General features: G+C 32.6%; 9 protein-coding genes and 4 pseudogenes across 11 annotated transcripts; 6 read left to right on the top strand and 7 right to left on the bottom strand.

The window, feature by feature from the left end:
• The first annotated feature begins 28,673 nt into the window (after positions 1-28,673).
• LOC114736911 (calmodulin-binding transcription activator 2-like) lies at positions 28,674-38,625 on the top strand. The gene is made up of 12 exons (XM_028924794.1): positions 28,674-28,805; positions 30,185-30,304; positions 30,863-30,978; positions 31,099-31,187; positions 31,377-31,419; positions 32,397-32,574; positions 32,934-33,241; positions 34,836-35,345; positions 35,707-36,401; positions 36,854-37,439; positions 37,807-38,133; positions 38,236-38,625. The coding sequence occupies exons 1-12, from the start codon at positions 28,766-28,768 to the stop codon at positions 38,344-38,346; spliced, it is 3,123 nt and encodes a 1,040-aa protein (XP_028780627.1). The 5' UTR covers positions 28,674-28,765; the 3' UTR covers positions 38,347-38,625.
• Positions 38,626-40,581: 1,956 nt separating this feature from the next.
• Positions 40,582-47,706, bottom strand: LOC114736918 (tobamovirus multiplication protein 1-like). The gene is made up of 11 exons (XM_028924800.1): positions 47,545-47,706; positions 46,781-46,871; positions 46,645-46,697; positions 46,287-46,379; positions 46,123-46,194; positions 45,923-45,995; positions 45,393-45,438; positions 45,260-45,323; positions 44,765-44,818; positions 44,580-44,661; positions 40,582-40,670 (listed from the first exon to the last, which is right to left on the bottom strand). Exons 1-11 carry the CDS (start codon positions 47,704-47,706, stop codon positions 40,582-40,584), a joined length of 879 nt encoding a protein of 292 aa, XP_028780633.1.
• A 10,198-nt stretch (positions 47,707-57,904) lies between these two features.
• On the top strand, positions 57,905-63,988 carry LOC114736920 (probable protein phosphatase 2C 9; annotated as a pseudogene).
• Positions 63,989-65,131: 1,143 nt separating this feature from the next.
• LOC114736919 (outer envelope protein 64, mitochondrial-like) lies at positions 65,132-73,494 on the top strand. The gene is made up of 13 exons (XM_028924801.1): positions 65,132-65,492; positions 65,680-65,832; positions 65,913-66,037; positions 66,573-66,698; positions 67,191-67,373; positions 67,562-67,706; positions 69,400-69,568; positions 70,873-71,007; positions 71,124-71,327; positions 72,004-72,131; positions 72,223-72,274; positions 72,697-72,766; positions 73,088-73,494. Exons 1-13 carry the CDS (start codon positions 65,248-65,250, stop codon positions 73,168-73,170), a joined length of 1,818 nt encoding a protein of 605 aa, XP_028780634.1. The 5' UTR covers positions 65,132-65,247; the 3' UTR covers positions 73,171-73,494.
• A 1,501-nt stretch (positions 73,495-74,995) lies between these two features.
• LOC114736917 (monoacylglycerol lipase ABHD6-like) lies at positions 74,996-78,198 on the top strand. The gene is made up of 4 exons (XM_028924799.1): positions 74,996-75,873; positions 77,172-77,264; positions 77,871-77,938; positions 78,015-78,198. The coding sequence occupies exons 1-4, from the start codon at positions 75,238-75,240 to the stop codon at positions 78,196-78,198; spliced, it is 981 nt and encodes a 326-aa protein (XP_028780632.1). The 5' UTR covers positions 74,996-75,237.
• Positions 78,199-78,850: 652 nt separating this feature from the next.
• On the bottom strand, positions 78,851-82,171 carry LOC114736921 (metacaspase-3). Its single transcript, XM_028924802.1, has 4 exons — positions 81,711-82,171; positions 80,202-80,656; positions 79,451-79,636; positions 78,851-79,156 (listed from the first exon to the last, which is right to left on the bottom strand). Exons 1-4 carry the CDS (start codon positions 82,087-82,089, stop codon positions 79,097-79,099), a joined length of 1,080 nt encoding a protein of 359 aa, XP_028780635.1. The 5' UTR covers positions 82,090-82,171; the 3' UTR covers positions 78,851-79,096.
• A 4,109-nt stretch (positions 82,172-86,280) lies between these two features.
• LOC114736916 (metacaspase-3-like) lies at positions 86,281-89,654 on the bottom strand. The gene is made up of 4 exons (XM_028924798.1): positions 89,261-89,654; positions 87,512-87,845; positions 86,680-86,800; positions 86,281-86,490 (listed from the first exon to the last, which is right to left on the bottom strand). The coding sequence occupies exons 1-4, from the start codon at positions 89,652-89,654 to the stop codon at positions 86,281-86,283; spliced, it is 1,059 nt and encodes a 352-aa protein (XP_028780631.1).
• A 5,328-nt stretch (positions 89,655-94,982) lies between these two features.
• On the top strand, positions 94,983-95,402 carry LOC114736915 (uncharacterized). Its single transcript, XM_028924796.1, has one exon. It carries the CDS (start codon positions 94,983-94,985, stop codon positions 95,400-95,402), a length of 420 nt encoding a protein of 139 aa, XP_028780629.1.
• Positions 95,403-99,223: 3,821 nt separating this feature from the next.
• LOC114736909 (metacaspase-3-like) lies at positions 99,224-101,707 on the bottom strand. Of its 3 annotated transcripts, none has more exons than XM_028924792.1 (5): positions 101,164-101,707; positions 100,448-100,784; positions 100,166-100,286; positions 99,865-100,065; positions 99,224-99,328 (listed from the first exon to the last, which is right to left on the bottom strand). In XM_028924792.1, exons 1-5 carry the CDS (start codon positions 101,606-101,608, stop codon positions 99,290-99,292), a joined length of 1,143 nt encoding a protein of 380 aa, XP_028780625.1. In that variant the 5' UTR covers positions 101,609-101,707; the 3' UTR covers positions 99,224-99,289. The 3 variants fall into 3 exon arrangements, with proteins under 3 accessions (XP_028780625.1, XP_028780624.1, XP_028780626.1); XM_028924791.1 differs by having other exon boundaries at positions 99,275-99,614; XM_028924793.1 differs by lacking the exon at positions 99,224-99,328 and having other exon boundaries at positions 99,951-100,065; positions 100,162-100,286.
• A 2,233-nt stretch (positions 101,708-103,940) lies between these two features.
• Positions 103,941-107,189, bottom strand: LOC114736914 (metacaspase-1-like). Its single transcript, XM_028924795.1, has 7 exons — positions 106,884-107,189; positions 106,550-106,745; positions 105,612-105,942; positions 105,002-105,119; positions 104,716-104,898; positions 104,092-104,155; positions 103,941-103,969 (listed from the first exon to the last, which is right to left on the bottom strand). Exons 1-6 carry the CDS (start codon positions 107,187-107,189, stop codon positions 104,096-104,098), a joined length of 1,194 nt encoding a protein of 397 aa, XP_028780628.1. The 3' UTR covers positions 103,941-103,969; positions 104,092-104,095.
• A 20,297-nt stretch (positions 107,190-127,486) lies between these two features.
• LOC114736922 (protein EXORDIUM-like 2) lies at positions 127,487-128,781 on the top strand (annotated as a pseudogene).
• Positions 128,782-129,777: 996 nt separating this feature from the next.
• Positions 129,778-134,300, bottom strand: LOC114736913 (phospho-2-dehydro-3-deoxyheptonate aldolase 2, chloroplastic-like; annotated as a pseudogene).
• An 87-nt stretch (positions 134,301-134,387) lies between these two features.
• On the bottom strand, positions 134,388-136,323 carry LOC114736910 (ABC transporter G family member 11-like; annotated as a pseudogene).
• Positions 136,324-136,328: the final 5 nt, after the last annotated feature.

The raw sequence follows: 136,328 nt of genomic DNA, 5'->3' as shown, positions 1-136,328 counted from the left end.
CATTCTCAAGGCGAAGTTTGCTCTCTTCGGAGCAAGTTCATTTCACTCAGACTCATCTTCAATGAGGCTTCCAAGTCAGTGAGAGCCTTCTTCAACTCGTTATCATCTCGAAGACTGCAATTTTGGATACATCAGGTATGTGAACTTCCTTTCAGCACCTTCGTCCATTATTCGGAACAATCTCATCAGATCATCTTCTGCAAATTGCTTCTGGTTTCCTTGGTCAAACTTAATTTGTTTCCCAGCGGAGGTCCCTGGTTTGTCCATGGTTTTATCCTGTTGAAGTGAATCAAATGAAGCAACCATTATTGTAACCAACAGGATATAATGAATTAAAATGCGTTTCCTTCCGCATATTTATGTCTAAGCAAAGGAAACAGAGTTATTAATTGTTGACCTTCTTAATCAGGTGCAGATTGAAAAGAATTGTTCATACTAGTTAGTTTATTTAGGTATTAGATTGAAAAGAAGGTGATATATAGTGGAATCAAAATACGCTCCTGTTGCTTCATAAAAACAGAGCACCAGTTGATTATCAAATTGTTCTATTATCTAGCATTAAGTTTATGCCAGTTTCAAGAATAAAATTTCATCCCTAAACCAATGCAATAAAATGAAGGCTTACTTGTGCAGTGTGATCGGTAATAGCAGAGATCCCTGACTCCATTTCCACGTGAGATGCTGAAGTTGCTATTTGAGGCTTTTTTGGAGATGGGATTGAAGAGACCTAAAGCATAGAAATGGAAAGATGAATTTGAATGGAAGCCAATAATTTATTAATAATGCAAATGTATTAGAAACCAAATATTTACTAGTGGAGAGGTCTTTCCAGAAGAAATAGATGGTGGTATCATCAATACCATTTCATTTGATGTTTCTTTGGAGGAAAATTCTTTGATAGTTCTTCAACTCTTTGAGGAGGTTCATTAGAGGTTTTATTTTCTCCAGGTGCTTGTTGATCACCCATTGGTTCCTTTCCACATAATCCTAAGCAAATTAAGGAATGAATAAAAACAAGACATTTATGTAAAGCTAAAATGAATGCAGCAAGCTTACTTCAGAAGGAGTTAATGTGTAAGGTTCTTCAGTTTTCGGTTTTGAATAAGCTGATGAACTTTCTTTGTCATACTTCTCAAATGAAGGACCTTCTCCAAAAGTTGCTTTGAGATTCTGCCCAGCACCAAATGATATGTAAGTTAAGAATTATTTCTATGACACTAAAACATTGTATATATAATCTTCTGTCAAATGTTAGCATTTTGTGAATCATTAGAACGCATATCATATCCTGATTTTGATAGTGCTTGTTGATTCAACCCATAAGGAAGCATAATATTCTTACTTGGGCTCATTTTCTTAAACAATGGCAAATGTTGCTGGGGATGTGTTGCTTAATTCTGAATTCATGATTTGATTTGATTATTAGCTTCATCTAGTTTACAAACCTTGTTGAACAATTGGCTCCATGTTTCCTTATCTATTGCAAAGCATAGAGAAGTTTTTATTGCCATTCTTTATTTCTTTACTTGCGAAATTTATACTTCCTTCAATTTTATATATAGGTTACATCTTTAAAAAATTATCTCTTTTTATAAGTCATTTTGCATAATAAAAAGCTATAGGTTACTATTATTCTCTTTTAATTTTAGCCTTTTCAATTTTCTAGGGATAAGCGGTTGCTATGAGATAATTGTTTTAAAGATGATGCATTCATAATGTACCTACTTCTTCTTGGTTGGTGAGATAATTAAAAGTTACTTATGTATAGGATTGATCAGGAGTAACATATAGCCAAGTGGTGCATTAAAGGCTCCTACAAATTAAGCGCCTATACTATTTTATTGAATGAGTAGTTCAGTAAACATATAAGTGAAGGTCTTTGTTCTGGGATTCACTCTTAAATTATTTGAACTAAATGATGGATAGTCATTGCGGGCATATATAAGAAAGTAGGAACCGACCTAACGATTCATTTGCTACTGCTTTAGTACTCTCTAAACTTACAATCTGTTGGTATCTTAAATCTGTTTTAAGCTTACTGTTAGGGTCCACTTTGATCACCAAGTTATGCATTAGAGGCTCCCACCAACTCTTATCCATAAACAAAATCATTATTATTATAAGGCATTTCCACTTCCACATGACTATGTGTTCGGGGAAATATGTTATATGTATGTATCTGTATATATCAGTGGAAACATAAATTGAAGAATAATCCTTACCGTATCTGAAGTAGATGACGGAGTTGTTGAGAGTTTTTCTTCGACAATTCCACTTGTTGATGCAATGGTATCCTATGTAACTCGTAAAATATGAATGGGTTACTAAAAATGTTAAAATAATTAAGAAGCATATGGTATATTAATTTAAAGAGAACTCTTTATTGGTTCGAGTCCTTGTTAGAGGCACCAATGTACATACCTCTGTCAAATTGGCAAATTACTTTTTGTTTTGTCCCTTACATGCAATTTCTTTTGATACTTCCTCACTCTAAACATCAACAAAAATATAAAAAGAAGATAAGCTGAGTTTTATGGTGTTAATCACCATAATAAATCGAATTAGCACACAAAATATTAAAAAAAAAACACTTGATTTATTGGAACAAATGAATAAAACAGTGAGGTAAGAGAGAAATCAATTGTTGATTTCGTAAGTGTAGTTAGTTATAGGAAAAGTATGATATGCATACTTTTTCAAAATTTGGTGAACCATTATTCTGTTGGGGCATTGTTGAGTCTTTTTTCATGTCTTCTTCTAATGATTCCTCTTCTTCGATCTGAAAAATAATAGAAGATATATTAGTTTACAATCAACATCAACTTTGATTCTTACAAGGTATATGAGAGGCTCTTGCAACTCCTATATAACTAAAAACAATATCATTACTATTAAACCCTTTCCACTTCTGCATTGCTGCATAATTGAGATTGTTAATGAAAATGCAAGTGAAAGTATTTGTTGAGAAATGAGTTGTTAAGAAGTTTATGACATTGTTTGATTATCGTGAAGTTGTTGAGAATAACACAAACATTTGGTCAAAAATGGTTAAGAATAAATCTGCTAAGCCCAGCAATGTCAAACCTAAACATCTCAAGCCTAAATCGTCAGAACATACTAGAAGACCCTTATATTTTCATTAGCTATTGATATAATTGCTTGACACGTGTATTTCACGCTCTGCAATTATTGTTTTATTCCTTTTTCTCTATTAACTCAATAGATGGATTATGCTTGTGTACTATATTATGTGATCTTCTTCAATAAGCATGCCCGACAATCATGCTAAAATGTGTTTGGTCTCTCTCGCCAGAGTTGGTTCTGATTCCTCAGAACAGGGTATAAGAAAAAGTTGAGGTCATTATAAAGATTGTAGTCTTAGCACTAAACAGGAAAAATTGGGGGCTTCTGTTAAAATATTAGTAGCGAGGGAAACTTTTATTCATGTATTGGTCAATTTTATTTTTACTTAATCTTGGTATAAAAACTATCACTTCTCATCTCCCTGTTTTTTTTTTTTTCCCTTCCGATCTCTTAAGCTGATTAAGTTAACACATAATTGTTACAATTAATCAATTTAACTAATTTTTTTTAAACTTTGATTCCTAAAGATGCATCGTAGGCTCCTGCAAACTCTTGTATAAATTAAACAAAATAGTGAGTTGAAGTCATTATTAATAAAAAGAATAGTCAATATACAGATCCTTATAATTTTAACTAATTTTTAATTATGTTCATTTTTTTTTTTCTTGTTATCAAGTCCTTATACTTTCACTTGTTTTTATTTAGGTTTTGTAGTTTTTTTTTACCGTTTTATCAAGTTCTTATTGTTTCATTTGATATTCAACCATGCCCCTGAAATTTTTTATTCTTTATTCTATACGTTCTAATATATTCTTTGGTAATAATTTTATTTTAATTTTCTTTTAAACTTTTGAATTAAACATATATCCATATTCATTTTATAATAATATTACTTATTTATTATTATAACTATAAAATTTGAATTATAATAATAAACTTTCTAAAATTGTAACATAATTGAAACTAATTTACAATTTATTATTCGAATCAGTTAATAACTATTAATTATTTAATTATTTTCATAATTAAATAAAAATTAATTTAAATTTATTATTAATAATTTATTTTAATATTATTTATTTAATTAATTTACCTAAATTAATAAATCAAATTAAAAAAATACAAGGATCTAGTAAAATTATGTGAAATTATAAGCAGCCGATAAAAGGAGAAAAAACTATGAGGACCTAAATAAAATCAAGTATAAAATATAACGACCTGATTAAAAATTGTTTGAAATTATAAGGACATGCAAATTAATTATTCATTCACAAAATTGTAACCTTAACCCATAAAATAGGAAAAAGTGGTGGATGTTGTATGGAATTTCCGCCAAAATCAGTAGCGAGCGAAATTTTTATTCATGTATTGGTCAATTTCTGCCAAAATTTGTACTTATTGTTATTAACCGTTTCTCTATAATTTCGCAACAAAAGCATAATCCGTGTACCTCTGGCGATTTTGGTGAAATTATGGAGTCTCCTTCAATAACCTTGGATGCCTCTGCCCGCTCGGATTCCCGTTTATCCTGAACAATCACAAAACATATAAGAAAAGATGAAGTGAGTTGAACTCTAATCATTAAACTTTACGAATTAAATCAAGCTAAAATTTGGAATAAAGGAAGAATAATATGTAAGAGAGGATGTGTTGGCTTGGTAGCACACCGCTTGTTCTGTTATTGACTATTGTTAGGTCTCTCTCTAGAGTTGGCTCTAATTCCTTCATACAGAGTATAAAGAAAATAGTGAGTTGAAGTCATTAATAAAGATTGTAATCTTAGCCCACTGAATAGGAAAAATAGGTGATGTATGGAATTTATGCTAAAATATTAGCGGCGAGGGAAATTTTTATTCATGTATTGGTCAATTTTATTTTTAGTTAATCTTGGCGTAAAAATTATCATTTCTCATCTCCCTGTTGTTTTTCATCTCTTTAAGCTGATTAAGCCATTTTATGAAGTTTGATACTAACCTCCCAAACGCCAGGAAGCAATATAATCTGCGTAGTCATTGTAGTCTTCATTAGACAGTGTATGATCTAGTAATGCAACCACTGCCAAAATAAAACAACTACATTATTATGAAAACAAATTGTAGCAATTAGTAGTTGTAATGAATTAGCTCTGTAAATACTTACTTTCTTCGAAGGTACCATAATAAGCTGAAGCTAAAGAAATAGCAGGACATCGACGCACATGACGGATTTTAACAGTCTGAAAATTAATGCCTTGACAGATAGTATGAAGAGTTGGCAGGTTTACTAGTCTTATTGCAATTAGTTTTGGAAGCACATCCTCCAAGACCAGCTTCTGTCCCTCTCCCTGCTTCCATCCAAATACTTGCCCAAGCTGAGGGGCATCTTCTATATGCACACACAAGAGTTGTGGAAGCTTACCACATGACATAGGGAACAAGAATTTTAAACTTATGCAATGCGCCACTGTTATTCCGCGTAGCTCTGGGAAACATACTTGATGAGAGTCATAGGATTTTTGTGATTCTCTTCATCCTCCATAATGCTCACTAGCTCCTCGCACTCTGATACCCAACATTTTCAGTTTTTGCAGCCATCTTGAGGTAGATGCGCAGAAGATAAATTTCAAATGCTTGCATCCTTGGATTGTTAGCTCGGAAAGATTTTGAAAGCTCATGTAAATAATAGGTTCCACACCGATATCCTCCAACTTGGGCAATTCTTGCGTGTTGGAAAGTGGTTTACCTTTCTTCTCAAGAGGTAATGCCTGTGGGTATCATTAAGATATATTAGTATTAATGATTTTCTTAGTTGATCAATCATAAATTAACTGGAAAAAGAAGTCGGAAAGAGGTTTACCTTTCTTCTTGACAGATCTTCTTGTCTTTTATGCCCATCAACCAATAAGTCCATCAAAGTTTTCAAAGGAAGTTGTGGGCATTCATTCAACCTAATATCTTCTAGATATAGTTCCTTCACATAATAGTTTTTAGCACAAATGCCAACCATATTTGGTAAATCATCAAGGTCTAGCCTTTTCAGAGCTGGGAGATTAATATCAACCTGAACATTAAGATTCTCATCAGCACGGCATTTTCCAAAGACATGTGTCAACATTCCAGCCTTGGTGATCTCCAGATTCTAAATGCTTGAAGTCTTTTGAATAAAAAGCTGGGAATGTATTCCAAGTGGCTACAGCCATAGACATAAACCTTCCGTAAGTTTGGGAAAATAGAGTTAACATTCCCACGATCATGACCATGCTCCTCATCTGTTACTATGTGCTCCAGTGCATCGCAATTTCGAACTGCCAACCATTCCAGCAATTTCAATGATGAGGCAATGGATGGCGTAAAGAGTGACTTTAACTCAGAAAATCCATCTATCACTATCCCTCTCAAACTTCTACATGGGTATAATGGTGGCATGAAAAGACCATGAGCTCTGTTGACAACATATTTCACCTTTAATGCCTGCATTCCATACAAACATGTGAGGATTCTTCGTCTTTCATCAATTAAAAATGAAAGGTACAAGTTATGGTACAGGCTTAATGTTCAAACTTTTCTGATATTACAAAAAGATCTACTATATATGAACAAATTGGGGAAAATTAAAGAGAACAACCTACACAAAATAATATTTATTGAAGAGATATTAAATTTGTAATATTTATAAGGATCAAATATAAAACTGTAATTTCAAAAATAATAAACTATTCCTAACTAAATTCTTAAATTTTCTCTAACCACATCTCACATACGCTCCCTCCGTGTTTTAGGGATCAACTCCTATAATACATAAAAACAATTTTCGTATTTTAACAATATTGGATTAAAAGTAAAATTGTATCACTTTCAACATAAATCAACGAATCAGAAGAAAAAATGAGCTCCGTAAGTTGGTTTCATATGATTTTTGAGGGAGATATATGGTGGCATAAAAATAATGTAGAAATCAAATTGATCAAACATTACTCATAAAGTTTTTCATAGCTATAATTTTTATCTGCACACTATTTCTTATTTGTTATCAATTTTCATAATCTTTTTTGTTTGTTTTTTCTCGATCTTGATATGTTTGTATTAAAGTAAATGGTAATAAAAAAAACATTAAAGATAAAAAAATTCTATAAAATATCTCTAAAATTTCAAAATCTCAAATAAAAAATGACTACAAAAATATTGTCATTTACTTCTCCAATGTTATCAATTGCTATTAAAGTGTAGCAAACATGACCGATTTAAATTTTAAAATTCAAAGGTAATTCTTTGGGATTCTCCTTTTTAAAATTAAGGGAATGGAAATTTTAGGTAAAAATAAATATTAATAATGTTATTTAATTAATTATTTTCTATTTTCAAAAATTGAAATTGGTAAAAATATTTATAAAAGTTCTAATTCTATTTATTGAAATTAATTAAAATATATCTATTTAAATTTAAATATATATTAAAAAATATGGTAAAACGATTTATAAAAAATAAGTCAAGAAAGAGATATTTGGGGGGAAAAAGAGGGCTTTCAATTGCAACTTAAAAATTAACTATTGATAGCACAATTCATGTAGATGAATGATTTTACTTCATTGTGTGTTTAGATATATAAGATATTTTAGATAGATTAATATAAATGATTTTGACTGATTTTAATAAATTTCGTTTCAAATATTGATGAGAAAAGGATTATTAAAAATTTTAGTTTAAATTAAGGATTGTTAGGGACTTGGGATAATTTATTATATTTTAAATTTATATTTTAGTATTTGCTTCTTAATCAGATCTTTTTTAGTAAATATTACTTTTTTTGGGTCCTTCCCCCAATTTTCCCAACAAAATTAAGTTCTTCTACAATCAGTAATTTATAAACAGACAAATTTTCGGGTGGGTAGCGTACAGAGGAAGACCCAAAGCAGTGTAAATATAATGTGCCAAAAAAAAAACGTGCAAGTAATTTGCAGCATATATTTGAGCGAATTTTTTGGTTTTTGCCAACTGTGCCTAGTGTCTCAATTAGATGGAAAAAAAGAGAAATGCAAAATTAATTTTGTTACTTTAAGACAAATTGATATTCTCATCATATATACAAGAAGAAGTTTAGCAAAGCATATTTGGGTGATTCATACATTATTACAATAAAGATTTAAACAAAATAGAGTAACAGATATTACCTGATTATGGTTTGATTGAGTGTCCATGGGAGCAGAAGTGTGACGTATAGTTGAGGCTTTTGATTTTGCCCAAAAACAACATAGATGACCCCTTGATAGACTGCTACTGCTGCCGTCTACTTTTGCACTTGGAGATGACTTTTGAACTTCATCAGAACAAGGCCGTGGGAGATAACATTCTGCATATATGTTGATGAAATTCGGTACCTCATAAATTGTCAATTCTTCTAGCAACTGGAGGATGGCTTCTTTCCCCATTTGGTGCAAATCTCTATGCTTTGGATATTGCCCAAATACGTATTTTAGTTTCTCACAACCTTCAATCTTCATACTTTCTAGTAGTGGAAGGTCTTCACAAAAACATATTGGCAATATAAATTCTAATTCAGCACAGGAGTTGATCGTGAGATATTTCAATTTTGCAACATTGAGTCATGACTCTTTTGATTAGGATCCTGATCATCCATAGTCTCTGCTACTATGTATTTCAACTTCGAACATTCTGTAATATCCAGTTTTTCCAACTGCTTTAGACTCTGTGCTGTGGATGCATGAAAAAGGCATGTCATTGAACATTCATATAAATATATGGACTTAAGATTACACAGCTCTAACTTGCCATCAAATAACGTGCCTTCCAATTTTTCACATCCAGATAAATGCAGCTCCTTTAGTTGCTTCAAAAAGTCAACAGGATAAGGCCCATGGCATAGTTCTCTCACATCCACAGACTCAAGCTTCAGTTCAACCAACTTGGAGAAGATAGCCACACACAGTCGGAGATTCTCGGTATGGATTAGGCACTTTATCTCATTCATAGAACAAAGAGAGCCTAGTTAATTGATCTTTCATGTTGTCATCTTCCACAGATAAATGTCAGGAACAATATTTGTCCATCCTCTGTTGTAGTAATCTCCTCCTAAAATCAAAACTTCTGCTCTTGCCACCAGGAGTTTAAATATTTCGTTGGAGAAGTCCACTCTTAAGTCCGATGAATCAAAATATCTAGATATTAAAAATCCACTTTATAATCACTAAAATAAACCGGAACCCGCTATGTGATACCTTTGCAATCTAGGAAGTGTTGTAATTTGCCCGTCATAATCATCCACAAGATTTGAATCGTAATACAGCTCCTCTAATTGACGCAACTTCCAATCACTTCAAAAGGATTATTTCTTCCAGTAAAAGAACAGTTCACCATCTCCAACAATCTCAATTTTTGAAGTTCTTTAATTTTTTTGGCAATTCAATAATGAACAATTGTTCAATTCAAGGCTCTCAAGGTTTTTTAGATTTGCCAAAATAGATATATCTCCTAATGACTTAAAATTCTTTATGGCCAAAGTTCGAACATTTGTCAATGACAAAGGTGATTGAAATAAGGAAGCAGCTGAAATTTCCAAATCTGACGAACTCCTTAAAGCCAAAATTTTAAGGTTCTCCATCCCTTCAAAGGAGGCATCGGGAACTTTGACTTGAAGAAATTGCATCATTTATCCAAAGTAAAAGAACCTCAAGTTTTTACCATCAAAATGATTCGGAAAGTCAACTATGTTCCAAGATGAATATTGGATGTTTTCTATTAAAGTTGAGTTAGAATTCATGCCCGCTTGAACTTGTTTGTTTCCAATCCATAGAGCTACCTCCCGAACCAAGTCGTGCATTTTGACACATTCATTCTCAACCTTTAATAACAAACAGGAATCTATGAGCTCACTTTTAATTGGAGTAAAACGACTCCTTGCAACAGAGTATGTGTTAGGTTCTCCACAAAGGCCAACACCTATAGCAATCCTAGTTAAAAATTCTATAGGTATTTCATAATCTTCTGGAAAGAGAGAGCACAAGAGGAAGAGTTTTTGAGCCTTTTCATTCCTGAGATTATCATAGCTTAATCTCAAAGAGTTATAAGGCTGTTTTAAATCTTCTGGAACATCGTGAATTCCCTCATGATTCTGCAATCTTTTCAAACCATCCTGCCATTCTGATAAAGGCCTAGACTTTAGTGCACTTGCCACTGCTACAATTGCAACTGGTAAACTTCCACACTCCTTCACAATGCCTAAAGCCACATCCTTAAAACCATTGGAAGGACCATCTATGCTCCTGCCAGCATAAGATAGGAAAAGATTAACTGCATCCTTTCATTTAAGACCTAAGTTCAATAATCTCATGGCAACCCATATCTCTACAAACTCTCCAATCACGTGTGGTTAGCAAAACAGCACAATGACCCTTGCCATGGCGGCCAGAGGAATCCCTATATCTCGCGGTGTAAGCTTTTCCCACATGTCATCTAGTATTATAAGTACCTTTTCTCCACCTTCTACTATTCTTTTCCACAATTCTTGTGCTTGCTCAGATTCATCCATTCCCTCTGTTAAAGGAACCTAAGTGTTTTGCAATGTTGCCCGAATATTTTTCAAGCTTGCATCCTTTGAGACAACACTGAAGATGACTTTGTCAAACAACTTTGATTCCACATCTTTACCTACTTCTATTGCCATCGTGGTTTTCCCTGTTCCACCTAGCCCATACAATCCAATCATAAACTTGTTGTCATCTTTCAATGCCTCCTTCAGCTTCTCAGAGATCAACTTTCTATCCTCAAAAGTCATAAAATTGAAGAAGAATAGAACTCGATGCCTGGAAGCCCAGTCGAACGAGCAACACGAGCGAAGTTACTCTGTTCCATCAGTTGTTTAATCCTTTGCGTCTTGCCTTCCAGCTCCTTGCCTCGCTTGTACTGCCAAAAGCAGTTAGTGACCAAACCAAAACATTTCTTCTTTACTTTTGTGTCTTCTCCTATGAGACCCTTGGCTCTTTCTAACCACAGTTCAACTTCATCTTCAACCTCATTCTCATTTCGGTGCTTGGCATCTTCAATATCTTTAAGCACTGTGTTTCTTCTTGCACTCAAACTTGTCTTCTCCTCTTCGAAGTCGTCAACGTAGGTCTTGTAACAACACAAGTATTTGAGTTCCTTCATTGCTTTATCTACCAATGATTCCGCGACATGGGTAGCCACGCCCTCTCCAATTGCCGCCATCTAACATGCAGAATAAATTACAAAAAGGGACTACTGGCCACTCTGCTATATATGTTTCAACTGCACCTACCATGTTCTAGGATTTCATTATTAGCGATGCGTGGTGTGTTTTACAATATGATGGGTTGTCTTTTAATTTCTTGGGAAAATCTACATCAAACGGAATATATGAATGTTTGCAAACTTTAGTCAGCTTAACGAGCCTATGAGAATGTTCTTAGAGTAGTGTTTTCTTGTTCATTTTTTTCCCTTTTCGTTCTGTTTGTTTTAATATTTCTTTTGTTTGTATGACTTCCCTAGCTGGAATTTCATAACTAAAGGAAAAATTATAAGACACTTACTTACAAGTTTGGTGAATTTGCTAAAATATTGTCAAATTCTTTGAGACTAATATGTTATAATTAACTTCATTAGTAAAATTTCATATTTGCCCTTTGCTTTTGACCAAGTTGATTTGCGTTTACTCCTATTGACCATTTAAAAAATATTTTTTAGAAATATTTTGTTGAAATATTAAATTTATTATTTACATATCAAACATTGTAGATTTATAACTAAATCTGAACTGCTTAACTTTAGAAGTAAATCTCAGGGAAAAAAAATTAATACTTTAATGTTTATATGTCAATATCTTATACTTACTAGTTAAACTTGTAAGTTCACAAGTGAATTTGCCTGATTCTTGTATTAGTTTTTCAAAATTTAGAAATCACCTTACAAATCACCAACTTATTAAATTGACAAGTCATCTTTTTAAATTTATAAGACAAAAACTCAAAATATATAACTTAATAAGGTAAAGAATGCTTAGGGCTTGTAAATTTAGGAAAATAATTTGTAAAATTTAAGAAATTGAGTTATGAATCTGTTTATAAAATTTGAAGAACCAATACAATACTACTGTAAATTAACTTATAAACATGTGAAGTTGACATGTAAATCTGAGAAATCGAATTCTAAATATTAAAGTATTAATTTTTGTTAGAGATTTACTTGTAAATGAAGTATTTTGACTAGTAAAAGTATTAGTATTTTAAAAAGTTGACTTTTAAATGTGAAAAGTTTGGTTAGTAAATCTCAAAGATTGATTTATAAATCTCAAACATACTATCTTCGGTTTTAATATAAAAGTTAATTGAGTAATTTGAGTATATTAGGAAAATTAGTTAAAATGGTGGTATGTTTGAATTGTAAATGTTAAAAAGTTCATATGTTAATAAAAATATTTTTATAAAAAATAATTGTTGTCTATGCTTGGTCAGCGCTTGTCACTGTGAGTCAACGGCTGTGGGTTTGAAAGTATTTCTTTCATTTTATTTTGCTGTAAAGTATGGAATTAACAAATCATAACTCGAAGTAAATAATTTTTCACGTGTTTCAAAGGTATTCAAATTTGATTTTCTTTTCAATTGTTTTCACTGGGTTTTTCTTTTCTTGCCAGCTTATCGCTAGCTGTAACCCATCATTATGATGAGATTACACCATCCTAATTAGATTTAGATGGTTTAAATTTAACTTTTTTAAAAATTTTAATTTTTAAATATTTTTTTTATTTTGAATTGGCTCGACCCTACATGCTTAACACCAACTATGCTTTTCTAAAGTGCTTAATAAATTTTTGCAAAAAATAAATTTTTATTTAGAGATAATCACGTTCAAAACACTGAACACGAAAAGCATAGAGAGATGTAATATTATGAAGAATATAACAAAGACTAACTTATATTTTCAGTCATTTGATTTTATATAAGATTTTAATTTAATTATCTTAACTTTGAAAAGTATATTTTGGTCCTTTAATCCTAAAATGGTTAACAAAAAAATAATGATATTAAAATTTCAAATGTTGATAAAACATAATCAAATGATAACACTAATTCTGATTCTAATTATAAGACATCGTTTTCATTTAATTTAAATAAAACATCAATATTTAAAAATAAAACATATATGTATGTTGGTAAATTTTTTTCAATTGTGACTTTTACAGATTTACTTAAAAAACTGATAAAAAAAAAACTAAAAGCATTTAAGGACTTCTTTGCTTTCATATTTTGGGGGAAAAAAATTTGTTGAAAAAAAAAAAAATTGTTTGGCAATTTTTTTTAGTTGGCTATTTTTTAGAAAAAAACAGTAATGTGTTTTTAAAACCTAAAAGACCAGAACAATGTTTAGATTTTTTTTTGTTTTTTATTTTTTATCCTTCGTTTTGAAAAATTGGAAAAACCTTTTGCTCTTCTTATCCATTGCCAAATATGATTTTTTAATATATTTTTGGTTTCAAATATTATTTTCTTAAAATGATTATATAAAATATTTTTTTATTATTTTCAAAACTTGTTTTAAAAAACAATTTTATAAAATTATTCTGAACATAAGAAAACAAAAAAAAAGAAAAAAGAAACAAACCACCCCGAAGTAATTCTTGTTTTCACAGGGACACAAATTAACAAGAAACTTTCTCAATATAGGAAGCTAAACTACATCAATATCAACATTCATATGAGATACAGAAAATATAAAGAGTCGCATTCTTCATAAATGGTTTAAAAAACAAAAAGCACAGCTAATTTTGCACTCCATGTAAAAATACATAAGTCACACTAATTTATAATTTAAGAAGGCTGTAAGAATTTCTATGAATAAATGAAATTTACCATTAAAAGTATGGACACATAAACTAACCTGGAAGCAGGAATTGAAGTCTTCAGGTATGCTTCGACTGACCAACCAGCAAGATCTGAAAAATAAAAGCATGCAGAAAGTTCAAGAGACTATATATATACATATATATACACATAAATAAATATATATATATTTCAGATGATGCAAACTTAATTCAGAAATATCATGGGGTACATATCTTACCTTTCACAGATTTCTATGCGCTTAAGCTACAATAATCCCTTTGATATGAAACCTGTTTTTTGGGTTTTGCCTGTCTTGGTTTTTTTTTTTTTTTTTTTTTTTTAAGGAAAGGAACTATGAGAACAACGGTGGAGAGAAAAATCAAATGAGCAATTTATATATAAAGAGAAAAACTTGCAAAGTACTAGGAAGAAAAAAGATTGGAAACAATTTTTTTTTTTGTTTTCTCTGAACGAGAAGGAGATCGAAGAACAATGATAACAACAATCAACAAAGATGAGAGTAGAAACAATAATCAATAGAGAGGCAAATTTTTTTTGGTTTTTAACAAAAGAAGAAAAACAACAAAAGCTCTTTTAACAGACAAAGAAATGAGAATTCAACGAAGAATTATATGGGTACGGAGACACAAGAAGAAAATAAAAGGCACAAACTGGTTTCGACGAAGAAGAAGAATTTTTCTTTTCTTTCTTTCTTTGTTTTTTTTTTTTTTTTTGTTTTGAATTAAAAGAACAACAAAACAACACTATCAATTAACAGACAGAAAAATGAAAGGAAAAAAAACCAGTGATTGGAGGGCTAGAAGGGCAATGAGAAAGAAAACAATGAACGAACAGAAAATTCAAAGAAATTAAGATCGGAGGCCCAAGAAGGATTCAAAGACCAGTGACACGCACAAAGATTGGTTTAGCAATAGCGGAGATTGTAGTGATCGGAAATGAGTTTGGTTGTCTTTGAAATTTAAGTTGTGGCATAAAGCTAAAGCTATGACTCTTCAACTTCGTAGTATATATATATTTGCGTGTAGATCAATTAATGGAATCTATGGATAACTTAACATATGGTTTAATAATAGATGCTACACTTCTCAAAAATTGAAGAAAGGTATATATATCATACTTCTACCACACCATTTTACTTTCTCTGCAGAATATAACTTGATGCCTTTAACTTTGCTTTCAGCATAACTTCATTGGAGTAAATGATGTTTTAGTACTTTTCTAATTTTCATGGATTTCGAATTGGGTCCTATAATTATTACCTATTTTTTTGGTTTATTCTTGAATCAATCCTCATACTTTGCTCAATTTACCATATATTTTTAAATCTAAATTTCGGAAATGGAACCATATATTTTGGAAAAAAAATTTTAAAATCCAAATTTTGAAAATGCAACCATATATTTTTCTCTCACTTAAATACTTCATATAATTCTCCCCAAAAAGAGGATTTGCCTTTAAATCTTTGAGATATAAAAATCTATTTACATTAAACTAAAATGCTGTGTCTTGTCCTCCGATTCATACATATGAATGCTGGGTTGCTTTTGCTGAGATCATTGTTTGTATTCTGCACCAAAATTCACTTTGTCATCCGTGTTTTTCTGTTACTTCATCCAAGGAGATAGACGACCAAATTCACTCTATATTATATTGAAGAAATCAAGATACTGGAAGTCCTTCTATGCTTAAGTTGCTGACTCCGCCGGGCTCACTAACAACAAGTGTTTTCCTTTTGTCTTATAACATTTTTTTTATTTTTGAAAGTTGCAAGCAAACTGAGTGGCCACCACCAACGACCGCTCTTTTTCTGCAAAAACAGAGCACTCCACGCAGGTATAGTCTTTTCAATTGTTGCATGGAGCACAAGCATCAATAATCATCAGTATGAAGAAAACCATTCTCTCTTTCTTTTTCTGTTTTCATAATCTCAAATCCACCCCACCCCCACCTCTCCTACTTAATTTCGGTTTTCATAATCTTCAAGCTCTGTTTTTTTCCCTGTTTTTTTTTTTCTGATAAGGGCAACCTCTGTTTTTTTTTTTCCTTTTCTTTTTCCACCAACTTAGTGCTCCTCGTTGCTCCACACAATGCCTCAAAACTCAGACCTAATCGCACTATCAGCTTCATTTCTCAATGGATTAACCACAAAATAAAAAAACAAAGAAAGAATACACCATTTTTTAACATGGAAAACTCCCTCAACGTGAGAGATAAAAAGCACGGGACCCAGTCCAGAAAAATTCCACTATGATCCAGTCAAATATACGAGAATTGGTCTTCAACAAGTACTAACCTCACGACCTATTCTTTTTTTCCTTTGTTCTTCAACACACAGTGAAGATCACCACAATGATACAACCCAACTAATAAATCTGACTACACTAATCTAAATACTTTATTAAGTCTTTGGGAAATTCAAATGACAATACTTAACGGTCAAAGCTTTTGCTTGAGATGAACTCCAAGCAGCGTTGTGGCTTTCTTCAAATTGGATTGACAAGAAGACCACATAGCGTCCATATCTTGTACTCCTCCGGTACTTAACATAGGACCTAATTCTTGAGTTAGTTTTAGTCCTAAATATAAGACCCGTTTATTATATTTATTAATTTTCTCTAAATTACCCCTATAGATACTCTCTCAACCATAATCAAGTAAAAGAGGGAGATAAGGTATTAAGAAAGATGATTGTGGTGTTTTAGGAAAAATGTGTCATATTTTTTATAATTAACTAACTTACCTAACTTCCTTAATCTAATCAAATTAGTTAAATGGGTCTTATATTAAGGATCGGAGGAGTAGTCGTTGCTTTGCTTTTATCTGGTTTTCCACTATCTGAGACCTCTCTTTCTGCATTGCCAGAAACTCCATTGTGAACCCTATGGTGTCAGAAATAACAGTTTGGCCTCACACTCTTTAATCTCTTTTTCTTTGCCACGCACTCCAGCTTCTAACTTAGAGAGCTGCTTCTTCAACTCAGCTTCCTTTAATTAAGCCTCAGTCACAGAATTCTTAGCCTCTGCAATAGAATTCTTGGTGTTGTCAGTGTCAGATAAAGGAGTTTTGGTTACTTTCTCTCGTTCTGAGCATTGTTCAACCATGAGCAAGCTTGGCGAATCCGTCAATGGTGGCACAGGCTTGGTCGAATGAAGAAAGAATAGTTTGGATTTCTTGTTGCACAGAATCAATTGTGACATAAGAGGAGGGTCCATCTTCAGAACAACGAAAGGACAAGATATTGAGAGCATTCTCAAGGCGAAGTCTGCTTTCTTCAGAGCTAGCTCTTTCATTCAGACTAATCTTCAATAAGACTTGTAACTTCTCCAAGTGCTTCTTGATCACTCTTTAAAACATAACTCCTAAGGAATAAATAAGCGACAAGTGATATGTTTAAAGCAAAAACAAATGAAACACACAAAGATTGGTTTTGCAATAGCGAAGATTGTAGTGATCGGAAATGGGTTTGGTTGTCTTCGAAATTGAAGTTGTAACAGAAAGCTAAAACTATGACTCTTCAACTTCATTGTGTGTGTGTATTTGTGTGTAGATCAATTAATCGAATCTGCAGATAACTTAACATATGGTTTAATAATGGAGGCCACACTTTTCAAAAACTGAAGAAAGGTATATATATATCATACTTCTACCTCACCATTTTACTTTTTCTGCGGAATATAACTTTATGCATCTAACTTTGCTTTCAGCATAATTTCATTGGAATAAATGATATTTTAGAACTCTTCTAATTTTCATGGATTTCGAATTAGATCCTATGATTATTACCTTCTTTTTTTTTGGCTTATTCTTGAATCAATCCTCATACTTTGCACAATTTACGATATATTTCTAAATCTAAATTTTGGAAATGGAACCATATATTTTGGAAAAACAATTTTAAAATCTAAATTTTGAAAATGGAACCATATATTTTTCTCTCACTTAAATACTTTATATAATTCTCGCCAAAAAGAGGATTTACCTTTAAATCTTTGAGACATAAAAATCTATTTACATTAAATAAAAATGCTCTGTCTTGTCCTCCGATTCATACACATGAATGCTGGGTTGCTTTTGCTGTGATCGTTGTTTGCATTCTGCACCATAATTCACCTTGTCATACGTGTTTTTCTGTTACTTCATCAAAGGAGATAGTGACCAAGTTCACTCTATGACTTTTGTTTAGCAATTGTGTAACTTGAGTTTACGCAAGGCAATTAAGTTTGTAGACTCCTTTATATACACACACATATACGAAACATTTTCGGAAATATTATCAACTTATTCTGAAACAATATTCCATCAAGTGTTTTCCTAGGATTGTGCTTGGAAATAATCTGCACAAGCATCAAGTGTTTTCCTAGGATTGTGCTTGGAAATAATTTGCACAAGCACAAAATAAAGGAAAAATTAGAAGGAATAAGAACGCGCAGAAAATAAGATTTATTGAGAAAGATCTCAAAAATGATTATCATTTAAAAGGATTAAGATATCAAAATATAAATATTATAATACTATCTTTGGTTTTTTATATAAGAGCTAGATAATTAATTTGAAGTATTAAGCAAATTAGTTATTTGTAATAAATGTGTATTGACTTTCTTAAATTACGCTCTTTATTCATGTTCTTTAGAATTACCCCTTGGTAATGGAAACCTCTTACCATCAATAAGAATACTTTGGGTGAAAAATTATAAATTTGGGAGATGAAGTGAATCAAGATATTACCTCTAGTCTTTAATATAAGAGCTAATTTGACTTTTATTTTGGTTCTGTATATATGATCTGAATCTATTTGTTTCTCATATTTATCCATTTTTTTTCCAAAGTAGTTCTTGTAGTAATAGTAGTTCTAGCTAATATACTTGATTAACAAGGATAGTTTAAAAAAACAATACATGTTTATTATAAATAACTAATTGGTTTAATCTATTCAAATTTTTTAACTAACTGTTATATTAATGAGTAGAGGTAGTATTATATTGATGATTAAATCTAATCCCCAACTTTGTCTGGAGAATAACTTGATGCATTTAACTTTGCTTTCAGCATTTCATTGGAATAAATGATGTTTTAGTTCTTATAATTTTCATGGATTTCGAAATAGGTCCTATGATTATTGCCTAATTGTTTACTTATTTATTTGAGTCAATCCTTGTACTCTGCACAATTTAACAAGTCCGTGAAAGGATTGGTGATTTTCCTGGCACAAAAGAGGGCTATTGCCTGATATTAAAGAAAATTAAAACTGGGGGCACTTAGGGTCTTTTTGGTATGAGGGGAAATTAAGAGGAGGGGAGGAGAGAAAAATTTTTAATAAACTCGATTTAAAGAATTAAAAAGTGGAGGTAAAAGTTTTAATTAATTTTTATTTTTGTTTTATATTACTTCTTCTCTTTATCAAAATTTTAAAACCTCACTTCTCTAATTTTTTTAATAGAGCTCATTAAAATTTTTCTTCCCCTCTGCTCTCCACTATTTTCCTCGTACCAAACAGTATCTTAATCCCATACATTCTTCATTACTATTAATAAAAAGTCCATTTTCGTCTTCTATATTTGTCTGAAATTGAAAACAAAGAAAAAAAGAAATGACTTGAACATTGTCTAAAAGAAATGGTTTGCTTAAACCATCTTTTGCTAAGACTTCAGCCAAAACATCAACCACATAGTTCTGTTCTCTTGAGGTGTGTTTCATTTCCAAGTGCCTCTAGTATAAAAAAAGCGATTATTTAGAAAGAGGAAATAGTTTAAAATATATGGCCGTTGGCATTTTGTAAATATTGTTTCACTTTTTTTAATTGTTGGTATAGAAAACCAGTATGAAAAACTCTTATTTTAGAATACTCCTCCGGTCCTTAATATAGGATCCAATTGTTGAGTTGGTTTTGATTCTAAATATAAGGCTCATTTCTCATATTATCAATGTTCTCTAAATTACCCTTATGGATACTCCCTCAACCATAATCAAATAGAAGAGGGAGATGGGGTATTAAGAAAGATGATTATGGTGTTTTAGGAAAGATATGTCACTTTTCTTATAATTAATCAACTTACCTAACTTCCATAATCTAATTAAATTAGTTAAATAGATCTTATATTAAGGATCGGAGGAGTAGTTATTTATGCATCCGGTCTAGAAACCTTCGCCCTAACCTCTTATGGCGTTACGTGCATTTACCCGACAACGTTTGTCTCTCTACGATGCTCTCACTTAATGGTCTTCTCTCAATTTCGCGAAACCTCGCTTGCCTGCACTCATTCATTTCACTAGATTTGTGCCTCTCATTCTTTAAGTTCTCACCCTCATTCTTCGCTACTCTCTACTTTTGTTTGAATGATGTACATGTAATTGGCTGTCATATGCTTTGGATTATTATTTTTTGTGATCCAAAATACCTTTGAGTGGTAAAGTTAGTAGGGTTTTGTTTGTAGTCACTAAACTTCCATTACTAACACCTCGTGTTCACCTCATAGCTTTGGTTTCGTGATGATTGGTGTTTGATATTTGGAACTAACAGTGTAATAAAACTACAAAAAAAAATAGCTCATTACCCATGGAATTAGTGATAAAAAATTATTTTGTCAATAATTTATGATGGATTACCGACAAAAATTTTATCATTAACTTTAGCGACAGAATTTTTTCTGTCACCAATATTAGCAACGGAATAAAATTTTGTCACTAAATCCCAACGCTAACCCATTAAAAAATCCGTTGGTAAATATTTAGCAACAGAATTAGTGATAGATTTTTTTTTCATCACAAATTTTGATTATATAATTTTAGCGACAAAAAAATTTCATCGCTAACTTTCATCACTAATTTTAAATTTTATTATTTTAAATTATAATCTTGCAACAATTTATATAATAACATAATTAAGAATATGATGGTTTAAATATATTTTTAATTGTAAAATAAATTGATATATCTATGGAGCCAATGTTAATAAAGATGTTATTATCATTTATCTCATCCTTAGATACATACTGAGAATAGGAAGACAATTTCCTAAAAAAACTTGTTTATATTTCATTAAAATCAATTCCTCTTAATTATTAATAATAATTAAACAAATATGATAAGAATATTAATAACTTTCTTATGCAAATTGATATAAGAAATAAATAATTCTATTATATGTACAATATATTAAAAGATGTAATCAATGATAAAAATTCAAAATCAAAAAATGAATTTATACAACATCTCAATTTATGATTATAAATCAAACTAATGTCGAAGTGAATTTTGAATTTGAATCAATCAACAATAAAATTTTATCATGATATAATTAATACCCATGATATAAATTGATTTTAGTCCTTAACGCAAAAACAAATGATATATAGAAAGAATTGTAAGAAGATAAATTATGTAGGATACTTATATAAGTAGGAGAATATTGTTTATCCTAATCTATTCAAATCATTTAATTTTTTATGTAGAATAATCCATTAGATTTTATTACGGTAGCTATTTTTTGAATAACAACATTTTTTTTTGCTAGTTATAAATGGTTTTCACCAAATATATAAAACACATATAGATAACATAATATAATGTAACATAATATTTATAATTAAATTACCTGTCTTATCAATTTTAATTAAAAAATTAAATTTAAAAAATATATTCATGAAAAAATTATTTATGATTTAAAATTCAAAATTATGCACATTGGAAATTAATATTATATTAAGAAAAAAGATATTATAAAACAAATAATAAAAAGAGTATTTAAAAACTATTTTGTCACAAAAATAGTCATGATAAAAATAATCATATAATTTATTTTTAGTTTTTAATAATATATGTATGTATATTTGTTCGTGTAAAAGAACATTATATATATTTATTTAATTTTGCATAATAAGTTAGCAAATTTATTGTTGCTTAATTAGTAAAGCGTCGCACCGGTAGACGAGGTTCTTGGTTCAAGCCATGGAGGAGTTACTTTGAGCAAAAACTATATGGTAGCGACATGTAACAATATAAGGTGACATGCGAGGTGGCAACACATGGTTAGACAGAGATGAGGTGACAGTGACATATGGAGGTAGCCAGCGGCCATCAGCGGTGATGAGGTGGCAGCTGTTGGAGGCGTCACGTGACATTTTAATTTTTTTAAAAAAATTAAGATTAGCGTCAAAAAATTTCTGTCGCTAAATTTCATTGCTAATCATATGTTTTTTGTGGTGTAAGTTAGTGCATTAATAGTGCCCTTTCTCTTTTCTTTGTTTTTTTTTTTTGGCAAATTCTTCTGAAGCCACACTCACATCATCAAATGCTCCACCAATTTTGTTCTTCCAAGTTTATTTTGTTGGTTACTTTTTCCCACTTTGAGAGGACTCAAAAATTTATGGCCGTTGGATGTATCTAATAATTGTAATTAAACTTCCAACAGCTGGGTGCTGCTGGCTTCTAGTTCCATTCACGACCGTTGTTAAAGTTGAAGTTAATAACAACTCTTAGGTTGGGGACTGGGGTAGGTTCACTAATCTTGTGCAGTCCGATCCTTCCAGCACTAAAATGGACCATGCATGCCTCTGCTATACCACGCTACTTGCTTTTTGAATGGCAAGGAGGAAAATTCTCATGAAGTGAAGCTAAGATAATAATAAAGTTGATTTTGAATTTACGTTTCATATGTGGTTGATTTGAGGAGGTCGTGGTTGCGAACTAAACCAAACTAAAGGTTGAGACTAAGATTATCTAATAAATTGGGATATTATTCTTGAGTTGAGAATTAAGAATGCTAAATTGGATGATGAAAAAATGCATTGCGGTCTTAGAAGGAAAAATTTGTGTAGTTGAATGAAGTCAATGAACAACTTTTGATTGTAGTATAATTTTACATTCAAATAAGTGAATGAAGGATAATTGATTAAAAAAAAAAAAAAACCTCTTCCCTCCACTGAGAGCAAAATTCTCTCCTCCCGTGAGAGCATAAACCGCCCCATAGTGAGCGTTTTCCATCGGCGTCCTCTCCTCGGTGGTGGCCGGGGGAGAGTGAGTCTGGTGTGGGTGAGTTGGTGTTATCTTGGTTCTTATCGTGTGTTGGCAGCGGCATGTCTAAATTTGAAGCGAATGGGGAAATCTGATGTTATCTTGGTTAGGGACTTGAAGAAGGAAGATCGGGAGGTTGTGCGATTAAGAGCCTCAGAAAAATGGCAACGACAGAAGCGGAATGGTCGACGAAAGGATTTGGATCTATGAGAACTAATTCAACAATGGTAAAATATGATATTTACTTGGTGCAAAAGGAGTAGTAACATTAAGTCGATTGGAAATCAGAGAGCCTTGTGGAGCAACAGAGGACTAGAAATTAAATCAGCTGAAAGCTAGAAATCTCGCTTTCCATGGCATTGTTTCATACACCTTCTAAGACTTGTGGGTGTTGGATTGATGTTTCTCACATCTACGCCAATTTCACAGCAACTTGCTATAAATCTGTTCACATGGATTCATTTGGTTTGGCTTTGTGAGGTAAAATGTTGTAATACTCAATCTTCTAATAGCTTCTCTGTGAAATCCATGTTATGGCATGGTCTGATCGCTTTTTTCTAGAAGATGTGTTGTAATGGTTAGTTTGATTTTTGCTTCCTGGTGGACATGGATTATGAGGAGATTATGTGAAACTAGAGCCATGATTTTTGATACTGATGATTGGTGCTGGAATACCTCTAATAATATTTCATTTGTCCACTTTGCATTAGTCTTTGGTATCACAGTGAGTTTTTGGAAGTTTAGTGGTAATTTAAGTTTCACAATGGCAATCAAAAGTTCTATTTCGAAGATCAAGGATGATACTCGTTGGGTGCTGCCTGGTTGTTTTTGGTGTGTGTTTGATCTGAAGGGTGTAGTTTCCTTAGATGTTGAGTTTGATGGTTCTGGAATAAGGGCAAGAACTGAGTCTGGTCTGGCTTTGAAGACTAGTTACTGGTTGACTGGAAGTTTAGAGGATAAAAAGCTTCTCGTTATGTATCTTATATACGCTCAGTTAGACCATGGTTGGTGGAGTTTCTTCTTGAGAACATTTTCCTTCTAGAAGATGTTACTCATTGTTGCAACTTAGCTTCTTTGAATGAGCTAAAGAGTTCCTTAATGGGTTTGTGGCCTTTATGGTTGGGTTTTATACCCCCAATCCAATTTTTGTTTTCCTTGTTTGTTTGTGGCTCCTCTAGATGGATTGTTGGTTAGTGCTCTTCTTCTCTGCTCTCTGGATTTGTTAATAGTTTTGATGACTGATTTAGAGACAAAAGGGTTGTGTGCTCTTGGATGGATTTCTTCACCACGTCCCTCATATTTTCAAATATCAGTTGCTGCTGCCTTGGAAGTGATCCAGAACTTTGTTTGCTTTTGGTTGCTTTTGTTTTTCCAGTTTGTGTTTCTTTGTAGTTTTCTGTTTTTTTTGTTGTTTATTGGTTTTGGACTTTTGGGTTGTACTAGTTATAGTTTTTATAATATTTTTCTTTTCTGACAAAAAAAAGGTGAATGATAGATCCATATATATATATATATATGTCTATGTATAGATGCAACCTATTTATCTAATATCTGTCAATCTAATATATTTATGAAATCTGGTAACAACCCGCTAATGCTTAAATGGATCGGATTGCAGTTCCACACTTTATTTGTTATGTAAATTTATTTTAGTTTCATGCGTCCTTTATTGATTTTATAAAAGAAATGTTATATTTTTAAAAATACATAGAAATTCATATTCTAATTGTTTAATGAGAAGTGGTGAAGAATACAAATAGAATAACATATCTTAATTGAATCAAATATGTAATCCACCTTATAAAGACATTTCACTTATTTCAAATCTAATCATATATAGTTATAGAAGCACAGGGAGAAGATTCTAGTTGTAAATGATATTTTAATTGATTTTAAAGACCGGCTCTAATTAAGTTTATAGGCTTATATATACACTTAATATAGTTAATATAGTAGCTTGTAAAATCGATTATATATTCTTTACTCGCATGTGTGGATTTGTGTGTGTTATAATGTATTTTATCCGTCAACCACTCGCTCATTCGACAAAATTCTATAATCAAAACATGTACATTTGGCTCCATAAATTTCTTCTTATAAGATGTGTCAGTTCTACATCTTTCATCATCCAATTTAACATTCTTAACTCCCAACTCAGATTAACATAGTTAACAAGTCATGTAAGGTATTAACAAATTGGTGATGCAATTAGCTAGCAACATATTTTTTAGGAAATTGTGAAAGTGAGTTTTTTTTTGCAACTTCAATAACACAGTTAACAGTTCTTAGTGATAATATTAACAACTCTAATAATATCATTCACTATGTGATCTAAAAGAGATTTTGACTGAGAGATTTTATAAGTGCCTAATGAGTTAGGAATTTTTCAACTTTTGTAATATGGTTAACAAGTCAGGTAATGCATTAAGAAGTTTGGTAAAGCAATAAGCATGTTTTCAAAACATTTTCATATAATAAGTACAAATAATATAAGGACAATATAATCATTTAAACAAATTTCAAAACTCCTATTTAGTCATATATGATTAAAATGGAATTTCTTTTATTGAAGTGACTATTTAGGATTTTTTTTAAATTAAAGTACTCATTTGATTCTAAATAATACCCATTTTGTGGTAAAATATATTATAAAATAAGTCTTATATTTAGAACTAAAAAAATAGGAAAAAATCACAAAAATAGCTTTGAAAATTAAAAAATTACACACAAGGACCCGTTCACTAAATTTGTATCATTTGCCTATCAGTTGTTGTAAACTCATATTAATATTGTACTGAGTCCCTTTTTGCAATGTTTTTCTTTTTACTATTTTTGTGAAGAAGTATCAGTTTATTGTCATTTTTCCTATTTTTCCCTTAAATTTAATCAAATGTTTAAATAAAGCAGTTCTTACGTTTACAGGGGATCCAAAAGGATCCAAAATCACACTTTTATGGTACAAGATGACTTTTCCATCATAACATACTCATGAACGTGAAAAAATATGAATATTGGGAAGATGTGATATAATATGATATTTGAAATCATTACACTAGCCGACTGGCAGAAAAAAAAAAGAAACCATTACTCTAAAATAATTAACTAATAGGGTTACTAAATAGTTAAAATAAAACTATAACACAAATTTTTCTATTTTTTTCTAAACATTTTTCATTTTGATTTGTCCCATCGGTCATTGAGAGAGACGCTGGGAGAATTTTGAGCCGTAACTAAAAAGAAAAAAAAAGAAAAGGCAGAAAATGAAATGGCGGTGACTAGAAAACGCGGAGGTCTTTTTCTTTGGCATTAGATTTGGTCAAAGGTAAAACTTCATTTCATACTAATAACAATGATAATAACGCGTATGGTCTAACGCCACGAAGCTTCCCTCTTCACACTTATGTTAATAATAATATTCCTCGTTTAAATATAAGATTCATTTTATATTGTAAATTATATTACAAAACGGGTTTTATATTTAGGAATGAAGAAATAATAATTACCACCAACTTTTAAGCCTGTTTATTTTCCATTGATATTATTAGATTTTCTTTTGGGTGAGTGAATGATTCTATTTGAACCCACCTTATAAATTTAAAAAAATATGTTATAAATTGAAATAAACATTGAAAAAAATATATAGCACCCACATACGTTTTGAAAGAAAGAAATAAAAAACGCTATTTTGCTTCAAAAATAATCGATAACTAAGACACTTCTTTAGTTTAACAAACAGCTTGAATTGTTTAATACTTGTAAATAATATATAGCTTGTGTTATGTAATATGTATACATACATATATACACAAAAATATATGTATTATATTTCACATTATTAAAAAATATATAGCTCTTGCACTGGGGCACTTTAAACTTTTTAAGTAGTCCGTTCCCATTTTCCCGAGCTCATAAATATTTTGGATATTTTAAAAATCAATTAGATTTATAAATTGGTATATCTATTTCAAGGCAACGGAAAATACTTATTTTATCACCATAATTTATAATCCGGTACGTGATCACAGAAACTTTATTTCTTATTTATTTATCTTATTCATATTCTTTGGCAATTAAAATTATCTTATTCATTTTTTCATTTAAATGTAAAATCGTTAAACTAAATTGAAAAGTTGAGATTTTGCTTGGTATACATAAAATAGAACAAGCGGCTTGTATGAAAAAAATAGAGTAAACAACATATATTACAAATACAACATAAATCCAGGATACCAAATTCTCATAAGCAAAAGAAATTTGAGTTTCATAAGTAATAGTTTGAATTGGTTGATAAATAAATAAAGAATTAAAAGAATTATGTTAGGGTAATCAGCCTTTGACATATAATATAAATATAAATTAATCAATAGTATTATAAGTCAAATAATTCTGATAGAAACATAGTATTGAGATGTCAATAAATTTCCTTTTATTGAAAGCAAGAAAAAACAAAATCGTCCAATTGACTTTGCAACAACATAGAGATTGGAAATCAAATTTCCATCTAACTATTTGTATAGATTAACTATCAAGAACGAAAATATTTACCTTTCATACTTATTTGAATTTAGAGAAAAGTGCATTTTCCCTTAAATTTATATAAAGTTTTATTTTGTTAAATAATTTTATAAATAATTTTTTTATTCTCTAATTTTAATACCATTAATATTTTGACGGCAAAAAGATCACTTGAGATTTTAAACATAAATAAAACGTTTCTAAATGAAAACATATTAAACTTAATTTTAAAAATAATAATCATAAGCATAAAAAAATTCATCGGAGACTAATAATATTAAAGTTAGACGACTGAAAAAATATCTTAATAAATCAAGGAATCAAAATGAAATGTTATATCAAGATTAGAAAACTAAAAATGCACTTTTGTCTTGCAATTTATAAATAAAATTTTTAATGAACTTAATTCGCATACTTATCAAGTTCAACTCATTTTCATGAGAAAAGAATTTTATTGTATTGCAAGTCTCTTTAGAAATATCTAGTAAAATTGGAATGATACGGATACAAAGAAGATGAGGGAAAAAAAAAAAGAATTGGATTATAAATTTGTAATATTTTATAATTTTTTGTATTAAGTATAATTATGTTTTAATTAGAAGCAATCCTGAGAAAAGAATTATCTTTTTGTGTCAACTGATTTTCATGAGAAAAGAATTGTATTGTATTGCAAGTCTCTCTAAGAACATCTAGTAAAATTGGAATGATATAGATACAAAGAAGATTAAGGGGAAAAAAAAAGAATTGGTTTATAAATTTGTAATATTTTATAAATTTTTTGTACTAAGTATAATTATTTTTTTATTAGAAGCAATTCTGTTTGAGGTAAACTCTAGTTTTTTTATTGGAGCCAACCAATTATTGGTTTAAAAAAATTAATCAATCAATTAAAGTCATTAGTTAAACATTGCCCTTTTTCGCTCAGTTTTTGAATGAAGGATTTTTGGAGTGGTGGGTCCCCGTTTGAGACTTTCCTTACAGTGACGACTAGATTCACGTGGATTCAAGGACATGGAGGCTCTGTGAATCCGGATATCCGCCAACCCGCCAAATGGCAGAATCCTATTAGCTGTTAACCCCATTTTCGGAATTTTTTTTTTTTGGTCAAACCCCATTTTCGGAATTAATATTTCAATGTTTTTCTCGGAAAAAATATAAAAAAGCTCGAAATTTTCAGGCTCGGTGTTTCGCTTTCTCACGTCACTGCTGGGAAGCTGACTGGAAGGAGCGAAAAGAAAGAAGTTACTTTCGCAGGTTTTATTATCATCATCTTCTTACTCCGCGTTGATCTCTGATTCAGTCATCGTTATGGCGGAGCGAGGTTCGCATAGTGTGGGTCATCGATTAGGTCAGATTTCTTGCGATTTTTGCTGTGTTCACTGTTCATTTCATTTTCGGATCACTTAATTTTCTTGTTTTGGCTTCTTTTCTCGAAGAGCTTCGGTGCGATTACGAAATACGAGTTGGGGAAGTTTCGAATTTTCACTTGCGGTTTCTCGATTTTTGTTTGCATGTTGAATGGTATTATTAGTTGGAGCTAAGTGTTCCTGAAATGGAGCATTACTGTAGTTTAGTCCATTCTGAGGTTGAGACAACTAGTGATAATCCAGATGGGGTTTCAAATTTTGCATAAATAAGCAATTTTTGTTTCTTGTTGAGATAAGAGTTTGGTCCCAATCGGTATAGTACCTGGAAAGGCGTCTTTGATGCCATTCACACTCCTGTGACTGGGTATGAAAGATTTAGACTGGATGCAGATTGTTTTCATTTGAACGACTAGATGCTGTGCTCAATAAAGCTAGTTAATATATGTTCATAGGAATACAGAACAAAATGTGGCGGCCACAATCCTTGGCTTCAAGTTCAGCTTGTCAAAGTGGTCTAAAGTTTCCATCTAATTTTCTGGCTGGCTGAATTTCTGAGGATATAAAAAAATTAGTCCATCCTTGCTCTGACCCACTCCCCCAACTCAAAACAGGGGGAAAAGAGAAGAGAGAATTCATTCTTCGAGCAGTGCATCTTTGGCCGCATCAAGTCAACTGATGCCGTAATCTATGAGGGGATTTAAATTAAATTTTCCTTATGAATGGACTAGTGTGTTATCATGGTTTCTAGAAACCCTTATAGGTAGACAATATAATTTTAATCGAGAGAGCAAGTGCAGTGTGAGGCACTGGATGAAAGACAAAGTTCTAATAAATTCAAGAATCTTGTAGATCTTGTGCCCTTGGCTTTAGTAATTGAGACATGCATCTTACTAAATTCTACAACTGGAGAACTTATTTATTTTAAAAATATTCACGTCATTTTTTTTTTTTTTTTTAACTCCTCATAGCATCCTTATGTAAAGTAATATTATTTTTATCAGAAAAAACATAGTTTCGTGCTAAAATTTGAGTGCAAAATGAGCAACTCGCTGGTTAATACTTAATACTAATTCATTGAATAAGTTTCCTTTTTGCTGCTCCTGCCTCTCTCAACATGCATTTTGCTTTCTTGTTTTCACTTGTGCATGCACTTTTTCTCATGTCAATACTATTTTCTGTTGAGATAAGCGTGAGACATAGAATTTCTGTGGTTGGTGCTTGATTGCTAAGTTTTCTTTCCTCATCAGACATGGAATTCCTGTAGCTGTTGTCTGATTCTTTAAATTTTCTTTCCTCATTGTACTTATTTTTGTAAATATACAGTTATAAAATGGCTAAACGATTGATATCCAATTTGCAGATCTTCAGCAGTTACAATTTGAAGCCCAGCATCGGTGGCTGCGGCCTGCTGAAATATGTGAAATTCTCCGCAATTATCGAAAGTTTCAAATTACTTCAGAACCTCCAAACAGGCCTCCAAGTATATTACTGATGCTTTATTGCCACCTTATCAAAAGGACTTTTTCTAGTATAGTCATATGCATAAATGGTTAACTTGGCTGCCCCAAAATGTTAACATCACTAATCTGTCATGAATTGTTCATACCTCCTGTAACTGGTCTCTGCAAAATGTATACCGGGAATTATGGTAGTTATGTAGGAGTACACTTGAATGTTGGATTTGGGGAAATGTGAGTTTTAAACGTCCAAAATCGATGCCCAAAAACACACCAGATAAGGTGCCAATGATTGGGGTTCAGTATGGTTGTGTTATTATTGTCCGAATTAGAGATTCATCTGAAACCATTAATAATTCCTTTTGATGACTGACGTATTTCTTTTCAAATAAAACTACCACCTTTGGGTTGGCAGCAATAGGGTTCTTTGTGTGTCCACAAGCGTGTGTGTGATGCGTGGCATAGTTTTCCAAGTTCAGTAGTTTCTAGGTTATTGTTATTATTTTTCTGTTGCCATTCACATTGCTTTGAGTTATTTTATGTTCTTAAAACATAGCTTGACTTGTATGCTATGGTTTTAGGCGGTTCTCTCTTCCTGTTTGATCGGAAGGTGTTGAGATATTTTAGAAAGGATGGACATAATTGGAGGAAGAAAAAAGATGGAAAGACTGTGAAGGAAGCTCATGAAAAGTTGAAGGTGATCTTGCTATCCCTCAAGTCTAGTGTCATAGAAATCCTTGAGCTAACTCTTTAATTTGTCTAATTGGAATTAACTAAATTATTTGTTGAGAGCGTAACATTTGTCAAGTAATTTTAGGTGGGGAGCATTGATGTGTTACATTGCTACTATGCCCATGGGGAAGAAAATGAAAATTTTCAGAGGCGAAGCTATTGGATGCTTGAACCGTGAGTATTATTAATTGATTAACTTTTCAGAATTTTGTTCAATGGATTTTTATTATCTGTGAAGTTGTAATTTTAGGTGCACATATCCTGGTATAAATAAAATTAAATGAAATCTTCTTACTGGAGTTTGTTTTGTTACATTCAAAATTGATTCGGAATATAATTTTATTATGATTCCGTCCCTTGCAGGGACATGATGCACATAGTTTTTGTCCACTACTTGGAAGTAAAGGTAATTTTTGTTTTGTTTTGTTTTTAACTGTTATTTTTTTCGTGATATTTGGTTTTCCTTTTGGAGGGGGCCTTCTCTCATATTTTAGTCTCTGCTACCCCGTGGATGAATATGTTGGTCGCATAAGTTTGCAATAAGAAAACTTTAATGGTTGCTTATCGCTGTAATGTTAACTTGATGTCTATAGCATCCAATAGCATAAACCTAATTTATTTATGACAATTCATCCTTTAAACTTCCTTTTAAACTTGGAGTGGGAATAGCTATCCTAAACCTTCAGCTATAATAGTAAGATGAGTCTAGCTTCTGTCTCAGCGTCTTTCACTTTCTTGCTGAGAATTGAGTTATATCTATCCTACGTTTGGTAGACTTGGGTGAATAAGTTAACTTCGTTAGCCTTCTCAAAATCCTGGATGTGACTGTAGCTCTTCAGCTCGTATGTTAAGCTATTTATTTAATATCATGATAAGGTCCTTGATCTCTTAATGTCAAATGAGGATGCTGTTATAGTATTAGTTTTTATGAAAGGCCATTGAAGTCCATCTTATGACAATTTTATGTGTTGGTTCTGTGCTGGAAGTATTTCTGGTAAACGGCAGATCATGTAGCAGCATGTGAAGGTGTCGAATGTGCAATGCTTCTTATTTCATAGTTTTCCCGTCTAAAATAAACTAAAGGTGAAAAATGAAGGAATGAATGAAAAGGCATCAGCTTGCAGGAGCTCTCCAATGCCTTCATAAATCCATGAGACCGTTTCCTAATATCCATGTACTGAGAGGCCTATGGAGAAACTAAAATAACTACTATACCCTGCAAGAGGTGAAAAGAAATAAATATGTTGGGAACAATGATACATCCTTAAACACCATTGGGCTGCATATACATTATGTGGGATTTATGCTCCCTGTTTCGGTCTTCACGTCCATGCAAACTTACTGGGTTATTAATAGATGCTATATGTGTTTTGTATTTCTCAGGGCAACAAAACAAATATTGTAGGAAATGCTGATAGTGATGAGGTTACGTCAGGAAATAGCAGATCTTCGTCTCAATCTTCTGGTTTTCCTATTCGTTATGGTAATATGCCTTCAAGAAGCACAGATGCCGCGAGTCCAACTAGTACTTTGACTTCTTTATGTGAAGATGCTGATTCAGGTATTTTCTTGATTGTATGGTATACGCTTTGCGGCGCTTGGGTCAATAGGACAGACAACCAATGCATTAACATCTTGATATATCACATCAATACTTTTTACAAGACTGAGAGTCTAATTCAAGTGTTCACACCCTTAATGGAGTTTGTGCCAGTGAATATTATCCAAGCAAAAAATTTGGATTACACCCGTTTTGGGTCAAATGAGGATTGGTACTCTGAGCAGCAAGATTGCTGCAAATTCTTCATACTATTATGTTCCTGTAGCCTTAAGCTGGCAGTCAAAATACATGCTTTTCTGATACTTCAACATTTGCTTTTTGTTGTATATCCATAAATGTATATCTATAAATGTTTTCAGGTGATCATGGACAGCCATCAGTTTCTGGAACAAATTACATCCCACTTGTCCAGGGAGATAAAACTGGAGGAAGCAATGCATCCTTCGTCGAGGGCCAAAATGTCCATGGCATGGCATCTTGGGACAATATCTTGGACCAATGTACTGCTGGCTTACCTGCTGATCCAAATCTTGCATCATTTGCTTCTGTCCCACCCTATTCAGTTGGGAACATTCTTGAACAAGAACCTGCTCTGGGTGATCTTTTAGAAACTAAGGGTAACTTAGCTGAGGCAGGGAAATCTCAGTCTTTTCAATCAAATTGGCAGGTACTTGCTATTACTGCATGTTTTGTCTGTAAATTACATTTTGGGACCTTTATTTTTAAGATAGAAGAATCGACTTGAGATTGTGTTGTATGACATGTTAGGGTTCAGCTATTATCTATACGTTTTGGTGGAGGAATGTTATTAAATTTGGATGCCACTCCCCTCATGGTTTCTGGTCTAGATTACTTCTCTAGAGGCTTGAGTTGGTATTCGACCATCCAATTTATTTTCCTGGTCAAGGATTCCTGATGATAGTGTTTTTAACTGCTATACGAGATATGATCATATGAATATCTGATGCTTACTTTTTTTGGGCCATCGTTGTGGCCATTGATGAGTTGGGTAGCATGTGGGGAGGTTTGATTAGTAGTAATGGTATCTTCTTGGATGGTGCAAAATCTGGAAATTGCCTGAACATTTCTTGTTTGGTCAAAATGCTGAAGTGCAAGCTGGTGCAATTGTCGTGTAATGTTACTTATTCTCAAGAATCAGCATGTCTTCGTTGAAGGATTTGGTGCTTCATGAGTTCTGAGGCTTCCCTTTCCCCTCCCTTTCTTCCCTTTCTCTTTTCTCACAGTGGAGTAGTTGCTGGAGAAAAGTGAGATTGGGGGATGGGAGATAATAGGAGTCGATGATTGGTATTTGATGGGAAGTTGAGAGATTTAACATCGCTAAACAGAAGCTTCGTTCTCTTGAAAGAGTAATCTATCATTTAATGGTTCTGAGGCTTACACATTCTTTCTATCATTTTTAGTCACATGGATTTTAAAAAGGAGGAAAAAGTCTATTGCAATTTTCATTGGCAAGCTCATGATTTTTCATCCTACGGTAGTCTTGCTTGTCCTTTGTAGCATATTGCTTGGTTCATGATGCCTTTAAGCAATAATTAGGTACCCACACGTTGAAATTAGCTCATCATTTTGTTTCTGTCTGCATTGGAAGCCAACCATCGGGTTTATTAAGTTTAAATACTGAATGGAATGGGTCAATCTTGAGGATAGTGAATGAAATGACCTTCAAAACATTTAGCTTACTCCCTTCAACATTGAAGTTACTCATCAGTCTGCGTGGTCATATTTTTCACTAAGGTGAACGGTGATGGAGGGTTTTGTTGATTTTCTGTTACTTTGCCTGTTTGTTTCATGAATTTTCTTTTTGATTAATTTGGATCTAGTTAAATTACTCAAAAACATTTTTTTACTGATAAATAAAATTCATAGTTTTTAATCATTTCTAAAATTGTAAAATTATCGGAATAAATCGTATGGCTGGTAGGATTTTTTCAAAAAGGAATAAAAAATGATCTTTTGTTATTAAAAACTTTTCCTATGGTTATCATATCATATCTTCAGATGCGAGTATGTAGCAGCCTAAACTGATGCTGGAATCCTGGATAATGCACTTGTCTTGGTCGTTCGTATTATACAACCATGCTGAACATTGTTGTTGTATTGCCATTTGTATTTGATAGTATTTATGCTGTATTAACATTATAATCTGTAGTTTGTTTTTTTAAAAAAAAAAAAAATCAAATTTGAGGTTTTGTTACCGTATGCAGCTACTCTAGTTTTTCCCCCCTGTTATGTTTTTACAGATTCCTTTTGAAGACAATTCAGGACAGTTGCATAAATGGCCAATGACCCAATTGTTGAGTTCTGAATATGGATCTGATTTTGCCTCTGGTTTACTGGAGCATGAATCTCATAATGCGGGTCCTGAAATTGGTTCTGATCTATTAACTTTCAATGATCAGTCTAGAGAACAAGCTTGGCATGAAAACTTTTCAGAACAGCATACAGATGTACAATATCAATTTTCTTCGAAACCTAATTCTGAGAATGAGAATGCTTTCACAATGAAACGCCCATTATTAGACGGAGATGATAGCCTGAAGAAAGTTGACAGCTTTTCTCGATGGGTTAGTAAAGAACTTCCAGACGTGGATGATCTACGCATGCAATCCTCCTCTGGTATTTCATGGGGCACAGATGAAAGCGGGCAAGTTATAGATGATTCTTCATTGAGTCCCTCCCTCTCTCATGACCAGCTGTTCAGCATATATGATTTTTCACCTAAATGGGCTTATGCTGATTCTCAAACTGAGGTACTCCCAAATGGATAGTGTATCAATCATGAAAAGAAAAGAAGGAAAATATTAACTTGTATTTTGAAAAAAAAAAAATCCAAAATAGGTAGTCATTTTGATCTCTGTAGTTCTGTTCTCTTCTTTGAAGGAAAAATCATTTTTACTTGGAGCAAGCAATTAAATAGGATACGATATGTTTCCATAGAGTACATTTATAGTAAAACTTCGCCATCTCTTGCTTCAAATGTCAGCTGCTCTTGTCCTGATCAGATCCATCTGGATTTTGCCTTGTTGAAATTGTTTTTGCACAATTCCCACCTTGTACTGTTTCCTGTGTTCAACTGTTATGACTGATGCTATGCTTACTTAAAACCTGCAGGTTTTGATCATTGGAACATTTTTGAAGAATCAACCAATGGTGGCAAACTGCAACTGGTCTTGTATGTTTGGGGAAGTTGAAGTTCCTGCTGAGATTTTAGCCAATGGAATTTTGTGTTGTCTTGCTCCGGGTCATAAGGCTGGAAGGTTCCCCTTCTATGTTACATGTTCTAATAGGTTAGCTTGCAGTGAAGTGAGGGAATTTGATTACAGAGAGGGCTTTGCTAAAGATGTCGAAGTTGAAGATGTTTACAGCAGTTCATGGGAAATGCTGTTTTATTTGCGATTGGAAGCTTTGCTTGCTTTAAAATCAGTGCATCCTTCAAATGACAAGTCATTTGATAGTGATGCAGAGAAAAGAAATTTGATTTATAAGCTTGTTTCATTGAAGGAAGAAGAGGCGTATTTAAATAAGGAAGAGACAACTTTAGATATGGACATGTCCCAGCAGAAGGTAAAGGAACAGCAATTCCAAAGACAAGTGAAAGAGAAGCTGTACTCATGGTTACTGCACAAAGTAGCTGAAGACGGTAAAGGGCCAAATGTATTAGACGAGGAGGGACAGGGTGTGCTGCATCTAACAGCTGCTCTTGGTTATGATTGGGCCATAGCACCAATTATTATTGCTGGAGTTAATATCAATTTCCGGGACATAAATGGATGGACGGCTCTGCATTGGGCTGCCTCTTGTGGCAGGTAAATGTCATTAGAATTTTACAATTTAGCATGTTGAGTCAGCATAAATTGTATCTATCTGGTTGGCCTTCTCTTGGTGCCTGGATTTTGTCCACATTTCTGTCATTTTGGAAATGTTTTTTTTCCCCTATAACATGAAGTTATTAAATGTGTTTTCTCTTTAAAGGAAATGAGATAAAACATGCTGCACTGTTTCCCTATTGAATTCATATTTCATCTTTGTAATATTCAAACTGTCTGGGTGCTAACCCTCTTGTTAATGCATACAAGTCATATTCTTATTGTCATGCTTATAGTGATTGTTATGGTTTGTTAAAGACAAATTACTACAACTACTGTATAAACTACTCTATCTATGGCATTAATCATGATTGTTAATATTTACTCCCAAATTAATCTGCATTTGGCATGACATGAGCTGCTTATGTTATTCCTTGTCCTCAATTGCTTAGGGAGCGGACAGTTGCTCTCCTTGTTACCATGGGGGCAAACCCTGGAGCATTGACCGATCCATCTCCAGCATTTCCTTCGGGTAGAACACCTGCAGATCTTGCTTCTAGCAATGGACACAAAGGAATCTCAGGCTTTCTTGCAGAGTGTTCATTAACTGACCACCTTGCATCTCTCACAATGGATGACCAAAAGGGAGATGGTGGTCAAGAAGCTTCAGGAATGAAAGCTGTGCATACTGTTTCAGAACGTTCCGCAACGCCTTTGTTTTATGGTGATGATATGCCTGATGCCCTGTGCCTTAAGGATTCTCTCACTGCTGTTCGTAATGCTACACAAGCCGCTGATCGTATACATCAAGTATTTAGAATGCAGTCATTCCAAAGAAAGCAGTTAAATGAGTACGAGGATGATGAGCTTGGACTGTTGGATCCACGAACTCTTTCTCTTCTAGCTTCTAAGGCAGGCAAGGCTGGACAAGGAGATGGGTTAGCCAATGCTGCAGCAACACAAATACAGAAGAAGTTTCGTGGCTGGAAGAAGAGAAAAGAATTCCTAATAATTCGTCAAAGAATTGTTAAAATCCAGGTTTGTTGTCTTGATCTCTTTTGGCTGGCTTTGTGCCTTTGTTTATTATTTAGAAAATGATTTATTTTCCTTTGCTTTCAGATCCTGTTGTTAAAAACCACTTATGCTGGCCAAGATGATATTTGAATTTTGAAGCTTTCTTTAAGTATAATGTTTAGATAAAATGAAGCTAGCTAAATAATGTTTTTCCAAAAGAATGTGAACTGCTTTCCTAAATTTTGATACATCAAGGAGCAGTTTGGAAAACGTGAGAAATTATTAGGAGTCTTATAATCTGATTTCCTTGTATCTTCATTTTACTATGTCTTTAGCTTTGCCCCTCTACGATTGACACATCCTTGTACTGATTGAACTCTCTACTTTTAAGGCTCATGTAAGAGGGCACCAGGTAAGGAAGCAATACAAGTCCATCATCTGGTCTGTAGGAATCCTGGAGAAGGTCATATTGCGTTGGAGACGCAAGGGCAGTGGCTTACGTGGATTTCGACCTGATGCTGCTGCTAACAAGGAACCCAGCCAACCAAGTGAATCTTTGAAAGAGGATGACTATGACTTTCTCAAGGAAGGTAGGAAACAAAGTGAGGAAAGGTTCCAGAAAGCCCTTTTGAGGGTAAAGTCCATGGTTCAGTATCCTGAAGCACGGGCTCAATATCGACGGCTGCTGAATGTTGTTGAGGACTTCCGTCAGACCAAGGTATTTCTCTGCCATCTAGTAGCTCTTTTGAACTCCTCTTATTCTACTTGAGTATGTTCATTTGACATTTCCTTTTTATAATATTCATTTGGCAATTTTCAGGAGGGCAATATGGACATGACTAATTCAGAAGAGACGGTTGATGGTGTGGAGCAGCTGATTGATCTTGATATGCTTTTAGATGATAATTTCCTACCTATAGCATTTGACTGATTCACAGCCGCCTTGGCTACTCTGATCCTCCCCTCTGTAAATAGATAGCTATATGGCTGTATTTGGCATTGGGGAAGTCCTAAGTCCTAACATGGTGTTGCTCTTGCTGTATATATGCCTAATCTTTATTTATTTGGACCCAAAGCTAGAATACATTCAGGTTTGACAGTAAAATGTAATGTAATTTCATGTGACATGGTATGTTTTTTGTATGCTAATTCTTGCCAGACAGGTTGATTCTATTTATAATCGGTTGGGGATGTAATATTTGTCGAAAAATGAGTGTTGCTGAAGATCTTGTAGATGGTTGTAAACTTCAGGACGGGCTTACATTTAAACGCTGGTGTTTGGATTTGGAAGAGTACTGTGGCAAAAAAAAAAAAAAAACAAACAGCAACAAAGGAGAGAAAAGAAGAGAAAGATGCAAACAGAAGTAATTATATCTCTAATTAGTCATTTTTCATGTTTTATATTCCACATCATATTACAAAAGGCCTTACCGTAGTTTTTCACCTTAAAAATAATTATTGAGCCCTGAAAAATCAAGAATAATCTCTGTGCCGCACGAATGACTCTATCTTCCCCCCAAAAAAATGGTTGCTAGAGTAGATTTATTTATTTCTTTCAACTGTCAAAGCATCAAAATAATCACGGAGACGGTAATAAACTGACGCAAAATTACACTTTAAACGAAAAGATATTTAAAACAGATGGAAAATGTTTTAACTTCTATATAATTTTAGATCCTTTGATTCAAAATATAAGCTAAAATTTATCTATTTAGGTTTATTAAGAAACTAATTGAAATTAGTTTAAAACAATAGATGTGTAAGGCATGTAGTTTTTTCTCCAAATATACCTTATTAATGAAGAGAATAAGTAAAAAGAATGCAATAAATGAATCAAAAAAGAGAGAGAATATATGAGGGTAAAATAAAAAAAAAAACTCATTAAATGCTTAGATAAAAGTGAATGTTATCTTATAAAAAAAAAAAAAAACTAAGCCTCTCAAACAAAGTTTAGCTTTTAACATTTAAACAATTTCATTTTCAGATTCAATAGCGAATCAAGAAGTTATAATTGATTATTCACAAAGACATTTTATTCAATAACTTCTATCAGTATTCTTCCTGATCACCCATTTTATTTTCAAATTCAACCACACATGGTTATCTAATTGATTTTCTCATAGCTAACCCCAAGAATATATTTGTATTCCATCTTCTTCCATCATGACGCATACAACAAGAATTCAATGTAACTTTCGCTTTCCAATGGGATTAGGGAAAGTTCCTCCGTATGAAAGTCAACCAATCAGATGAAAACCTTAATCTGGACTCATTCAAATGACAATGATAGTTAACCAATAAAATACAAAGCCTTAAACCAAGTTGAAAGTGAATAATTCTGTTTAAAACAATACAAGGGCCTTCGTGGCGCAGTCAATAGCTCCATTTATTTTCAGCTAGGCCTTGCACTAATCTCTTTGGGGATTATTACTTTCTTAGCCCCCCTTTGGAATCATCTTTGAAATTACTTATAAAAATATTTCACACAAGTTAAGACAAATCTCTTTTCATATGTTTATGTCATATTTTGTAAATTGTGATTAAAAAACTACTTATAAGTTATTTTACATAGTTAATTAGTAGTTCAACACATGTACTGTTTACATGTTTTTTCGTTATTAGTGCAAGACTATGTGCAAGTTGCCTTATAATATACAAGTCACGAATACACTGCAGGACTGATCATGGTATGAGCTTTGTTTATGAAATCGCTCTTCTTATTAGAGATTATAATTTATAATCCAGAACATAATGTGGATGTGCGTTAATGAATCCTATGTTAAGTTGGACCAGTCTTTTTCTGGGAATGATGACATGAATAGCTTCATGAGTTTGTCAAATTCAAAACCTATGCTATTTACTAAGAGGAATTGAATCTAGCAGAAAGACTTAGTCTTCACAATATGGCAAATCCAAGTTTAAACCCCTGTTAGTAGAAATACTCATATTTAATAACCAACAATGTTTCGAATAAGATTACTTCCAATGGGAGGAGACATGCGTGTAGATGGAAAAAAAAAAACTATGCTATTTTATAGTAGACAACGAACAATAGTAATTCATTAAATGAGGAAAATATAGAAAAATAAGAGGATTTGTTGAGAAAAGAAGATCTATGAAAATAATAAAAGGGATTGCTGCATGCTAAAAGAAAATTAAGAAGAGCTCATCTGATGGGCTGGTATTGATCTGATATTCTTTTAGGAGGCAGCTTTCGCAGAATGAAGAGCACCAAACCAGACGGAATAATTTCTACTGTCTGCAATTCAGAAAACACAAAAATAAATATGTAAACCATTACAGTGACTACAAATAGACATGATCAGATCTTGAGTTTTTTCTCTTAACAAAATTGTATTTTACGTAGAAAATAGCTCAAGTACAAAGAGCAAGTACGTTAAGTTTTGATGATAGGGAAAGAAATATTTTTAATCTTTACATTATTTATCTTGTATTTATAATTTTTATCTAATATTTTTCAATAATTTTCATTTTTTATGCAGAGAAAGTTTTTGAAAACTGATTTTTTTCCCCCAATTTTCTTCGATTTTAATTGTATGTTAAATAGGTTCTAAGAACTTGAGCTGGAGGATGGTTCGGGAATGAGTATAAAATGAACTAATGAAATGAGCAACTACCCATCGTTTGAATGTTTTAAAATTAATTTGCTGAGGTAAATTAAGGACCATTGATGATTATCCCTTCATCATCTTAATTTTCATAATACTTTAAAATAAACCCTGAAGTACTTTTTTCTTTCTAGTAATAATAGAATGAATTCTTTAAAACCTACGATATCTCATCTTCTGTATGACTCATTTCTAACTAATTCATATATACCAATTGAAATAGATAAAATCATTAAATTTATCATGAAATTCAAATGATTTTCAATTTCAATATTTTTCTTATTAATTATAGTAAATCCAACATCGTATCAATTTCTATTTACTCTCACTACTCTTGTTGAATATAGACATATATGAAAAAAATATTTAATATTTTTTGAAACTATCAAATGACTTATTAAAAAAGACCAAGATCATATTCTGAAAGATACCTTATTAGTCATATCGCAAAATGTAAGGAGGATATGGGATGTAATTTTTTTTTTTTTTAGAAAAAAAAAGCACACTAAGGAAGTTAAGGGGAAAAAGTCACAAATTTAATGTGATTTAATCTCTCAAGTGAATCTATATATACGATCATCTCAAAACAATTTACCATAATTTCCAAAGATGAAAATAGCAGCAGATCCCTACTCATGCAATTTTTAATGAAAAAGTTCTAGAATACTCTCTAGAAGTAACAGTTATCTAAATCACTAATTACATAACATCCATAAATGAAGTTTAGTCGTGTTATCCAAATATCTGTGTTAATCACATAACAAGACTACTTGGGTGAGAAAAATTAATGACTATAAGTTCAATTTATAAGAAATGCTTACACATTCCTACACCTTAGACCCTAAACACTATTTAAATAAACATTTTTCTCTGTTTCAAGTCATAAATCCCTCTACTTCATCTAAAAATGAAACTATTCACAAAGAATCTCATGATATCGGACTCAACCAAAAATAAAAAATAATACACTCCGTTTTTTCAATTAAAATTTCCAATCAACAGAATAAATTGTTGCTCTCATCCCCTTATACCTCATGTCATATTACTTTTATGATAACTCATCTCTCTCTCTTTAAAACTCCCAGTAAATCCTTAGAAATCAACAAAAGTCATCCTCACCTTCTTAAAAGTTGATCAAAATTCCCTCTGCACCTTGTCCCATGCAAGATTATCAATGGAAAAATGTTTTCCTCATACACAGACATGCCTATAAGAAATACTATCTTCTTGACAAGGTTATAAAGTAAGCTTCTTCTTTTTTTCAAAATTATATAACTTCTAAAGAAACTTCGCAAGTTCACATGGGACCAAAAGTCCTGTGCATGACATAAGATTTAATATGATAAAACCTCATGACCAAATGGCTGAGTTTGACAATCATAGTTGATCCTTTCTTATATTTGGCATTTCTTAAATCGAGACAAAACCCATCTTCCATATGTTTTTTTTTAATGTAAAATCACTTTCAAAAAGCTAATCAAAACACCCTCCATATCAAACACGTGTCTCATTCATGCTTTAAGGCCCAATAATTCTTGTGCGAATAATTGGGTTAAAGATGTAAAACTCATTTGTTTATCTTCACTCACAACAAGAACACTGGAAGTTTCCTTCAGTTTTGTCATTCTCACAAATGAAAAATAAAACAATGTTGACCAGTTCAAAGATGGTTGGCTGCAACAACTAACATAAACTAAATATCTATTACCAAAAAAAAAAACACAAACTAAATATCTAAACCAATGTCAGTATTCATTTCTTTTTATTTTTTCATTAATTTAATAATGCATGTTGTAATTTTGAAAATTTGTTCGTCTCTTGTGGACATCCTTCGAGGTCATTATCCTATCAGAACTTTTATGCTGACAACTTGGTTTTTCATAATAATACATCAAGGGCATTTAAGGTTTAGTTATGATGACTTATGGCGGATTTTTATACTTTAATTTGAAAGATGGGGGAAAATCTATTCTCATTTCTAATTTTTCACTGATTTGCAGCTACATGTGCAAAGAAGATTGTTAAAAGTATTAGTAAGGAAAATTGAGCAAACTTTTTTTATTTCTATGAAAAAAGATAGAGGGAGTCGAGAAAAATACTTTAAAGTTACTATAGAAGGAAATATCATGGTAAACAATATATTTAATTAGTTAGTTGTTGATAAAGTACTCCCTCCATTCCTTATTATAAGAGACAAATAACCAAATTACGTTGATAAAAAAACAGTTAAAATTAGTTAAGAACAATTAATATGTAAAAAGTACAATATTTTTTCCAACAATACCCTCATTAATAAGGAGAGAGAGCATGAGAGAGAATAATTAAATTATTAAAAGAAAGAGAAGTGGGGGGAGAGAGAGTATGAGTTGGTGACAAAACAAATAAGAGTAAAATAAAATCAATACAAAAAAATAGAGACAACTTTTAAGTGTCTCTTATATATAGAAACATGCCATAAGCATCAAATGTCTCTTATAATAAGGAACGGAGGGAGTATAATAATGTCTAGCATTTTATATAACCAACTCATTAATGAGTGAAATATGACTCTCTGTTTTCGTTATTTAAGGAGGTAATTCGTTTCTGGTAAAAAAGAAAAAGGGAGATAATTAGTTTACTCAAAGGAATACTCTCCTTGCAACAATGGAAGAGTCAATTTCATGAAAAAGGCAATAAAGGAGAATATTGCAAGGAGATGCTCCTTTGTAGTATACAGAAAAAATGGTCCTCTTTTTCGTAATTTTTCTTTACTTTTTTCCTTGTCATATACCAAAACACATGGTTTTGGTGTTGTCATATCATTGAAGCAGTTGGAGGTATACTCAGGCATGATCCCAACTCTAACTGAGGATGACCCTGAAAAAGGTGGGGTAACGTGCCATTCATTGCTAAAATTAATCTCCCCGTTGGGTTTAAACTTTTGACTATACTACTTAATTTTCCTTTGACGTGTCATCTTATGGCTTAACCACCATGTGATCCTTCTGTTCAAGTTTTAATGAAATAATCACACAAAAATGAAAAAGCTTACGTTTCATTTTTAAAGCTATGATGTTTTGGAACAATTGCTCAATTAATCAAGCCTGTAAATTCGTTTAACCAAATGTCTTCATATTCTACAGTAATAAACTGATGATCATTTACTACATTAATGTAATTTAATATGTAGCCGTGAGACTGTCTGGCACAATTTAAAACATAACGAGAAATATAATATACTACTTTCAATCATTAATATACGAGCTAGTTTGATATTCAATTTGCTTCTAAATATAAAACCCTGATCTACTTAGTTTTTCATATTTATCAATTTTTTAAAGTAGTCCATGTAGTAGTTGCACATGTTAAATATTTCATCAAATGATAATTCTAACTAATACGCATGATTAGCAAGAGTATTCTAAGAAAAATAACACATATTTATTATGAATAACTAATTCAATTAATTTTTTTAATCTACTAAAATTAATTAACTAACTTTTATATTAAAAACCGGAGAAGGTAGTATCCGACAAAGTATATTATAGGTTATAACTTACCAAGTAATACAGCAGGTTAAGAATGGGATGATCCAAAACATCAAGATCTGCTTTCTTGTCAAATGCAGAGATTGCAAGCTACAATAAGAACCAAGGATGCCTTGTCAAGAATCAAGAATAAATATATAAATAAAAATTTCATATGATTATGTGCAATAAATCCAAAGTGAAAGTATCCCACCAAAACACATCTGATCATGAAACAAGCACAGCATATACTTGTGACAGAGCCAACCTGCCAAGTAGAAAAGTTTAGGCTCCAACAACTATTAGCAGTATCGGACTTTCTCAACAATTATCTATTCATGCCTGATTCAAATCTCATAGAATAAGTAATTGCTCAACTTACTTTTTACAGATCAAACTTTATACGTTCTGGGCACTCTTATCTTAAAATACTACAGTAAATAGATCAGAGACAGAATGAAATTTCTTTCCAATGTGTTCGAAAATTAAATTTCAATTAAAAAAAATTGACTGCTCATTATTGCGGCTCCATCTTTATCAGTGTATGTCATGCTTTACAGATTACGTATAATAGCAAACTACACACACGGAGGAATTATATTTAGATTAGATTATAAACTTTTTCTCGCCATATTTCAAGAAATATGTCATAGGTAGGACATACTTGTCTTCTAAGATTTGAGTTATAACATAACTCGTAGATACGAACCTCATAAAGCTTCTTCTGACGACCTCTAGATTCAATGGGGAAGCGTCTCAACAAGAAAAACAGCCTACATAAAAAGATACGTGTTCAGTGACCAAGAACAAGAATGGTGCTTTTCAGGTAGACAATAGCTTACCTCCCACCGTACAACAAGAATCCAAAAGCAGCAGCGAACGAAATAACTGCAAGATTTGGACCCAAAAAAAAGTCGGTACAAGTTTTGCAACATCATCCAAGTATACATTTGAATTTTCCTAAGAAGCATCTGACTATAAATTCATCCTAATGTGTTTTGAATGAAATCAATGAGCTTGTTATACTTCTCCGTTTCTTAATATAAGACCTATTTAATTAATTTGATTAAATTAAAAAAGTTAGGTAAATTAGTTAATTATAAGAAATATGAAATGTTTTTCCTAGAACACCATAATCATCTTTCTTAATATCTTCCTTCCCTCTTCTACTTAATTATGGTTGAGGGAGTATTCATAAGGGTAATTTAAGAAAAATTGATAAATATAAAAAATAGGTCTTATATTTAAGATTAAAATCAACTCAACAATTAGATCCTATATTAAGAACCGGAGGAGTACTATTTTATCAAAAGTGGTCACAAAATGAAATGAATATATAAGTAATCAACCAAATGATGTCGACAGAAATAACCTGAAAGGAAGAGCTTAGCAGCTTCCACAGTGGCTGAAGTTCTGCTTATGGTAAGGGAAATCCAGATGCATACCTATAATTATCCGGATGAGAATATAAAAAAGGAAAAGGTCACGTTAATTTACATAATCACGGTGCAATTTCTTCCCAGACTTCGGAATTAAGATGACTGACAGGGAAATAAAATATATACTCTTTACCTGCGTGAAGTAAATGATTCCATTTATAATGAAATACGCAGGCCTAAGTCGATGAGCTGGTGTTCTTCTTGCCTGAAACAATGTTGAAACAAGTGAACCAAATAAGACAAGCAGCAAACTAATCAAAGATGACTTTCATTGTAGTGATTTTCCAACAGATATACCTGATGATATATCTCGGCCCAGAACAAGACAAGCAATGTATAAGTGGAGAAAAACAGAAGACCTGGTAGATCCATTAACACCTGTTCCAGTGCCTAAATCATGATATTATTGCATGAAATAGGTCAGAATATGATCGTAAGATGAGAGATCCAGTAACTTAATTGAGGTTGAATGAAATGCATCGACAAGGTCAAAGAAATTGAGAGGAATGAAATAAAACCTGGTTCCGATGTCACACCATGAGGCTAAAGTGAGAGGATTATAACAAAAGTACACTCAAATGTAATTTTTAGTTAATCTACTTTGTATCTTTCCTATGAAATGCTTAGATGCGTAGAGTTGAGTAAAGGAAGAAACCTTTGGTCTAATGAGGAATACAGATTGGTAGAGACCGAGAAGAAGAGCCCTTGCTGCAAATTTAATGTCGTTTCAGTAAAGCTTAGGCAAATATATTTATTAACAGATTGATTCATATATGATTGGCAAATCTTACATCCATTGACAACGAAATTCATCAAGTGGAAAACCTTCTGTGTTGTCCATCCATATTCAGGGACTCTCAATTGAATGCGCGCAAGTTGCACCTGAAGATAAAGACATTTAATAATCCAAACAACCAAAAGCACGCTGTTCGCTAACATGATGTTCATCAGAAAGTTCACATATCTGGCAAAACGAATGGATAACAAGAAAATTTTTGTTTCCTTCAGATAATAAAACTCACAAGGATGAAAAGGATGCAATGTTTGGCCACTAAATATAGTCATTTCAATGACAGTTAGGTTAGAGAGTTATTGATCATTGTGTATCTTTAGATCGCAAAAAGAAAGAAAAAAAGGGAGAACAATGCCTCTGATCAATTTATCAACGAAAAAAGCCCATAATGCAATCAGTTCCGATGGATATCTCACTCCATTTTCTCAATGCCAGATTCTCAAATTAGTTATCCGAAAAATGAGAGGAAATCACTTATCAGAGCAGCTAGGAAAAGCGAGGCAAAACAGCTTCAAGAGGATTAATAGCAAATGCCTCAGAATAATGTCAGTGAAACCAAAAGTCACATCACTCTCAGCAGATATCTTGCTCAGTTTTCTTCTATCAAACATCAATACTTCAAATTTCTCAGCACTATGGCATTGCGTCCTGTATGCATCTCGGTGCTTTATTAGTTTTCGCAATGCTCGGCTCCCTGATAATTTGTAAAAGGTTTATATGAAACGGAAAATTTTCCCGGAAAAAGACAGAAAAATCACTCACCAGAGCAGCAATGGAAAGCAACGCATAAGCGGCACAAAGGGCGAAGTAAATGCCTCTCTGCCATTGATCCGATCCGTCAATGCTGTTCCACCAATCTATTACCTCAACGACCCCTCCTCCTCCTTCAAGAGGAAAGACATTTGTCCATAGCAATCGCGCCATTTGAGAGCTTTCCAAAACAACAACAAAAAAACAAAGTAAAGAAACTAAAGAAGACGATGATCGATTAAACACAGTCGAGAGGTCTCTCTCTCTGTGTGGGTGTGTGTTCAGCTAACAGAACAGAGAGAGATGGAAACACGTGGCGCCGCCCTACTCGTACACGTTGGCAGACCCGATTCTACACGTGCGATTTTGTAACTGCCGGATCGACCTCGTGTATTTATATTTTGCATGCTGCTTTTTTCCCATTACTGCTATTTCATTTCATTTTTAAAAAAAAATAATGCTCTTCTGTTGGTTTCTATGTAAAAACCTATTTTACGTGTTTATTAATTTTTTTTTAAATTAACCTTATTGACATTTTTTAATAATAATTGAGTAGAAGAGGCAGGAAGAGAATTAAAAAATATATATTTAAGGTGTTTTAGAAAAAAAAAATATCATATTAACTAATTTAGCTAATATTGTTAATATACTTGGATTAGTTAATTAGTTGTTATATTAAGAATAAAAAAATTACAGAACAAGTAGTATAAAGGAAGTATGCAATAATGCTATATTTATTAGCATTCCTAAAAATGCCAAATTATAAATTATAGAATAAACTAATTATGATATTTTAAGGAAAAAAGGAATATCTTGACGTAATGCTATTAGTTGTGAAATTAAGGCATAAGAAAAATATTATTTGTATAGCATATATGAGAAAGTTATCTTCCCTCGCATAATTATAGAAACAAAAGAACATTATCATTATTGATAATATAGCATTCTTTTTAACTATAAACATTGTTTAAATATGATAATAATATTTTACTGACAGAATAAAACGTAGGTTCTACCCATCTCATTGTAACTAATACTCGTCCTTCTTCCTTATTTATATATAAATTTGTAGTTACTCCACAATTTGCAACTTAAAATTGTTTGAAGACCTAATTGTTAGTAAATCAGTTTTGCTGGAATGCATTTGGAAAAATCACTGAGGTCAAAAAAAAATATAATCACCCAAAAAGCCCAAAAAAGAAGTGAATAGTAGGGATATTTATGGGACGGCACGGGACCAAGACAATCCTATTCCGTCCCATCTATTGTGTTCTTTTTTTTGAAATTTTTAACTTTTTTATTTTAAAATCAAATGTACTTGGAACATAAGAACTCGTTTTAAAAAGTATACAAATCAAACAGATTAAAGAAACTGACTGAAAATTAGCAATAGCTGAAAATTGGCAAAGAAAAAAAAATATTTTTAGAAAATATATAAATTCAAAATATTCACTAAAAAATCATATAACTCATACAATAAAAAATTGTAAATTGTAAACAATATAATTTAAAAAAAATACGAAGTTGAAATAAATTTCTAAAGTTAAAATAGATAATATATCGGGACGAGATTAGGACATGACACTTTCATTTCATTTCAAGACATTTTTGTCGTGTCTCAAAATGGTTGAGACCAGAATGAGATGCTGGGACAAGACATAATTAAATACCTATAAACAACATAATTTTATTGTTATTTTTTGCAATGCAACTTGTCATTAACTGGTCATGAGACTTTTTGATAATTACATTTGTTTTTTAAGATTGTACACTACCTTTCTCATACATTTACATTTTCTTATATTTTATTAATATTTCTTTACCAACATCTGCTACTTTATAATGTCAGTCCAATATCAATATTAGACTTATCAAGCATGCCAATCATGTCATTGCAACCTAGTGATCAGATTTTTTTTTTTTAATGTACAGGGTTGTGACTTTCATCCCATCTGTAATTAAGCTCTCGCATTGTGGATTTGATCATATCTCACTTATTACTTTAAGTAAGTCCACGTCAAAAATAATAACAAGAAGGTTGATCTCAAATTTTGAAATATTAGGAGAATTTCATGCAACTCAAATTTTTGGCATGTAGATTTATGGCTTAGCAGTACAATACTGCCATTTCTAGTTAAAATTAGAGAAAGATGACGATTCAATTTAAAATTTAGAAAAAAAATTGTAATAACGTCTCATCAAAGAGAATTAAAAACAAAAAAAAACTCTTAAAATTATCAATTTATTTTAAAATCCCAAAAAACCTCATAAAGAGATTTTATTTGTTTAATTATTAAATTATTCTTATCTTTTTTTAAAGTATGTATTGATAATTAAAATTACAGTCGTTAGCAACTTAAAGTCTAATGATTAATAACTATCTTAGTAGATATTGATAACTCATATATTATATTTTTGTGATGAGTTAAGAAAATATGATGTTAATATCTGTTGTGATAGTTATTATTCTTCCGGTCCTTAATATAGGACCTAATTGTTGAGTTGGTTTTGGTCCTAAATATAAGACCCATTTCTCATATTTATCAATTTTCTCTAAATTACCCCTATAGAGACTCCTTCAACCATAATCAAGTAGTAGAAGAAGAGGAAGTATTAAGAAAGATGATTATGGTATTTTAGAAAAAACATGTGACATTTTTTATAATTAACTAACTTACCTAATATCATTAATCTAATCAAATTAGTTAAATGAGTCTTATATTAAGGACCGGAGGAGTAATTATTATAATTTTAATTATCAATGCATACTTAAAAAAAAAGACAATTTGACAATTAAACAAATAAAATTTTTTATAATGAAATCTCTCAAGACTTCTGAATAATTTAAAAATTTTAATAATTTTTTTGTATTTAATTTTGGGAAAAAGACAGAAAAATACACTCTTAATTTCAGAAGTCCAAAAAGGTCCGCTGAATTCAACAAATCCCAGTTTGGTACCATGAGACCAAATTGGGATTATTATGTGAAAGGAAAAGACCAAATTACCCTTCATTTTAAATATTACTTTTAAAATATCACAGCCCCTACTGGCCGGCCGGCCACCGGAGCTCCGGCGACGGCGGTCACCGGAGCTCCGGCGACCAGCCGACAATTGGTCACCGGAGCTCCGTCGGTCGGAATTTTTTTTTTTGAAATTTTCACAACTTCAATATAACAGTTAACAACTTTTGTAATGCGATTAACAACTTCAATATAGCAATTAACAACAGCTTTTCTGGAAAATTCAACAAAGTCCGGCAACCGGAAACAATTTTTTTGAAAATTTTTACAACTTCAATATAACCGTTAACAACTTTTGTAACGCCATTAACAACTTCAATATAGCAATTAACAACAGGTTTTTTTGAGAAATTCAATAAACTCCGGCGACTGGAAACAATTTTTTTGAAAATTTTTACAACTTCAATATAACGGTTAACAACTTTTATAATGCTATTAACAACTTCAATATAGCAATTAACAACAGCTTTTCTGGAAAATTCAACAAACTCCGGCGACCGGAAATAATGTTTTTGAAAATTTTTACAACTTCAATATAGCGGTTAACAACTTCTGTAACCCTATTAACAACTTCAGTATAGCGGTTAACAACAGGTTTTTGAGTTTGTTAAAGACATTACTGAAGTTATAAAAATGCCAATTTTTGAATTTAAAAACTTGTTGTTAACTGCTATATCAAAGTTGTTAATCGTTATATTGGAGTTGTAAAAATTTTCAAAAAAACGTAATTGTTAACATTATACTGAAGTTAAAAATTTTTACAACTTCAATATAACGGTTAACAACTTTTATAATGCTATTAACAACTTCAATATAGCAATTAACAACAAGTTTTCTGGGAAATTCAACAAACTCCGACGACCGGAAATAATTTTTTTGAAAATTTTTACAACTTCAATATAGCGGTTAACAACTTCAGTATAGCGGTTAACAACAGGTTTTTGAGTTTGTTAAAGACATTACTGAAATTATAAAAATGCCACTTTTTAAATTTAAAAACTTGTTGTTAACTTCTATATCAAAGTTGTTAACCGTTATATTGGAGTTGTACAAATTTTCAAAAAAACGTAACTGTTAACGTTATACTAAAATTGAAAATTTTTACAACTCCAATATAACGGTTAACAACTTTTATAATGCTATTAACAACTTCAATATAGTAATTAACAACAAGTTTTCTGGGAAATTCAACAAACTCCGGCGACCGGAAATAATTTTTTTGAAAATTTTTACAACTTCAATATAGCGGTTAACAACTTTTGTAACCCTATTAACAACTTCAGTATAGCAGTTAACAACAATTTTTTTTTGAAAAATTATATAACTCAAAAACCTGTTGTTAACTGCTATACTGAAGTTGTTAATAGGGTTACAAAAGTTGTTAACCGTTATATTGAAGTTGTAAAAATTTTCAAAAAAATTGTTTCCGGTCGCCGGAGTTTGTTGAATTTTTCAGAAAAGCTGTTGTTAATTGCTATATTAAAGTTGTTAATAGCATTATAAAAGTTGTTAACCGTTATATTGAAGTTGTAAAAATTTTCAAAAAAATTGTTTCCGGTCGCCGGAGTTTATTGAATTTCTCAGAAAACCTGTTGTTAATTGCTATATTGAAGTTGTTAATGGCGTTACAAAAGTTGTTAACGGTTATATTGAAGTTGTAAAAATTTTCAAAAAAATTGTTTGCGGTCGCCGAACTTTGTTGAATTTTCCAGAAAAGCTGTTGTTAATTGCTATATTGAAGTTGTTAATCGCATTACAAAAGTTGTTAACCGTTATATTGAAGTTGTGAAAATTTCAAAAAAAAAAATTCCGACCGACGGAGCTCCGGTGACCAATTGTCGGCTGGTCGCCGGAGCTCCGGTGACCGCTGTCGCCGGAGGTCCGGTGGCCGGCCGGCCAGTAGGGGCTGTGATATTTTAAAAGTAATATTTAAAATGAAGGGCAATTTGGTCTTTTCCTTTCACATAATAATCCCAATTTGGTCTCATGGTACCAAACTGGGATTTGTTGAATTGAGTGGACCTTTTTGGACTTCTGAAATTAAGAGTGCATTTTTCTGTCTTTTTCCCTTTAATTTTTTTACATAAGATCATATTATGATTTTTTCTAAAATTTATGGCATCCTACATTGAAAACCTCAGTTGTAGCTCCAGGCGGACCCGTGGATGTGTGCAGGGGCAGAAACTGCACAGAAGAAGAAAACAAAACAGAGAGAAGGCAAAGTCAAGTAAGTCCGGATTTTGCAGGAACTTTCTCAGAAATTGGTCGGACGCTATTATTTTACTCTTCCCAACAAATTTAACTTCACTCCATTAAATGCCAACACTGAATTTAATTTAATCCCATCACCATTTCTTTCTGGCGGAATTTTTTTTTTTGGGTCAAATTTCTGGCAGAATTAGTGTATGACAAATTTTAGTCATATGAAAATTGCGTATTTTGATTGTTTGGTTTCATGTTTTAGAAACAATTTTTTATTTTTAAAAACAGAAAATAAAAAAAACTTATTTAGTAAGTTGTTTTTAGTTGATTGTTTTACAAAACAAAAAACAATAACATGTTTTTAAAAAACCAAAACAATTTTTACACGTTTTTTTATTTTTGTTTTTATATTTTTAATTCTTTGTTTTGAAAAGTTTTGAAAAATCTTTTTTTCTTCTTACTTATTATCCAGTACTTATTATTATCAACAACAAATATTACTTACTAAGTGCAGTTTTCTATGATTTTTTTTCAAAATGATTTTTAAAATTATTATCCAAACAAATTCTTTTGTTTTTTGTTTTCAAAACTTTTTCTAAAAAATAATTTTATAAAATTGTTTTAAGAGCAAGAAAACAAAGAACAAAAACAAAGAAGCCCTAAGTTTCTTTACACAATTTCTTCTAATCTCATGTGTAAGTTATTTCTAACGTGTTTTATGATACTTAAGAAAAACCTTAAATCTAATTTATTTTGTGTCCGAATTTAACAATTTTCAACGTTGCCTCTTCTAATGTTTTTCTTAATTTTGATAAAAAGTAAAGAATTTATGACTAGAAATAGCACTATAACGAAGGTTGTAATTATAAGAAGGGAAAACTAGTTTTGAAGATATTTACAGATTTACCTAGTTTTAAATTAGGTCTTTAGAGTTTTTTCCCCTTTTTATTAGGTTTTTTTAGTTTTCACAGTTAATAAATCTATAGTCATTTGTCTTTGAAATTGTTAAATTTGAATTAGCAGTGCTGACATAGGAAACACTTGGAATATTTTGACAACTAAGCATCTGTGTGGAAAAAGTTTAGCCAGCTTCATCGGCAATTTCCACAAACCCCTCCGTTTTCTGGGTAGAAAAAGTTGTTTTCAAAGATGGCTAAATTTTTTCCACGTAGATGCTTAGTTGTCAAAAATATTTCAAGTGTTCAACGTGCCAGCACTCTCTCACAGAATTTCTTACACCATCAATTCAAACTTATTGGTCTTGGACTGAGGGATTTGACTGTAAAAACTAAAAAAAAAAAAAACCCAACAAAGAGAAAAATTAAAGACCTAATTCAAAACTAGGTAAGACTATAAGTGCTTTCAAATTAGTTTTTTCTTATAAAAAATTATGACTTTATGTTATTTTTTGTTTTAAAAACAGTTTTTTTGTGTTTAAAAAAACAATAAAACGTGTTTGGTAATTTAATTTTAGCTAGGTATTTGAAAAGCAAAAAATTATATTTTTTAAAAACCAAATATAAAATAAGATGCTTTTTTTTGTTTTTTGTTTTCATTTCTCATGTTTTTAAAAAATTGGGAAAATCTTTTCTTTTTCACTCACAAACCGTTTACCATGTGCTCCTCCCACGTCATTGTTGGCGATGGCCGTCACTTGCCACATGCCCCAATCATTCGTCGCCATCTCACCGCCAATAAGGCACGAGTTTTTTTGTCACTAAAGAATGACTAACTTGCATTTGTGATTATATGTAATTCAGTCGCTAATTTCATTGGTGATGGCCTGCTTTTTTGTAGTGGTGAAACTAGATTAAGAATTTTCTATCTAGATTTGTATTTCGTCCTAAATTGATAATTTTATTAAATTTAAAATGATACTAATAAAAAAATGGACCTTAAAAAAGTCTGGTGCTTACTCCTCCTCTGATCCTATTTATAAGCTTACGTTTAGAAAGGAGTATGATTCATTTTATAAACTTCAATTTGAGTTTATCTTAACATTTAATATATATTTTTAATGTTATTTTAATTATTTCTCTCTTATTAGATTTTCTACACATTTTTTTTTTAGTATTTATTATAATTATTTATTATTTTAATTAATTTTAACTAATTAATTTTATTTATAAATTAATTATTTAAAATTTGTTATAAAAGCACGAGGGAGCGGGTGGCAAAATTATATTTGTAAAATGAAGCACAAAATTTTATGGAATTATGTCCTACCAAACTTGCATCCCATCACAATTACCTCTGTGTCCTTCAAATAAGCATTTATTGTCCGTAACCAGAAAAATCCAAAGATTATTATTAAACCCCTCACACTTTCCTGTCTTTAGTGGCAGATTTTGTATTCTTCCATCAGAGAAGGGGCGTGAGAGTTAATGTCTTGTCTGCAAAATCTAACCTGCAGCGTTGACTTGTTGATTTCAGATCTAATGGCAATTCCCTCTTTTAGTATTATCAATTACTGAGATTATCTTTTTTAATTATTACTCCTTCCTTTCTAGTATTTATTTGTTGTCAGAGTTCCTTCCCATTCAAGTCTCCAGCATTAATCAGAGCTGAACAAATAATAACAAAATTAACTATTTAGTGAAAAAAACTGTTCAGATAATTTTTTTTAACAATTTCACTTATTTAATTTATATAATTTTAACTTAGTTATATTTAAGTTATTCAACTCAATTCTTTATGTTTTGGTCATTTAATAAATTAATCCATATACTTTAATATATATATATATTTGGCTTTCAAGATTGAGTTATAAACATAATCATAAATTGTAAGAATGAAGAGATTAAGTAATTAGAACTTAAAGATTGAGTTGCATCCATTTAAATTTTAGAATGTTGAAACCAAACTAAAATTATATGAATTAAATAATAATTGTAGGAGCATGAATCTTCCTTTAAAAATAAAAAAAGTTAGGGGAAAAATCTAGGATTTAGGATTTTTATATTCAATTTCCAACTGCATTATATTTATTTGTATTGTTTTATGCCTTACGGGTTTGCCGGTTGCCACAAAATAAAGTAATAATAAATGAGATGTAATTGGGGGGGGGGGGGAAGGAGTGCTTAAACTTTTGCCATACTATTTTGATCATATGAGGTAACTCAAATGATGATTAGCTATTTTCTTATTTATAAAAAATTTTGACAACTGGAGTTTCGAATGCCATTTATATATATATATATATATATATATATTATTAATAAAAGTATTATAACGACAGTGAGACTTGATATCAATATGGGGTTGATTTTATCAATGGATGCAATGTTTGTTGTCAATATTATATTTCTTGGAACATTGGAAACTATTTCATCTATTAACCTCATAATCTTTTGTAACAAAATTAAAAACTACATTTAAAATCAATCAATCAATGATCAATAATTATTATACAAAATCATTAATCACTACTACCTCCGGTCCTAATTATAAGAGCCAGTTGACTAATTTGAGGAGACTAAGTTGAGTTAGTTATTTGTCCTAAATAAGTGTTATTTTTCTTAAAATATCTTTGCTAATCAAATGTATTAATTAGAACTATCATTGTTAGAAGGGCTACTTTGAAAAAAATATATAAATATGAGAGACAAAGTGGATTGGGGTTTTATATATGACCAAAATAAAAGTCAAACCGAGTCTTATATTAAGGGCCAGAGGTAGTATTAATTTAGTACACCCTCAATACTTAATATAAGAGTTAGTTGGGGTTAGATTTGATTATGAATATAAAACCTCAATTCTTAATTCACTTTGTCTCACACCTTTTCTAAAAATATTGTTATTTATTGTAAAGGGCTTTTACTAAAAGATAATTTCAATTATCCAATACACATGATAAAAGATGATAGTTTTGGAAGACCAATACATATTTGTGACAAATAACTAATTTAATTAATTTCTTTAATATCTCTAAATTAGTTATTTTGTTTTTATATTAGGTATTAAAGATAATATAATATCAAAAACTCTATGATTGTTTATTTGTTATGCATTAAATTGATGATTTTTTTAAAGTGCTTGGATATTTTTCATAAATTGCAGTCTTTTGTCTTCTTTTAAAAATAATATGAATATTCTTATTCATTATATATAAGAAATGTTGCGAAATCCTCTTTGGTTTGACAATAAAACTTATAATGCCTTCTTAAACTCAACCACAAATTCAGAGTTAATTTATATTTTTTAATTAAAAATTGAAAATACATAGACACACACAGAACACTAATTAAACCCAAACAATACTGTTGATTCATCCTTTTATCTCTGCGTATCTGCAATCATTTGAAAACTACTCGATTGGAGGTCTGCTGATTCTCCCAGAGTCAACTTCTTATGACAAAATAATTTTAGGGAAAAAAATTACAACATCTGGTTCTAAATATAAGAGCTAGTTGACTAATTTGAGGAGATTAAAAAAATAAATTAAGTTAGTTATCATTATTAAAAAAACTGTCTTGGAAAAAAATGTATAAATATAAGAGACAAAGTGGATTAGGGTTTTATATTTAGGACTAAAATAAAAATTAAACGAAATCTTATATTAAAAACTAGAGGTAATATCAATTATTCAGAAAATTCTCTGTTGTATTTATTTGACTTCTGAAAATGAACTCTAAACTCCAAAGTGAAAATGAACATAAGCTTGAAGCATGCTGCAAAAGATTAGGGGGTGTTTGGCAAAACCAAAACTTAGGTTTCAAAATCACTTTTCCGCAAAACGAAATAACCTCCTCCACATATTTACTTCGTAATCCGTAAAAGCACTTCTGAAACTATGGTTTGGTTTCTATCCAAACACCCTTTTAAAGACGGAAAAATGATCTATTCTTCTGGCTAATCGGGTAAACGCGCCAGAGTGATTAATTATGCTAAACACCATGACTAATCTTAAAAGCAGAGCTTATTGCGGGGATTATTTTAATGGCTTGGGGGCGAGAGCTCTTGGGGTGGAAGACGTACGAGTAATTAAGTGAAGAACAGAGTTTCCAAGGTAGAAACTTTGGCTGACTTTTGAGGGGTCCCCACCAAATACTCGTTTTTATACGAACAATGAAACCTCAAAAACAGCTGTAATAATTAACCGCTATAGTGTCAGCAATAAAACAACAAACCCGAAACTGCAAAGTCAATAAGGGCAAACTCTAGCCATTTTGGCTGCCATTGCCATGAGAGAAGACTTTCTCATCAAGACCAGGCCGTTACACCCGTCGTCTTCGTCGTCTCATCACTCTCTCCTATTATAATTGCAACCCTCTAGCTCTTTGGTCTTGATATCAATTTTCTGTGTGTTATTTGTGTTTGTGTCTATTGTTTTCTCTTCATCTCTGAGGGGGGACGCCAGAGTCGGTTACCCAATTCCTCTACAGATCTTCCCTTTCACTTTTATTATATAATTTTTTGGTTCCCGGATCGGTGAGTAGGTTTATGTGTTAGCTGTTGATTATTGCTCTTTTATCTTGGTAGTTGGAGATGATATCATTGCTTGTTGGGTGATCGGAATTCTTCTTTGAATTCACAGTTGTTTATTCATTTGAACGTTTAGGGTTATTTGACATCCTGTTTTTTTGTAATCTTTTTGTTGTGAAGATTAGCAGAGGAGTTACATGTTGACTTGTAGACTTGAAAGGTTGAGAAGGGGCTGAATGATATGGATAGCCTTTGTTGCTTCAACTCTGTCACTCAGGTGAGCATTTCTGCTGCTTGTTATCCTTCTGATGCTGATATCGTCTTCCAAAATTATAAATCTTCAGAATTTCCTGGGAAAGGATTTGGTTCCTGGTGCAACCCCAGGATATTTCCTGATACTAATGTTAGGATCAAGTGCCTATCACTGCAGTAAAATCCTGAGTTGTTGCTAATAAGAGTGAACCCTACTTCGTTATAGTTTCTCGCAGCTGTGTCATCCGGCAAATTTAAACCTTCAACCTTGCTTTGATGCGATTTGTTAGGATCAATGGCATCTTGATAATTTCTTATAGCCACATTTGGCGAGAGGACTGCTCCCCTTTTGGATGCCATGGGCTTGGATGTTACACAATACTAATGGAGAAACCGGCCTTGTAAAGCTACAAGTAATTCCAAAAGCATAGGTATTTTGGAGTTTTCCATGGATTTTCTAAGCGGGTATGAGGCAGGTGTCCTGGTCATATATCTAGTTATCTACCCACTATTAAGTTCTAATCTCTGTGAATGGCCAAGGAGTATCTCAAATTTTACTCAAAGCATTTTGACTTGAAGGAAAATTGAAATGTAAGGACTATTTCGGCTAATTTGTGGTCATCGATTGACCTCAAAACAAGGGGTGATGACTGACAAAAGGCAATATAGGTATAGATGGAAGCAAATAACGACTGAACTTGAGTATGTATGATCAGTTTAAGAATTGGTTTTCCAAGGCTGTTTTGTTGGGATGATCATTTCTGAGATTTTTCCTCACTTCCTTTGCCACCCTTGTTAGCATTAATTTGTGAGATAGGAGGAATTGGGGATTACACTAATTGCAGAAAAGGAAAGAGATCTTTTCTGACAGTTGAGACTCTAGTTAATATGGATGCTAGATTGCAATAAATATTGTAGGTACTACTTCTTCCTGATTCTTTTCGCTGCTTAAGTAATGTTGATCCTGAAACAGGTGAAGGGAAAACAGTAATTGCATGGAAAAGTGAGGGCAGTGGAAGATCTATCTGGACTTTCTGCTAGAAGTATTTTGAGCACTCAGCCCTGAATTTTCTGCGGCTTGTTACATTTTTCAGATATAATTGATATGAAAATGCTGCCCCAGTTATATGCGGTCGTGGCAACAAAACTGTCTAGTTAATTGTCTTTTGATAGTGGGTTTTGCTCTGATTTTCTTCTTTCCCTCCTCTTTAGTGCCATTCATATGAGTTGTTTTGTTCAGACTCAGATGAGAATGGGTCATGCCTATGATATATCGTTTTCATTTTTGCTGGTATCGACTTTTTCTAGGACTCTAATTGTGGCGTATTCTTATTATTTGTTTCAGTTATTCCCTTGTATAGCATTTGTATTATGTAATATGTGCCTTTGGTTAGTCAAACAAATTACACTTGACAATTTTTTAACATATCTTGTTCAATTATGTTGAATAAGGCCTACCTACTCTTGCTATTTTATCAAAAACTAATGTCTTTATGTGGTGTCTTTTTTGGTCAAATATCTTCAGGTGGTTGGAGGACGTTCGTCAAGTAGCTCTGGCAAGGGCAGAAGCCATCAGAATCAGGTCAAGTATGGCTTTAGCCTTGTCAAAGGGAAAGCAAACCATCCAATGGAAGACTATCATGTGGCAAAATTTGTCCAGGCCAGAGGGCAAGAGCTTGGACTGTTTGCTATCTATGATGGGCATTTGGGGGATAGTGTGCCAGCCTATCTACAAAAGAATCTCTTCTCTAATATCTTAAATGATGTAAGTTGTCGATTTAATTTTAAACTATTAATTTTATGTGTTTAGTTTTTACTTAAAGTTAACTCAATGGATCATGAAAATAGTGTTGGCCCGTTTCTGGTTTATGTTACATGTAATAGAAGATTCTATTCTACTTTCCAACTTCCCATACTTTTTAGCTAAGAAAATATTTTTAATTGATTTAGAAAATATTTCTAAGTGATCTCTATATGCAATTGCTAAAACTTATTTTCTTTTGGTAACAGTATGTTGGGTTAATCTGCTTGTTAAATAATGTCGTTCTTCATAATTTAATTATATTCCAGGAGGACTTTTGGACTGACACAGCCAGGTCCATTGTAAAAGCTTATGAGGCAACAGATAAAGCAATTCTTTCTCATAGTCCTGATTTGGGACGAGGTGGATCAACTGCAGTGACTGCAATTGTTATAAATAATCGGAATTATGGGTAGCTAACGTTGGAGATTCACGCGCAGTTCTGTCAAAGGATGGGCAAGCAATACAATGAGTATAGATCATGAGCCAAATACTGAGAGGGGCAGCATCGAGGACAGAGGTGGCTTTGTCTCTAACATGCCAGGTTCGCTTATAAACCTTGATTTGTATGACATGTTACTCACAAACTTGATGCAGGATTTATAGTTATTCAGTAAGGTTGTGGGGGTTATGTGTTTCATTTACAATTTCAAAATTCAAAGTACAAGGAGAGAGTGTGTTTTGATCTGATGGACATGACTTAATTGAAAAAAGCCAGCTAGAATTTTTCAAAATGATACATGTCCTTTTGTTTGTTAAATCTACTGAAAGAATAGCATTTCGTTCAATAATCCATCATGTACAGGTAAACAGCCCTAGTTCTCTCCTTCCATACCTGTTTGGGAGGCTGATACTAATAAAGGTACATAGAGAACCTTGGGCAAACACAAAGCATAGGACTGTAAAAAGGTTTTACTATTTGGGAGGCCGTTTCTATTTTGATGACCTCTTTTTCCACATTACTTACCCCTCTCTATCAGCACACACTACTTTGGTACATCCTGTGGCTGCCATTTCTAATTGCCGCTTTCTCTTCCTTCTCACTTTCTCTCCCTCTCAGTTTCATCCAAAAAACACAAATGTCAAGTTTTAAAGAGGAATTAATGTGAGGGTTGATTTAAAGTGTAGAAAGCTAATATTCTTGTAGAGAAAGAGAGGGTTACCCTTTAGATGTGTGCTTATTTTATATGCTAGCTGGTGAAAGTAGAGTGACACTTTTTTGAGTACTGGACATTCAATATGGCATGTCGACTCCTGCAGTTGGTTCCAGATTAAAAGAAAGGAAGATGGAGTTGGAAAAAAATATGAATTTGAAGAATGGACCAAAATTCTATGCATACCAAATTTCCATATATTAATGCTTTCTGGGCTGTTATTGAATCTCAGTAATATAATTTTAATCTGGGATTGTTTGTGCATATCAAAGTTCACAATCTTAATTGCACATAAATTATTATACTGTCAATGGACCGTTGAAATTTGAAATTCAGGATCACATTGAAAAATCTTATAATAATGCTCAATTTTTGAAGCATTGTTATTTCTTACTGTATTAAAAACCTTAATCGTTTAATGATGCTCAATTGTTGAAGCATTATTATTTGCTATTCCTTGGTGGATTAGTCTGTTTTGAATTAGGATTTTATAACTCAAAGTTTGTGCTACTTGTTCTAGAAGAAGTAGTGGTTTGAGATGCCTATAGAAGGCTTGGTATCTATCATTTACTTTTTTCTATTATCTTATGTCCCGTAGGTTAAAAACTCTCATTGAGTTTGAAAAAGACAAAGACATCCATGGACACATTAATTACTTCAGAGTGTTTGTTGTTTATATATCGCAATTTGATTGTAAGTCATAGGTTTTCACTGAGCCCTTCTGACCGTAGTCTCTAGAAGACCTGATAATAGCAAGATTAAGACAAGGGAACTATTTATTGGGTAAAAAACCTATAATGTTTCCAAGAATAGTTTTCTGGTATGATTTGGCTCGGTGGTAGATCCGATAAGAATCCATGTCCGGTTCCAGAGTGTTATGCAATTCATTTTGGCTGTGATTCAGTGTTACAGTCTTATTTTCATCCATCACATCTGCTCATTTTGCAAAGTGGCTATGAAATTGTATTCTTGGGACATAAATGTTAATTGGTGGACCAAAATGGAAGCCTCAAGAGTCTTGGCTAGCCATTACAATATTTAATATGCAGCGCTGAAGTGTCTCTTTATTTCAGTGTTCTGTACTTCATAATAACTTGTTCACTTCCTGATATTTTATTAGGAGATGTTGCCAGAGTGAATGGCCAGCTTGCAGTTTCTCGAGCATTTGGAGACAAAAACCTCAAATCACACTTGCGATCTGATCCTGACATACAGCAGGCTAACATTGATGCTGAGATGGAGCTTTTGATTCTTGCAAGTGATGGTCTCTGGAAGGTCATTCATCAAATTCTCTCTTCTCTCCCCATGAGTTATCAAAAACTAATTTAACTCGAGCTAAAGTCGTTAGTAGAAGGTTCTTACATTGGTTTTTAATGCAATTAACATTCTCGTCTCATGGACATTCATGTGTGAACGAATCACAGGTCCGTGCCCGACAAACCTTGTGTGGTAACCTAATTCCAACTAAGAGAGGGGATGACAAAGATCAAACTTTTGATCATTCTGTCATACAGGCTTCAAAATTAGGTCAATGGCCACTTTTAATTTTAAAAAGCATAGGATTTGTTTAAGGAGGATGGGGTGGGGTGGAAGAAAACCCACCAGTGTTTGTATGGTTTATAAAGTGGTAGGTTAGTTTGAGTTTCCTTTTTGATTAATTTGCTGGCTTAACCTTTATCATCTAATTTTTACACCCTGAACTTTCCTTTTACCCACGGCCAATATCGAAAATTCCACTTTGAGAGTGTTTTGGAGTGACCGTTCACATTTTCATTAAACCTTCATACATTTAAAACCAAAAAAAAAAAAAAAAAAGCCCTTTGTACAATGGAATGGAACCTCTCCCTCTTTAACACTTCACCCTCCCTTCTTCAAAACTCTGAAGCAGGCCCTAAAGTTGTCTGGTGAAGGTCTACTGTGTAAAAGATTCTCCGCCGTTTCTTTTTCTTTTGGTTTTTTGTCTCTCACTTTTTTTTTTAAGGGGAAAAAAAAGAGACCAAACAGCTCAAAATCTTGACCTCCACTGTTTGGAGGGGCCAAGATTGCAAGTAGCCTTATGCGGTGTCTCCAAATCGAGTAGAGAAACCGGATGAGTCTGCGATTTGTTTTATATATGATTTCTAGAGGTTTTCTAAATTGATGATGTTATTCTTATTAACATTCATTGCCAGGTGATGGCAAATCAAGAGGCAGTTGATATTGCCAGGAAAATAAAGGATCCACAAGAGCAGCCAAACAGCTAGTAGCAGAGGCATTGAACAGGGACAGCAAGGATGATATTTCTTGCATTGTAGTTCGTTTCAGGTCATGAAACATGGGAACTTGATAAGATAAATCATAACCCTTCAATTAGTTTGGACGTCTGTGTCTCACCAAAGCAAACAAGATAAAGTCCGTCATGAATTTGCAATTCTGTGCAATATATCCTCTTCCCCTTAGCCTCCTCTGTAAAATTTATTAAAAAGTCCTTGGAATTTAGGTTGTACTTTTTTGTGGTTTTGTTAGTTTCTCTTTTGTGTAGATTCATACCATCATTTTTCTCTGTAACTTGGGTTATCAAACGCAGCACTGTGAAAATGGCCATAGTTTTTTTCCCCCTTTTTTCCTTTTTATTATTTTGTTTTTTGACTTCATTGAACATGGATGTATGCATTTTGTATAAACTTTTAGTGTATGGTATATGGGAATGCCCCTTAGTTTGAGCGGCTTAATTTCATCTCATGCTAGAGTGCAAGCGAGTTAAGAAATTAAGAAATTATTTTAAGTCATTTTATTTCCTAATTACCTTTTTTTTTGTTTTTTTTTTGTTTTGCTGCATTAATTGCGAAGTTCTTGTCTTGAACAGATATAAATTCTTTTTTCCCGAAGGAACATTGTGATTGTCTTTAGAAAATGTGCATTATTGCTATATGCTTGTCAAGTATGAAGGGCCTTGAAGCGATTTCCTTTTTTAAAACTGCCAATGAGAATGAAGATTGGCTGTTCTTTCCACGGATCGAGCCTTCCTCAATTGAGTCTTAATTAAACAATACTCCTCCGATCCTTAATATAGGACCCAATTGGTGAGTTGGTTTTGATTCTAAATATAAGACCCATTTCTTATATTTATCAATTATCTCTAAATTATCCTTATGGATACCCTTTCAACCATAATCAAGTAGAAGAGAAAGATGAGGTATTAAGAATATGATTATGGTATTTTAGGAAAACGTGTCATATTTCTTATAATTAACTAACTTACCTAACTTCCTTAATCTAATCAAATTAGTTAAATGGGTCTTATATTAAGGACCGGAGGAGTATATATTAACCATTGAACTGTGATTAAATAGCACTGAGGAGAAGTTATAAAGGCAAAAGCGAACCCTAGTCCCTTAATTTCATGAGGTATTTTTTTAATTCTTTAATTTCAGTGTTAATATATTAAATGTATTTTTAAAAAAAACAATTTTTATAAAAAATTATTTACAGGGAACCATGTTTAGACTAGAGGACTGAAAAAATACTTGTTAAATTTAAGAAATTGAATCGAAATTTTGTATAATTTTTTTAAATAATAAATAAATGTTTCCACCTCAATACTATACCATCATGATCTAATAGTTGTGTTCTTTGATTGAGGGAGATTATGGTAAGAAATTCCTTTCCGCCTGCCGCCGTTTTTTTGTTTTTGTCTGAATCAGTGACTATACCTTGAAGCGAAAGCGCACGATACCATTTTCTTTGCTGGGCGACGCCCTTGTCAGCGTTGTCACCTACCTTCCTTTTTCCTAAACCCTCCCAAAACCCTCGAATATCTCTGAACGTTTTCTAATATTTCCTTCTTATACACACTTCCTTGGTCTCTCTCTGTTTCGATCATGTCCAGATCATTAAAACTTATTAAGGAGAATGCTTCCAACCCGAAACTCTGGTTAGTCATCGGAATCGGTGTTGCCGGGATCGTGGTTCTGGCGGAGACGCAGAGGAGACGACGAAAGGTGAAGACTTTGAAGGAGGGTTTTGGTGCTTTTGTTGAGCGTTTTGAGCTACTGCCTTTCCCTCAGCCACCTCCTCCTGCAGCCAAGCAAGCGCTTTCTGGACTAACATTTGCCATAGCCGACATGTTTGTTTCTGGAGACCTAATAACTCTTTGCTACTTTTTTTCCCCCCCTTTTCCTTATTCATTTGGAAAATATGAAAGGGAATTTCGTTGACAGTAATAGTCTTTGATGTCAGTGTGTGAGTGTCTAGTTAGTCCTGTTTAACTTATTTTTAGTTCATCGTGCAATGCTTGTTGTGGGGATTGGCAGTTTTGATGTGAAGGACTATGTGACGGGGTTTGGAAATCCTGACTGGAAGAAGACGCATGAGGCGGCGGAGAAGACTGCCATGGTGGTGACTGCGCTGTTGAAGAGCGGGGCTACTTGTGTCGGGAAGACTGTTATGGATGAATTGTCTTTTGGGTAGGAATCTTTATGTTCATTACTTCCATTAATCAGCTGTAAAAGAAATTTTAGGAGTGATATTTTCAAGACATTGTCAGAATTTCGGGTGAGAACAAGCACTATGGAACTCCAACAAATCCTCAGATGCCATCGTGTATTCCAGGGGGTTCTTCAAGTGGTTCAGCAGTTGCAGTTGCTGCTGGGCTTGTTGACTTCTCCATTGGTGAGTTTGCATAGTCCTCTCTAATTGCCTGAAATGCTAATTAGTGTATTTGACGATTTTTTTTTAATAGTTATTTTGTTACTTTTGGAGCTGCCACTTCGTATTGTTCAGGGCGTTTTGATGAAACTATGAGATATTAAATCTGAAGTTAGATGCTTGGAGAATTTGCCCCTCATTTTTCCATTTCAATTTTTGTGTAACATCTACATATGTGAAATAATTATCTCTGTTTCCTGATTCTTTAGACCTAATTTTAATGCTTCTTACTGTTTGACTTGAGCACCAACCTGCTGACAGTAAATTTTGTTTCTTGTTGATCTATACATGATAGCAGCATCAATTTCATGATTCTTAGTCTAGTATTGTGATCTCTTCAATTGTTATGTGGAGCATTGCTCCCTATGCGTGGTCTGTTTCTTGTTTTGTCTAGAATATGCTTATGTGCATCGTGACTAATATTATGCTGATGAGAACCATCTGCTTTCGTTTTCTTGATTAATATATGTGAGCGCGGAGGAATATTGTGTTTCTGCAGGTACTGATACTACTGGAGGTGTACGAATACCAGCATCCTTTTGTAGTATTCTTGGATTTCGTCCATCTCATGGGGCTGTATCCACAGTTGGGGTTCTTCCACATGCACAAAGCTTGGACACTGTTGGTATGAAACTTTATTACACGTTGATGCTTTGATTTGACACTAGTTAATTGGACCAATTAGATACATCGGTTGATGAATTTACAGATGATTCTACTCCTATAGTGTTTTACATAGTTTCAATGCTGTGGCATTTGCCAGGGGATGAAGTGGTGTTTATGGGTTCACTTTGGTAGTGTGTGTGGGTGTTTAAAAGGAGTTTTTCCTTTTCTGATTTTCATAGAGATTGGTCTTCTATGTTGCATATTTGCTTTTCTGTAGCTTCATTTTATGGCCTTTCTCATTCTCTTTTCTATTATATTAATTATCCTTTAAAGCAGTGCCGTTTCTTTTACCTACCATATAAAATGATCTTTCATTCCCAAAAAAGACGTCATTTTTTTTCTTAAAAAAAATTGAAATCTTATTCTTCTAATTGCTTATCTTTTCTTTTTCTTTCTTTCTTCTTCTTCTTCTTCTTCTTCTTCTTTTATTTTTTTTATTTTAATGTGTCAGGATGGTTTGCCCGTGATCCATCTGTACTATGTCATGTTGGAGATGTTCTACTTAAGTTAAACTCGGTGGAGCCTAGAAGAGCAAGGCGTATTATATTTGCAGATGATCTCTTTCAATTGTCTAAAGTTCCTATGCAGAAGACAGTATATGCAATTAGCAAAGCTATTGAGAATTTGTCCGGGTGTAAGTTCTTGGACTTTTGAAGACTGATTGTTTGTGCTTTCTATCTATTCATCCTTCCTGAGCATGTGATCTAATATTAAACCACTGATTTTATAAAATGCTTCCATTTCTTGTTTAAAAGAATTATTGATGTTTGTCAGTATTAAACCACTGAAGTGTTTTGGTCCCCTCCTTTTTTTCCTAAACAGATCAGTCATCAAAGCACATGAATCTTTGTCAGTATATTGCTTCTAATGTACCCAGTCTAAAAGGGTACTGTCAACAATCAACCCGCGAACAAAATGGAGTACTCTTATTGAAAGCTCTTGCTTCTGTCATGTTTTCGTTACAAGGGTAATCTACATGTTTTAAGGTTTCATCATCAAAACTCCACCAATAAATTATGTTATGTTTCATATTGTATGTTATGCTTATTTATATTTCTTTCTGATAAAAGAAAGTTACTGAGTAGAAAGAAAAGATATTTTGCAAGAAAAGACAGAATTATGATCTCTAAGTGCAAATATAAGTAGACAGAAAATCAAGACAATAAAGCTTACTGGGATAATTTTTTTTTTTCGGTTTCTTTTGTTTTTTTGGGGTGGTGTGTCAGGATTTATAAGAGATTCTCTGGGATAAGGCCTGTTTTTGTCGCTATTTGTTTTTATTGTTCATATTCATGGTTTGGATCTTTCTTCAGAACTCCATTAAATGCACCGTTGTATTCTTTTCCGTAGGGAAGCCCATTTAAATTTGGATGCTTCATTGTGAATTATGATGCTTAAAAGGCAGTGTATTCATTGTCATGTGGTATTAATTGTGTAGGAAGGCTGTCATCTTATATATGCTTTTCCTTTTGTGTATCCTCTCTGCTCAGGTGCAAGTGACCATGGCAGGAAAATAATGAAATGTAATGCATAATGCGAAAGTATTCAGCAACTGTTGCGTCTAGCTCAGGAAAATCTGGAACTGATAAAAAGCAAAAGCTAAAGTTTACTCATAGTTTTTCTGAGAGGTCAAGGCTATTGTGGTTCTAGTTTTTATATAACATAATATGTTTAGGGTTTTATGCTTTATGCTAAAGTTTTTCTTGGCCAGAACGTTGTATTAAAGAAGGGAAACTCAAACCCCCCCCCCCCCCAAAAACATGGTTTACTTTGATGAGAGAGTAACTATTTGATTGTTGGTAGGCAATACATTACCCTAGCACTCACTCATTCTTTTAGGGATGAGAAGGAAGTTTATTGAAGAGAAGAGGAAACAATACAAGGACAGTGAACATTGCGTACACTGGTTTATAAATTATTGTGACTGAAAAATTTACCTGACATTCATAACGTTCAGTGGGAACTACATGAAAAGGGAGTCTGTAAAATCTATAATCCTTTCTGGTGTTGTACTTATGTCTGAAAGATTGTGCCATCTTTGAAATATCAGTGGCGGATTGGCAATATGCTTATTCAACACCTAGTTTTCTTTTCTTTTTCTTTTTCTTTTTTCTTTCTTCTTTTTTCCCTTTTGAAACATATAGTTGGCAAAATATTAGTTTCATTCAAAGCAGGTCTAGGTGTTGCGCATTTGTTAGTGCTTCCTGTTTTTAGGCAAAATGAAAATGTGAATCCGTTTGGAAAATTTTCCATTCTCTTTAAAATTTCCTATCAAATGGATTAGCATTTTGATGTTTTTGTCGTGACCGGTTTAAAGGCTAGGAAACATGGATATTGACATGGACATGGGACACAACACTCACATAAACACAGCAACATGACAGATTTTGAAGTGTTTGATTGCATTTTAAAGTGTTGTGTTGCAGCTACTACGATTGTTTTACATGTGTCAGACATGGGCACAGCTCTTTTTTGGAGCGTCTGCATTATATTTAAAAGGCTTCTTAGTGTTCTTTGCAATTAATGGTGGTTAATCATTCAAGTACATGTCATGTAGTGTGATCATACACCTTTTTCGTTAGAATATGCTGTACCAAAAATTTCTGTTCAGAGCTTGATTCCTTTTGACAAACTAAGGGATTCTTGTATCTTCTTTTCAGATATGAGTTCAAAACAAATCATGAAGAGTGGATTGAATCAGTCAAACCCCGGTTAGGTTGTGATGTGTGTGATCATGTTAGGGCAGCCACTGGTGCCACGTATGATAACATAAAAATATTGTACAAAGTTAAGAATGAGATGCGAGGTGCTTTTCAAAGTTTATTGAAGGTACCATAACATCTGCGGTTATTCCCTCAGTAGTTTTTATTGCAATTTTATTGATAATTCAAGATTTAAATGATTTTACACCAAAAATGAAATAGAAAGATATGTTGTTGTTATTTTCCATTCTCATGCAGATTTCCTGATATTAGAATGACCGGTAATTTATTTATCTGTTTTTTGTTCTTATAGTTGATATCCTAACTATTTTTCAGTTTGCTTTCCAATTTGCCTCTGAAATTTCTTGAGAAGTAAGTAATCCTTACACCTGTAGCATCATTTAGGCAGGAGCGTATCTTATTGCAGCTAAGCATGACAAGACTTTATTTAATTTTACATATTCTTGTGAAAAACGTGTATTAGGATATATAATTCCAAGTCATAAACATCTCGCCACATTTGTTTCTTAATTTGTAAGAAACATATGGAACTTCCATGAAGATATCTTCCCGAAGATTTGACCTGTTTCATGGGAGAAACAAATGTTATGAATCTGCACCTTGGGACTTGGATTTAGATTTGTTCAAACTGTTCATATCAGATACCCCATTTAAAACGATGTTCTGAATTTTGAACGTGGCGTAAAGTGGAACTGGAGAAGTTTCACTTGTGTGCTTTAGCTGGAGAGTGTTCTGGTCATTTGGATTCAGAGGACTCTGTCCTGAGTGAGTTCACTTCAATATCAATACCTTTATCAAGTTGTCATGACGTATTGTTCCAGGAAATTTTTGTGGAAGCAAAAAATTTGAGCTTAATGATGCCCTAATTATCACTCTTGAGGGCTGAATATCATGATTATGAATAGATGTTCAGAGCACTAGGATAAAGCTGATACATAAATTAAAACTAACATATCTTGACAGAAATATAGGGTCAGAAATTAAAATTTAAAGTAAAATTATCCCAAAATAAGATGATAAATAACCTAATGTCTTCTAGAATAAATAAAAGGTGATATTACTTTATAAAAAAAAAGTGATATTAGAAAAGTTACCAAATTATAATAAAACTACTTAAATGGGAAAATATGCTGAATGATACGATATTTAGTCTGTGATATTCAAGGGTTACTGAAGAGTGAAAAATTGTAGGGTAGGTGGAAAATAGAAGATTAAGTAGTCTGGTATAACAGGACATCTTCAAGTGAAAATAGGGAAGGCATTATATGACATAAAATTCTTGAGACATTGTTTTACTCTAATTGGAAGATAACTGGGATCTTTGATTCTCTTACGAAGTGGCAAAATAATTTGGCTGTTCTATTGTCTGCACATGTTAGCCTCTTACCATCTCTGTTCTGATTGTACCAGGACGATGGAATACTAGTTATTCCCACTGTTGCAGACAGTCCTTTAAAGCTTGATACAAAGAAAAGGTTTTCTTCTGAGTTTTATGACAGAACTTTCGCATTGTCAAGCATTTCTAGTATGTCTGGATGTTGTCAGGTAATGTAAAGTGTTTTAGCATTCAAATATGATCCTTTTCTCCCTTTCTCTATTAGTTATTGATCTGACACTTCACACTTTGATTGACTTATATAATAGTCTTGCATCATTTACAGGTTACAATTCCATTAGGATATTCCAATGATTGCTCTGTTTCTGTCTCATTCGTCTCTTTCCATGGAGCTGATAAATTTCTTCTTAATACGGTCTTGGATATGCATGCAACTCTTCAACAGCAAGTTAGTGATGTATCCTCCTGTTCTTTGTCGTTCTCAGATATGAATGGTAGCATGGAAACTTCAGAACTTCTGAAGGAGAAGGTTAGTTTTCTCTTGGCATTTTATCATCCTAGACATTTTTTCCTTAAAAAATTGTTAATTTAATCTAATCTTAATAATGTCAAATTTCATTTTGGAAGGGATAATTATCATGCCATGAGCAACTTTTAAGTTTCAGATTTGAAAATTTTGAAGTCCATTATGTAAATAGCCCATATTTTATGTTTCTATGATTTAGCTAATGTAGACCTAATTGCCCCAACATTAACTTAAATACTTTATCATTTGAGGTTCGGAAATAATTCAGGCCAGAGAAGAAGTTCAGAATAATTGGTTACGTTAGTAAAATGGGGATGATATTTATGAATCATCTGAGTTGGTAAATAAGGTTTTTAGATTAGACAATGTAAAATGGTGTTTTAGAAGTGTGATGTTTAAATGCAATGCTAATTCGTTTGTGTAATAAGCCTGGCCCAGTTGTCTGTGCGCATAATCATTTGTATGTGTATTTAACCACTATTATGAGATGGGCTGAGTATGAGTTCCAGTTATACGCACTTAGTTTAGACCATTTTGATAGCAGCTTTTATAGCTGTAGGGTGAATTTTATCTAAGCTATTCAAGAAGATCCCGTTGTCGAATGTGTAAGGTGCTGCAGTAGGAAGCAGGTTTGTAGGGTTTGGCATCACATGGTTTCTAATAGAAGAATCTTATTCAGGGAAATGCAGCATTTAAGGGAAGGCAATGGAATAAGGCAGTTAATTACTATACTGAAGCTATCAAGATGAATGGATTGAATGCAACTTACTATTCCAATCGAGCAGCTGCTTACTTAAAGTTGGGATGGTATGGAGGTTTTTACCATTTATCAATTTTCACTTCCATCTTTTACATTCTTTTCTCTGTCTGATATGTGCTTTCGTTGTGGGATTTGCAGCTTTCAGGAAGCAGAAGACGACTGCAATAAAGCTATACTACATGATAAGAAGGTACGAAGACGGGCAAGGGGCAGTGACTACTTTTATTTGTTTGTTTAATTATTTCGGCCAAAAGCAGTTAGTAATTTTTTTGAAATTATAATGTTTTAACTCGTAGATATCAGTTGCACGATAGGATCTTCCTAATATCATGATGAATGTTACAATATGTAAAGTTCATAATAGCATGATCGGTATTACGATATGTAAAGTTTTATTGCCAACTTTGCCAAAAAAACAAGTTCTATTACTGAAAGGGGAGAAATGAAAATCAAAGTTCTGGTCACACCATGATATGTGAGGGTATCTGTCTTAAGGAGTAGACGAGTAGCAACTGAATCACTCGTATCATTGGATACCCGCCAAATCTGCCATCTACTATTTATATTGCGTCTCAATTTTGCTAAGAATAGTGTGTTGTTATTTCCATGCAGAATGTGAAGGCATATCTGAGACGTGGAACTGCTAGAGAATCACAACTACGATATAAAGAGGCTTTAGAAGGTGTGTCCTGATCTTTAAAGAATCACCTGAAATTTCGTTAAAGAACTGGTTTTGAAATATGCCAAGTTTACAGGGGCCATTTCCAGGCAATTTCCTGTATTTTAGATTTAGATGTCCAAGATTGCCTAGACTTTTGCATTTCAAATTTGTTTTCCTGATTCTTGAAGTCGTAAGTTTTTCATTACTGCAGCATGATCCTAAACTTCTATGAAAAATATTGAGATTTTATGGAGAAAAATAATATTTTGGGAACTTTTACTTCATATTTTATATCTGCAAAATTTTTCTTTTTAACCTTTTTCAATTTCTCATGCTATGCAGATTTCAAGCATGCTCTGGTTCTTGAACCACAGAACAAGACTGCAAGCGATGCTGAGAAAAGAATCAGAAAATCGATGAGTTGAATTTGGCTCTCTTAGAAAACATTTCCCCTTGACTTCCCTCCCTGCTGGAGAGAATGTCAATGGCTGCTGGAAAATGAGACTTTGGATTCTTTTCATTACTGTCTATCTTCGAAGTGCAGGTGACTTGAAGAGGACGGAGTAGACGTGCCTATGTTGATTAGGTGCTGCAAATTTTGATCCTTTTATGTGTATATTTTATTTTATTTTTTGGTTATATAATAAGTTTGTATATTTGCGACTTTCGATATACTTTTACTTCGTGTCATTGTGGGAATGACTAGCTTTGTACAAGAATTATAAACCCTGTTAATTCGTTGACTGCAAGAATTTCATGTTTACAGCCTAAGGTCAGAAAGCGGGCTATATGTAGCTAAAGGTGGAAATAGGCCAAGCTGTCTGTCAGGGGTCTGTGGCCTGGCCTGTAAATGGCTTGGACTATTTAATGCTACATGATGTAGCATCCTTGTGATGCAAAATGGATGGTCAAACCTGGTGTGGATAGGAAAGAAAAAGGAATAGTTACTATTTATACCAGGAAAATTTTATTGGCAAATGATGTACAGTTTATTTCTCACGAGAAAAATGAAAAATGTTTCATTGGCTCTGGAGTGAAAATAATAAGGGGTAATTGATCATAAGTTTGAGCAGAAAATTAATTATGCAAAGATGTTTGGAATGTGTTTAAAGAGTCAGGTGGAATGTGTTTTAAACTGGTAAAATTTTGGAAAATCCGCACTGGGGGTACATATATTTTTTAATTTTCAATTTTCAATGTATTTTATGCAAAGATGTATTTTGAACTATTTTTAAGTTTGCTTTATTAAAATCCTTAACTTTTGCATAAAGATTAAAAATGCTAAAAGAACAAAGTTAAAAGAGTATTGCTAAAAATATAAAATTAAATAATTTTAAGAGAAAAAAATTACATAGGTATTAAATTAAAAATTGGAAGGAAATATTTTTCTAAAATTTGTCTTTATGTTTTAAATATGTTTATATTATGTAAGGATTGAGTCTTTAGTAGCTTTGCATGATTAACTTTTTTTAATTGGGATTTTTTGAACAATATTTCCAAATAATAATCAACAGTGATTCTGTTAATGAAATCAAATTGGATCAAACTCATCCTTTTTTTGGTTACCATAAACACGGAATTAAAGTTTAGTACTCTTTTAGTCTTAAATATATGATCTATTTGGTACTGTAATTTACATTACAAATTTACACTACAAAATGGATCTTATATTTAGAACCGGAATGAATTTTTTTTTAAGAAATATTTTAATCAATATAAAATTCTGCCAATCCAATCCCAAATAGCTGACTTCTCAATATCTTTTTTTTTTTTATTTGGGGATGCAATTCTCAATATCTTTTTTAGTAGCCTAGTAGTCTAATTACATCAACATAGGCATACGTTTAAACTAAATATAAACTTCCTTAAAACTAAAATAAACCTCTAAAATATGAGATTTATTTATTTATTTGCCACAATAAGTTCTGAGATTGCTAATTTTAAGGAGAAGTAATTTTAGAATAAATAAAAATTGAAAAACACCACCAATTTTTCTGGCCAGAAGATATACAACCTTCAAATGCTGGATTCCAAAAATCACTCTGGAATACCCAACAAGATCAATTGTATTTCTTGGATTCTTTTGCCTTTCGGTTTGGCCAATAACTGTTTTTTCTTCGCGTCCTTAAAGCCTCCAAGGATTAGGAACATCTTATTCCCGCAACCAAACAAACCGAAAACCCGTTGCATGTACCAGTTTCCTGAATTGGCAATTCTCCAATCTCAATCCTTGCATGTCGATGCCTGCTTCCTCTTCATCTTCTCTCGACACGTCCTGTTCCTCTTTTATATGTCATCAATATAGACGCTTCGCTTAATTTCTGTGCGAGGAAGAGGACAATAAAGGAACAGGAAGACTCCACCGATTCAAACCACAATAAATTAGAAGAGAAAGAAATCCAATTGATTATCACGGAAAAGGAAAAAAAAGAAAAAAGAATAACGACCCCATTGTCAAATTTTTGTGAGGTATAGAGATTTGAAACCCCGTCATGTTTTCTAAATCTTCTAAATGCTTCAGCTTCACCGTGTACAGAGATTGGCTTTACCGTTATTCATTCACGAACGCCGGACTCCGATCGGTTATAACCGACCTCGGTGATGGGACCACCATGCATTGTTGGGTTCCCAAATCCCTAAAACCGAACAAACCTTCGCTTATTCTCATCCATGGATTTGGGGCAAACGCAATGTGGCAATACGGTGAGTACCTTCGGCATTTTGTCCCCCGTTTCAACGTCTTCGTGCCGGACCTCCTCTTCTTCGGCGAGTCATCTACGTCGCGTCCCGAGCGGACGGAGTCGTTTCAGGCTCTATGTGTGAAGAAGCTGATGGAAGCACATGGGGTGTGGAGGATGAACGTGGTGGGGATTAGTTATGGTGGCTTTGTGGGGTACAGTGTGGCGGCGCAGTTCCCGGAGGCGGTGGATAAATTGGTGTTATGTTGCTCTGGGGTATGCTTGGAAGAACAGGATATGAAAAATGGATTATTTAAGGTTTCGGATTTGGATGAGGCTACTAGCATTTTGGTGCCACAGACGCCTGAGAAGCTGAGGGAACTGATGCGGTTTTCGTTTGTGAGGCCTGCCAGAGGCGTGCCTTCTTGGTTCCTTACTGATTTCATTGAGGTAAGCTTCTGGATTTTCTGCTTTGAAACATGAATTTGTTTGTGTGTTGAAGTTTCAAATTCAGGGAAAGCATAAAGAACAGAGAGTCCTTGTTTTTTTTTCCCCCTCGGGTGCCAACAAACAGAGTCCTAATTAATGACTACATATTTTTGGTATATCATGATAACTGTACCCTCGTAAATCTCCTCCCCCAAGGGTATGCCTGCTTTTTGAGTGCTCGAAGGAATTTTCTTCTGAAGAAACAGGGTGACAATGAGATATATCGTCCCTGTCAATTAACTCTTTGGTATATCTCTTGTATATGTTGATATACATGTTGTGGATCTCAATATATTAGTTTATATTTATAATAAAACCTTTAGCAATTTGTCATGAACATTTTTCAAATTCTATGTGATGCCCAGGCAAATGTTTTTAGTTTATGACTCTATTTTACATGACATAAAGCTGATATAAGATTCTAGTACGACCAAAGCTAGAATCTCTTTTAATTAAGGTAACTTTTACTAAGCAGGAAATGACATATGAAACAAATCTGACTGTTCTATCAAAGTAGTTTGGATTTTGTGGGGCCTTCCTTTCGTTCACCACCCTTGCTTGCAGATAGGTTCCTGATCATATGATTTTTTTTTTTTTTTTGCTGGGGATCATATGAGAAGTTGGAAGCGCTGATTTTTTCCTTTTCAATAACGCACCTAAACTTGTAATGGAACTCTGTTGTCTCGAAGTGTGTATGTTATCCTTATTTATCAAACTTACAAGATGGGTGTGTATTGGATTTGCGACAACGCTGCACTATTTTAGATCATCATCTGTATTTTATGTGTGATCACTGTGGAATATCCTCATTAATTTTGAGACTCAGCGATATAATTAAGATTCAGTTTATCTTGGCAAATGAAGGCTACTGCAAATGAATTGAAGGAAATTACCATAAGAATGCGATTGTAACATGAAATTTTCAGCTAAACGCTCAAAAGATATCTCAGTATAGAAGATGATACCAAAGATTTGTATTTGTTTATAAATTCTCCAGGCGGATGGATAATACCCGGAATAGCTATTTATGATGATGTCATTCAACTCATACTTGAGAATTATGTGCTTGAACATTCATTCAGAAAGAAGTCAAACCAGCAAAATGAGCTTAAAACTCATATTTAAGAGGCTGAAATTCTTGTGCTTAAGGCTTGTACTGATACGGAAGTTAACTTATCTTAGACATCATTCTGTAATTTAACATTGTCTCCTCATCTTCTCAGATAATTAACTATGTTCTTGTTAATTAATTTGGACAGGTGATGTGTATGAAACATGTTGAAGAGAAGAAAGAACTCATTGCAGCAATACTCAAAGGTCGACAACTTTCCAACCTTCCCAAGATCACCCAGGTAGATTCCTCACTGTTGCAGGACGTAAATGTCATGTATGCATACTGATGGACAATTTTTAGTAGTGTCTTACCTGCAGATTCTTTAAACATGAAAGTGTAGGAATATAGCCAATTCTTTCTTGGCACTCTGTCATTCTTGATTATATTTTGCTTTTGCTGTTGAGATTTTTAACGACGCATACCATCCTTGAACATTTCTTACAGCATACTGTTATATGTCCTCGCATGTCATAATTTTACCGAAGATTTGGATATGAAACACCTGACTGCATTGTGCTTTTGATTTAGAGAAAATAGTATGTCAGTGTTATTTCTTACAAGTTAGCTAGCATTTCCGCTATGTTTCATTTTGTCATACTTTTTCTTATGGTACAATAATGACAGCGATTCAAACGCAGGAACTTACAAGAATACTATAGTTCTTAGAATCTTATACTAGAATGGATATCTTGCCAGTTACAACTTACAGCAAAGCCAAACAATTTGCTTTCTCTTGACGCATTGACTCCTAGTTTTCTCTTTCAAAATATGATAGTGAATCAAAAGAACAAAAATCGTACTCTCTTTTTTAATTTTAAAATATTGTGGGATTCTATTTGAACAGTCTACGTTAATTTTATGGGGAGATCAAGATCAGGTGTTCCCTCTGGAATTAGCCCTCAGATTAAAGAGGTGATGTTTTATTACTCATGATTTGCATCTGACATAATTTGAAAAACGATTGAAATTTGAATATTTTCTGGGACAGTCATATCGGAGAAACTGCTCAAATGGCAGTTATTAAGAATGCAGGGCATGCTTTGAATATAGAGAAGCCTAAAGAATTTGCCAAGCACTTAAAAGCATTCCTTATTGGACCACAGTCATGCAGCCACTCACCTTCTATCAAAGAACAGATTCAGAAGACAATATTTGATTTCCACAGGTCATGACAGAACATATCCCAAAGCATCCACAAGCTGGAACCAACTTTATTTATAGTGCTTTCTGCTTCAAAAGTGAGAGAAATTCTGAAGTATCGTGTAGAAACAGCCGCGAAAACGACATGCGGGATCCATGTGCCGATTTGTTATATATACACTATATGATGCTTGAGATTTTTTCAAAAAAAGAATGTATGGAAAGATCAATGCTTTCTTCATGTGATGGTAAGTGGATCAATCAGTACATGCAACCAAGTCTGATGCAGAGGAGCCTCTGTTTCTTTTTCACGAAATTTCCAGAAACGTATGTACATTGACGAATGGAATACCAGTTTAACGTACATATTACGTATAATACTGTTATCTTTAATTTGTTTTCACACTTGTTCTTACTGTGATTATGCTGTATTGAGCTGGCAAGTTATGTTCAAAGTTTCCCAGGCAATGATTTTCATCATGGTTTTTCCTTTAAGCCAATTCAGGTTCAAATTCCCCATCTTGTTCCAATTAAGCCCAGTTCTGTGTGTATAAGAGAAGAAAATCATTTAAGCCAGGCAATGATTTTCATCATGGTTTTTCCTTTAAGCCAATTCAGGTTCAAATTCCCCATCTTGTTCCAATTAAGCCCAGTTCTGTGTGTGTATAAGAGAAGAGAAGGATAATGAATACAATGATAATGAGAATATAATTTATTCCCCACAGAATATTAGGCATATAAAGCCTAAATTTAAGGAGAATGACAGTAAGGTATCAAAAGACGCCAGACAATTTTCTGAAAATTTAGTTACAAATATTAATTCGATTTTTTAAAGACATTTATTTTCTGCCATCATGAGCATTACAAGCTGATATATTTGCTTCTCTTTATTCTTATTTCAGTACTTATATTTGCTTCATTATTACTGCTTCATATTACAACAGGCCTTGAATGAATGTCAAATTTCTCAGAAGATGAAAGCTGCGGCTCCTGCAAATAATATTAGGAAACCCCATTCATTAGAATCAACTTCTTATAGAATAATGAACAAACTCATAAAACTGAATAAAATCATAAAGTAAACCAACAAATTTAAGTTGAACTCAATGACTACATACAAATTAAACGAGCAGGTTGTCAGTTTTAGGTCCGTTTAAACGATGTTATAAAACTGCATAGGTGTTTTCTTCAAAACTAGATATTACAATGAAAATGTACAGAGACTAATCCAATATTAGAATCAATAGATCATAACCATAAGTTAAAAGAAGAGAAGTGACGTACATGGACATAATGCTGAGGATGGTTAATGTGGAATCTTTGCTGATAAGCATTTAAGCCAATCTGGGACTTGGCTTCAATAACTATGGACCTCATTGAATGAAGCAAGTGGCCATAGCTCATTCCTGGTTGGTTTTTCATGGCTTGGATGAAACTCACTGTCAATGCTCCCCCATTCATTCCAAATACCTATTTCATCCATCAACCCATGCCAAAAAAAAAAAAAAATCAGTTCATTTCCCATTTAAATCCCAACTGGATAATTAACTAACTCCAACAAGGGATCTGAATATCTTATCATCTGTTCTCGCTTTTCCTTCCCTTTTTTGTTTTAATGAAGTCATTGGGTTCTTAAGAGATATTTAAGGTTAATACAGGCCATAAATATTTAATGAAATTGGTCATATATTTCAAATAAGAAAATTAATACAAATAGGTGATATTTTTAATATTAATAGATCTCAATGAATTTAATATTTATAAGTTATGAATTGCGTCATTAACAAGTCAAACTTATAAATATTAAAAAAATATTAAATGAAATTAAGAAAACATACTTATATTTGATGTTTTTATCTTGAATCTACCCGAAATTTTTCTCATAACTTAATAATCACATGCCATTGGTAGCATAAAACAAATAAGGATTCAATATTACATTCAACATTGTGAATCTATCCGTACTTCATGTTATGCACTTAACCTAACAATCAAATCAAGGGATATTTAAGAATGGAGAAAAGAGCAAACTAACCGAGGTGTCTCCAGAGGATCCATTGTCATCACAGGCAGATATGCATATAGCAAGCCCTCCATTGGTACCTTTATAATGAGGTTTCCCTCTCACATGATCTTCCCATCCATATTCACCAAACCTGTTCATGCGGCACATGAACCCTAAATCAAGAACTGTTCCGCTACTGCAAGTATCAATGATGGCGTGCAGTTTGGCTCCCGCCGGCAGAGGCTTCACCAGAACATCGTTTATGATGTCGTCTCGTAACTTTCCGGCATCCTCGTAATCTACCGGACATAGTGCTTCGTCGTAGCCGTCGTCCTCGTCCATGTCGTTGTCGGCCATCCTTGATCCATGGCCTGAGTAGTGGAACACCAGTGAGTCGCCTGCCTTGCATCCCCTCACCAGCATCTTCATTGCCTCTATCATGTTTGCTTTTGTCGGCATTGTTTTCCAGTTACTATTCTCATCGTCTGCACATATACATTCATAGCTTCCTTTATCAAAAAAGGTTACTCTTCCCATAGCTTAATATACAAACTAATTAAAAGTTGAATTTGGTGCCAAGCACAAGATTTTCATTCACTTTTTTTTTTTTTTTGAAAAACAAGTTTATTGGAGGTACCTATACTTTTTTTCAATTTTCAATTTGGTACTTATATGGTTTTTGTTCTTAACTAAATCTTTATTTTTCCTCTATTAACATCATTAATCCTTATGTAGAGACTAAAAATATCAATAGAACAAAGTTATAAGAGCTAATGTTGCTAAAAAGATAAAATTAAATGTTTAATTAAAGAGAAAAAAAACACATAAGTACCAAATTAAAAATTGACAGAAAATATAGGTACCTTCAATATGGTTTTCCCTATATATCTTAATATATAAGAATGGTAGAGATTCAATTTGATTGTCTTTCATATTTATTTATTTATTTTAAAGTAATCCTCACGGTAATTATATATGTTAAAGATTTTTCATTATACGAAAGTTTTATTACAAATAATTAATAAGTAGAGTTTAGAAAAAACAACATATATTTATTACACATAATTAACTTAACTAATTTTTTTAATATTTATAAATTAGTTATGATATTAAAGACTACAATTATTATAATCTAATATTATGTATAGGTATTTAGAAGAGATTATGTCCCATTTGTCATGATTAATCAATTGATTTGATTTCTTTAATCTTCCAAAATTAATTAAATAGCTAATCATATTAAGGACTAGAAGTTGTGATGTTGTACATAGTATTCCTTCTGTCTTAAATACAGGAGTTACATAACTAATTTAAAGATATTAAAAATACTAATTCAATTAGTTATTCCTAACAAATATGTACTCATTTTTTCTAAAATATCCCTTTAATTATTTATGTTAAAAACTATTTTTGTTAATAAAAACCCTCTTAATACATGTAATCAGTATAGTTATTTAGAAAATTATAAATTATAAATTTTTCAAATAAATTGAATCGAGGTAACATATTTATGATTAGGCAATCTTCAAAATCTTGTACCTCTGAGGACGACAATGGAATGAGGAGGGAATCCAAGGTTGTCAATGAGGAAGGCTTTCATGCGCAGGACATCGTTGACTGAACCCTTCAGAGCATGTGGTCCCTTCCCGTAAGTGATTCCACACAGCAACGCCCTCTTGTTGCCGCCGCCGCCGCCGTAGAATGGAGAAGGACCACCCATCACCGGTGGTGCTGCTAATTGTGGCTGTGGCCTCATCACCACCGGCCTCGGCTGCGGCTGGTAATACCCGCCGGCCCAGCTGTTGTACCGAGCCGGCGGAGCTCTATACCCGTTTCCCTCCCAGTTGTTGGCTTGGCAATAATGTGGCACTCCCAGTGGCTTACCACACTCGCAGAATCTCCCTCTCCTGCACGCCATTTCCCCAAGACCGAGAAAGAGAATGGATCACAACGAAGAACAGAGGTTGAAGAAGCTATATAACTATATAAATATATATATTTATATATATCAATGTAAACGGTGACTCGTAATTATACTGTGTGTTGAAGCTGGTATATATATATTAGGATGCATGTGTATATGGTGAGGTACGCATGTATCAGAATCAGATGCACTCGTATTTATTAATTTGAAGGTGGAGAGGGAATATATATATATATATATATATATATATATATGTATGTTTGTATATATCTCTGGTTATTGGATCTCTTTATAGTAGAATTGGACTTGAGGCCTCTAATGTGCCAATTATGTGCTTTTCTAAAGCTACCTTTTGACAATAAAATTATGTAATTTTAAATTTTTACAATTTTTAAAGAAAAGAAATAAAATTTGCATAATTTTATATCATTAAAAAATCATATAAAATTTAAAACTGCATCATTTTATTGCTGTAAAATATCACTTATTTTATATAAAATTCAATAATAAAAAGAAAAAAAAATAGGGGAAGTGAATTAGGAGATTACAAAGAGGAACATTACAGAGGGCCACGTTAGAAAAGAAGTGGAGCATAAGACCTCAATATAAGTGACACTTATTATGGAATTTTATTATTTTGTGATTGTATTCTTGCTTAGAATCCCATAGTGGTTCTCCCTTTATTGCGATTAGTTTAATATTTATTGGTGACATTTTGAGTAGCGAATAGGATTCTATACGTAGCTGAGGAAACCAAAAGATGCGTAAAGAATTTGAAAAATCAATGGGTATTAGTGGTATTGCTTGCATACATTTGGCTTTTAATTTGGAGATATATTCAGTAGCAAATGGGTGGAGACGTGTGTTTCTAATTTCTTCTGAGATTCCTTCCTGAAATATTATCAAATTGGTATATGTTTGTCCTTGTCTATCCAGGGGGAAAGTTATCCTCAAAACAGCGGGCCGCTAAGGTTTTAAATAATTAATAATATGTATAATTTATATGCTTGATTAAACTCTATTTTCTGTAAATTCTTTTGATAATTAATATTTTTTATAATAATTTTATGACTTAGAAATAAAATAATAGATTATATATAATTTTATAATTCTTTTAGAAAATTGTACAAAATGAAACAGTACATCCAAGATGTAGGAAAAAATTATATACAAAGAATACAACAATTTTATATTTTCATATTGTAATTGTATGATGACGATTAGGGGACAATAATTAATACGATGGATCTTCAAATTTTATAAAAATTAATCAATATGCATGATATATAGACTTTGACATAAAATAAAATAATATCTTTGGCATATTTAAGTTAATCTAATTAATTAATATCATATGAAAATTAAATAGCAAAAAATTACATCTAATGGATCCTTTGAACCATATTCAAACTTATATACTGTAGTATCGATCTTCGTTGGGCTTCAAAGGATTAGTCTGTTAGGGCTCAAAAATAAAAAAACTAGCCCATTAAGGTTCAAGGTTAGCCCTTTTGAACCTGCGTTTTTTTTTAATTATTATCAAAATATTTGTATAATTATGGATCAGTCTTTTATGAACAAGTCTGAAATAAAAAATTATTTAAAAGAACTAATACTTAAACTAGATAATTAATAAGAATTAGATGTCTTGAACTAGTAGAAGAACAACTAAAATCAATTTTTAATTCTTTCAAAGATGGTAATTGATATTCTTAGCATTATAATCACTATAGGAGCTAGTGAATCTTCTTTTACCATAAATTCACATGTCTGAACAAAATATAAAAAATTCTCTTATTCTAACAAATATTCAAGCTCTCATTTATACCCGTAGGTGTTGCATAATTTTATTTTAGATAAAAGTGATGAAGACCAAAATCTTGATATTTTTATCACTAAAAAAGAGCCCATTTGTAGTGAAAAATAATCAAATATTGTTGATCTTGATGATAGTGATGAGGATGAGGATGAAGATAATAGTCATGTTGATATTATTAATTTTTAGCTGCTTGGTTTTTATTTTTTTCTATGCAAATATTTAGGACTTTCTCTTATTTTTATTTTAATTTTAATTATTCATTTTATCTTAATCAATTATTTATTTTGTAGTTAGTGACTTAGACATAAGTGAATGTTATTTTATAAAAAAGACCAAGCCTCTTCAATAAAGAAAACCCAAACAGAATCAATATGGTCATAATGACTATGATATAAAAAAGTTGACAACTTTAGAGTCATTCCTGCTATTATTGAAACCAAACATTCGAACAGTTGAGTTTCAAAGAATAAATTTGAAAGGTAGTCTATTGGCCAGGTATAGTAACCCGTTACTCTTGTGCCTTTAAAAGCACCAATGGTAGGACTCTCTATTGAGCGAAAAAAATTGAATTGATCGTTATCCCAGTACAGTGGAGAGTATAGGTTACTCATTGGCACCATGGAAAATGAGTAAATCTGCGTTCAAAACTTCTTTTGAAGCGACAATTAGCTTTAATAATAAGCAGGATTTGGTTTCTGTAATTAACAATTCGATTTGACCTACAGGATATGAAATCATGAGTAGCAATAAGCTCATTCCAGTCCCTAGCTACAAACCAAAGCGCATCTAAATAGGCTTTCAGCTTCTAGTCTCAGCAAAATTTCTTCAAATATGTGAGGAGCAATAAAAGAAATTCAGCCATTTGAGGCTGAGTTTTGCTTCCATGGATAGCATCCACAAAAGTTTCTTTCTTTTTTATAATATTAATTAATGATATTTTATTTACTATTACTAAACTAATCAATTTTTTAACAAAAAATATCATTATACGTATTTAGTTTACATAAAAAAAGATAAATTTATGACAAAGATAAATGTCTGTCTTTAACTATAACTCCGGTAGAAAATTAATGAAAGAAATTCCAAGATAAAAACCAAAACAAAGACTTAACTGAAATAAAATCAAATAACCGGGCAATTGACGAACCAATCAAAAATGACAAAAAGTAGAAGAACCTTGAAGTCAAATATCTGGAAACAAAAAACATAAGCATTTTGAGCTATCGGGAAATATAGAAAAGGAATCATAAATATTCATATTTATTATTTCAACAAATCATCAGCACAAGATCAAATAATAAACAATATTTGATAGAAAACGATGGCACTTGAAATATTCCGTTTCTTCCATGTGTTCTTCCTATCCCTTTTCTGTGTATATTTCCTAAGATCACGGATGCAAATAGTAGTATATATGATTGCTTAAGCAGTCAAATACAAACAAATAAAAAGATACTGGCTACAAAAAGGAAATTGATGAAAACGTTTATGTAGTTTACGAAGAGAATAATATAATCATTAATAATGTGTAATTAATGGCTCTAAAAAATAGGAAGAATTACAATCAGGTCTCAAGAAAAAAATAATTATAAAACAAGTCTTAAAAGTTGTCATTTATTACTTTAAAACTTATTATTACATGCTATTTAAGTTGTTATCATAACTTTTTCATAATTATTTTTTTTTAGAACCTCATTGTAATTCTTTCTAAAAAAATATTCATTTACATTGATTGCTAGATCCCAACCAACCCATTTTTCACTTCACCTGCGTTACAAGATTTTAAGAGTAAAGTTGGTTGATTGGTTGATGATTGAAGTTGATAGATGAAGATGGATTGATCGATGCATAATTGATATCTCTCAAATTTTATGCACAAACAAGCTCTTTATATTACAATAGTGGTTGCATGATTTGGCCACACAGTACATTATTTGCAAACATGCACTCTGAACTCATACCCCTTTTTTTTCTTTTGTCAACACTTCTACAATACATATATATATATCTCACAAGTTGGTATTAATGTTGTTGCTTTATGAGACGCGATGAGGGCTTCACTATTTGAAGTTGATGGATGGGTTCATATTACAACTGACTTTGAATGGAGTTGAAACGTCTCAGAAGACGAAAGCTGTGGCTCCTGCAAATCAAATCAAGACAAAATCCTCATTTAGCATCTCCTCCTATATATAGAGTCACCAATCAGATTGATACAACGTGATCTCCCTAAAATATTCTTATATCACACTAAATTATATATTATAGTTGATAAGTTAGATAAATTTGAAAAGAAATAATAAGTATTATAGATAAAATATATATTCGCTAAGGCTATATATGATTTTAATGATCCATAACATAGATTAAGGTCTTACATTAGAATAGTGCTGGCGATGGTTGATGTGGAATTGTTGGTGATAAGAGTTTAAGGCAAAGGGTTGCTTAGCTTGGAGGATTATGGATCGCATTGAGTGAAGCAAGTGTCCATAACTCAATCCACCAGTAGTGGCTAATTGGTTTCTCATGGCTTTGATGAAACTGTGAGTCAAGGCTCCACCACCCGTTCCAAATGCCTATTTCACCAGCAACAAACAATTAATAAACTTTAATATTGATTCCTTAATTCCTACCTAACATACATATAACTACACTAAAGTGGTTTCGGTGCTTGTGAAGAGTATCGAAATCTGGATGATCCAAATTTAATCTTTTTAAAGCGTATAGAATATAAAATAATAATAATAATAATCAATTATCGTCACCGAGGTATCCCCAGCGGATCCATCGTCATCACAGGCAGATATGCAAATGGCAGTCCCTCCATTTGTTCCTTTACAATGCCCTCTCCCTCTCATTTGATTTTCCCACATGTATTCACGTAACCTGCTTTCACAAACCAAACATCATTAACACACACACACACACACACGAGAACAAACATACAAACAGAGAATGTACTTCCACCTATTTTTAATATAAAAGTTAGTTAATGGTTGGATTTAATCATAAATATATATAACATCTTAATTTACTTTTTCTCTTCCGTATTTATCATTTTTTCTTAAATTAATTCACCTAACTTATAAATAGATATACTTCTCTGATCTTCAACATAAGACTTATTTATAATTTGATTAAATTAAGAAAGTTAGGTAAGTTAGTTAATTATAAAAAATATGATATGTTTTTTTTCTAAAGTACTATAGTTATCTTCCTTAATATCCCCATTCTCTCTCTTACTTGATTACAGTTGAGGTCTTAACGGAGTATCCATAAAGGTAATTTAAGAAAAATTGATAAATATAAGAAGTGAATTTTACACTTAGGATCAAAATTAACTCAATAAGTAGGTCTTATATTAATGACTAAAAAAATATAATCTAGTGTTATATAGGAATATTTTGGGAAGATCACGTTACATTTATTATAATTAACTTATTAATTTACCTAAATTAATTCAATTGCTTTTATATGAAGGATAAGAAGGAGTATGCTATCATGTCATGTAAATAAAATACTAGTTCGTTCGCATCGATGTATTACATGAATCATAATTACATGAACATGAATGAAACAGATGAGTAACGTACGAACCTGTTCATCCGGCACATGAATGGCAAATCAAGAACAGTGCCACTTTTGCAAGAATCAATAATGGCGTGAAGTTTGGTGCCACGAGGGAGAGGCTTAACGAGGATGTCGTTGATGGTGTCGTCCAGTATTTTGCCTGCCTTCTCGTAATCCACAGGGCATATTGCTTCGTCGTAGCCGTCGACCTCATCGCCGTCGTCGTCCACCACATTGGATCCATGTCCTGAGTAGTGAAACACCAGGGAGTCTCCTTCCCTGCAACCCCTCACCAGCAACCTCATGGCTTCTATTATGTTGGCTTTTGTCGGGATTGTCTTTGGGTTGTTATACATATCGTCTGCACCACATTATTACTCAGTTTTGTCGGATTAAAATCATAAATGTGTTGATTTTAAGAATATTCTCACCGCAATATAGAGTTTTAGGAACCCGGGGGGGGGGATAATTGTTAATATATCAATGTTGATCCTTACAATTTGATCAAAATTTGACTTTGATCCTTGTTATATTTTTTTTCCTTATAGTTTTATAAGCACTTGTTTGGAGTTAACAAGATTACATATCAAAATTAAAACTAATTTTAATTCATGTACTTTTAACAAGTTTTGTTTTTAGTCTTTGTATTTTTAATGAATTTTGTTTTTAATTGATCCCTATACTTATCCAGGTCAAGTAAAGGTTAACACCGTTACACTCAAAATAAATCTTTATGAAACGATAGGCATAAAAAAAACAACAATTTGAAAGTAAAAAGACTAAAACAAAAATTTAATCAAATTATAAAGACCAATAACAATAGTACTACTGTCGGTCTTTAATATAAGAGGTGGTTTAATTTTTATTTTGATCCTAAATATAAGACCTCAATCTAATTTGTCTCTTATATTTATCTAGTTTTTCTTAAAGTAATTCTTGTAGTAATAGTAGTTGTAGCTAATATATTTGATGAGTAAGGATATTTTAAGAAGACGACACTTGTTTATTACAAATAACTAACTTAACTAATTTTTTTTAATCTACTCAAATTAGTCAACTAGATTTTATGCTAAGAACTGGAGATAGTATCAACTAATAAAAAAAAAATGCATGTTGTGTGATCTTCAGTACACTTCTTAACCCTTAGAAGATGGAGACGTATACTTCCTTCAGTCTCTAGCATAGGAATTAGTTATGGATGGTTGAATTTAACTTTAAATATAAAACTTCAATGTACAACCTATCACTAATATATATATATATATATATATATAATACTCCATTCTTTCCTTCTTATAATGAACAATTATCAAAATTATACAATTTAAAATGTTAGTTAAATTTAGTTAATAGTAATAATTGTATAAGACATTTTTTTTTCAATTATACCCTTGTTTGTAAAAAAAGTACATAAAAGATAATGCGTGAAAACTTATCACAGAATGACATATATATTTGATGGAGGTAAAAATCTGAAGACTAGCTAGTTTAAAATTTCAAACAAATAGGATTTATTTTTTATATTTAGAGATATCATTATGAGAAAGATTATTCCTATAAAAAGGAGCGGAGGGAGTATAATGTTATACGAAGGTATTTTAAAAAGATCATATCATTATATCATAAGTAACTAATTTATTTAGCTTTTTTAATCTATCCAAATTAGTTAAATAGATGTTATATTTATCACTGAGAAAGTAGGTGTGTATGTGTATGTATAGGTGTGTGCATATACATGTAGCTATTCATGAAGGATGTGATTTTGATTTTCTATACCTCTGAGAAGGACGATGGAGTGAGGGTGAAATCCTAGGTTTTGAATGAGGAATTCTTTCATGAAGAGGACGTCATTCACTGAGCCCTCAAGTGGATGAGGTCCACTCCCATAAGTAATACCACATAACAACGCCCTCTTGTTACCGCCGCAATAGTAACACTCACCACCCATGAGTGGTGGCTGTGGTTGTGGCCGCGGCCTCACTGCCGCCACGGCTGGCCTGCAGGGCAGTTGCTGGTGGTACACACGGTTCGGAGCTCCGTGTTTATTAGACAGAGCCGGCGGGGCTCTAAACCCATAGACGACGACCCGGTTGTTGTTGGCTGGGCAATAATGTGGCACTCCTGGAGGTGCACCACATGCACAGCAGGATCTTTGTGAGATGGCTGCCATTTTCGAAGATTGAGGAAGAAAATGGGTGAGACTAGAGCTTAACGGAGAGGTTGAAGATGAGTTGTGTGTGATTTGGGACGACTAGATTGAGGAGTATTTAAGGTGCATGGAAAGCTGAAGGCATACTTTAGAATCATATCTACTTAGCTTCTACATATGCTTAGTGGAGACAGAATTGGATTCTGATAAGAGAACCAAAGAAATGGAAAAATTCATATTAGAATGTAGGAATGGTATATATATTATTGGTCATTGGTCAGGCTTCAGGCCTATATATGTTAACTAACATTCCGTGCTACTGTGGGGTGGTTTGATTTCCTATTTTTAAAACAGCTTTTGTTTTGAAAGATGCAAAATTAATTTAAAAAAATGTGTTTGAATATGTATGTTTAGTTATGCATTCTGAAAAATAAATAAAAAAAATCAAAACATCCTTTTAATACTCCTCCGGTCCTAAATATAAGACTCATTTTGATTGCACTACAAAATAGGTCTTATATTTAAGACTAGTGGAGTATTTATTCTTTAATTTGAATTATGAATAGCAATGTCATGGTATTTATTATTCTATATATTTTTCGATATTTCAAAGCAGATGAAAAAAAATTAAAATTTAAGGGGTGCTTGGGTGAAAAAAAGGGAGTGTTTGGATGGAAATCAAACTATGGTTTTAAAAATAATTTTATGGTACATAAAGTAAATATATGAAAAAATTTGCCTCAATTTACAAAAAATATACTTTTTAAAGGTACTTTTGGAGTGTTCCAAACACTTCCCTAATCAAATGACACCACGGTTAGAAGTATCAATAAAGAAAGCAGGTCTTGTTTGCTAAGTTTGTTTTTTTGTTTTGATTTATGATTTTCAGTTATCATTAAAAAAAATAGTATCAAGAAAGGAAATGTTTTATATGTCCACATGGAAAAGAACATTCTTCCATTATTATGGAGTGTTCTTTCCTATGTAGGACGAGAAGGAATCTATTAATGTTAGTTAAGAAGAATCTTTTAACAATAATTGTTATAAAAAATATTCTTCAATCTTGCGCATCTTTTTGGCTACGCCATGCAGCTTACGCAACATTAGTAGTATTATGTAAATGGATTTGGTTTCAATATTACAATACCTAAACCATTTAAAACTAAATTTAATAGTCAAAATTTAAAAATATTTTTGAAAATATGAAATCATTTTTATTTTAAATTTTAGATCTATCAAAATAATAATTTACCAAAAACACAAAATAAAATTTTATTAAATCGAGACCGTTAAGTTTTAATCGCTCCATATTGGTCAGCACTGTGACAGGTTCCTTCATTAGAATTCTCATATCAAACATAAACATATATTTGATGGGCCATTTTTAAGAAATAGGAATTATCTATATATATAACCATTACTTAAATGTTTCACTTGGCAATTAGCTGGCCCAATAGGATCAAGTTCACAAGGAACCGTGCATAGCACTGAAGAGGGAGCTGCCGAATACACCAGTTACGCCTAACATATAAAATAGATACATAAGAATATTGTGTTCAGGGAGCTGCCGAATACACCAGTTACGCCTAACATATAAAATAGATACATAAGAATATTGTGTTCAATCTAAAATATAATCATAAAGTTGAAAGTTAACACGTGTCGGTTTGTGTTATTATGGACATTTTTTTCTTGAGACAATTTCTCATTTCATGTGCATTTTTCATAAAACAAGACATTAGATTCGAATATGGCAAATGGAGAAATAATTAAAACTATCATTAAAAAAAGCTTTATACCTCTACCAAGTAAAGAAAAAGGGGCTTCATTAGATGGCATAATCCAACTTGACAAGACGGGACCAAAATAATTAATCGTATCTTAACAAAGCTTTTGAGATATCGATCGATTGGTACCTGAAATGATGGAAACATGTCACGCATAATTATTTGTTTCTGATAAGGTTGGTTTGAGAATTCCAACGCCGACTTCTGGTCAAAAAAAGAGAATTCCAACACCGACCAGGCTTCTTTTCTTGGGAATATTACTGTTACTTTATCGAAAGATTTTTATACGTTTAATCTTTTAATTTTATATAATTTTTTAATTTAATTTTTTTAATTTTAAAATATCATTTAACCTTAATATCGTTAATATTGAATAATATTTTTTATAACAATTATTGTTATTTTGAAAAAAAAATATATTGTATATATCAGGGTTTCATAAATTTTGCAAACATTTAAAATTTTAGTATTATCATTTGTCAACAAGATTAGAGTTTTAAAAATTGAAAAATCGAAAAGTTAAATTTTGTATAAAAATATATCTTAAATACAGGTAATGAAAATTTCATGCATATATATTACTCCCATCACTAAATATAAGACGTTAATATCAACAACTGTTAGTTAAGGTGATAAACGGTCTCACTCTTTAAAAAGGATAACACCAATTCAAATCTTGGGAAATGTACTTGTTAGGATGATTTTAATATTAAATGTTTCTAGCCAAAGTAACTTGATGATACCTTTAATTACACCAAAACTACAAGACATAATGTTTTTCTCCTACTTAATACCTTTCCCCTAACACCCTAAGTAATTTCACAGCCTTGTCTCTTTTTTATATTTCTCATACTACCTTTGATCCTTAATATAAGAGTTAATCTGATTTTTAATCTAGTCCTAAGTATAAGATTCCAATCTAATTTGTCTTTAATATTTGTTCATTGTTTTAAAGTGATCTTTATAATAGTTACACATATTAAAAGTTCTATCAAATGGTAGTTTTAAATAAAACACATGATTAGTAAGAGCATTTTAGGAAAGATAATACATATTTATTATAAATAGCTAACTTAACTAATTTTCTTAATCTATCTAAATTAGTCGATTAAATTTTATATTAAGGATTGGAGGTAGTATTTGATGTCCTAGTCAAATTTTAGAAGTGATTGCTACACACTTTTTACCTAATAACCATACATAACCAATTAAATTAATTTTTTTAATATTCATAATTTAGCTAACTTGATCTTATATCATGGATCGAAATAAGTGAAATTGTCACTTTTACTCGTTAATTAAAGTTATGCTAGATCACAATATTTTTTCGCACCTCCTCCTTTCAAACCGCCAAACTCTCCCTCTAATGCATTAGATTTTTCTTAACATATTCATCTGGTCCTATTTATAAGTCATTTCCAACAAATTCATATAGACCAATAAAAACCTTAAACTTTATTAACTCTCATTTAAAATTTAACAACTTTTTATCTTTATCTTTATTTAATATATATTACAGTACATCATAATAACAAAGTTAACACAATAATAAACGAAAGTTAAAATTATACCTCCATAAAAAAAATTTTCTTAGTGCCCTATAAATAGAAGTAAAAAAAAGCTATATGGCAATTAAGGTAGACCTAGAGAAAGCCTATGACAGGATGAGGTGGAACTTCCTAGAGAATGTGCTATGTGAGTTAAACTGTCCTATAGAGATGAGACATAGAATTATGATGTGTTACAACAACCTCTACAAAGATTCTTGGCACAGGGAAAAATTGGAGAGTTTTCAACCTACAAGAGCGACTAGACAAGAAGATCCTATCTCCCCTTACTTGTTTGTACTCAGCATGGAAAAACTCACACACCTTATACTAGATAGAGTGAGAGGAAAACAGTGGAGAGGACTGAGAGTTGGCCAAAAAGCCCCAAATATATCACACATGATGTTTACTGATGACCCCGTGCTCTTTGCCGAGGCTAATACTGACCAAATTGAAATTATTTTAAATTGTTTACAGGTATTTAGCACCAACTCAGGATACACAGTGAGCAGCGAGAAGACCCAAATTTATTTCTCTCCAAATGTACAACAGAGGGTGAGAAAAAACATATGCGACAAGTGCAGATTTAAGCAAGTTGATGATTTAGGAAGATACCTAGGAGCAGATATAATCCACCACAGGAGGAAACGAGAAAGTATAAAACAGTGGGGGGGAAATGAAGAAAAGGTTGAATAGATGGAAAACTGATGGCTTGTCGCTAGCAGGGCGGATGACGCTAGTGAAGTCAATGACTAATTCCGTGGCACTGTTTCCCATGCAGCATAAGCAAATTCCATAGGGGGTGCCAAACACCTTAGAGTAGGAACGGAGGAAATTTATATGGGGAGAGTAAGAAGGAAGCAAAAGATGGCATCTATTAGCGTGGAACATGCTCTGGAGCCCAAAGGAGAGCGGGGGGTGGACATCAAGTCACTCAAATGCATAAATGAAGCTTTCCTTCTCAAATTACTATGGAGAATCAGAACTACACCAAATGAACTCTGGGTACGAGTTCTCACAGCAAAGTATGAGGGAGGGAAGATAAACAAGGGAGGATGATTACGAAGAGCCATGATTCAAGACTATGGAGAGAGCTAGCTAAGATGTCAAAGTGCTTTCAAGATCTGACTAGCATGGACATCCGAAATGGAGCTAGAACAAGAGTCTGGTTAGATAAATGGGTACAAGGAGAAAGCAGACTCATTAATCTAATCCCACCAGATCAGAGTATAAACAAGGACCTGAGAGTTAAAGACTTATTAGATGAAGAAGCCAGCTGGAACGTGAGGGAGCTAGAACAATGGCTACCACAAGCAGTTTTAGAGAAAATAACACAAGCAATCCCACCTTACAATAGGGAGGGAGAAGAAGACAGGATCAAGTGGAGCTTGATAGGAGATGGAAATTTCTCTACTAAAAACGCCTACCGGCGGCTAAAAGGAAGTCAAAGGGGAGAAGGGAGTAAATGGTGGGGGAATCTTTGGAAATTAAGAGTACCTGAGGGAGTTAAAACATTCATATGGATGATGGGCCATAAAAGACTTCTGACACGCAGTCTTATAAAGAAATGGGATGGTAACTCAGCGATCTGCTTGATCTACAACAACCAAGAAGAGGATAAATCACATGCCTTAAGAAACTGCCCTTGGGTGAAGGAAATATGGAGAAAACTCTTAACGAAAAATGATCAGGTGAGTCATGGAAAGCATGGATAGAGAACAACATGATGATCAAGCGAGGAAGAGGGAAAGATTATACTGGCCTGAGATTTTTGCTACAGGATGTTGGGCAATATGGAGATGGAGAAATCTCATACTTCATGACCAGGAAAGGGCAATACCATGCAATGCGGATAGAACTATCAAGCAATATCATGAAAACTACATGAGCAGATGGGATAGAGATACTATACAAAGGAGAGAGGAGGACATAAACTATGTCGCTTGGAAACCACCTCCTAATGGCTGGCGTAAAGTCAACACTAATGGAATGGTTACAAGGGGTGGTGAAGTAGGATGTGGAGGGGTAATAAGGGGAGATACAAGGAGTTTGTCAAGGGCTTTTCAATACAATTAAGTGCAGAAAATATATTGGAAGCAGAAGCTTGGGGGATCCTGGAAGGGATGAAGCTATGCTTGGAGCTGGGATTTAAAAAGGTAGAAATAGAAGGAGATGACGCGAATTTGATAGATGAGCTGAATACAAGGGCGAGAATAAGTGGGAACTATCTGCTATCACGGAAAATCAAAGAACTATTAGGAAGGGATTGGACGGTTAGATTTCTACACATCCAGAGAGAAGGGAACAGGAGGGCTGATAGACTTGCCAAACTGAGTAGACAACAAGCTTCACTAAGGACAAACTGGATTCAACCTCCGGAGGAAGTCGGGGAGGACCTGCAAGCTGACTTGATAGGAATAGGATGTTTTAGATAGTCTTCTTTGTCTCTTTTTGTTTTCTAGGCGATTGCCTCACTTGTCACCAAAAAAAAAAACTTCTCTTTCTGCCCTATAAACAGGGCCAAAGGACTATTATATAATTTCTCTTTTATTTTTTTTTTATCATAACTCCTACACCCATTGCCTATGCTCCATAAAGGGTTAAAACTCACAACATTATGAGAGGAGATATTCTCATAATCCTTTTTTCTCATTTTCTTCTTAGAATCCTATCTCCACCTTTAGATTAAATAATGAATTGTTCAAATTTCATACTTTATAAAACTATTATTATAACACTGCATAAATAGGAGAGAGAAAGTGGACATCTACTTTTTAAAATATTAAATCTGAACCATCTATTATTTGATCCAATGGTAAAGATGAGAGTATGAGAAAAAACTAAGGAAAATTGATTTTGAGAAGATCTAGACCCACATTATACTTAAAAATGCCCTAATGAATGTGCCTGACGTCATTTGGACTACAAGACTGTAGCTTCTCTTTCATATTTATTTTGATATTACTACCTCCGTCTTTAAAATAAGAGTTTGCTTGACTTTTATTTTAATTCTAAATATAAAATATCAATCCACTTTATCTTTCATATTTATCATTTTTTTCTCCAAATTAGTCCTTGTAATAATAGTAACTCTAACCAATACACTTGATTAGCAAGAATACTTTAGAAAAGATAATACTAATTTATTACAAATAACTAATATAACTAATTTTCTTAATCTAGTCAAATTAGTTAATTAGTTCTTGTATTAAAAACTAAGGGTAGTATATTTTTTTATTAAAAGACAATTTTTTTTATTGCCCACCCAATTCACCGGAGCTTTGCTCCGACTACATCTAGATCTGACCCGCGTTACGTATCTGGCTGTAGTGGGTGAGTCTCCCAACAGAAATTTTTGCATATACTGAGGGTCGAACTCGAGACCTCACTTAAGCGGTACCAAACCGCTTACCACTTAGACCAACCCCCGTTTGTTATTAAAAGACAAATTTGTTCAAACTATGTAGAAAGATTATGGAGGAAAGGCCGACCAATCACATGTGGCTAATACGAGCAAAGCCCAAAAACACACTGACGCCACAACATCTGAAACAAAAACTATTAACACACAGGCCAAAAAAAGGGTCAGTATTTTAAAGACTAATCAAAGCTTAAGTCCCAACTCGAACCAGCTGCAACACTACCAAACTGAACACTGCTTGAAGTCTCAAAAAAGAGGAACAGAAACTACCCATAACCACCCATAAATCAAGGGACTTGAGAGGGCGCCACGGATCACAGTAGAAGTAAAAATAGAAAAACTCAATTAGTGTCCTAGACAAATTCGAAGAGCATCTTATGTTTTGGAGGAAGCAAATTCTCTTCAAAGAATCTTAAATTTTAAGTTCTGAGGGAGTAAGGAGGTTCCAAAATTGTTAATCATTGTCAAGTCATAATTAAGGAGTAAATAACTTGATGGACAAAAGGGCGACACGTGTCTGAAAAATGGCTCGGATCACGAATCGGAGCCATTGGATGCTTATCAATCTGCATCATCAATTTTCCCTCAACCATAAGCCTTTTTTTGTCGTATGATTATGCTTCTAGTGACTTTCTGCAAGTATGAATAGGCGAAACTAAATGAAATGTCCTTAAAATAATAATATGCTTTTTTAATATCATCCGAGATTGTTGGTAGCAATAATAATGACTGAGAACTTTATAGGCATTGGACTTGTTTTCTTGATGGGATTAACTATCCCTTGTTCTTACTAATTTTGATCATCAATCCCCAAAAAACCAAATCAAAACATTTTTTAAAAAAAAAGGAGCTTCAAACGATGTTTGCTTCTCTAGAGCAGTCCCAGTCGGGTCTTGATCCTCTCACAATCCTTCTTTTCTTTTTTCTTCTCAGAATCTAATCTCCACCTTTGGATCAAATAATAAATAGTTCGGATTTCATATTTTATAAAACTATTATTATAACATTACATAAATAGGAAAGAGAAGATGGATATCTGCTTTTTAAAATATTAAATCTGAACCATCTATTATTTGATTTAATGGTGGAGATGAGATTCTAAGAAGAAAAAGAGAAAGAAGGATTCTGAGATAACCCAAATCTGTCCCAGTCTAAGTCTGCCCTTCTTCCTTTGATATGTATCTGACAATAATACCCATCAAATTGAGGATTGTAGAGTCACAGTTGAACATAGCTCTTTCAACGTGGTTTAAATAAGCTTCTCTAGGAAGAGCAATTTTAATGTCTGCTCGAATAGGACCCAAGCTCTACATCTTCTCATCGATTTAGGTACTGTTTAGATTAGTTTTTTAGAAATAATTTTATAAAATTAAAGATAAGTAGATGAGAATAATTTTGTTTTGGCTGGTATGAAAATACCCTTTTAAGTACTTTGAGGGATCTCAAATACCCTTAACGTGAATATCAGATTATAGTTGAGAAGTATGAGCTATGAAATTATGGATCCTCCATCATTTGGTTGGGTGCAAAATTATAGTTGGTTGAATTTGCTTCTATGCTCCGAGGGCAAAAACCATACTACCTTCTGTACTTAATAATAGGTTGCTTTCATTTCAAATATAAGACATTAATTTATTTTGTCTTCTAAATTTATAATTTTTTTCCAGAATATCCACACTAATTTGCATGTTGTAAGGGATTTTTAATGTAAGGGTAGTTACAAAGAACATGATTAGAATAAAATATTATAGAGAAATCAACACATATTATTACAAATAACAAATTTAACTAATCTTTTAACATCCATAAATTAGTTATCTTACTCTTTTATTGAGATTAGAGGGAGTGATATTGATGCTGGATCAGGTCCATTTTGACATCATGGAAAGCGAATAAATTATTTTTCCCGTTCTTGTCAATTATATTTATTATATATTTATAATTTTTATTTAATAATTAATTTCTATTCATTTTTATTTTTTTAGGTAAAAACTTAATTGAGTGAGTTTCATCATTATGAATTATACCAATCTTTATTATTTAAAAAAAATTATGTATATTATTTTTAAAACAGAGACTAAAAAATACTTTTTCAAAAAAAATATTTTTCTTCATGTATACCAAACAAGACAAGAAGATAGTGTTAGTGCACCTTAAGAATATTTTTTTAAAAAAGTGCCCGATAATAAAATGGACTCTCACGTTATTCCTTTCTTGCTTGTGTACAGTTGTACACTTTTAGAATTCACGTGCTATAAACTGTTTGGATGCTCCCTTCTTCCAATTTAGGATGATTTTCTTACCATGCTAAAATCTTTTACTACGATTTCTATTATGATGAGTAATTCTTCCGTTTTCTTTTCTAGTTTAGATTATTAGCTGTATATTAACTCTATATTATAATCTTTTTATCTTAACAATATTTGTCTTTTTATTGAAAAGAAAAGTCTTCGGATTCTCTCCCATCATTTTTCTACCTTCCTCTCTGGCTGCTTCAAAGTAATGCAAAATATTAATACTTTACAGTAACCATGTTTTATAGTCTCAAATTTATTACTTCTTCCCTTTCAATTTATAAGATGTTTCTGAAATAAATTGTGAATACCAAGAAAATATAGTTAGAAATCTTAATTTTTATAAAGAATGCAAACTTTCAAAAATGACTTTCATTTAATACTAATCCCTAATTAACTCACACTTAATTAATGCAGGTGTTTTGGAACAAGGTCATTAATGAATCATTTTTTTCTAAAACATCTTATGCTATAAAATATGAAATTACTCCACACAAAAGGAAAAAAAAAAAAAAAAAAGCTCTATAAATTGAAATGGAGGGAGCAGAATTTTACTTGTATACAGAGACGACCGGAGAGAAAGCTCAAGAGAGAATCCAAAATGCTACTATCTAAGTATCCAACGCATGTCAAATATGGATGCGGTCTACACATAGATTGGTAAAGACATTTGCCATTAACATGATATAAAAATGCAGCAGACAAATTAATTTCCATCAAAGTTAAAATGTAACTAAATGTGGACTACAATTTCCACTATTGAAAGGCCAACAACTTCTCCAAGATTTTCTGAAAATTAATATCGTTCTTTTCATTCAACTTGAGAATGAACTCTTAATTGCTTATAAGAGCAATGATGTGAGGAAACCAAGTCATAGCACAAACCGCTGTGTATGTATGTCAAACCTCTCAGAAGAGGATAGTTGTGCATCCTGTAAAGCCCAATTCAAAACCTTCTGTAGCGTCAACCTCACATATCATGGTGAATTATCCAATATTACGAACTGATATATATTCATATATGTACAGATAGACCAAGTGATGGCACTAGCACAAGATTGAATGAATAAAATGAATAAAAAAGGAAATTTAATTTTTTATTAAAACGGTTGTTTGCAGATGGGCAATACTTTTTTATGGATAGTGATAGCATGGATATTATAGATATTAGATATGCAATACCTGTCTGATGCGATCCATGCCTAGCATTTTATTTAGCAGTGAAATGATGGGACCATTTAGGGCAACTATACCAATTTTAGCTCCTCTGATTGCAGCACGAATGGCAGTTAACAAGCGACTATAGGTTAATCCAGGTTCATTTTGCACTGCCTGTATGAAACTATAAGTCAAGGCACCAGTAACAACCTTTCCACCAAAGGCCTACCAAAAACAGGCAACCCCACATAAGTCCATGATGCTCACAAACACCTTTGATCAATTCACATGAAAGTCAAAAGAATGAGAAATGAATTATACGAACTGATGTATCTGCAGAGGATCCTGCATCATCGCAAGCTGATATACAAATTGCAAGCCCTCCTCTTGTACCTTTATAATCAGCCCTCGGCTGTGTATGATCTTCCCAGGTGTAAAACCCTTCCCTTACGGATCAAAAAGGAAGCATTAATGTATTAACATATCAAACTGATGTACTGTGAAAATTTTTGTTCCTTTTCATTTATTCTCCATCATGTCCTACGTCAAGAACTTAATTCACAATAAGAACAGGAGGTTTCAGAAAACAAGACTTTCTACAACTAACCTGCTCATTTTGCACACAAAAGGTAGATCAAGAATGGTCCCACTGTGGCATGCGTCAACAATGGCATGAAGTTTTGCACCACGAGGCAGTGGCCTGACTATCGTTGCATTGATCTCATCATCAATAATCATCCCATTGAGCTCATAATCAACTGGTAATAGTGCTTCATCGTAACCGTCTATCTCGTCCATGTTATGGTCCACTTCTTGTGTGCCATGCCCTGAGAAGTGGAACACCAGTGAGTCCCCTGGCCTGCAACCCTCGACCAGCCAACGCATTGCTGTTTGAATGTTCTTTTTGGTCGGGATTTTCAGTGGGTTTTTCTCCTCCTTATCATCTGAAGATAGGTTTTTTGAATGTTCGAAATTAGTGTAGAGCGAAACAAACTGAGACCTAATGATTCAAATTAGACCAGTACCTCATTGCCATTTTCTTTCTTGTCATTTCGAAACAGGTTTTATCCCCGAATTTTTCATTTGGCTAAATTTAGATATCACAGTGTACATTTGTATTTGCTTCATACTTTAGAGGGGGGGGGGGGGGAACCACTGTCATAGTGCTATGCCATGATACGTATAAATAAGCCAACCCGACTGACACGTGGACTTTTCTAATTAAGACAATTTCATAGGACTAATTGAACATTATAAATAATTTACACTGAGTTAGACCCACTGTAACAGCTAGGCAACTGTTAACTGAGATGAAATTATTACCCGTGAGCATAAGAATGGAGTCGCCAGGGAATCCAAACTGGTTGATAAGAAAATATCTCATGAACTTAACATCATTTAGAGAACCTTTAAGCCTGTAACTTCGTCCATGGTAGCAAATTCCACACAGCAATGCTCTCTTTGAACCATATGCAGAGGCAGGAACCAACGGAGCTGGTGGCCTTAATAGCTGAGGCTGAGGATAATAGCCATAATTAGGTATCCCATAGCCTACATTGCTGTTAAATGAACCAGTGATCATAGTATTTATGAACCCTCTTAACCTGTTTGCAGCATGAGACATAGAGTTATAAACCAGACTCAGTGTATTGCTGGCTTGACCAATCCGAGTGATGCCATGGCACACTGCACACTTGAAGGTGTGAACCTCTGGTGCCACTAGCAGTAGTCTTCCGCAGTGGCCGCACCTTTCTTTTCTCTCTGCCATGGTCTGGTTTACTTTTGTATTCTTTTTAAGAGTGGTGAGGCAAATAAAAGAAGGAAAGGTTTTAGAAAACGTGAAACCATAGGAGACTTCTCATTAGAGGTACCTCTATGAAAATTTATTCTTATCTGTTCTGGGGATTGGAGAGCCATGTATAGAATCAGATTCCACTAGCTTTTTATAGTGGAGATAGAATATCTTGACTTTCTTGTTGCTGCCAATTTCAATGTATATAACAGTAGACAAAGAATAAAAACATGAACCGCAAAATAAGCAATCCGTGATTTCTAGCTTTCTAATATGATTATAAATTTAAAAACTTTGACTCATAATCGGCTGTGAACCGTTGGCCAATGATTTATCTGGACAAAAATACTAGTGCAATCCTCCGAATATTGTGTCATTTTCAATCTGAGATTTTTTTGTCTCACTTCAGTAATCAGAGAATATGATTTCATTCCAACATCATCCTTTCAGGCTAATAAAATAATATCTGCACAATGTTTCGAGAACTAGAAGATTGTCATGCTTTCAGGTGCTGCAATGATATTAAAGAAAAGGTAGAGTAACAAATTGGAAATAGGAGGAAGTGGATGTTATCTTGATAAAATTGTCAACTTCGACCCCTCTTCTCTGCATTGCATTCTTCACCTTGAAATCTAGAACACTTCTGAAATTGAATGCATTGGTCAGGGTAAACGAAGTGTTTAGAGGTTTCATCATTCATGCGAGTCCTTTTACAGAATCACATGCTTTTGAACTAAATTCCTAATTAGTTGAGGAAATCGAGGGAAATATGTCCATACTGATTATCTGCTACTCTGTCTCAAGAATTATTCAAATGCTCATTGCTTGAGCTATGTGATAGGTCAATGTCCAGAACAGAAAACATCTTGTTGGAGTCATTTTAGAGTGATTATTTTACCTGGGGCCAGTTAATTAATATGCATTATGCACAATTAGATGTCAATTGTTAAGGCGCGGGGAATAATTATGCATTCTGTTCAATTAGATTTCAATTGCTAAGACTTCTTCTTCTTCTTCTTTTTGTTTGTTCCCCCGGGGGGGAGGGGGGATCGTGTTTGTACATCTTCGATTGTTTATTGCCCAACCTACATTATGTCACAACGAGAAAAGGAATAGATTAGACTGAAAATTGCAAATTTACACGTTATGAAAAGTACACTATGCCATTAGGCATGTTAGTCTGTGTAGTAGTGTGTAAGCTGACATGTCTCAATTAAACACGACCTAACCAAAGAATCGTCACTTCATCCATTACGCATGTTAGTTTGTAAAGACGTATTATGCATCCTGACATGTCTTAATTAAACATCACCTAACCAAAGAATTATCACTTTATATCGAAGTTGTGTCTTTGCAATGTCTCATATGACACAGTTTTTGCATATGCAATTCCACGTCTGCATCCCTATGACTGGACATGGTGATCATAAAACCAAATTAGGCCAACAATTATTACAGAAAATCTCTGCAAGACTAAATTATTTTGACAAGACAAAAATTCTACCTAAAACTTGATATAGAACAAAATTATGTTATGTCTATTAAACAATGGGTTTATTATAACATTTATGAAGAATTAAACTATAACCAGAGTTCTAATTCTCACGAAGATGCAATGCTACAGGACACATAAGTGGCTGCTGCTAGGCACAAATTCACACTTCATGGAAACTGCGTCCTCATGGGGAAGAATATTGTGAAAAATTTGTAAATTTGTAGAGACCATTCATAGCATGGCAATTCCAACTAAAACAAGTGTTTCTGTCCTTGATTTACTCTCTCATTACAAAGGAAGCAGGAACCAGATTCTTAATTCTGGAAACCAAAGATGCTTTGCTTATTGAAGGATACAACTCATTTATATTTTTAGAATGTCTGCTACAGATAAACACCCAACATAAAAATATGTTTCACGACTTACATTACATGATTAGTTCTTCAGGAAAACTCTCTACAAAATGTTTTTTCTATTGGGGAATGACAAAATATTTTATAAAGTTTTGTCTCTCGTTTAAACTGAACATGATATATATTTATCCAATTATTGAGTTAGGTGTATGACAAAAGCAAAACATCATGAAATCATATGTAACATTCATGGCATGGGTGGTACAGATGAACGGAAGGAATATTGAGTCAAGAAGTGACAGAGATGTCCTGTTAAGTATTCTAAAAAAATTTTTCCTCTTCGTGAATTTCTCCATTTTTCCCTCGCGCTCTTGAAAGTGTTTACTTGAAAGTGTGAGAGTAAGTACCCAGTTTATGCTTCAATTTCTGGTTCCCCCATTCATGATCTCAAGATCTATTTTCAGAACTCCATGTTTGCAAACCCCTGCACTGAGAAACTAAAAAAAAAAAAATATTGTCTCAGCTTGATTGTACAAAACAAGAGCTCCTTCTACTAGAAGGAAACATCATGAGTAAAAGTTGTACGGACAAGATTGTTATTTCCACCTTACCAGCTCATAATGCGAATGTCCTCTTAAAAACATCAAATTTTTCAGATGATGATAGAATAGCATCCTGAAAATTTCCACGTAAATTCAATTCACGTTAATATAAATCATGACATGCTAATTATGATTTAGAAGGAGAAAATGAATGGAGAAAAAACGGTTACACGATATTCTTAATATTGTTTAGGAGTTAACCCAATGCTGCTTTCATTACCATTGATGAACTATATAATCAGATTCTGTGCTTAAGAAATTGAAAAGAGAAACCTCTGGCCCAAGAAAACTTGACAGGACAAAGCTCTGCGAATATGCAGAAAGCCCCTGCTTGCTTGAGAGTTGTATGTTTGGTTATTTCATGCTGGACAGAATCTCACAATTGGGAAGAACCATGTTCTACTCACATGGCATGGGGTTTTAAAGATTATGTTCGATATTTATCACCCTACCAGGAAGCTTAAGCTTATCGGCAAGGGCCATATGACGACAGTTATATTTACAAAGGAGATGTTTTGCTAGCGAAGTAGCCATCATCACCTACTAGTGAAAAAGTCAGAGAATCACCCGCTCAACAGTATCTTGGGATAAATTCTCCCACTCGTACCATCAATGAACGGGAAAGAAACCAACCTGAGAAATATAATGCCGGTGACGACGACGACGAAATATTCTGGGATTACAGCTCTTTTGATTAACCACTGCAATTCCCTCTTGGACCTTCTCTAGGATCCCTCCATATGTTATATCTGGGTTTTCTTTGATTGCTTTTATAAAAAGATATGTCATAACACCATGCATTCCCTTTCTAAAAGCCTGCATAAGTTGGTCAAAGCTCGTATTGAATAAGCATCCACATTGCATTGTAAGGGGAAAATTTGGGGGGGGGGGGGGGGAGAAAAAGAAAAAAGAATTTTACCGTTGTATCAACAGCAATCTGATTATCTTCACAAGCGCTGAAAGAAATGGCTAGACCACCACTTGTATGTTTTCTCATAGGCACTTTTGCAGGTGGTTTGTTGTCCTCCCACTCATGGCTGCAAGCAGCTAAGAAATGTTATCAGATTATAATAAATATAAGGTTAATATAATTTTTGGTCCCTTAATTTTGTTCTCATTTTGGTTTTAGTCCTTCAAGTTCCAAACCATAAGTTTTGGTCCCTCAAGACACAAAATGATCCAAGTTTTTACTAAATTATAGAAGCTAAATGGGGGAAGGAAAAAAAACTTGATATCAGAATCTATAATTTGAAACTTGAGGAACTAAAGATTGTATTAACTTTAAATATTATAAGTTAAGGGCTTCAATTTAGTAGCTTGGGCATTTGAATTGAAATATTCTAATGTTAGAGCCTTTATAATGAAGTAGTTAAGAGCCAGATCCGTAACAAAATTTCAAGCCTGAGGTATACCAAGCGTTTGATCTGAAACAGTCATGGTGTAGAGATTGATGATTTTGACTTCAAGGAAGTCGAAGTTGGGTTGCTTGGAAACAGAACGAACAGAGAAAATACCCAAAATGGACTTACTTCTCTAGTTTATAGACATAGGCAAGATCAAGTATTGTGCCACTATGACAAGCGTCAACAATAGCATGAAGTGTGACGCCATTCTTTAGGGGCCAAACAAGGATAGAGTTCAATTCATTGTCAATGATCATGCCTTCTCGGACAAAATCAACTGGACAAAGAGTTTCATCGAACCCATCAAGCTCATCTTCCTTCAAATCAGGCTGTTGTAACCCATGTCCTGAGAAGTAAAAGACCAGTGAGTCTCCTGGTCGGCAGCCCTCCACAAGCCACTTTAAGGACTCTAATATGTTCTTCTTCGTTGGAACTAAACGTTGATCTTTCTCTTCTTCTGCAATTTGGTTTATTTAATTTTGGAAAGATATTCATCTTTATATCAGTATTTGCAATATTAAACAAGGGAAAAGTTGAGCATTTAGTTATGAGACACGAGATATCAGATGCTAAGGGGGAAAGAACCCTGGTAAATGACAAATTTGCATCAATAATACTACCCAAAAAATTGCTTCAACGACAATTACATTTAGATTACTTCAAAGCTTTGAGAAACAAACTGATATTAATCTCTTCATCTTCAAAATTTTATCAAAGATACCTTACCGTGGATTATCGAAGTTCGAGATTATAGTAAACTACATATGAGGTTTTACGTAGTTTTTGAGCAGTAGATCTTGATGCTATCTCAGAGTCTTTAATAACCCAGTGATTCGGAGTTCAGTTCATATTGTCTTATTCCCAAATAAAAGTCTTAAGGGAAAAGTAAAGGTTTATTTATCAAGCTATTCATTGGCTTTTGCTCAAAAGACAAACTTTTGAGGACATTTTAACATATTACGGGTTCAGAGAAGTTGCGTATACTCGAGCAGAAAAGTTAAATCTTAGTTAACAGTTAAGAGCACGCAAGATAGTATCATCAGCTAAAAGGTTTCAAGAGACACCTGTGAGGATACGTATGCTCTCTTTAGGGAAATCAAATATTTTAACCAGCATCTCTCTCATGTTCATAACATCATTAATGGTTCCCTTGAGCTTGTATCTCCTTTTCTTGTAGGTAACTCCGCAGAGCACTGCTCGCTTGTTACATCTGCTAGACAAGGTGGAGGACCCTGTTGAAGATGATGACAACTGATGACTCTGCATATTAGCATATGTCTGTTAACCCCGTTATGCAGTAGCAAAGTAAAATGCTCGAGAAAAACCTTCTGAAGACAATTCAATAATCTCGATACTCTCAAATTAAAATACTGTTATGTAAAGAATTCAATACATCACCTTGTCAGGCCGATTATGTTTGAACAATATAGAACCAAGTTTTAGCTTTTGGCCGGGAATTGGACTATCAGAGCTCCATTGCCCGTGCCCTGAAGTCGTAGTAACAGCTTGGCAGATGGAGCATCGGTATGCAGTAGTCTTTATGGGAACTATAAATTCTCCCCCACAGCCTGAGCAGTTAATCTTTGCTTGCTCATTTGGACGTGAACAAATAATCGTCTGGCACTTACGGCAACGATATACAGTTGTACTTGTGGGAAACAAGATACCCCTTCTGCAGGTTCCGCATTTTGGTTTAGCATCCATAGTTTTCTGTGTAATTTTCTGAGGGAGAGTAGACCAAAATGCATATGATGAAATGAAACCACATAAACCACTTTCACCGTTGTGAATTCATTTGTTATGATGGCAGGCAGTAGCCTATAGAAAGGTTGAAAGCTATTGCCAACTAATAACTTCAAAATCAAGGGGCACACGCTCGAAGAAGTTTATCCCAGACGTAACAAGTGTCTTTTGAGGAAAGCACATTCGAAGCGAAATCATATAAATACTTCCCAGGGAATGCGATCAATAACAAGAGAATTGCGTTATAAACAAAATCTGAAAAAACTCTAAAATGGTTACAGTAACACAGAAAAAAGATTAATGGGATATCGGAAATTATGGTAGATATAGAATCAAACCGCACTCTTGAGGCAAATGTAGGGTGCTGAATTTGATAGGTCGGAGTACAATTTAGTCAATCCTGAAGTGCAAAGCTGGCCACAAACGCCGAGATTCACTGAAAAGACCTAATTCATATGAAACAAGTGGAAAATTGCGTCGATCAAAGACGCATCTCATTTGCGCGTTAAGCTAAGATATGCTTTTCTTGATTCGCCCAACAAAGCAGCTAGAACCAGATGCCCTCAACTTTTGATTTCTTTGGTCGCTGAAAGTGTAATTTACTAATTTGTCATCGGTATTCCTTTTTCTTTCTTGTTTCTTCTTCTTCCCATAGCGTAGCTTGATTGGCATCGTTGGCTTCTTGAACATAAAGACCTAAAAGCTTCAAGATAATCATCGGGATTCATGATTGCGATTCTCACCGAGATCAAACGTCTGGCTGAGGTAATTTAACTCGTGGTTCAGTCATCAATTTGCGACTTACGGAGTTCGGCGAGCAAGAAATTCTACTCGGAATATTGTGTCACCTTGTGCATGACTGCATGACAGCTTACCGAACGTACCCCAGGACGCGGATTCTTCCATATACTGAGATTGTTTGGTTGATTAATTAACTAAAATGTTTAATATTCTGTTTTCACATACTTATCTGTTCATCCGGAAAGCTGCAAAATTAGTTTTGAAAAACTAATCAGAACACTTCTAGATATCTTCTTTTTTATTTGAAATGTATAAAATATGTTCTTAGCATAAGACTTGTAAATTTTAATAGAAATTAAAGTCATCATATTCATACTGTTAATTATTTTTATTTCCTTAAGATTACAAATTGGTTTCATCTAAAAATATATTATACCCTCACTTCTAAATATATAATCTAATTTATAGTGTAAATTGTTTCAACCTCCGTAAATCTGTTATGCCATTTTTATTTTTATTGGAAAAAAATTCTTTTAATGTTATCTCAAAGAAAACGCATAAAAAACCTTGGGTTCGAACTCACATTTTGTCAAATATAAGTTGCACTATTATTAATTGAAGTATAATAACTTTTAGAATTAATATAATCTTTGCTCCTTCAAGTTTATTCTTATTTTGATTTTGGTTCCTTAAGTTTCAAATTGTAAGTTTTGGTCTCTCAAAAAACAAAATGTTCTAGATTTTTATTAAATTATGAAGATCAATATTTTAAATTAAAGGAGATTTAAGGAACTAAAACCTATGATTTGAAATTTGAAAGATTAAAATGAAAATGATAACAAATTTGAAGAACCAAAAATTGTATTAACCATAACTTTTAATAATGAAAAATGAAATATGATCTCTTTTAATGTTTATTCAAGAGAAAAGGTGTGCACATATTTGTCTGGGAGAGCTACCTAGGCTCCACAATGGTCAAATGTAATCTAATAGTATCAAATATCAAATATTATATAAATAAAATGCCTACGTTAATATTATAAAATACGAAGTTACAAATATAATGGCAAATAATAAGGTATATAATATTTATTATTCCTCTAGTCGTTCATGTAAAACATATTTTGTTATGTAAATCATATTACAAAATAAGTCTTATATTAAAAATAAGAGGGAGTACTCATATACTTATATTAATATATTTTTCTTAAAATCTTGTGTATATTATAATGATGCTATCACAAAGAATCAGCTAATCAAAAAAGACTACCTGGGGAGGGGTTGACTAGCAGGAGACTGAGTGAAGCGGCCCCTCGGTTCTTCATATACTGTGACATCCTTGATTTAAATGGGTTATTTGATTTTAAAAAAAAAAAACACACAAATTCTCTCCTATTAAAGACAATTCTATTTGAGTTATTATTAGTTACTAAATGTGGATACATTTTTCAATAAAAATGCATATCTTGACTTCTCACATTATGTAAAACTAGTTGATCTAACCATTCCATTTGTTGTCATTACTGAAAAAGTAACCAACACATTTTATAGTTCAGGCACTATGAATTTTTTAGCCCAATAAAACCATGAAGAGTCTTTTAGGCCCAAAACTATATAATCCTGGGCCCGAATCTATAATATGCCGGTTTCCAGGCCGGAAAGCTATGTTCGATTGAATTCAATAATGATGAAATAATCCAATAATACTGGATATTAGATAATTACGTTAAAAAATAAAAGTATTTTTTCACCAGCTGATTATTAGAGTTTATTATCAAGAAAAGGACTGAATTTTTTTTCCATTTTTTCCGGCCAAACTGAATTTTTTTCCTTTAATTTTATTTATTTATTTATGGATGTAACCTGTTCAAATTGGATGTTAAGAGGGAAGCATTTTTCTTGTTTAAATGACAGAAGGATCTTTAATTAGTTAGGCATGATATATAGTGGACATCAAGGAATTATTTTTTTTAAAAAAATTTGTTGAAATTCTCTATCCAATAAAGTTTTACTCATTATTTTAATAAAAAGGGTTATATAATTTCATGCATTTTAAGTGTAAATTAAGGAAACAATCATCAAACAGGCCGAAATTAAAGCACTTTTTTAAAGGATAAAGCTATGTCAAGTTACTGTTCTCACCAGTTACTACCTGATATAATTATATTCAGGCGTCAACAAAACAATTATAATAATCCAAGTGCTGGTAAAAAAAAACTATAATAATCCAAGTTATACGTGTTAATAGTTTGCGTTAGTATAATCTTTAGTTCTTTAAGTTTGTCCTCATTTTGATTTTAATTATTCAAGTTTCAAACCTTAAGTTTTGATCTCTTAAAAGGCAAAACAGTCAAAGTATTTATTAAATTATATGAACTAATATTTTAAATGAAGAAAACTTGAGGGACCAACATTAAAAGAAAAACAAACTTGAGGCTCCCAAAATTGTATTAATCCTAATAGTTTTTTTTTTATATAGCACAAAATGTTATATTAAATGTAAAATAAAATTTCTACAAAGAAGAGAGAGAAGGAGGACAAGATCAAATTCGATTCAGTAAGCCGAAAGAAAAGGGGATTTTGTGTTAAACATGAAGAGACACTTGAGAAAGCCATAAGATATAAAAATTGCTTCTTAATACATAAGATTTTCAAAGGGTCACTTCTTAAAAGAAAGAAATTGTAAATGAAGAGTCGTATATCGAAAATAATGAATCCTGAAAATATGTAGATTAGCATTTTGCCTTTTCTACAAGAATTGTTGTAAGGATGAACCAAACAACTATATCATAATAGCACATCAAAAGACAAGTTATTACTATTGTCTCCAATCCTTGATATAAAGGTTAATTAGAGAATTAAATTTGATTTTAAATATAATATCTCAATTTACTGTCTTTCAAATTTATAATTTATTATCTAAAATATCCTCATTGATTACACATATTAAGCATGTTCCCATCCAAAGGTGGTCATAATTAAAAGGACACATTTTAGAAAAATTAATAAGAGAATTACAATGAGATCCCAAGAAAAAAAATAATTACTAAAAAGTCTTAATAACAACCTAAACAACCTGTAAGAACAAGTTTCAAAGTAGAAAATGACAACTTCTAAGACTTGTTTTGTAATTCTCCCAAAATCAATTCATATTTTTTACAAATAAATAAATAACTAACTTTCTTAATATATTCAATTAATTAAATAGCTCTTATATTAAAAATTATGTGTAGTAACTTAATACTTTTGCTTACTCAAACATGAAGTTTGGTCTGTCACGAAATTAAATAAATACATAAAGAGTTTTAATAATTAGAATCCCTATCCTGCGTAGATCCCACCCGTGCACCTATAATTAAATAAAATATTTGAATTGATTATTAATGGGTCGGCCAAATGCATTGATCCTAATTAATATAAGGGATTAGGTCTCACTTAATTAAGTATAATGGCTTAGTTTAAATTCATGCCATCATGATTTGGAAAACTTAACATCCAAGTACTAGTACAGTAGTTGCATTGACCACTTTTGTAGACTTTATTTATCGTATTTAAAATTAAGGAAAAACCATATTGAAGGTACCTATACTTTCTCTTCATTTTTAATTTGGTACCTATGTGTTTTTCCCCTTTAATTAAACATTTAATTTTATCTTTTTAACAACATTAGCTCTTATAACTTTGTTCTATTGATATTTTTAGTCTCTATATAAAGATTAATGATGTTAATAGAGGAAAAATAAAGATTTAGTTAAGAAAAAAAAACACATAGGTACCAAATTGAAAATTGAAAAAAAGTATAGGTACCTCTAATATGGTTTTCCCTAAAATTAACATAAAAATAATTATTTCATTTGTCATTTCTTATACTAACTATAGGCTCACGAGAGAAGTGTATGGTTCTTTTATAGTATTATATCTTATATATATAAAAGCAGCATGAGATAAAGATCTTTAACTTGGCATGAATGCGCACACAAAAGGCGAAAAAAATTAATATCATTTTTAGGTTTTAAAATTTAATCTTACTTTAATTTTAGTTCATAAAATTTGAAACTAATGATTTTAGTTTCTGAAATTTAACTTTATTTTAGTCCTCTAAAAGTTTTTAGCTTCTGAAACAGTGTTTGTACTTCCTGAAAATCAAATAAGGTCAAATTTCACAAACAAAAAAGATATTAAAAAAAGTTAAACAATAAGATTCGTTTGAAATCACCGTTTACTAAAAAAATTTCATTTTAAATAAAAGCGATTATATGTGTATATAAAACGTTGCATGCATTTTAAGTATAAATTAAGGGACCCATTATCAAATGAGCCGAAAGCAATCTATAATATACTTATAAGGATAAAAGTGTATAATCAATGGCTGAAGGAACTTATTATTCTAATAATTTGAATCCCCAGTTAGTACCCAAGCACATTGTATAAGGGTCAACAAAACAATAATTATTATAGTAACTCAATTTAATAATTAAATACTCTTACTTACTCAAAAAGTATGGTCTCATGCAGTTGAATTAAATAAATAAAAATATTAAATAATTGGAATCTCTTGATCCCACCCGTCGACCTATATAAGCTATAACTATTAAGATAACCGTAGAAAATTAATATTTGAATTATTTATTATTGTTGGGTGGAGGCACAATTGTAATTATAAATATTGAAAAAAAATTAGACACATTTCTTTTCATAAATTATATGAAGGATTCGGTTTGTTAATTTATTATTCAAAATTTATAAATTGTTTGTTTCTTGTAAATTTTACAGGGAACGTAATTTCGCTGAAATCAAACTTAATTAAGAATGTTGTACAATTATTAATGACTAGTTAAGTAAACAAAATGTTCTTATAAAATAAAGCCAGGTCGCGTCTATTACACGATAAAACAAATTAAAGTCACACCTTTCATTTTATTTTAAATTTTATACATTATATTAAGTGAATAATTACTGTCATCGACAAGTTTTCTAATATTAATATTATATATATATATATATATATATATATTGTGCAAAGCATGTAAGCAGCTTCCAGACAGAAGCGACTGTGATGTATTAATCTTTGAAAAGGAAAAAAAGGGTCAATAACGTAGGAGTTATATATTTGTGTGTGTATGCATATATATATATATATATATATATATATATATATATTATATATATAAGCTTGGGAATAGTTTGATTAAAGTGGCATTTTTCTTTTACATTAAAAATGTAAAAGAACTCAAAACTTTGCACTCCTTCTGTGCTTAATATATATAAGATATCTTCTTTTACTCAAAATATATATATAAAAGATACCTTCTAATTTTTTTCTTTTGAAAAAATGATCACATAGTATTAAAAAGAAAAGAAAGCATCCATATAAGAACAGTACTGAAGTCGAATTTTAAAAAATTTATTTGGTCTTTAATATAAATTGATGAAAAATTATGAATTATGGCCAAAAAAATAAAAAGAAAAGAAAGAATCATTTGAAGAAATGCATATATATGGTTCATTTGGGTGATATATTTGATTTTAAAGTTCAAAAATAAAAGTTAATACTTTTAATTAAAGATAATTTAAAATATTATAATAAATTTTGAAAAAAAAAGGTCAAAACTCTTTATTTTTTAACTACATTTTTTATTAATTCATATAAAATTTTCTTACTGTTGGCAAAAAAAATTAAAAAGTATCCCATTATTGGGGACGGAAGTATAAACACACACACACCCACACACACATGTAGATGTCTGCTTTTGACCTATCAAAAAGCCTAATGCGATGGCATGGGGACTATATTGGAGGCTGTTTGGTGTGACCAAAAAAACACATACTATATTAAATTAATCCAATAATCACATAGGGATCTTAGCTTAATTAGAAGGGATTAATTAACATCATTAATATAATCCATGTTCTATAATATATAGGGTTCACGGAGCCTGAATTCTTTCAAAAAGAGAAAAAAAGAGGCGGACTCACGAGTTATTGGATGATTCACTTTTTGTTTAATTTAGTCTTTTTTTTTTAAATTGTTAGTGAAGGGGAATTATCTCATCATCACTTAAATTTGAATTATGTATATGAATACAAGTAAATGTATATTAATAACTTTTTAAGATGAAATTTTGTTCCATTAGAATCATCCGGTAATCAAGTACCACATACTTGGATTCAAGTGCATGAAACTATTTCCAACTGTATGCATAATACATATAACACTAATTAATTCATCAAAATCAAGAAATGATAGTTAACTCGTTAAATCTAATACTTTTGTGGCCTTCTATTAAATCTATTTCTCAATTTTTTTCATATTAAATAAGATCGTGAATAAGAAAAAATATATAAAGAATTGTATTTGAATATTAATCGTAAGGACGAAATTAATAAATAATCATTAACTACTCTTTAAGTTGTTTATATTTTGGACCGAATCATTTTTTTTAATAGAAGCAACTTACATTTTAGACAGAAGTTACTATTGCACTACTTAATCACCACTTATGAAGGGACTTCATAACTTCTTAGGAAAAAAGTTGGCTAAAATATACATTTAGTCCTTTAACTTTATGTAAGGTTTTAATTTGATCCCTTAACTTTAAAAAATATACTTTTAGTCTTTTAACCCTAAAATTGTTAATCTTACATGATATTTTTTTTTGTAACAATCATGGTTGTTTTGAATATTAAACTTAAAATGTTAGCATTTAGTAATATTTTATTAGTATTCAAAAGCTCAATATCATCATTTTTTGTTAATACTTTTAGGATTAGAGGATTAAAAGTTTACTTTTTAAAGTTAAAAGACTAAAGCGAAACGTTACGTAAAGTTAACAGATTAAAAAGTATACTTTAACAACAAAAAAAGTTTAATTTTCACCTCTCACTTGTCCCGACAAAGCAATCCCTTGGATATAGATATTTCCCTTGACCTATTTACGATACTCCTTTGTTGGTACGTATAAGTTTCAAAGGAAGAGAATTCATATTGAAATAAGTGACTTTGGATGCCATTATTATTGATACACGAGATGGTACGTGTTTGAAGGCCGCAGTTTATTGACCATACTTGTTTCCATAATGCATGCATGCGTCACATTATTGAGATGTTGATTCGCCATCCGCTCCTCATAATTATTATTTGCTTTTTTGACAAAATTGTCGAGCCAACCTTGTCCCATATGTTGCATTACCCCATAACTATCACACCACAAACTTAATTGCCTTGTCAACTGTTTCATGCACCCTATGACCTTATCCTTAAAGTACCTTAACTTCCCGTTAGAAGAGATACCCACAATTAGTACCCAACAATGTTTCAAGTAAGATTGTTTCCAATAGAAGAATACATGTATTTAACCAACCCATAATTAGTACCCGATAGTGTTTCAAGTAGGATTGTTTCTAATAGAAGAATATATGCATTTAACCAAATAAGTTTTTATATAACTTTGTTGCCGATGACATAACACTTTTCTTAAACGGGGATTTAAATTTGAATTATCTACAAAAAAAGACAAAAGAATTGTGTGACTTATCGCAAAAAAATATTGTGTGTGTGTGTGTGTGTGGAGAAACGCATCTTTATTAAATCAAACCAAAGGAGCACAAAAATTAACACAAAGCAAACATAGAGAATCAACACAAACCCTACCAAAAACGAATAAGTGATATCTTTACTTAATTAGCGGGGGGGAAAAAAATCCATTTCCCCAAATTAATTAATCAAATACTAAGTTTGATGTGCGGGTAAAGCGAGCAACTTCTAGATATGAGTGAGCACACTGACCTCACAATCTTTGAGGGAAAAAAAAAGAAGACGCAATCAAAGGTGTCAATTAATTAAGATATTGTGCAAGAACCAACTTCCATTTGGGGGTATCTTCTTAATTTTTAATTGAAGTAGCATTTTACTTTAGATTAAATTATTCCGAAAATTTTATTAAATCAACATAATGTCTCCTTTCGACCCATCAAAATACCCTAAAGTAATTATCATTGGTGCAATTGGAGGTTGGTAGCGTGATAAGAAAAAGACACAAACCAAGTCAAACTTGGTGCTCCAGTACTATAGTTTCATAATCAATCTACTTAATTTAATTTTAGCCTAAGTCCTCATTATAACCACGAGGTGGGGACCGACATCATCAATCTACTTGATCCAAACTCTTCTATATGGTTCACGGAACCTCACAACCCCTTAGTGTGGGGCCCGTTTATATGTTTCTATTCCCCCCTCCCCTTTTATTGTATTGAATATAATTTGAAAATATAGAAATCTGAGAAAGAAAGAATCATAATGAGCAGTAGAGAATTGGAGAGAAGAGAGATGTGAGAGTTTCTTATTCGTCTTCAAGATATCAGTCACACATGCTCTCCATACGTATAATTTCACCACTCAAAAGTCAGGTCATGTTAAATGTGAGGTAGTAGAATATAAAGAGGCTAAAATTACATCTACCACCTTCATCTTTTTAATAGTGCATCTAGTGTCGTTATCTTATTTTTTTGTTGCATCAAACATCCTAATCTTATTTTTAGTATGCACCCAAATGCACTAAAAAAAATAAGATCAAGATGTTGAATGCATCATGAAAAATATTAGGGTATTGGAGATGAATTTAAAAAAATAGGATCAAAGTGCTAACTACACCTTTATCCTACTCAAGAGAAAGAGGAGGATGAACATACTCACATCTTTTGACATCTACAAAAGTAAACAAAATAAAAGAGAGTGAAACATAAGAAGTAAAACCCACCTTTTTTAGTTCTTTTTTTTTTTTGGTTAAATACTCTTTGTCCTAATATATTAATACACTCAAGTTATCCGGGTAATGATACAAATACAAGAACATATAAAGTGATATCCACAGATAAAAATGTTTCCCTTGATTTAAAAAATTGTTCCTGAAAGTTATAATTTAAGACGTTAACTTCAAAATGTGTATATATTTAAATTTTCAAAATAATTCAAATAATATTTAATGAAAATTTTTTTTTAACAAGAGTATCTTATTCTAACTTATGGAAATCAATTAAATAAGAAATATTGGACTGAAATAATTTTTATTTCAAATATAAAATTTAAAAATCAATGAATTTAAATTATATCCCTTGGCATTATTATTTATTATTTAACATAAAAGGACATACATTGTTTGAGGCCATAGCTATAGACTGCTCCTATATCTGTTTCCATGCATGAATGGATATTATTTGAGATGTTGATTTGCCATCCGCCAACATTAATGCTTTACTGGTTAATGACAAAAATGTTGAGGCAAAAATTGTAATCTTCCACTGCCCCCATAACTACAACAAATGAACAATATTCAATATAGTATTTTATTTTTTGGCCAACCAATCTAATATTTTTACTCAATATATATTTTGCTAAATAATTGAAACATAGTACAATAAACATTTTATCTATCAAATTGTGTGGAATAAAGATAGACTCTTATCAATTCAATCAGTATAAAATGTATTTCAAATTACTTCTCTGGTCCTATTTATAGGATAGAGAGAAAAGTTATTTTTTAGTCATATTTATAGGATCATGAGAAAATTTTTTTGCATGGATGTACAATTTTACCCTTCATTTATTGTTGTGTTGACTTTGTTTAGATGATATATAATATACATATTAAATAGAGATAAAGTTGAAAAGTTGTTGAATTTTAAATGAGATTTAATAAAGTTTAAAGTTTTTCTTGGTCAGTATGAAACATGTTAGAAGTAACTTATAAATAAGACCAGAGGATATGTTAATTATCAGCAATAATTCTTTTGATGAAATTTGTTAAGCTAAATTACATTAAACTTCCCTAAATTTAAAACCTATTGTACAAATATTCTCCTTAACCTTTAAAACATAGTAATAAACCCCTTAATTTTCATAGCAATATATTAATCTATTGATCTATTCAAACGTGACGAAGAAGCAGATGGTGGCTGGAGGATATCACTGATTATCAACCTCGTCCATTAAGCAAATATATATACCTTTGGGATTTTTTGTCTTTCATAATTCCTCTCTCTCTCTCTCTCTCTCTCTCTCTTAGTTTCTTTCTTTATTTGTTAATGTTAACTTGTTTTACTGTTATAATTCAAAATTTCATAATTACCTTTATTTAGTCCCCACTAACCTTATTTATTACGAGTAATTAGAGGATTATAAAGTTCAAATACCTCAATTTGAACTCTATAGTACTTCAAATCCAAAAAGAAAAAAAAACAAATTGTCCCAATTATTTAAATCTTATAATAAAAATTGAGGATGTTACAAACAGAATCCAGGTGCTAGGGATTTCATTTGCTTCACTCCCCCCCCCCCCCGGGGCACCAACTTAAATCGGTTGTGTTTCTATAGTCTGTGCGCGCGTGAGTAATTACTACGAGTATCCTGGAGATTCTGCCTCTTGTGTGAGTACAGTGAAACGGTCAGTCGGGGGCGTATTTTCAAATTTAAAACGTTCTCTCTCTCCTAGATAATTATTACTCTTTGAATATCACCTTGATAATTACTACTTCCAGTTCTAATTGATTAATTTAAAGAGATTAAAAAAAAGTTAAGTTAGTTATTTATAATAAATAAGTATTGTCTTTTCTAAAATATCCTTGCTAATCAAGTGTATTGGCTAAAATTACCATTGTTAAAAGGACTACCAGGAAAAAAATAATAAATTTGAGAGACAAAATAGACCAGGATCTGATATTTAAAATCAAAATAAAAATCAAACAAAGTTTTATATTAAGGATCAGAGATAGTATAATACATCAAATACTCAAACTCCAGGCAATTGATTTTCTTTGTCTTCTGTTGAATGTTTTATCTTCATAACAATGTTTTAGGAGAATCAGCGAGGAAAGGAGGAATGACTGAGTCGCCTCTCTTACATATTTTCACTAAGGAGGAATGATTTTGATTTTTTATTAAAAAAAATTGTGTTAGATTTGAAACTTTTATGTAAATTTAAACTCGCTATAGGATTGAGTTTGATGAAAGATATTAGTCTCTCACAACGTAACAAATTAAAATTTGAAAACCTACTAGGAGAAATGCTAATATTTAGTGCCGGATAATATAAAAAAAAATGTTCTTAGTAAGAATAATTTTTATCATAGTATCTTGGTAAATATTTTCACCATGTAGTGTTTAGATAATTTATTTTACTGTTTATAGTATTTTAGTAAAAATATAATTGATGTATTGTTATACACAAAAAGTCAAATTGTACGTGATCTATAAAATTTTATATAAAAAAATTTTCACCAATTTTCTTTAAAATAAATTATTTATCAAATTTTGCGCGATGGATGCGCGTATGGTGGGCCTAACCTTTTGTCTTTCGACTTGTGTTTTGACCCTTTTGATACTGTCATCCAAACAACTTTATCCAATTTTAAAAAGAGAAAATAATTAAAAAAAATTAAAATTGCTAAATTTCAAATCAGTTTTAATAACGATACTTTATTTGATATTAACAATCCTGAATTTACAAATAATAACAAATTTTGGTTGATATTTTTTATTTAACATTTAATAATTTTTAGTTTCTTTTTTTATTTTCTCTTTTAAAAAATTGGATAGATAAAGAGCAAATAATGGAAGATATGTCAGGTGAATATTATGCATTCCTAATTAAAGAGATGGCCCCAAAAAAGTAATAATTAAATTTTAAAAATATAAATAAAAAAATCTAAAAATGGTACTAGGTAAGAGAGATATATATCTAAATATAAAACCCCAATCAATTTTATCTATCATATTTATCTGTTTTTACTAATATAGTCTTTATAACAGTTATACATGTTAAATGTTTTATCAAAGAGTAGTTTTAGCTAATATATATAATTAGTAAGAATATTTTAAGAAAGACAACACTTATTTATTACAAATATCTAATTTAACTAATTTTTTTAATCTATTCAAATTAATCAACTAGTTCTTATAATAAAAGTCAACAATAATATATGAAAAATAATTGATGACTTATTTTTTTACATATTAATTAATTATCGGTATAAAAATCTGTACCTTGTGTAATCTCATAATTCTATCTAGCAAGTAAATAATATTCTTTTTTGGCCTCATCTAGTAATTAATTGCAGTAGAAAATTGTGGACTTTTTGTCATTTCAGTGAAAGTGCTTTCGTCTAAAAGGTATGTCTCAAAACAAGCGCTTCCTTCAGATTCCAAAATGCAGCACCAGCAGCCATACTCTTATTAATTGCCCAGTAATTCTCTCCCTCTTGCATGATTTTTCTTGCTACAATATCAATGTTATTTCTAAAGATTGCTTTCTTAGCTTTATTTCCTTATTTGTAGGCTTATTATTCTTTTGTAAACCGTAACTTTCTTTTACTTAATTTCATTTTGTCCTTGGTTCAAAAAAAAAAAGAAAGAAGAAGTTAGGTCTCAATATACAAATGGTTTCATTAAAAACAAAAACAGGAAATTTTTTCTTATTGTTTTAAATACTCACCAAGTCCTAAATATAAAATCTATTTTGTAGTGTAAATTACACTACAAATTAGATCTTATATTTAGAACCGTAATATTTATGAGATTATTATTAGCAGCACGTGAACAGCTAATCTTACTGATCAAATTCAATGTTACAAACAAAGTATCACTGAAATTCTATAGAATTTTAAATGAAATTGTCATCATTATTCTCCACCAATTTTTTGGTTTTGGCGGCCGGGTCCATTAAACTAATCAAATGTAAGAAGGTATAGAAGAGATAGGGAAATTGAATGAAAAATAAACCTCGTATCTATATTTAAATATAGAAAAGAGCAATAATAAACAATGATACAACGCACATTATTTAATAAATTTAAGGAATCTTATGAATCACATGTACATAACTGTGATCCTTGTTTTCTTTGATTGATACCCGTGATTTCTATTAAAAACTTTTGACCCAATCGGACTGTCTTGTGTGATGTCTATGCAGAAATAGAGAGAATATATACATACATACATAGATATATAATGAGGATGAATATAAGATGGAACATGCATATTCGAAATGGAAAGGAAAATTAGAAAAAATAAATTATGTATAAATTATGAATAATATGAATTTCTATATATTAATGAATTTTTTGCAGATACATTTATTGTAAAAAGCAAATTAACATATATTTTTAATAATGAAAACCAGGGAAACACATCAAAGAATGGAAAAGATGACCTATAGTTTCTGATTGTGAAAGTTTAATACAGAGAAGTCTCAAAAAAAAATTATATTTACAACTCAAGTTTATAAGCCAAAATTAACCATTTACATTTAAATTATCTTTTTAGATTTATAAATTAAATTACGTTACTTATAAGTTAAAATTTCAAATCCTAAAAATCTCTCTGGATTTAATTTTGCTCTCCTCCATCTATGGATAATCTTGACTTGGGAACCCTGGGGGAAAAAGGACGGCAAGTTGAGTACAGAAAAGTAATAAAAGGAAGAGAAGAGAATGATGTTATGGATAAGGTTCACAAGAAGTAAGGGGTGACGTGGCTGTTGTCCTCCTTCTTTCTAAATTAAACTACTAATTTTTTTTTCAGTCTAAAAAAAAAACTAATAGGACTTTTTTCCTACTCTTTTTTCACTCTTTTTTTCTCTGCTTTTCGTCTTCATTTTTTTTAAAAAAAAGAACTTAACTTGTCTTAACAAGATTTGCTTTCATAATTCAATGAGAACAATGCTTACATTAAGTTTTTTTTTATATAAATTATACTCATCTTGTTTTATTTATAAGATAGAGAACGAAGATTTTTTTTGTCTTTTTTATAAGGTATGAGAAAAAAAATTTTGTATAGATTTACAATTTTAATCTTCATTTATTATTATGTTAACTTTGTTTATATAAGATATAATATATATTAAATAGAAATAAAGTTAAGAAATTATTAAATTTTAATTGAGAGGTAATAAAGTTTAAGATTTTTCTTGGTCTGTGTGAAACATGCTAGAGCCTGAAAGTGACTTTCAACATATTTCATCCTATTTATATAAGTCACTTCCAACATGTTTCACACAGATAAAAAAAACCTTAAAATACATTAGCTCTCTATTAAAATATAACAATTTTTACCTATATTTAATATATGCACATTTCAAAAGAGATAACTATCTACGTTATAATAAATAAAAAGTAAAATAGTACATTTATGCTGAAAAATTAATGAAGTGATTTATAAATAGGCAAAAAAAACTTCTATTTCTACCCTATAAATAGGACCAGAGGAGTATCAGTTATGTTCAGGTCCCCAATCAAGTAGCATTTAATTATAAATTCATATGAAACAAAAAAAGATATATGGCCATATATAATTGGAGAACTTGATATAATAAATATAAGTAATTTTACCTAAGGTTTTTCATTCAATTAAACCTTTGAGGTTGGCAATTATGAGCATTTAATTATTAACTAAATTTTAAGTAATTATGAAAATTTATTTTTGAATAATAAAGACAATCGTGATTCTAATAAATTTTAAAAATTAATCAAAATTACTAAAAAAACTAAATTATAATTATATTTTTTCAAAAAAAAAGATAAAATGATGTTAATAAAAAAAATGAAGATTGGGTACGAAGAAATTCAAACCACAGAACTAAAACTACTCCCAAGAGACCTGCATAAAAGGAATAAGAAGAAGCCACTGAGGGAAAAAAAAAGGGTAGGAAAGCATGAAGCAAAAAAAAAAAATGTTGAACAATATTAGATAAAGAAGTATTCTAGTCCTGTCACTAGGGAAGAAAAAAGAAAAATGACAAAAAATATTTATTAATTTTAAAATAATAAATAAGTAATGTTAACTATTTTCATAATGGTTTTGAGATGTAAAAATCACCTATATAACATTTTAAATAATTTACCAAGCATTTTGTCATTTTTTTCCTAAAAAATTATTCATCTTCATCATATTAATAAAATGTTGTACTGTTATGTTATTAAATTTGTAAATAAAATTTAAAAAAAATCTTATTGTACATTTTTGACAAAATGATATGAATCTTCCACTAAAACTGAGAAGCAAAAATACAAAACCATGAAATATTTTTTCAGAACATTTTATATATTTGGGCCAAGAAAATCTTTAGAACCTTCCTTATAATAGCTGAAAAAGGAATATTCCTTATAACGAGGACAAGAGAAGTATATGAATATGAATATTATTTTTAAAATCTACAAAGAAGATAAAAATAAAATATGAAGTAAGAAATAGGGCTGAGTAATGAATGAGGTGGGCTAACCCGAAGGTTAACCCATAACCCGCCCATTATTTATAATGGGCATGGGCTAACCCATAACTTGGTAATAGCCCATTTAACCCATATTAAATGGGTTACGGGGCAGCCCATTGAGCTAACCGGGTTACGGGTAACCCATTTATTTTTTAAATTTTTTTTCAGTATAGTTATTTTATATATGTAACTTTATGAAGCTGTCAATAAATTTTACATGCCAAATAGCAAATCAAATATGAAATAATATCAATCATATTCAATCACACAACCTCAGTTAGATTCGCAAACAATCAAAGTTTGATAAAATCATAAAAGTAGTTACCAATTATAAAGTCTCATAAATTTTGAAAGTTCCAACTTTCTCCTAAAGGATAAAATAAAGGCTTAAACAAGCATGAAGGTTTGATAAAAGATGAATGAGAAATAATATCATCAATTAAATGAAGAATAAAAATATTTTTAAAAAATTAAAACTTAAACGGGCAGGTATAGGTAGCCCAGTACCTTGCCCATAGCCTAACTCGTTTAATGGGCTACCTTGCCCATTTAAGTCCGCCCATTTATAATCTCTTATTTGGGCTAATTGGATGGGCTTAAATGGGTAAAAATTTCATGGGTTATAAGCGGACTAGTGGGTAATGGGTTTGTTGCTCACCTCTGGTAAGATTTACAACACAAAACACTCCGTTAAATAATAACGAGAAATTTTTCTGTGACGAAATTGACGCAGAAAAATTAAAAATTATTAAATTATAAAAAATATAAGATAATGATCCGGGTCCTCATCGACACTTTTTTCATTCAGATATTTAATGTAAATTAAAAAAAATCGATAGCCTGAGAAAAACGGATAAAGAACAAAGCAAAGGTTCGTCTTGTTCTGTGCCGACGTTTCCCGTGACCCCCCCTTTCGCATTTCCCTTCATTTCTGCAAGTGACCCCCTTCTTTTTCTCTCTCATTTTACATTAATTCATATCCTTTTCTTTTTTAAATAATAGAAATAATGATGACGCTCTGGTCAAAAAAATGATGACGATGATTCCTTAGATTAAGTATTTATACCTTTTATGTCAAGTTTTTTAAATTACATATGATAATTTGTCTTTTTTTCGTATAGATTTATAATTAAATATTTTTAAAATATGATATATAGTTATGCGTGATTGAATAACACAATAGATATAAAGAATTTAATATAAGTATTGTCCAAAATTTTATACTCAATCTGATCCATAATATAAGTTAAAAATAGCTTAGTTCAAAATATAAGAGTCCGTTTAAATTGTTATTATGAAATGCGGGATAAGATATAAGAAAAGTTTTGTCTTAACTTATGTGATTTCAAACAGGACCTAAGTTACGTTAAAAGTAATTGATGGATATTTATCAATTGTATCCCTACAATTAATGCTTAGATGTGACTCTTTATATTTTTCCATTTCTTTCACAGCCTCATTTAATATGAATAAAATTACAAAAGTTAATTTAAAATAAATTTAATGAATTAGCTATCATTTTTTAATATCGATAAATCAGTTAAAATAACTTATATTATAGATTTGAGGGAGTATAGTAATCTTTTAAATTTTCTTAATAATTATCAAATTTGAGTTCTCATCCTCCACATCAGTTATATTATTATTATTATTATTATTATTTAGGAAAAAGCAGTTTCTTTTACATAGAGGTCAAATACAGTGGATATGAAGATGTTGCTTCTTTTCAATTTTCATCACTTTTGTTGAGCCACTTTATAATTTTATTTTCAGATCCAAATGCATGCATGCCAAAATCTCACTATTAATATGAAAGTTTTATTTATGGCAATTATGTTTGTAAATAATTTTCATCACACACTTTTATCTTTCCTATGGAGCTGTCCCAATTTGTACGTTTGGATTGAGGATTTCAAAACAGAGACGGTTTAAAAGAATTATCACAAAGAAAACAAGGCAGCTCTCCTCTTATCCTAATTATAAGTCATTTTAAATCTATTCACATATATTAAGAAAAAATTTCAACTTATTCAATTCTTATTTAAAATTTGATAACTTTTTAACTTTGTCTTTATCTGATATACATTATATCTTGTGTAAATAAAGTCAACATAACAAATAAAAAACAAAATTACATATCTGTATAAAAAATTTCTCTTAATATTATAAAATATGACAAAAAAATATTTCTCTATCTGTCCTAAAATAGGACGAGAAGTCTAGAAGAGTAAACTCAAAACATATAAAATCCAAAACATCCACAATTTTCCAGATTAAAAATTTGATTGGTCATTGAGTTTATTAAGATCATAGTTTAATGGTCGTGATTTAAACAACGTCACACTAATCACAATTAAAAATACTCCTCCGGTCCTAATATAAGACCTATTTAACTAATTTGATTATATTAAGGAAGTTAGGTAAGTTAGTTAATTATAAGAAAAGTGACACATTTTTCCTAAAATACCATAGCCATCTTTCTTAACACCCCTCCTCTCTCTTATACTTAATTATGATTGAAGGAGTATTCATAGGGGTAATTTAGAGAAAATTGATAAATATGAGGAATGAGTCTTATATTTAGGACCAAAACTAACTCAAGGATTGGGTCCTATATTAAGGATCGGAGGAGTAATATAATTAAATTAAATTATATATAAAAAGAGCATTATTTAAATAAAATATATTAATTTTCATATATAAATCATACGTAATCCAACATAATGAAATTACTCAAATCTAAAAAAGTTATAATATCTAATTAAATTAATTCATTAGAAACTCTCAATGGACTAAGAGATTAGTTCATATATGTTCATTGATTTACTAGCTATATCGGTTGTGACTCGAATTAAGTTTTAACACCATATTTAGTTTTTAATATAAGAATTAAATAATTAATGTATAAATATTAAAAATTAATTAAATTAGTTATTTTTAATAAATATATGTTATTTTTTAAAAAATATACTTTATTAATTATATATATTTAAACTATTTTTTAATAAAACTTTTAACACGTGCAACATATCAACGTAGAAAAATTATTTAATAAATAAATAAATATAAAAAATAAAATAATATAAAAAATATTTTTCTAATTTTAAATATAAAACTTACTTTATAAAATAATTTATATTATAAAATAAGTTTTATATTTAGTAGTGAAAAATATTACTCTCTCCGTTTCTATTATAAGAGATAAAAACCAAATTACGTTGATAAAAAAAACAGTTAAAATTAGTTGAGGACAGTTAATGTGTAAAAAGTATAATATTTTTTTCTAACAATACCCCTATTAATAAAGAGAGAGTATGAGAGAGAACAATTAAATTATTAAAAGAAAGAGAAGTGAGAGGGAGAGAGTATAAGTAGGAGACAAAATAAATAGGGGTAAAATAAAAAATCAATACAAAAAACTAGAGACAATTTTTAAGTGTCTCTTATATATAGAAACATACCATAAACATCAAATGTCTCTTATAATAAGGAACGGAGAGAGTAACATTTTCTTCGTGCAACAAATGTTAATAGTCACTAATAATATAATATAATTTGATTTCTAAGACCATTAAATTACTATTTCGCCATTATTGAATAAGCTGACGTTTCTAGATTCTCAAAACCCTCACTCCACCGGGCCCCACCCTAACCTCTGGCGCTGCACTGGCCCCCTTCCACACACTGCTTCCCAACAAAAGCCTATGCTTTTATTTTTTTAACTCATTCACTGCCACCATCATGCGTCCTTATATTTTATTACCATAAATCCCTCTGTATTCGAATACCGCTTCCTCAAACTCTGAACATGACGTCATCGTTATTCCCTCCCCCGCCTTCTTCCCAATCACATCCCTCTCATTCAAATCCAACGGCCCTGATTGCCTAAATATTCCTGATTGGGGCCCACGTTATTGGGTTCGAACTTGCCCTGAAATGCATGGTGCATTGGATTTGGATCCACAGGGATCGACGGATTGTGGATATATATCAAGAGTGAGGTCAAATCCGTCATTTCACTTCCTCTGGGAACATAGAGTTCTGGACTCCAACGTCGCTATCATTTAGACCGCCACGTCACGACATGTCAGAAGCTCACAGTCCGGCACAGTTGACGAAATGTGGAGACCAATTAGAATCCGCCACGTGGAAGGGTATTATAATGACAACTCTCTCAGTACAGCTGGATCAGGCATCCTCTTCCTGCGTATATAAATAGCCCATCCTGCTTATTCGTCTTCACCTTGCTCTTTGGATAATCCTTCTCTGATACGGTTGTTCTGAGTTTGACCTCGAAAATGCCTCTTATTTACCATCATGCCATTGTCTTCTTCACTGTGTTGTGGCTGTGGCTTGTGGCTGAGGGGGCTCTGGTACAGCAACAGCCCTTGGTGCTCAAGTACCACAACGGCGAGCTCCTGAAGGGGAAGATCACCGTTAATCTTGTCTGGTATGGAACCTTCACTCCCATCCAACGGTCCATAATCGGGACTTCATAGAATCCTTAAACTCCCCGAAGGCTCCACTTCCTTCGGCGGCCACATGGTGGGCACCACCGGGAAGTACAAGGGCGGATCCTCTGCTCTCGTCGTAGGGAAGCAATACCTCCACGAGACGTACTCTCTTGGTAAGTTCCTCAGGTCGAGGCACTTGATCGCGTTGGCGTCCAAGTTCAACGAGCTTGACTCTATCACCGTCGTCCTCAGTGCCAAGGATGTTGCCGTCGACGGGTTCTGCGTCAGCCGATGTGGTACTCACGGGGCGATCCGACCTGTGGGAGGTAAGCCTCGCAGAACTTTTGTCTGGGTTGGGAATCCCGAGACTCGGTGTCCAGGTCAATGCGCGTGGCCATTCCACCAGCCCATGTATGGCCCGCAGACTCCGCCGTTGGTGGCGCCGAACGGTGACGTCGGTGTTGACGGAATGATCATAACTTGGCCACCTTGCTGGCCGGCACCGTGACGAACCCCTTCAACAATGGCTACTTCCAGGGTCCACCTACGGCGCCGCTCGAGGCTGTATCGGCTTGTACTGGGACTTTCGGGAGCGGGTCGTATCCCGGATATCCGGGCCGGGCTCTGGTAGACAAGACAACCGGGGCGAGCTACAATGCACACGGCGCCAACGGCCGGAAGTATTTGCTTCCGGCGATGTGGGACCCTCAGAGCTCGGCGTGCAAGACTCTGGTTTGAGCTGACGAGGACGATGATGGCTAACTTTACACGTGGCGGAATCCGATGGAGCGGGTGTAGATATGGATGGGTAGGGACGAATGCAGGGGATGATGATGTTATGAAATGGAGGGAAAACAAAAGCTGCAATGAAACATGTAGTAATTTGTCTGATTGTTCATAGGCCTTTGAAGTTTGGATCAGTATTTGTCATTAAGTGTGACGTGTAAATTCTGTGGCTCTCTTGAAAGAGGAACATCATGTTAAAAATATGCAAAATGAGGAATAAATAAAAATCATATAATTACTATATTATAAGAGCCATGGGTTTACGTTCTTTTCAAGCTACTTCTTAAATTTAAACTTCCAATGGGGTGTTTGTTTCCCGAGCAAGTGAATGAAATTGGTATATTGTGTTGGCTTTCATTTACTAGAATAATAGTAGGGGAAAGCATAGGCTTTGTTTGTTTAGAAGAAATGGATGGATTTGCTCAAGAAAAATTTGATATTTTAGTGTTTGGTGGGGTCAGAGAGGAGGAAGAGCATCATCATGGTGAGGTACAGTAAATGATGAGGGGAAGAACTGATTCATCTGAATAAAGAAAGCCAAATTAATTGCCTTTGTTTGTTTGTTTGAATTGATGGGGCTTGCGGAGTAAAATGTCTACTTTTATTAGATGAAGGTGAAATCTTTCAAATCACACACACAAGTTGGCGTGTGAAGGAGTTCAGAGACTTTTTCCTGCATATTTCATCATGTGTAATTCATGTGTCAAAAAAAAAGTTGGCAACTTGATGAATTATTATCATTATTTCTGATGAATCACTCGATGAATTATCAAGTTGCTGTTCTTTGGGCGGAAAAAAGTACCTTTCTCACGTAAAAGATAGTTCTTGTCATTAATGGAGCTTGCTTCCACTCAGTGGTTACCAGTTACTGCCAGGCCACACTCCCATAAAGAAACCACCTTTTCAAATTGATCAAAATTGAAAATTTATGATGCGTGAAATGAAACTGCCCCACTGGTGCTTATTGCAGAAACAAGTAAATACATCAAAGACCAAAATTTTATTGCTACACTTGAAAGGTAAGTTTTGTGGGTAATTTAAAAGAGAGAGGCAAGAGAGTGGAGTGAGGTAAGCCTTCAGCTTACAAATGAGATGGAATCCAAACTTTCACTTACAATGAAACTTGCATATCACTATAGTAGCAATTAACTTTATTCCTAGATTTGAAAGGTAAAGTTTTGCGGGTAATTTGAATGGGAGGCAAGAGAAAAAATAGAATCGGTCCTTTCACTTACACTGAAACTCTCATGTCATTATAGTAGCTAGTGGCTTTATTGCCAGTATATTTGAAAGGTAAAGTTTTGTGGGTTAATTTGAAAGAGAGGCAAGAGAGTGGAGAGAGGTAAGCCTTGATCTGCGGAGTCTCTGAGCAATCTTAAAAGCAAGTTCAAGAGACTGTGAAGCATTAAGCCTGGGATCACAGTGGGTGTGGTAGCGTGAAGTCAGGTCATCATAAGTCACAGTTCTTGAGCCTCCCACGCATTCTGTCACATTCTGACCCGTCATTTCTAGATGAACTCCTCCTGGGTAGCTTCCTTCTTCCTCATGCACATCAAAAAATGCTCTCAGCTCAGCCTACCACAGACCCCACAAATTCCAAATCAAATTCTCAGCTTCAAGCTTTATAACAACATAGAGAAATATATAAAGAAAGAAGAAAAGGATATGAGAAGATTACTCTGATACAATCAAAGGAGCGAGTTTTGAGTCCAGATGGAGCTTTGATGGTGTTGCCATGCATGGGATCACTGGCCCATGTCACAATTTGGCCTGCTCTGCGAACTGCTCTGATTAGATGTGGCAGTTTCACTCTCAGATTATCAGCTCCCATTCTTACTATCACTGTTATTCTTCCAGCTTTGTTCTTTGGATTCAATATATCTATCAGCTTCACCAGTTCATCAGGATCCATCTTATGGCTCACCTGTGAAAAAGCAAAGAAAGTTTGCATTTTTTTCCTTTCAAATCACCATCTGGAACAGGACACTACAGCTTGAAGCTAAAATCCTCTGGTGTGGATCTTCTAAAGTTAAAATCTTGAGAAGGAACTCTGATTGGATCCTCTAGAGTAAAATGCTTGCAAAGAACTTGTGAAATTAAAGAGATGGAAGGGAAAAAAAAAGGGGACTAAGCTCCATTCACACTCTTACTCTGACATTTGTACACCACCGTTTCCTTCACTAGGATACTTCTAATGTTAGAGGATCCAAATTCTCAGCTTGGAGTAGCTTTTAATTCCAAAAAATCAAAATCTTGAGGCTACAGGATCTTATAATTTCAGATTTTCTGGGAATTAAGCTTCCATTGTGTCTTTGGAGTCAGAAGTAGTTCTAAGTTCAAAGTTCACAGTTCAAAGCACATGCTAAGGCAACGCACAGTTCACCGTTCGCAGTTCAGATTTTCTGGGATTAAAGCTTCCATTGTGTCTTTTTGGATACATAATTCTAATCTTCTAGAAGAAGATAAAAAGAGATCATTAACTACTAATTTTGTGAAGAAATGCTTCCCAGCGGAGCCTCTATCTGTAAAGTTTGTCAGGATATTTCTCCTTTATTACTAACTTTTTCTAACAATTGTTACATTTTATCTATATTATCTTATCGTAATCTGTAAAACTTATTCCTTTTAATATCATTTTGTCTTTTTTCCAAAGAGCACAAGGAGATAAACAAAAATAATACAATACCTTGATGCCAAGTGGATTAGAAACTCCTCTTAAAAACTCAACATGAGCACCATCAAGTCGTCGAGTGCGTTCTCCAACCCATAGCATGTGAGCTGAGCAATCATAGTGAAGCCCTGTAGTAGAATCCTCCCTAGTAAGTGCTTGCTCATAAGGCAGAAGCAAACACTCATGGGAGGTCCAAAAATCTGTCGTGGTCATGATTGGATGCTCATCTGTGAATCCAGCTGCAATCATGAAGCCAATGGCTTCATCCACTCGGCAAGCCAATTCGCGATACCTGTTAGGACACACCAGAATGAGCAAATAGAATAGTAAGTAGCAGAAGAATTCCTGAGCAAATACAATGATCTTCTGATGTTCTGCAGAAAAACTCCAAAATTTGCCAGTTCTTGAAATTGGACTAGAATGGCTAGATTAAATTTTACATTTTGAAAAGATTGTGATTAAATATCCATTGGATTATGATGAAATCCAATCCTGATTCACTTCATTGCTGAACTTTAGAAAAGCACAAGAAATATGCCAAGGGGTGTATCTCAGATACAGTCATTCCATTTTACTCTAACTGCAGGCAAAACAGGATGAAGTCTTACTTCCTATTCAATCTTTTCTGGATTTAATCAGCCTTTTCCCACCAGTCCCAGGAGTTCATTCAGAAATAGAAACAGAAACAACGGAAAATGATTCAGAAAGCCTCTTGATTTCCATCCACCCCCTTCAGTCTTCCATTATCTTCCAAGTAAAAGCAAAAGAATTGATTCAATTCTCAAAAGGGAAAGAAAGGTGGCCCGGTGTACAAGGCTTCCGCCAGGTGGGATCTGGGGAGAGGCAAATATACGCAGATTTATCCAAACAAGTGACAGAGGTTTTTTTTTTTAATAAAGATTTGAACCCATGATCTCTAGGATTACACGGAGGCAATCTGACTGTTATTTCAAGGCTCATCCTACAATTCTCAAAAGAAAGTAAGGCAAAAATACTTATATCTAACTTAAATGACAAACAAATTACAGAAGAGAAAATATAAAAACCATACCTGTCACCCTGCTCGTTGTGATCCATAAAATCTAGATTCCATTGGGACCCTTTGTATGGCAGCATAGCCTCCAGTGGCAAAGGCCCTCAGAAGATTGAGAGTAGCAACTGATTGACAGTAAGCTCTTTCCATTCTCTTTGGATCTGGAACTCTTGATGCTTCCGAAATGCATCACCATTCACAAATATCACCCTTATAACTTGGCAGCTTCACTCCATCCCTCTCCTCGTACGGCTCTGATCTTGGCTTTGCAAATTGACCTGCCATTCTTCCAACCTAAGTCAACAATTCAAGTATCTATGTGATCAATCCCATTCAATATATATAATATATGTGTATATGTATAATCATTGATGAATAGGGACAAAAATCAGTTTCAGTCACAGCTCTAGGAATACTTTTAGCCCGGATATTGAGAGGTTTTCAAAGGAAGAACTTGATCACCACCAAGAACAGCACTCCACTTTTAAAGTTCCATTGGATTGATAGTTATTACCAACCCCAACAACAGCTCTCTACTTTTCCTCCAAAACGGCTCACTTATTCACCCGGACAAGAGACTGTTTCAAAGTTCCCTTTTTTCACCAGACTGTTTCGAAGTTTCGCCCTCCTCACACCCCAGAAGCAACACACCCCCCCCCTTTTAAATCCAAAATGGCTCATTAATCCACTTATACAAACAACAATAAATATCAAGTTTCCGATAATCCACTGGGAAGAAATTCCCAATTCCAGCATTCTTGAATTGCTCCGAATGATCATTGAATGAGAGAGAGAGAGAGAGAGAGAGACTCAAAGAGACCTTTATGATAGGCATCTGGGCACCGAACATCAAAACAATGCTCATTTGAAGAATAACGCGAAAGGTATCACGAATATAATTGGCATTGCACTCCTTGAAGCTCTCAGCGCAATCCCCACCCTGAAGGAGAAAAGCGTTGCCCATGGCGGCCTGAGCTATTTTATCCTCGAGGCTCCTCATTTCTCCGGCGAATACAACGGGGGGGTAAGATTCGAGGGTTTTAAGGACTTGATCGAGCTCATTTTGATCCGGATACTCTGGAAGCTGAAGGGCCTTCTTGGTCTTCCAACTATCAAGCGACCATTTCGTCTGAATTGAGGCGGTGCCCGCGGTGGAAGGGACGGCTGATTTCGAAGCCTCAGTAGAATTCGCGACTGTATTGAACCTAGCGCCGGTGGGCGGCCAGAGGTGGCGGAATGTAGGAAAGGGAGAAGAAGGATAGGAGTGACGAGCAGGTTTGTAAGTGATGGGCCTTGAGAGACGAAGAAGAAGAGAGAGCCATCTCGAAACAGAGCTATGGCGAAGAGAAGGATTCAAAGGTGAACGATATATAAGCTTTGGATTGCGAATTGTTTATAGTGTGATTTATTTGAAGCGATCAAAGGCCCCTAAAGTGCATGAAGGCACGGAAACATGGTACGAGGAACCCACACACGTACGTACTACTTTATATAATAGACACACGTGGTTTATTTATTTTTCATTTAAAAGTCATTTTGACATATTTAAGAGAGTTCTAAAAAAATATAAGCAGTAGTAATTTAATGATAAGAAAATATAGATATATTATTTTATTGATTTAAATAAATCTTAAATAATCCACGAAAGATAATGAAAAAATTAAACCATAAAATTCCAATCCTACTAATAAGAGAAACCTAAATATCTTAATAGACCTTCATTTACCATTATCTCAATGCATCACAAACTCAACTTATTAGTTTATTATAGTAATTAAATAATCTTTTTTTACACCTCTCTCGAACAAGTTTTAAAAGCTTGTACAGAAGAATATTTTTTCCCTCATCACACTGAAAATTTTTAAGTCCTTATTTAGTATAATATTATGGCTTTTACTTAATATAAACGACCTACAATTATTTATTCATGTGTTTTAGCAGAAGCAAAAGTGGCATATAACTTCAAAAGGGGGCATATATAACTGGTTCCCATAGGTTAAAAATTTTAAACTCAACCCAACAATTTTATTTGATGCAACATATATTCAAAACACATGCGAAAGTTCCATATATATATATATATAATACACACGTTTTATTCTAATACATGACCACAGGCATAAACATGATTATTCTAATTACTTATCGTATTTGATTTATGCAGTCCATTCACGCCTAAAGGAGTAGCATTTTGGATTCGCTATGACTTGAATGCTAAGAAGAAGCAACTAAAGGCTTCATCTTCTCAGTGCCCTTTATGATCACCAAGAATAGAATTCTATACACAATGATCATCCCCAGAAGAATGGCAAGATCAACCCACTTAGAATAGCTCATGTTAACTTCCCATTGTTCTCAGAATCTCTTCCCCACTTAAATTACCAAATCTCAGTCCTTCAAACTCGTTCTTGAACAGTCCTTGGTAGGCGTATCTATGGAAGGCTATGTAATAGAGAGGATACTTCCAAAAGATTCTGGGAAGGTCATTAGGCAATCTGAAGAAGCCTCCTGCGAGGATCATGATGCCTGAAGACAGCACCGGATAATTCCCATGAGGAAGTTAGGGACGATGCTAGCCACTATCATCATCAGGCTTTCAACTAACATCAGACATGAAAATAGGACACAGCAGAAGAAGATAAAGTGTTCAGCAGAATTTTGAAGGCCTGGGAGGTAATAGGCTATGGCTCCCGGAATGACAGGACGAGTAATAGATATGGGATCGAAGATAAGGTGTTCCCTATCACATACGCTATCACTCCATAGTGCCCATTTAGCCTTTCCCTTCCAAATACCTGCATCAGTAGGAATATGGAGACTTAAACCTTGAGGCTCATATGATGACTTCAACAAAGAGAAAATAATGCACACACACCTTCATCTCTTCCACAAGGAAGGGAAGCCACCAATGGTCATGAAAGTTATGAAGGAGGACACAAGGCAAGCAGTCCACCTCTATCCTGAAAACAATGATTTAAAAAAAAAAATTAACTATTAGAAATATAAAGTGGAGAATGTCAGAGCATGCTCCAATATGTTACTCTTTCTTACTTGAATAGACACGGTGCTCATGCCCAAATCGTAGAAGACGGTGGCCAAACCTAGCGCCACAGCGATGTATTATGATAAGGCGTAACCAGTAATAGCCTAAATCACGACGCATGTTCAAGAATGATCTCTTGTAAGAACAATGCACTGAGTAGGGAAGCTTGCATGCGTTCTTTCTCTTCTTCTCCACCACCATTCCACTTTCCTATAACCCACAATTGCATTAAACATTGCCCATCATCATCTTTTGAGAAGGATATGTTATTCTTTGCATTTTAGATAACATATTGTCAGTTATTCATATCTACATCAAGTTAGACACGGTTATTTTCTTCATGGATATTATATAGAGGTCATATAAAATTTGTGCTCTTGATAGGGATGGAATACGGATTCGACATACCTGTGCAGATAATGCTGCTACTTCTGCTTGAACTGTTGGTTGAAATTAGAAGACTTGTATGATTCACAAGCATTTCTATTGCTTCTTCTGTAGGTTTCCTTTCAGGATCAGGGAAGCCCAATTCAATGTCCTGTTAAACAGTAAGAATCTCAGTCAAATTATGTCTGGGTTTAGTTGCTTAATGGCTAACACGAAGCAGACCTGATCATCAAAATCCTTGTTTATAGTTTTCAAGAAATGATCGGACGGATTCTGGACAGCAGGACAAGGAAATCCATTGAAGCAAAGAACTACAACATAAAACAGCGTACATCAGTATATAATTGAAACATGAAGATCAGAACAAGACATGTGGATCTAAACCCTGACCTCACTTGCTGCAGAAATAGGACAAAGAACACAGTTCTTCCGGAAGAAAGAAGACACAGATTATAAAAGCTGAAAGACTTCAGTACTAGGTTGATGAATAGACGCAATAATGGTCCTCTGAATCCCATCCTTTCGATCAAGGCTGGCGATTCTGCTCATGACATAGTACGAGGCTGCACTGTCAAGTCCACTGGTTGGTTCATCAAGAAACAGAAGTCTTGGACGTGTCAGGATCTCTATACAAATACTCACTCTCCTTTTTGGCCTCCACTGATTCCCTTACAAACCCCAACCTCCAATTCTGGTGTTAATGGCGTCTTGAAGACCCATTTCTC

Source organism: Neltuma alba, unplaced genomic scaffold, assembly GCF_004799145.2.
Source record: "Neltuma alba isolate B1F8T4 unplaced genomic scaffold, ASM479914v2 tig00013384_pilon, whole genome shotgun sequence".
Taxonomy (NCBI): Eukaryota; Viridiplantae; Streptophyta; class Magnoliopsida; order Fabales; family Fabaceae; genus Neltuma; species Neltuma alba.
The sequence above is the reverse complement of the archived record's forward strand: the minus strand, read 5'-3'. Positions and strand labels throughout refer to the sequence as shown.

Coding starts and splice junctions, on each gene's coding strand:
- LOC114736915 (XM_028924796.1), top strand. CDS start 94,983: ATGTGGAGGGGTAATAAGGGGAGATACAAGGAGTTTGTCAAGGGCTTT.
- LOC114736914 (XM_028924795.1), bottom strand. CDS start 107,189: ATGGATGCTAAACCAAAATGCGGAACCTGCAGAAGGGGTATCTTGTTT. Junction 105,943..106,549: donor GAGCATACGTATCCTCACAG/GTGTCTCTTGAA, acceptor ACCAAATTGCAG/AAGAAGAGAAAGATCAACGT. Junction 104,899..105,001: donor AGATTGCTGTTGATACAACG/GTAAAATTCTTT, acceptor CAACTTATGCAG/GCTTTTAGAAAGGGAATGCA.
- LOC114736917 (XM_028924799.1), top strand. CDS start 75,238: ATGTTTTCTAAATCTTCTAAATGCTTCAGCTTCACCGTGTACAGAGAT. Junction 75,874..77,171: donor TCCTTACTGATTTCATTGAG/GTAAGCTTCTGG, acceptor TAATTTGGACAG/GTGATGTGTATGAAACATGT. Junction 77,939..78,014: donor TTAGCCCTCAGATTAAAGAG/GTGATGTTTTAT, acceptor TTTCTGGGACAG/TCATATCGGAGAAACTGCTC.
- LOC114736919 (XM_028924801.1), top strand. CDS start 65,248: ATGTCCAGATCATTAAAACTTATTAAGGAGAATGCTTCCAACCCGAAA. Junction 67,707..69,399: donor GTCATGTTTTCGTTACAAGG/GTAATCTACATG, acceptor TCTTCTTTTCAG/ATATGAGTTCAAAACAAATC. Junction 72,132..72,222: donor GCTTACTTAAAGTTGGGATG/GTATGGAGGTTT, acceptor TGGGATTTGCAG/CTTTCAGGAAGCAGAAGACG.
- LOC114736911 (XM_028924794.1), top strand. CDS start 28,766: ATGGCGGAGCGAGGTTCGCATAGTGTGGGTCATCGATTAG. Junction 31,188..31,376: donor AGCTATTGGATGCTTGAACC/GTGAGTATTATT, acceptor CGTCCCTTGCAG/GGACATGATGCACATAGTTT. Junction 33,242..34,835: donor CTTTTCAATCAAATTGGCAG/GTACTTGCTATT, acceptor ATGTTTTTACAG/ATTCCTTTTGAAGACAATTC.
- LOC114736909 (XM_028924791.1), bottom strand. CDS start 101,608: ATGGCAGAGAGAAAAGAAAGGTGCGGCCACTGCGGAAGACTACTGCTA. Junction 100,287..100,447: donor TTTGTGTGCAAAATGAGCAG/GTTAGTTGTAGA, acceptor TTGATCCGTAAG/GGAAGGGTTTTACACCTGGG. Junction 100,066..100,165: donor GATCCTCTGCAGATACATCA/GTTCGTATAATT, acceptor TGTTTTTGGTAG/GCCTTTGGTGGAAAGGTTGT.
- LOC114736916 (XM_028924798.1), bottom strand. CDS start 89,654: ATGGCAGCCATCTCACAAAGATCCTGCTGTGCATGTGGTGCACCTCCA. Junction 87,846..89,260: donor CTCCATCGTCCTTCTCAGAG/GTATAGAAAATC, acceptor AATGTGGTGCAG/ACGATATGTATAACAACCCA. Junction 86,801..87,511: donor TTCATGTGCCGGATGAACAG/GTTCGTACGTTA, acceptor TTGTGAAAGCAG/GTTACGTGAATACATGTGGG.
- LOC114736918 (XM_028924800.1), bottom strand. CDS start 47,706: ATGGCGCGATTGCTATGGACAAATGTCTTTCCTCTTGAAGGAGGAGGA. Junction 46,380..46,644: donor TATTCCTCATTAGACCAAAG/GTTTCTTCCTTT, acceptor ATCATGATTTAG/GCACTGGAACAGGTGTTAAT. Junction 45,439..45,922: donor TGCTAAGCTCTTCCTTTCAG/GTTATTTCTGTC, acceptor CAAATCTTGCAG/TTATTTCGTTCGCTGCTGCT.
- LOC114736921 (XM_028924802.1), bottom strand. CDS start 82,089: ATGGCGTGCAGGAGAGGGAGATTCTGCGAGTGTGGTAAGCCACTGGGA. Junction 80,657..81,710: donor TTCCATTGTCGTCCTCAGAG/GTACAAGATTTT, acceptor GTATATGTGCAG/ACGATGAGAATAGTAACTGG. Junction 79,637..80,201: donor GATCCTCTGGAGACACCTCG/GTTAGTTTGCTC, acceptor TGGATGAAATAG/GTATTTGGAATGAATGGGGG.